The 144,179-nt window shown below is 39.3% G+C and overlaps 2 protein-coding genes and 1 pseudogene across 3 annotated transcripts; all 3 read right to left on the bottom strand.

Moving 5' to 3' along the window:
* Positions 1-62,164: 62,164 nt before the first annotated feature.
* On the bottom strand, positions 62,165-124,870 carry LOC104238850 (protein SWEETIE). Its single transcript, XM_070168071.1, has 48 exons — positions 124,482-124,870; positions 120,950-121,157; positions 120,399-120,505; positions 117,921-118,157; positions 117,728-117,817; positions 117,426-117,510; positions 116,433-116,497; positions 115,791-115,895; positions 114,743-114,832; positions 114,551-114,631; positions 113,742-113,810; positions 112,134-112,259; positions 105,279-105,382; positions 103,379-103,511; positions 103,199-103,305; positions 99,099-99,209; positions 98,831-98,998; positions 98,596-98,682; positions 98,298-98,391; positions 98,087-98,155; positions 97,865-97,987; positions 97,709-97,777; positions 97,515-97,619; positions 97,305-97,393; positions 96,447-96,603; positions 95,420-95,569; positions 89,602-89,651; positions 89,296-89,395; positions 89,127-89,183; positions 87,986-88,053; positions 86,950-87,043; positions 86,326-86,549; positions 85,083-85,227; positions 84,917-84,985; positions 78,439-78,492; positions 78,195-78,281; positions 77,986-78,114; positions 77,678-77,881; positions 77,078-77,533; positions 74,288-74,353; positions 73,801-73,898; positions 73,620-73,710; positions 73,351-73,486; positions 64,608-64,921; positions 64,404-64,538; positions 64,109-64,267; positions 63,910-64,035; positions 62,165-63,337 (listed from the first exon to the last, which is right to left on the bottom strand). The coding sequence occupies exons 1-48, from the start codon at positions 124,644-124,646 to the stop codon at positions 62,318-62,320; spliced, it is 6,876 nt and encodes a 2,291-aa protein (XP_070024172.1). The 5' UTR covers positions 124,647-124,870; the 3' UTR covers positions 62,165-62,317.
* Positions 79,239-80,398, bottom strand: LOC138886360 (uncharacterized mitochondrial protein AtMg00810-like; annotated as a pseudogene).
* On the bottom strand, positions 90,542-93,905 carry LOC138886359 (uncharacterized mitochondrial protein AtMg00820-like). Of its 2 annotated transcripts, none has more exons than XR_011405050.1 (2): positions 93,784-93,905; positions 90,542-92,126 (listed from the first exon to the last, which is right to left on the bottom strand). XR_011405050.1 is itself a non-coding variant. In XM_070167442.1 (2 exons), the coding sequence occupies exons 1-2, from the start codon at positions 93,854-93,856 to the stop codon at positions 91,800-91,802; spliced, it is 393 nt and encodes a 130-aa protein (XP_070023543.1). In that variant the 5' UTR covers positions 93,857-93,905; the 3' UTR covers positions 90,542-91,799. The 2 variants fall into 2 exon arrangements, 1 of the variants encoding a protein (XP_070023543.1); XM_070167442.1 differs by having other exon boundaries at positions 90,542-92,119.
* Positions 124,871-144,179: the final 19,309 nt, after the last annotated feature.

Genomic DNA, 144,179 nt, shown 5'->3' with positions numbered 1-144,179 from the left:
TATGAGGGGACAATCGCCAATTTAAAGAGAAAGCTAACCACCCTAGAAAATGAGGCGGACAAACAGGCCAGGAATTTTAAAGTCGATAAGGAACATTGTTATGCTCTGATAGCCCAAATGGACGAAGATATGCAACAATTGCGGAATCAAAATCATCATGACACTCAAGTGTTGGAAGCTCGAAATCAGCAAATCGGGCGTTTACTTCAGGAAAAGGGTATTGTCCGAGAGAGGGTTAGAGCCATTGCCTACTATATCGTCATGAAATGCCACACATGTGAGGATATGACTCAGACCACTTTCTTCGTTGCTGTAATGACATTTGTCCGCCAGATAATGAGTGATTTGGAGCGGCTTCAAGGGTATCTCGCACGTAGGCCCGTGAGACCGGATGATGTCCCACGGGCCCCAGGAGTCGAAGCATTGATGTATTCATGAATTTTCATTTATTGAGTCTGTATTTTGGAAGTTATTTTTGAGTCTGTTGGTAGTTTTTAAAATTCCAAGAAAATGAGTAGTTGGAAGTCTTTTGTAATAGAAAGTTTAGGAGTTTTATTAATGAAAATTTGAAAATTCCCAAAAATTATTTCTTTATTTTTCGCATTTGTTTTTCTTGAACTATGTAATGATCTGATTCACGCGGCATCGTGATACGTAGGCAATCCTCATCGGATCCGATCACATTTTTGTAAATAACTCAAATAAGAGAGGGATGTGAAAAAGAGAGCCAAAGAAAAACCAAAAGAAAAACGAAAAAAAAGCAAGGAAAGAAAGGAAAGAAAAGAGTGGAAAATAGGAATAAGAGGAGAAGTACAAAAGCCAAAAGTGGAAAGAAAAAGAAAATTGGGGAAAATAAGTAGAGCCGGGATGAAACATGCAACCGTTGCGAAACATGTAGAAACACATTTAACTGTATAGGTGCATCACACCCAACGTGCGATTACCTATGTGTTAATTGCTTCAAACTGACCGGTTTGTTGTTTATTGTTAAGTTTAGGTTCTATAGTAAGGTGGTTGGTTTTGTGGCAGTCTGGCTTCACATTCATACTTCACAAGGTCAAAAGGAAGCATTGAAATGTCTTCGAAAATTCCTCTGCCAACAGTTTCTATTCCAGAGGATAGTGCGATCTCGACCATCCCAACTTCTTGTCACACCTCCTTTTTCCGACCCCGCGAAGGGCGTAGGATTTTTTTTTTTCAATTAAAGGACAATCGAAACGGGATTTATTTATTTATTTCAGAGTCGCCACTTGGGAGATTTAGGGTGTCCCAAGTCACCAATTTTAATCCCGAGTCGAGGAAAAGAATGACTCCATATTACAGTCTGCGTACCAGAAATCCGGATAAGGAATTCTGTTAACCCGGGAGAAGGTGTTAGGCATTCCCGAGTTCCGTGGTTCTAGCACGGTCGCTCAATTGTCATATTTAACTTATTTATCTGATTTTAATACAATTATGAACCGATGTGCCAATCTTAACTTTTTACCACTTTATTATTATAATTATTATTTTTTTTAAAAAAAATTGTGAACATCGTTTAAAACATGTCTTTGGATTACGTCACATGAAATGCACCCGCAATCCGGAACACATTTTTATTCAATGTTTTAGGATTTAGATTTGGGTCGCATGAAATGCGCATCCGAGTTTAAGAAGGTAAAATTAATTAAATCGCGCCTAAAGAGTCTAGCGCGTCATTATCTTTGGGGAAGGAAGTGAAATTCACTAAACAATCCATCCCAAATTCTAAGTAATTTTTTTTAAAAAATAATTAAATAAATAAATGAGATTGGAGAATCCTGTAAATTTTTGTATTATTTACATCTATTTATTTTTAGCGAAATCCTTCCTTATTTTAAGAATATCCTTTAATGACTACCTTTTTATTATTACTAAGTTTGTCTATAAATATAAAATTAATATCTACATTCTTGAAAATAACATATTAAATAGAAGAGAAAAACAAATATTAACAGAAAGTAATAAAAATTAAAATCATAAGTACAACATGGAATAAAATAAAATAAAAAATAAAAAAAAACTAATTATCCCATAGTTGGATTAAAATTCAAATTGTTAGTAAGACTTAAGCATATTGAAACTAATTATTTACAAATACTGAAAATTGAAAGAAAAAATAAACTTGATTACTAAACCATATTTCTAAAAAATTTAAACAATTTAACCTTAACTAACTTTGTTTTAATTCACATCATGTCCTAATACTTGATTCGCAAACTAATTCATGTTTTAACTGAAATTAACTACATGATTCCGATTAACTTATCGTTGACGAAAAACCTTATGAATAAGGAACTTAGTCAATTTTTGCCAAACTGATTCAATAACGCCATTTTTTACGTTATTTCTTCTATTTTTTATTATTAAACAGTTTTAATTAATAATCAGGCTTAAATATATTTCCTAATAATCTGGTTAAGACGTTTTTTAATATGTCGCTATAATATGCCTAGTTATGCCAAATGACAGTGATTTACAGAATAATAATACATGAATAACCTAAATACAATACAAAAAAAATTAAACGAAATTAAAAATTTAACACTCCATTCTTCATTTCAGCTTACAAAATGCCAAAATTACAGTTGTGTACCTGATATTGTCAATATAAGAAGAAGAAAGTCAGCAACGCAATACGTAACACAGCAACAGCAACAATAACCAGCAATAACCAGTCAACGAAAATCCCAGTGACAGATTTGAAAAATTCAAAATAAAATCCAGGAATGCCGAAAATAACGGACAGAAACCAAGGGAAATTTTCAGATTTTTGAAAGGCTAGTTAATCTTCAACCCTTAATTTCTACACCTGTATACCAGAATATTTATCAGGTGTGTACTACTTTCTCTTCTAATTTTCAACCTTTTTTTTATTTTTCTTTGTATGTTTTTTCTTTTCTTGAGAGTTTCAATATTTTTTTCGGAATAAATGTTCAGCTTTTTTTTCCCTTCTAATCTCTCTTTTTTTCTCTGTCTGTGTCTCTATCAGATTTCAAGACTTCTACTTATATCCCATCCCATAAATCTTTTAATCAATTAAAATCAACCCATTTTCTCTACCAAACCCATTATCTTCCCACTCATCCCCATTACATTAAACAAACATATCACACCACCCCATTATATTTTGTCCCCCATGCCTAACATAAAATAATGCAAGATTCCCCACTAAATTTTGTCTTGTCCCCCCTTTATATTAAATAACCATATCACAACCCACCCCATTTCATTTTGTCCCCCATGCTTCAAATAAACAACTACAAAATGTACAATTCCTAAACTACCCCTCCGACCCTATTGCAATTACCATTCTACCCCCGAATGCAATGCAATTTACCAAAACTACCCCTCAGCTCTAAACAAACAATTAATCATAACTCAACCAAAATATAGTCAAGATGACCAATTTCTCAACAATCTTCAACAACAAATCATATGAACATGATGAACAACACAAACTCCAAATTAATGGAAATAAATCAACCATATTGGGAACCAATCCTGGTTAATTTAGACCATCAATGGATGAACAAAGAGACAACAATACAAACAACAATATGCATGATTCAAATTAAATTAACAAATCACAAACAAACATAAACTCACATTAAATCACTGAATTTACACATGAACTTCAAACAAAGATGAACATGGATTAAATCTATTTTTAAGCAACAAACATGACGGACTCTAACGATTCAAACAACATTAATATTTTTTGGAAAATTCATAACAACATGAAACAAATTGAAGAAATAATTAATTAAATTTCAATTTGAATCTAACAACATTAAACTAACAAATATTCACTTAAACAACAATACAAACATGAAATAAACATGAAAAATAATTAATTAATCTTTCATTTGGAATCTGAAAATTAATTCAACAAACAACACATGAACATGAACTAAAAATTAATTCAAACGATAAACAACACAAACATTTGTTGATTTTAGATTCGAAAATATCAAAACAAAATACGGACAAAATAAAACTCAAAAAAAACTACTAACCGGAGATGAAAAATGATGGATTCGATTGTATGGACTGTTTCGACGAACCTCAGATGGGAATAAATCTGCCCGGACTCAACGACGAACTCGACTTCCTTGTAAACTTGGCGAACTCAAAACTACGCTCGACGACCTCGACTAAAACTCAACTGAACGAAATGGTGGCAGCAACTCAACTGAACGAAATGGTGGACGATGAAGCAGTAGCGCGAGCTTGAAGCGGACGACGAAGAAGATGAAAGTGAGGCAGCAACTTAGAGAGAGAAGCAGCTGTTCGTTGAGGCAGCAACAACACAGCCAAAACGACTGGTTGACGAGCTTGGCCATGGAAACGACTGGGCGTAACGGTGGTGACGACGGGGAGGCAATCGACGTAGCAACAATGGTCGATGAGGTCTGTTTGGAGGTGAAGAAGCAACAGCTGGGGGGGGAACTGGACGTCGGGCAGTGACGGGTTATGGTGGATCGCCGGAAGGGTCACTTGGTGGTGGCGATGGCTGGAGCTTTGTTCGTGGTGGATGGTGGTGGTGTTTGGTTCGCTGCTGGGGAGTGCGGGGGGTGGTCTTGACTGGTTGTTAGGTGGTGGCGGGGAGCTGGGGGTTTGACGTGATCTTGGTGGTGACGACGAGGGTGAGGGCAGCCATGGACGTCGAGCTCGAACTCGAGCTTGACGAAGGACGAAGAAGACGAAGTGACGATGCAGACGAACAGTTTGTTAGTGGTGTTTGGACGTGAGGGAGTGGGGTCGAGGGCAGCCATGGAAAGCAGCCATGGATGGCTTGGGATGAAGGTTTTGGGAGAGAAAGAAGATGGAGGGGGGCGGGTAGTTAGTTTTAGGTTTTTAGGGTTTTTTGTTCTTTTTGTTTTTTTTCTTTTGTTTTGTTTTTTGAATGAAGAGGGGTGTTGGGTTAATGGGTTAATGGGGCGGACCGGGTCGACCCGTGTGAAGTGGACTGGGTCGTGGACAATTGTTTGGGCCTGGGGTTGAAAATTGAAGAAGTGGCCCAATCCGATTTTTATTTGTATTTTTGTTATCTTTTCTTCTTTTATTTTCTAAAACTAAATTATAAAAATACTTAAATTATTATTAAGAACTAAATTAAGTTATAAAAGCGCAAATTAACTACCAATAACAATTAACGCACAATTAAGTAATAATTAAGCATAAAATTGTTCATTTGGACATTAAATGCTAAAAATGCAAAAGATGCATATTTTTTGTAAATTTTTTAATTTTTGTAAAACTAATTTAATTACTAACAATTATAGAATTAAATCCTACATGCAAATGCGACATATTTTTGTATTTTTTATTAATTTAGCAAATAAACAAACACAGACAAATACAAATAATAATCCAAAAATGTCACAAAAATACTCAAAATTGCACACCAAGGAAAATTATTTTATTTTGCATTTTTGGGAGTATTTCTCATATAGGGCAAAAATCACGTGCTTACAACTGCCCCTCTTTGCCTGGAGACACGAAGGTTTTTCGTGCAAAGATAAAGCGAGCGATTTTTGCCTATCCGAGTACTCCGTGTGAAGCATTTTTTGAAAAAGATTTAACCGAACCTTTGCTTCAAAGGTTTCCTACATATCCTTGGCTAAAGGGGAATCAGGTTAATGTAGTTCGGGAAGCTTTGGTAGCTGGGACTACCGTGGGACTGCAATGTTACTATTGTTGCATGCTGTTATCACTGCTTACCGATCTCCTTGTTACACCGTGCTTAAAAGAAAACAAGAAGCTAGACTAGACTAAAATTTGTTCTTGTTGCCTTGCTTTCTTGTCGGCTTGTGTTTCATCCGGTGCTTTTCTTCCTTGAATTTTGGAATGATACTGACCATTTGCTTTTCTGAATACCAGTTTTCATCATTTTGCTCGGTCCGCTGGGGACATGGCTTTCTTCATTAAGCTTTTTGGCGGTTCCTCTGGTGGGTACGGCTCTCTTCATCAGACTTGTTATGCTGGGCATGATTTAATGTTCACCAACTGCTTCTTTCAAGACGCGTCTTTTCTTCCTTTTGAGTCATGCGCCTGAATTTGTGCTGGGACCTCTTGTGACCTTCTGTTTCCCGGTGCTGGGATTTTATTGTTTCCTGCTGGGGATTCTTGTTGTAACCCTCTGTTTTATTGTCTTATGACTTGATCTTGAAATGTATGCCTCTGTTCTATGGGCGGGCTCCCAACTTCAATACTTGAAATTAAAGACTGAATGTATGCCTCTGTTATCTGGGCGGGCTACCAACTTCAATGTTTGAAATTAAAATACTGAAATGTATTCCTCTGTTATCTGGGCGGGCTCCCAACTTCAACTCTTGAAATGGAATATCTCTATTCTCCAGGCAGACTTCTGACTTTTAAAATTTAAACTATGTGTCTTTGTTCTTCAGGCGGACTCCTGACATCAATCTTGAAAAGTATGTCTCTGTTCTCCAGGCGGACTCCTGACTTTTAAAATTTAAACTATGTGTCTCCGTTCTTCAGGCGGACTCCTGATGTCAAACTTGAAAAGTATGTCTCTGTTCTCCAAGCGGACTCCTGACTTTTAAAATTTAAGCTGTATGTCTCCGTTCTTCAGGCGGACTCCTGATGTCAAACTTGAAAAGTATGTCTCTGTTCTCCAGGCGGACTCCTGATTTTTAAAATTTAAGCTGTATGTCTCCGTTCTTCAGGCGGACTCCTGATGTCAAACTTGAAAAGTATGTCTCTGTTCTCCAGGCGGACTCCTGATTTTTAAAATTTAAGCTGTATGTCTCCGTTCTTCAGGCGGACTCCTGATGTCAAACTTGAAAAGTATGTCTCTGTTCTCCAGGCGGACTCCTGATTGCTAAATTTGAAATGAATGTCTCTATTCTCCAGGCGGACTCCTGATTTTTAAAATTTAAGCTGTATGTCTCCGTTCTTCAGGCGGACTCCTGACGTCAAACTTGAAAAATACGTCTCTGTTCTCCAGGCGGACTCCTGACAACTTGCATTTATCCTGATTAGTGCTTGTTTTTCCCTCCTGGAGAATTCCTCTTCAACAACTAACTTTTCTCCCCCTGCTCAATCAAAGAAAATTTTGTCAGTTTAAAACGGTGGTTAGTTGATGGCATTCTTGCTGAAAAATCCTTCCACTGCCTTGCTTTGTGTTGACTAATTTCCACGCACTGACCCTGAACCGCTTGACTTTCTGACCAACTTTTAAATTTCCCAACCTCTGGCGACCTAAATGTTTTACACCCCTGCTGTTATTTCACTTTTCTGACCTTTTTGTTTGAGCTTTCGCCTTTCCCACGACATTTCCCAATCATTTCACCGATGAAACTTCCGTTAATTCCCTGTATTCCACTTGACATCAAGTTGTTTTTGACATGCTCTGACCACGTTGTGCTTTACAATTCTAGAAGCTGGTAGTGAACTTTGAAGTCCTTTCTGCTTGCATTGAACAAAACTGGCACTGAAACATCTCAGCTAGATAAAACCCTCAAAAGAAAATGAAATGCCATGATTTTTGAGTTAAGGATAAGAAGAATCCAAAACCAGATGACTGTTTGAAAAGAGAAAGAAAAGAAACTTATCTGAACGAGACAACTAGTACCAATGGTCAAGACATGCATTTTGGATTAATCAGCCCAATCTGTCCAAACAAACAACTCTCAATTGCCGTACCTCATTGCCCAGAACTTCCATCACTTGTTTGATTTATCTAGACCTTAACCTTGTTTCCCTGCGGTACCGCGAAACGGTTTCTGTCAACATACCTTTCTCAGTTTTCCATTTCTTATCTCACCTTCGCCTTGAGGTGCCCGTAAAGGTTTTCACCAACAAGACTCTCTCATTTATTTTTCTCTCAGCTCCCGTCGCCTTACGGTGCCCGTGAGGGTTTTCACCCATAAGACTCTCTCATTTATTTTTGTTCTTCTTGCTCGAACCAGAGTGTTGCCCCTGTCGTGGGTTATTCCTACTTGTTCATCTTGGCATTTCTCAAAACTGATCATAAGGTCTTTCTTTGGTCCGTAATGTAGGCTTTTGGATTGATTTAGAAAGAAAGGTATAAAAGGCTCAAAACAATTCAATTGGGTTCAAATTACAACTTTCGGAATCCAACTTTCATAACAATCACCACTTCTGCCCCAGTTTCTTGCTTGGGGATTTTTGGATTTCTATTTGGTATGACTGAACCTCGGAGTAAGGCTGCCTACGTACCCTTTCGGGATCAAGTCAAACGTAGTTCACTTGGCGAGACTACGTTGTTATGTTTCTCTTCTTTCCTTTTTTTTCTTCACTTTTCTTTCTTTTTTTTTTTTTTTTTGGCGCGCACTTGTGTTCTCTGATAATGCTGCTGATTCCGAAAGAGGTGTATGAAAAATAAGTAAGGCTCGAAGGGGATAACAAGGGATATGAGTGTTTGGATAGCAGAACAAAATGCCTTCATCATTTCAATCTTTAAGATATGCCAAATATGAACAGATACATTCAGAAAATAAAGAAATCATACATAATATCTCTTGACCGCATCGGAATTGATGGTCATTTCTACACATTTTCCTTCCACATCTGTCAAATACAATGCTCCATTAGACAACACTCTGGTTACCACAAATGGTCCCTGCCAGTTTGGGGCAAATTTTCCTTTTGCCTCAGCCCAATGAGGCAAGATCCGCCTCAGTACTAATTGCCCGACTTCAAATTTCCTTGGACGTACCTTTTTGTTGTATGCTCTTGCCATTCTTCGTTGGTACAGTTGGCCATGACACACTGATGCCAATCTTTTCTCATCGATCAAACTCAACTGCTCAAGACGGCTTTTCACCCATTCATCATCATCGATCTCAGCCTCTGCAATGATTCGCAGAGATGGGATTTCCACTTCTGCGGGTATTACTGCCTCGGTACCATATACCAATGAGTAAGGAGTCGCCCCTACCGAGGTACGCATGGTGGTGCGATATCCTAACAATGCAAAAGGCAATTTCTCGTGCCATTGTCTAGATCCTTCAACCATCTTCCGGAGTATTTTCTTTATGTTCTTATTGGCCGCTTCAACCGCACCATTTGCCTTGGGACGGTACGGAGTAGAGTGCCTGTGAGCAATCTTAAACTGCTCACATGTCTCCTTCATCAAATGACTATTAAGATTAGCCCCATTATCTGTGATGATTACCTTTGGGATCCCAAACCGACATATGATATTTGCATGCACGAAGTCAACTACAGCCTTCTTGGTCACAGACTTGAATGTCTTCGCTTCCACCCATTTGGTAAAATAATCTATAGCTACCAAGATAAACCTGTGCCCATTTGACGCTGCTGGATCAATTGGCCCAATAACATCCATGCCCCATGCGATAAAAGGCCATGGCGTGGACATCGCATGTAATTCTGATGGTGGAGCATGAATCAAATCTCTATGTATTTGGCATTGATGACACTTACGCACAAAACTGATACAATCTCGCTCCATCGTGAGCCAATAATAACCTGCTCGGAGAATCTTCTTTGCTAGAACATACCCACTAATATGCGGTCCGCAAACTCCGGAATGCACCTCAGTCATGATAGTTGTGGCCTGCCGTGCATCTATACATCTCAACAAACCGAGCTCTGGCGTTCTTTTGTACAATACTCCTCCACTAAGGAAAAACCCACTTGCCAACCGTCGAATTGTTCTTTTCTGATCATCGGTGGCCTGCGTTGGATACACTCCCGCTTTGATGTACTCTTTGATATCATGGAACCACGGCTCTCCATCGATTTCCTCTTCTATCACATTGCAGTAAGCATGCTGATCACGGACTTGAATCTGCAATGGATCAACATAGGCCTTATCTGGATGGTGCAACATTGACGCCAAAGTAGCCAAAGCGTCAGCAACCTCATTATGAATCCTTGGAATGTGTCTGAATTCTATGGCCTGAAAACGCTGGCAAAGCTCATGCAGACACTGTCGATACGGTATAAGCTTCAAGTCCCGTGTTTCCCATTCCCCTTGAATCTGGTGTACCAGTAAGTCCGAGTCACCCATGACCAAGACTTCCCGTACACCCATATCCACAGCTAATCTCAATCCCAATATACACGCCTCATATTCTGCCATGTTGTTTGTACAGTAGAAACGAAGCCGAGCTGTAACGGGGTAATGCTGACCTGTTTCCGAAATAAGTACTGCTCCTATTCCCACACCCTTCATATTTGCAGCCCCATCAAAGAAAAGTTTCCATCCCGACTTCTCAGCTTGTTCTAATTCTTCAATGTGCATTATCTCTTCATCAGGGAAATAAGTTTTCAAAGGCTCATAATCTTCATCAACGGGGTTCTCAGCCAAGTGATCGGCTAATGCCTGTGCTTTCATGGCAGTCCGTGTCACATAGACAATGTCGAACTCTGTAAGTAAGATCTGCCACTTTGCAAGCCTTCCTGTGGGCATGGGTTTCTGGAAAATATACTTCAACGGGTCCAAGCGAGATATAAGGTAAGTGGTGTAAGATGACAAGTAATGTTTCAATTTCTGTGCCACCCAAGTTAGGGCACAACATGTCCTTTCCAGATGAGTATACTTGACCTCGTAAGATGTGAACTTCTTACTGAGATAGTAGATAGCCTGCTCCTTTCTGCCCGTAACATCATGCTGCCCCAGTACACAGCCGAATGAACTGTCCATAACTGTCAGATACAGAATCAAAGGCCTCTCTGGTTCTGGTGGGACCAACACGGGTGGGTTTGACAAATACCCCTTTATCTTATCAAAAGCCTCCTGGCATTCATCAGTCCATTTGACCGCGACATCTTTCTTTAACAATTTGAAAATTGGTTCACACGTTGCCGTGAGCTGAGCAATGAACCTGCTGATATAGTTCAGTCTTCCCAACAAACTCATCACCTCGGTTTTGTTTCTTGGAGGTGGCAATTCCTGAATAGCTTTGATCTTTGACGGGTCTAATTCAATACCTCTCCGGCTAACTATAAATCCCAACAACTTCCCAGATGGCACCCCGAAAGCACATTTCGCAGGATTGAGCTTAAGATTGTACCTGAGAAGCCTTTGAAAGAATTTTCTCAAATCTCTGACATGGTCAGATTGCTGTCTAGACTTCACGATCACATCATCCACGTATACCTCGATTTCTTTATGTATCATATCATGGAAGATAGTTGTCATGGCCCTCATATAAGTTGCCCCAGCATTTTTCAAACCAAACGGCATGACTCGATAACAATACGTTCCCCACGGCGTGATGAATGCCGTCTTTTCTGCATCTTCCTTATCCATTAGAATCTGATGATAACCCGCATAACAATCCACAAAAGAGCCAATATCATGTTTGGCACAATTGTCGATCAGTATATGGATGTTGGGCAGTGGGAAATTATCTTTTGGGCTTGCCTTGTTAAGGTCTCGATAATCGACGCACACCCTGGTCTTGCCATCTTTCTTTGGCACAGGCACGACATTGGCTAACCAAGTGGGGTACCGTGTAACCTGAATGACCCTTGCCTCAAACTGCTTGGTGATCTCTTCTTTGATCTTCACACTTATGTCTGTTTTGAACTTTCTCAACTTCTGCTTGACAGGGAGGAGTGCTGGATCAGTGGGCAATTTATGAACCACCAAATCGGTGCTTAGACCCGGCATATCATCATATGACCATGCAAAAACGTCTTTGTACTCATGCAATACTTTAATTATCTCCTCCTTGAGTTGTGGCTCCAAATGAACACTTATTTTAGTTTCCCGTACATTTGTCTTGGTCCCCTAGATTAACTGCTTCTGTGTCATTTAGGTTAGGTTTGGGTTTTTCTTCAAAGTGACTTAATTCTTTACTAATTTCCTCATAAGCTTCATCATTATTACAATCCATCCCATCATCACACTCGATCTCTTGTATTATTACTTCTGAACTAGATTGGCTTTTAAAACTGGGCCGAAGATTCCTCATGCATGTCATGTCATTGATATCAGCATAAAAAGAACTGTACAAAGAAAAGAAAAGAAAATGGAAAGAGAATTGTTGATGTTAGCATGTGGTCCGATGTACTGTATGTCTACTCTGCTTGACCCTTCCCCGGCCTCAACCATGTTTACTTCAGCAAATACTTTCTCAAACACCTTATCCAAATTCCCATCCGCCTCAATTAACGAACCTGACATCTTTGCCAATGATTGTTTCTTAATACTCGGTCTGACGAAGGACCTGGACAATCGAGGAATTGGTTTAGGGAGCACCCAAGCTTTCTTCTTCAATTTACGGGCCTTTCTGACATCTGCCGCTGTTGGTTTGAACCCTAACCCGAAGGTGTCCAGATTTTTGGGCAAAGACACAGGTTGAGTAATGCCCTGCAGTTCAACCCCCAAACCCTTCCCGGGCACGAACCCGTTATTCAACATTTCTGACACTACCATGACGGTCGTAGCTGACACCCTGGGACATGGCATGCTTTTACCCTCAGGCAACCTGCTCACCGGAACCGTGTCGAGGATCTGATACACCCATGGCCCCTTATCATCTTCGGTCTCTATAAAGGGTACAATGGCATCATTCACGGCGCATGTGGGATCTTCCCCATGTAACACAATTTCTTGTCTGTCCCACTCGAATTTGATCATTTGGTGCAGTGTGGAGGGCACGGCTTTTGCCGCATGAATCCACGGTCGACCCAACAAAAGATTATAGGATACTGCAGCATCCAACACCTGAAATTCCATCGTGAACTCGACTGGGCCAATAGTCAATTCGAGTACAATATCCCCTACTGTGTTTGTTCCCCCTCCATCGAACCCTCGAACACAAATGCTATTTTTGCGGATTCTATCCTCATCAATCTTTAACTTGTTCAATGTGGATAACGTGCAAATATTAGCGCTCGACCCGTTATCGATTAGTGCCCGAGTAACCATTGAACCTTCACATTTGACCGTCAAATAGAGAGCCTTGTTGTGTTCTGTGCCTTCCATAGGCAATTCATCATCAGAAAATGCTATCCTGTTCACTTCAAAGATCTTGTTGGCAATTGTCTCTAAATGGTTTACTGAGATTTTGTCAGGCACATGAGCCTCATTCAATATCTTCATTAAAGCTCGGCAATGCTCATCAGAGTGAATTAATAATGACAACAACGAGATTTGGGCCGGTGTTTTTCTCAGTTGCTCAACAATGGAATAATCTTGTCCTTTCATCTTTTTCAGAAACTCTTCTGCTTCCTCTTCCGTTACAGCTTTTTTAACTGGCACTGGATTGTCTTTTGCGCCCTTAGCTTTTCTCAACTCTTCAGGGGCGAAACAACGTCCTGACCGGGTCAGTCCCTGTGCTTCACAACTTTCTTCCTCAATTTCCTTTCCTTTGTATGTCACCACTACTTTGTCATATTTCCAGGGTACGGCTTTGCTATCAACCATGGGTAACTGGACTACCGGTTTTATGACAACCGGCTCTATATAGACTCCCTTCACGACCACCACGGGCATGGATACTGACCTTGGTACCACTATCTTGACTGGCTCCTGCTTTTTCTCGGCCACAAACGATCCCTTTCCCATTACTAGCACTGGCTTGTCTTCTACTGCTTTTAACTGAACCACTGGCCTTGCACTCACTGTCTTTTCTTTGGTTTCCGTAGAACGAATCACCATAACCACCTGCGAAGGTTTCTTAGGCTCTGCCCCCTTATGTATCAGTTCGATCATGTTGGCCTCATAATGCGCTGGTAACGGATTTTGATTGATGTTCGGGGCCTCTGGAGCCTGTACCTCAATACGGCGATTATCAATGAGCTCTTGGATTGCATTTTTCAACTTCCAACATTTTTCAGTATCGTGCCCCGGCATCCCTGAGCAATACTCGCAGCTAACAGAGTGGTCCAGGTTTCTGGGAAGAGGATTTGGTGCTTTGGATTCAACTGGGGTCAGCATCCCCAACTGTTTCAATCTGTGGAAAAGAGAAGTGTAAGATTCTCCCAGCGGAGTAAATGTTTTTTTGTTTGGGGCCTTCTCATTTCTAAAAGCTTGGTTTGGGCGGAAGCTGGTTCCTGGTCTGTTAGCCCTGGGAGGTGGATAGGTGTTTTGTGGGTGTGGCTGTGTATTTTGGGGACTTGGTGTACGCCATTGCGAGTGCACTGGGGGTTGAGTGTAGGTCTGGGCGTGGTGAATAGAAAATTGTGGTTCTGGTGGTGGATAATAGTGTTGCGGTGGACCATATGGGGTATATTGATAGTTTGGGTGATGGGGTCTGGGTTGGTTGTAGTAGAGTGGACGGTTATTGTGCTTGGACCAAACATTAGCTTCAACTGCAGCAACTTCTTCTTTCTTCTTCTTCCCCAGCACACCACCAGTACCGCTTTGGATGGCCTGGGTGGTTGCTTTTAACGCCGAGTAACTCAAGATCTTGTTAGATTTCAATCCTTCTTCAATCATGGCTCCCATATTTACCACTTCATTAAACGACTTCCCGACAGATGTCACTAGATGACCAAAATAGGTAGGTTCCAATGTTTGCAAGAAGTAATCTACCATCTCACTCTCCCGCATAGGAGGATCAACCCTTGCAGCTTGTTCCCTCCAGCGGAAACCAAACTCTCTAAAACTTTCCCCAGGCTTCTTTTCTAGTTTCAACAATGACAGACGATCAGGGACTATTTCGAGGTTATATTGAAAATGGCCGATGAATGCCTGGGCCAAATCATCCCATGTATACCATCGGCCGGGGTCTTGCCTCGTGTACCATTCTAGCGCTGACCCGCTCAGGCTTTGCCCGAAATATGCTATCAACAACTCATCTTTTCCCCCAGCCCCTCTCATTTTGCTACAGAAACCACGCAGATGGGCTACTGGGTCACCGTGCCCCTCATATAAGTCAAACTTCGGCATTTTAAACCCCGCAGCAACTGTACATCAGGAAAAGGGCACAAATCTTTGTATGCGACACTAACTTGGTTTCCTAAACCATGCATGTTCCTGTAGGATTGCTCCAGGCTTTTGACTTTACGAATCACCTCCTCTTGTTCTGCATTCTTAACCGGTTTATCAACTTCTCCCGGGATTTCAAAATGGGGAGAAGAGGTATATGGCTCAGGCGCTTTGAAAGTGGGTTCGGGAGGGTAATATTGGGTCGTGAGCTTGGAATAGCGGCTCACTGGATGATCTATGTAGTGGAGCTGGGGGAGGTGCCACAAAGACGGGAACATTTGGTGGAGGAGGGTTTTGAGTGGGTGGTGGAGCTTGGGAATCATAAGCCTCTCTTCCCTGATAATAGTGATGGCTTGGGAAACTTGTTGAAGGACCGGGAGAGGGGTATTCCGGCGTGTGTACTGGTTGGAGGGTAGGAGTAACGGGTAGTTCTTGCCCCTTCTGGGCTCTAGCTAAGGCTATCTGCATTTCATTCATTTCTAGCCTCATTTTTTCCATTTTCTCCAGGGCTTCCTTCAGCATCTGATTGGCCATTTTTTCTGACTCAACGCTGTTGTCTGACCCAGTCATGCTTTCTGGTATAGGACCTTTTGATCTTGTTTGATAATGGTACGGTGCCAGTACGCTCTAACAACTAACTGATATTGATTGGAAAAACAACAAACTTGTCAGTGTTAGAGTCTTAACAGATATTGTAATTGCACGTTAGGGGGATGCAATGCTCCTAGGCAGTTAATCATTTCTAACATGCTTTTGCTCTGACCGCATGCATCATCCCGGCTTATTTTTGCTCTGACAAATATATATTCTTTTCTTCTTTTTTTTTTATAATTACGGTCGAATCCTATAGAGATTGCCTACGTATCGTGACCCCGCACGAATCAGACCAAGCGTAGTTCGTGCCATAAGACCAAAATTTTTTTATATTTTTTTTTACTCAAAATAATGCTATTACAAGCCATCACAAAAAAAAAAAAAATACAGACTTCATATTTTTTGAGAATGTTTTTTTTTTTTTTGAGACTGTTTGAAAAAACATATGGGTAGACAAAAGACTCGAAAAACAAACAAGTGCAAGATTGAACTAGGGATACATTAAAGTTTTGAATTTTGGTGCCCGCGAGGCATCATTCGGCTTTTCCGCGGGCTTGGGGGCCAGGCTTCTTTGCAAGCTTTTTAGTTCCTCCATGATCTGATGGACATAACCCATGACTGAGGCAAAAAGGATATCACGAGGCATCTCTTCACATGTTAGGCACTTCGTGGTGATATAGCGCCCTATATCATTGATCCTACCCCTGATTCTATCCCTCTCTATGCACAGTTGTTCTATCCGTTGATTCTTTAGTCCCAATATTCGAGTATTGTCAATGAGCTGCTCTTGGAACTCCCTTTTTACTTGCCATAGGTGCTCTCTCCGTGATGTTGTAACTGTGGCCTACCTGACCCGCATTCTTGTTATACAAGCCTGGGATCTCTCCAAGTCTTCTCGGCTTTGGCTGACTTGATTTCTTAATTCCGCTATCAACATTTCATCAGAGCGACGTTTCTGTCGGTCGCTATCACTCTTACCGACTTGGCGAATTCGGGCTTTCAGTGCCGGGTTTTCTTTGGCTAATTTGTTCTTCTCACCCTGCTTTGAGGCTACTTGAACGTTGTTTTCAAACATAAGCCTTTCAATTTGACGCTTCAGCTTCCCGATTTCAACCCGGTAGCCTTCCTCTCTCGCTAACCAGCCCCACTGTTCCTGCGAATCATCCGTAAATTGTTGGACGTGAGCTCTTTTAGCAGGCCTCTGACGAATCTGGAACCTTTTCCCGAACCAAACATCGTATTTTGGGTCTACCTCACCCTTAGCCAGCTCTCGAACCATAGTCTTGGGTTCAAGGAATCTACATTCGTGCCACAGCTTTCTAATTTTTCCTTCGGGGAACACGACTCCTGGACTCAACTCAATGGCGTGCTTGCTTAGATCCTCATCAGTGGGAATTACCTGAAATCTTCCTAGTTGGCGCAGTACCCGATGAGGAGCATATGGCTGGATGCTACGAAGTCCCATCAAAAGAACATGACATTCCTCGGCCGCCATGTATATTACCTCAGTATCATTCAACCACCCAAATGCCCATTCAACTTGGTCGGCTGTTGTTGACCTCAATTGTGCAAGCCATGCTTCGACGCCTTCGGGAAATATGACGCCTGTCATTCGTTTCTCAAAGCCGCTAATGCAGTTTCTCTCAGTCAACCCGTGGTTCATGTATCCCACTCGGTGATGGAGGTGTTCTTGCATCCACAGCTGGAGTAACAGATTGCATCCCTGAAAGAACTTGCCTCCTTCTCGGCATATAGTTAAAGCTCGGTAGATTTCGGACAAAATCAAAGGAACCACAGTACTGTCGGTTCTTTTGATTGCAACATCGGCCATCCCTACAAGGCCTATCTCTATTTTTTTATCTTTGCGGGGACAGACCACAACTCCCAGAAATGCTGTGATAAATGCCAAAGTACGTCTTGCTTCCCACTTGATTCTGTTCCCAGTGTGAATTAATCCGAGGTTTGGTTCTTCCAAACCCTGAGGAATTCCGTACCGTTGATACAAGAATTGGAGAGTACAACATCCCTTCGACAAATCATCATTCTGCACCTTCCGACTAATGCTTAGCAAATCCAAGAACGCGTGCGGAGATACTGGTCTTGGTGAAAGTAAATACTGCCCTCTTAGTTTCCCATTCAACCCCGCATATCCGGCGACTTCCTCTAGTGTAGGTGAAAGTTCAAAGTCAGCAAAACGGAACACGTTGCGGGTTGGGTCCCAGAACGGTATTAGAGCCTCGATGATATCTGTCCTTGGCTTGATATTCAACAGATCGACAAAACCTCCCAAAACTCTTTCCACTATCTTTATACTATCCTTTCCCATATCATTCCACCACATGTGGAAGTTGCAAAGGGACCTCGCTACACACTGAGAATGGTTCATTTTGACTTGTGCTCATCCTGCACATTTATTATAGTGATTAAAGAAGGAAAAACTTTTATTTGACTTAAAAACTATCTATATTCTAAAGAAATATTTTTTGGATTTTAATTTTTTTTTTTTGAAAAAACTTTTAAGGAGAAAGGAAATATTTTTGAACTATTATTCTGAATTTATGAAAGAAACACTACAGAAAAAAATATTTTTGAATTTTCTTTTGAATATCTTTTAAACAAATAATTGGGATTTTGAGATTAAAAGGAAATATTATTATTTTTTTTAAAAAAAACATTGAGGTCTAAAAGAAAAACTTTCTAAAGAAGTGAGTAATGTTAAATATTTTTGGATTTTTTTGTTTTGAATACGGTGAGCCGAAACCAAAGAGGTTTGCCTCTGATTTCACATCTGGTGAGAATCAGACCCGCGTAGTTCAGGCTATAAACTAACTAATTTTTGAAAACAAACAAATTTTTTCCTTTTTCTTTTATAGCAAAAAAAAAACTATTTTCCTTTTTCATTTTTTTTTGAAAATAAAGCAAATTAAAATAAAAGACTTATTCCTACACACTTTCTGCTTTCTAGGCAAACAAACAATTCTAAAAGTAAAAATATATATGTTTTATTTTTCAAAATTTCGGCAGCATTTCGACAGTACTTGGACACTGATTTTTCTAAATTAATCATCTAACTCTCCACTTGCTATTTTTATTTTATTTTAAATTATTATTATTATTATTATTTTTTACACTCCCGAGACTCAGAAGCCGGTCAACATGCAAGACTGAGCAAATAAATGCACATAAAACAAATAAGATGCATCAGGATGGTCTTTATTTCAGGTTGCTAGCCCTAGACGGACTCAACCCCTGTGTTGAGTCCCCTAAGTCAAAATGCACATGATGCAAATAAGCGTTCCTATTAGGGATCCGGCATGAAACTGAGTTATTCTAGGTTCAGAACTTGGGTGTTTGTTCTAGACCTGGCTTACCCGAGCGGACAGCTCGAGCCGAGGGGGAGGCAGCGTACCGGGAATACAGAAGTTTCACCGGCTTTGCAACTTATCCAACCTCGTTCTAAATTGGGAATTTAGACACTATACAGAAAAGAAGTCACACGAAGTGCACCCTTCTTCATGATTTAGAAGACTCAGAGAGGAGATGGTTTTCGGCACAGCTTATATACAGTTCACATAAGATCAAAGCGGTAAAGCAGTTAATTAGCACATTAAGCACAGATCATGTAACAAAATCAAACGAAGCCAAATACAACGATTATTCCAAGCTCGAATTCTGAACCCTGAACCAGAGATTCTGGGTCCGTATCCCCAGCAGAGTCGCCAGAGCTGTCACACCTCCTTTTTCCGACCCCGCGAAGGGCGTAGGAGTTTTTTTTTCAATTAAAGGACAATCGAAACGGGATTTATTTATTTATTTCAGAGTCGCCACTTGGGAGATTTAGGGTGTCCCAAGTCACCAATTTTAATCCCGAATCGAGGAAAAGAATGACTCCATATTACAGTCTGCGTACCAGAAATCCGGATAAGGAATTCTGTTAACCCGGGAGAAGGTGTTAGGCATTCCCGAGTTCCGTGGTTCTAGCACGGTCGCTCAATTGTCATATTTAACTTATTTATCTGATTTTAATACAATTATGAACCGATGTGCCAATCTTAACTTTTTACCACTTTATTATTATAATTATTATTTTTTTTAAAAAAAAAATTGTGAACATCGTTTAAAACATGTCTTTGGATTACGTCACATGAATTGCACCCGCAATCCGGAACACATTTTTATTCAATATTTTAGGATTTAGATTTGGGTCGCATGAAATGCGCATCCGAGTTTAAGAAGGTAAAATTAATTAAATCGCGCCTAAAGAGTCTAGCGCGTCATTATCTTTGGGGAAGGAAGTGAAATTCACTAAACAATCCATCCCAAATTCTAAGTAATTTTTTTAAAAAATAATTAAATAAATAAATGAGATTGGAGAATCCTGTAAATTTTTGTATTATTTACATCTATTTATTTTTAGCGAAATCCTTCCTTATTTTAAGAATATCCTTTAATGACTACCTTTTTATTATTACTAAGTTTGTCTATAAATATAAAATCAATATCTACATTCTTGAAAATAACATATTAAATAGAAGAGAAAAACAAATATTAACAGAAAGTAATAAAAATTATAATCATAAATACAACATGGAATTATCGAAAAATAAAATAATAAAAAAAACTAATTATCCCATAGTTGGATTAAAATTCAAATTGTTAGTAAGACTTAAGCATATTGAAACTAATTATTTACAAATACTGAAAATTGAAAGAAAAAATAAACTTGATTACTAAACCATATTTCTAAAAAATTTAAACAATTTAACCTTAACTAACTTTGTTTTAATTCACATCATGTCCTAATACTTGATTCGCAAACTAATTCATGTTTTAACTGAAATTAACTACATGATTCCGATTAACTTATCATTGACGAAAAACCTTATGAATAAGGAACTTAGTCAATTTTTGCCAAACTGATTCAATAACGCCATTTTTACGTTATTTCTTCTATTTTTTATTATTAAACAGTTTTAATTAATAATCAGGCTTAAATATATTTCCTAATAATCTGGTAAAGGCGTTATTTAATATGTCGCTATAATATGCCTAGTTATGCCGATGACAGTGATTTACAGAATAATAATACATGAATAACCTAAATACAATACAAAAATTAAATTAAACTAAATTAAAAATTTAACACTCCATTCTTCATTTCAGCTTACAAAATGCCAAAATTACAGTTGTGTACCTGATATTGTCAATATAAGAAGAAGAAAGTCAGCAACGTAATACGTAACACAGCAACAGCAACAATAACCAGCAATAACCAGTCAACGAAAATCCCAGTGACAGCTTTGAAAAATTCAAAATAAAATCCAGGAATGCCGAAAATAATGGACAGAAACCAAAGGAAATTTTCAGATTTTTGAAAGGCTAGTTAATCTTCAACCCTTAATTTCTACACCTGTATACCAGAATATTTCTCAGGTGTGTACTACTTTCTCTTCTAATTTTCAACTTTTTTTTTATTTTTCTTTGTATGTTTTTTCTTTTCTTGAGAGTTTCAATATTTTTTTCGGAATAAATGTTCAACACTTTTTTTTTTCTAATCTCTCTTTTTTTCTCTGTCTGTGTCTCTATATGATTTCAAGACTTCTACTTATATCCCATCCCATAAATCTTTTAATCAATTAAAATCAACCCATTTTCTCTACCAAACCCATTATCTTCCCACTCATCCCCATTACATTAAATAAACATATCACACCACCCCATTATATTTTGTCCCCCATGCCTAACATAAAATAATGCAAGATTCCCCCCACTAAATTTTGTCTTGTCCCCCCTTTATATTAAATAACCATATCACAACCCACCCATTTCATTTTGTCCCCCATGCTTCAAATAAACAACTATAAAATGTACTATTCCTAAACTACCCCTCCGACCCTATTGCAATTACCATTCTACCCCCAAATGCAATGCAATTTACCAAAACTACCCCTCAGCTCTAAACAAACAATTAATCATAACTCAACCAAAATATAGTCAAGATGACCAATTTCTCAACAATCTTCAACAACAAATCATATGAACATGATGAACAACACAAACTCCAAATTAATGGAAATAAATCAACCATATTGGGAACCAATCCTGGTTAATTTAGACCATCAATGGATGAACAAAGAGACAACAATACAAACAACAATATGCATGATTCAAATTAAATTAACAAATCACAAACAAACATAAACTCACATTAAATCACTGAATTTACACATGAACTTCAAACAAAGATGAACATGGATTAAATCTATTTTTAAGCAACAAACATGACGGACTCTAACGATTCAAACAACATTAATATTTTTTGGAAAATTCATAACAACATGAAACAAATTGAAGAAATAATTAATTAAATTTCAATTTGAATCTAACAACATTAAACTAACAAATATTCACTTAAACAACAATACAAACATGAAATAAACATGAAAAATAATTAATTAATCTTTCATTTGGAATCTGAAAATTAATTCAACAAACAACACATGAACATGAACTAAAAATTAATTCAAACGATAAACAACACAAACATTTGTTGATTTTAGATTCGAAAATATCAAAACAAAATACGGACAAAATAAAACTCAAAAAAACTACTAACCGGAGATGAAAAATGATGGATTCGATTGTATGGACTGTTTCGACGAACCTCAGATGGGAATAAATCTGCCCGGACTCAACGACGAACTCGACTTCCTTGTAAACTTGGCGAACTCAAAACTACGCTCGACGACCTCGACTAAAACTCAACTGAACGAAATGGTGGCAGCAACTCAACTGAACGAAATGGTGGACGATGAAGCAGTAGCGCGAGCTTGAAGCGGACGACGAAGAAGATGAAAGTGAGGCAGCAACTTAGAGAGAGAAGCAGCTGTTCGTTGAGGCAGCAACAACACAGCCAAAACGACTGGTTGACGAGCTTGGCCATGGAAACGACTGGGCGTAACGGTGGTGACGACGGGGAGGCAATCGACGCAGCAACAATGGTCGATAAGGTCTGTTTGGAGGTGAAGAAGCAGCAGCTGGGGGGGAACTGGACGTCGGGCAGTGACGGGTTATGGTGGATCGCCGGAAGGGTCGCTTGGTGGTGGCGATTGCTGGAGCTTTGTTCGTGGTGGATGGTGGTGGTGTTTGGTTCGCTGCTGGGGAGTGCGGGGGTGGTCTTGACTGGTTGTTAGGTGGTGGCGGGGAGCTGGGGGTTTGACGTGATCTTGGTGGTGACGACGAGGGTGAGGGCAGCCATGGACGTCGAGCTCGAACTCGAGCTTGACGAAGGACGAAGAAGACGAAGTGACGACGCAGACGAACTGTTTGTTAGTGGCGTTTGGACGTGAGGGAGTGGGGTCGAGGGCATCCATGGAAAGCAGCCATGGATGGCTTGGGATGAAGGTTTTGGGAGAGAAAGAAGATGGAGGGGGGCGGGTAGTTAGTTTTAGGTTTTTAGGGTTTTTTGTTCTTTTTGTTTTTTTCTTTTGTTTTGTTTTTTGAATGAAGAGGGGTGTTGGGTTAATGGGTTAATGGGGCGGACCGGGTCGACCCGTATGAAGTGGACTGGGTCGTGGACAATTGTTTGGGCCTGGGGTTGAAAATTGAAGAAGTGGCCCAATCCGATTTTTATTTGTATTTTTGTTATCTTTTCTTCTTTTATTTTCTAAAACTAAATTATAAAAATACTTAAATTATTATTAAGAACTAAATTAAGTTATAAAAGCGCAAATTAACTACCAATAACAATTAACGCACAATTAAGTAATAATTAAGCATAAAATTGTTCATTTGGACATTAAATGCTAAAAATGCAAAAGATGCATATTTTTTGTAACTTTTTAATTTTTGTAAAACTAATTTAATTACTAACAATTATAGAATTAAATCCTACATGCAAATACGACATATTTTTGTATTTTTTATTAATTTAGCAAATAAACAAACACAGACAAATACAAATAATAATCCAAAAATGTCACAAAAATACTCAAAATTGCACACCAAGGAAAATCATTTTATTTTGCATTTTTGGGAGTATTTCTCATATAGGGCAAAAATCACGTGCTTACAGCTGCCCCTCTTTGCCCGGAGACACGAAGGGTTTTCGTGCAAAGATAAAGCGAGCGATTTTTGCCTATCCGAGTACTCCGTGTGAAGCATTTTTTGAAAAAGATTTAACCGAACCTTTGCTTCAAAGGTTTCCTACATATCCTTGGCTAAAGGGGAATCAGGTTAATGTAGTTCAGGAAGCTTTGGTAGCTGGGACTACCGTGGGACTGCAATGTTACTGTTGTTGCATGCTGTTATCACTGCTTACCGATCTCCTTGTTACACCGTGCTTAAAAGAAAACAAGAAGCTAGGCTAGACTAAAATTTGTTCTTGTTGCCTTGCTTTCTTGTCGGCTTGTGTTTCCTCCGGTGCTTTTCTTCCGATGCTTTTCTTCCTTTTGACACATGGACTTGAGTTTATGCTGGGACCTCTTGTTGCAACCTTCTGCTTCCCGGTGCTGGGGATTTTATTGTTTACTGCTGGGGATTCCTGTTGTAACCTTCCGCCTTCTGGTGGGGTTACTGATTCCAAACTCTGTAATACAAGACTAAAAAGTTGCTTCAATGCAAAATTATGAAATGTATGCCCGCATTATACTGGTGGGCGACCTAGAGCTGAAAGTATTCCCGCATTTTACTGGTGGGCGACCTAGAACATGAATGTATTCCCGCATTTTACTGGTGGGCGACCTAGATCTTGAAATGTATGCCTCTGTTCTATGGGCGGGCTCCCAACTTCAATACTTGAAATTAAAGACTGAATGTATGCCTCTGTTATCTGGGCGGGCTACCAACTTCAATGTTTGAAATGAAAATACTGAAATGTATTCCTCTGTTATCTGGGCGGGCTCCTAACTTCAACTCTTGAAATGGAATATCTCTATTCTCCAGGCAGACTTCTGACTTTTAAAATTTAAACTATGTGTCTCTGTTCTTCAGGCGGACTCCTGACATCAATCTTGAAAAGTATGTCTCTGTTCTCCAGGCGGACTCCTGACTTTTAAAATTTAAACTATGTGTCTCCGTTCTTCAGGCGGACTCCTGATGTCAAACTTGAAAAGTATGTCTCTGTTCTCCAGGCGGACTCCTGACTTTTAAAATTTAAGCTGTATGTCTCCGTTCTTCAGGCGGACTCCTGATGTCAAACTTGAAAAGTATGTCTCTGTTCTCCAGGCGGACTCCTGATTTTTAAAATTTAAGCTGTATGTCTCCGTTCTTCAGGCGGACTCCTGATGTCAAACTTGAAAAGTATGTCTCTGTTCTCCAGGCGGACTCCTGATTTTTAAAATTTAAGCTGTATGTCTCCGTTCTTCAGGCGGACTCCTGATGTCAAACTTGAAAAGTATGTCTCTGTTCTCCAGGCGGACTCCTGATTGCTAAATTTGAAATGAATGTCTCTATTCTCCAGGCGGACTCCTGATTTTTAAAATTTAAGCTGTATGTCTCCGTTCTTCAGGCGGACTCCTGACGTCAAACTTGAAAAATACGTCTCTGTTCTCCAGGCGGACTCCTGACAACTTGCATTTATCCTGATTAGTGCTTGTTTTTCCCTCCTGGAGAATTCCTCTTCAACAACTAACTTTTCTCCCCCTGCTCAATCAAAGAAAATTTTGTCAGTTTAAAACGGTGGTTAGTTGATGGCATTCTTGCTGAAAAATCCTTCCACTGCCTTGCTTTGTGTTGACTAATTTCCACGCACTGACCCTGAACCGCTTGACTTTCTGACCAACTTTTAAATTTCCCAACCTCTGGCGACCTAAATGTTTTACACCCCTGCTGTTATTTCACTTTTCTGACCTTTTTGTTTGAGCTTTCGCCTTTCCCACGACATTTCCCAATCATTTCACCGATGAAACTTCCGTTAATTCCCTGTATTCCACTTGACATCAAGTTGTTTTTGACATGCTCTGACCACGTTGTGCTTTACAATTCTAGAAGCTGGTAGTGAACTTTGAAGTCCTTTCTGCTTGCATTGAACAAAACTGGCACTGAAACATCTCAGCTAGATAAAACCCTCAAAAGAAAATGAAATGCCATGATTTTTGAGTTAAGGATAAGAAGAATCCAAAACCAGATGACTGTTTGAAAAGAGAAAGAAAAGAAACTTATCTGAACGAGACAACTAGTACCAATGGTCAAGACATGCATTTTGGATTAATCAGCCCAATCTGTCCAAACAAACAACTCTCAATTGCCGTACCTCATTGCCCAGAACTTCCATCACTTGTTTGATTTATCCAGACCTTAACCTTGTTTCCCTGCGGTACCGCGAAACGGTTTCTATCAACAGACCTTTCTCAGTTTTCCATTTCTTATCTCACCTTCGCCTTGAGGTGCCCGTAAAGGTTTTCACCAACAAGACTCTCTCATTTATTTTTCTCTCAGCTCCCGTCGCCTTACGGTGCCCGTGAGGGTTTTCACCCATAAGACTCTCTCATTTATTTTTGTTCTTCTTGCTCGAACCAGAGTGTTGCCCCTGTCGTGGGTTATTCCTACCTGTTCATCTTGGCATTTCTCAAAACTGATCATAAGGTCTTTCTTTGGACCGTAATGTAGGCTTTTGGATTGATTTAGAAAGAAAGGTATAAAAGGCTCAAAACAATTCAATTGGGTTCAAATTACAACTTTCGGAATCCAACTTTCATAACAATCACCACTTCTGCCCCAGTTTCTTGCTTGGGGATTTTTGGATTTCTATTTGGTATGACTGAACCTCGGAGTAAGGCTGCCTACGTACCCTTTCGGGATCAAGTCAAACGTAGTTCACTTGGTGAGACTACGTTGTTATGTTTCTCTTCTTTCCTTTTTTTTCTTCACTTTTCTTTCTTTTCTTTTTCTTCTTTTTTTTTTTTGGCGCGCACTTGTGTTCTCTGATAATGCTGCTGATTCCGAAAGAGGTGTATGAAAAATAAGTAAGGCTCGAAGGGGATAACAAGGGATATGAGTGTTTGGATAGCAGAACAAAATGCCTTCATCATTTCAATCTTTAAGATATGCCAAATATGAACAGATACATTCAGAAAATAAAGAAATCATACATAATATCTCTTGACCGCATCGGAATTGATGGTCATTTCTACACATTTTCCTTCCACATCTGTCAAATACAATGCTCCATTAGACAACACTCTGGTTACCACAAATGGTCCCTGCCAGTTTGGGGAAAATTTTCCTTTTGCCTCAGCCCAATGAGGCAAGATCCGCCTCAGTACTAATTGCCCGACTTCAAATTTCCTTGGACGTACCTTTTTGTTGTATGCTCTTGCCATTCTTCGTTGGTACAGTTGGCCATGACACACTGATGCCAATCTTTTCTCATCGATCAAACTCAACTGCTCAAGACGGCTTTTCACCCATTCATCATCATCGATCTCAGCCTCTGCAATGATTCGCAGAGATGGGATTTCCACTTCTGCGGGTATTACTGCCTCGGTACCATATACCAATGAGTAAGGAGTCGCCCCTACCGAGGTACGCATGGTGGTGCGATATCCTAACAATGCAAAAGGCAATTTCTCGTGCCATTGTCTAGATCCTTCAACCATCTTCCGGAGTATTTTCTTTATGTTCTTATTGGCCGCTTCAACCGCACCATTTGCCTTGGGACGGTACGGAGTAGAGTGCCTGTGAGCAATCTTAAACTGCTCACATGTCTCCTTCATCAAATGACTATTAAGATTAGCCCCATTATCTGTGATGATTACCTTTGGGATCCCAAACCGACATATGATATTTGCATGCACGAAGTCAACTACAGCCTTCTTGGTCACAGACTTGAATGTCTTCGCTTCCACCCATTTGGTAAAATAATCTATAGCTACCAAGATAAACCTGTGCCCATTTGACGCTGCTGGATCAATTGGCCCAATAACATCCATGCCCCATGCGACAAAAGGCCATGGCGCAGACATCGCATGTAATTCTGATGGTGGAGCATGAATCAAATCTCCATGTATTTGGCATTGATGACACTTACGCACAAAACTGATACAATCTCGCTCCATCGTGAGCCAATAATAACCTGCTCGGAGAATCTTCTTTGCTAGAACATACCCACTCATATGCGGTCCGCAAACTCCGGAATGCACCTCAGTCATGATAGTTGTGGCCTGCCGTGCATCTATACATCTCAACAAACCGAGCTCTGGCGTTCTTTTGTACAATACTCCTCCACTAAGGAAAAACCCACTTGCCAACCGTCGAATTGTTCTTTTCTGATCATCGGTGGCCTGCGTTGGATACACTCCCGCTTTGATGTACTCTTTGATATCATGGAACCACGGCTCTCCATCGATTTCCTCTTCTATCACATTGCAGTAAGCATGCTGATCACGGACTTGAATCTGCAATGGATCAACATAGGCCTTATCTGGATGGTGCAACATTGACGCCAAAGTAGCCAAAGCGTCAGCAACCTCATTATGAATCCTTGGAATGTGTCTGAATTCTATGGCCTGAAAACGCTGGCAAAGCTCATGCAGACACTGTCGATACGGTATAAGCTTCAAGTCCCGTGTTTCCCATTCCCCTTGAATCTGGTGTACCAGTAAGTCCGAGTCACCCATGACCAAGACTTCCCGTACACCCATATCCACAGCTAATCTCAATCCCAATATACACGCCTCATATTCTGCCATGTTGTTTGTACAGTAGAAACGAAGCCGAGCTGTAACGGGGTAATGCTGACCTGTTTCCGAAATAAGTACTGCTCCTATTCCCACACCCTTCATATTTGCAGCCCCATCAAAGAAAAGTTTCCATCCCGACTTCTCAGCTTGTTCTAATTCTTCAATGTGCATTATCTCTTCATCAGGGAAATAAGTTTTCAAAGGCTCATAATCTTCATCAACGGGGTTCTCAGCCAAGTGATCGGCTAATGCCTGTGCTTTCATGGCAGTCCGTGTCACATAGACAATGTCGAACTCTGTAAGTAAGATCTGCCACTTTGCAAGCCTTCCTGTGGGCATGGGTTTCTGGAAAATATACTTCAACGGGTCCAAGCGAGATATAAGGTAAGTGGTGTAAGATGACAAGTAATGTTTCAATTTCTGTGCCACCCAAGTTAGGGCACAACATGTCCTTTCCAGATGAGTATACTTGACCTCGTAAGATGTGAACTTCTTACTGAGATAGTAGATAGCCTGCTCCTTTCTGCCCGTAACATCATGCTGCCCCAGTACACAGCCGAATGAACTGTCCATAACTGTCAGATACAGAATCAAAGGCCTCTCTGGTTCTGGTGGGACCAACACGGGTGGGTTTGACAAATACCCCTTTATCTTATCAAAAGCCTCCTGGCATTCATCAGTCCATTTGACCGCGACATCTTTCTTTAACAATTTGAAAATTGGTTCACACGTTGCCGTGAGCTGAGCAATGAACCTGCTGATATAGTTCAGTCTTCCCAACAAACTCATCACCTCGGTTTTGTTTCTTGGAGGTGGCAACTCCTGAATAGCTTTGATCTTTGACGGGTCTAATTCAATACCTCTCCGGCTAACTATAAATCCCAACAACTTCCCAGATGGCATCCCGAAAGCACATTTCGCAGGATTGAGCTTAAGATTGTACCTGAGAAGCCTTTGAAAGAATTTTCTCAAATCTCTGACATGGTCAGATTGCTGTCTAGATTTCACGATCACATCATCCACGTATACCTCGATTTCTTTATGTATCATATCATGGAAGATAGTTGTCATGGCCCTTATATAAGTTGCCCCAGCATTTTTCAAACCAAACGACATGACTCGATAACAATACGTTCCCCACGGCGTGATGAATGCCGTCTTTTCTGCATATTCCTTATCCATTAGAATCTAATGATAACCCGCATAACAATCCACAAAAGAGCCAATATCATGTTTGGCACAATTGTCGATCAGTATATGGATGTTGGGCAGTGGGAAATTATCTTTTGGGCTTGCCTTGTTAAGGTCTCGATAATCGACGCACACCCTGGTCTTGCCATCTTTCTTTGGCACAGGCACGACATTGGCTAACCAAGTGGGGTACCGTGTAACCTGAATGACCCTTGCCTCAAACTGCTTGGTGATCTCTTCTTTGATCTTCACACTTATGTCTGTTTTGAACTTTCTCAACTTCTGCTTGACAGGGAGGAGTGCTGGATCAGTGGGCAATTTATGAACCACCAAATCGGTGCTTAGACCCGGCATATCATCATATGACCATGCAAAAACGTCTTTGTACTCATGCAATACTTTAATTATCTCCTCCTTGAGTTGTGGCTCCAAATGAACACTTATTTTAGTTTCCCGTACATTGTCTTGGTCCCCTAGATTAACTGCTTCTGTGTCATTTAGGTTAGGTTTGGGTTTTTCTTCAAAGTGACTTAATTCTTTACTAATTTCCTCATAAGCTTCATCATTATTACAATCCATCCCATCATCACACTCGATCTCTTGTATTATTACTTCTGAACTAGATTGGCTTTTAAAACTGGGCCGAAGATTCCTCATGCATGTCATGTCATTGATATCAGCATAAAAAGAACTGTACAAAGAAAAGAAAAGAAAATGGAAAGAGAATTAGGGACGAAGAAAATTGCATTTCATTAAACGTAAAGACAACAAGGTTTTAACTCATCCAAACGGACGGAACAATGTTTACTTCAACAAATACTTTCTCAAACACCTTATCCAAATTCCCATCCGCCTCAACTAACGAACCCGATATCTTTGCCAATGACTGTTTCTTGATATTCGGCCTGACGAAGGACCTGGACAATCGAGGAATTGGTTTAGGGAGCACCCAAGCTTTCTTCTTCAATTTACGGGCCTTTCTGATATCTGCCGCTGTTGGTTTGAACCCTAACCCGAAGGTGTCCAAATTTTTGGGCAAAGACACAGGTTGAGTAATGCCCTGCAGTTCAACCCCCAAACCCTTCCCGGGCACGAACCCGTTATTCAACATTTCTGACACTACCATGACGGTCGTAGCTGACACCCTAGGACATGGCATGCTTTTACCCTCAGGCAACCTGCTCACCGGAACCGTGTCGAGGATCTGATACACCCATGGCCCCTTATCATCTTCGGTCTCTATAAAGGGTACAATGGCATCATTCACGGCGCATGTGGGATCTTCCCCATGTAACACAATTTCTTGTCTGTCCCACTCGAATTTGATCATTTGGTGCAGTGTGGAGGGCACGGCTTTTGCCGCATGAATCCACGGTCGACCCAACAAAAGATTATAGGATACTGCAGCATCCAACACCTGAAATTCCATCGTGAACTCGACTGGGCCAATAGTCAATTCGAGTACAATATCCCCTACTGTGTTTGTTCCCCCTCCATCGAACCCTCGAACACAAATGCTATTTTTGCGGATTCTATCCTCATCAATCTTTAACTTGTTCAATGTGGATAACGTGCAAATATTAGCGCTCGACCCGTTATCGATTAGTGCCCGAGTAACCATTGAACCTTCACATTTGACCGTCAAATAGAGAGCCTTGTTGTGTTCTGTGCCTTCCATAGGCAATTCATCATCAGAAAATGCTATCCTGTTCACTTCAAAGATCTTGTTGGCAATTGTCTCTAAATGGTTTACTGAGATTTTGTCAGGCACATGAGCCTCATTCAATATCTTCATTAAAGCTCGGCAATGCTCATCAGAGTGAATTAATAATGACAACAACGAGATTTGGGCCGGTGTTTTTCTCAGTTGCTCAACAATGGAATAATCTTGTCCTTTCATCTTTTTCAGAAACTCTTCTGCTTCCTCTTCCGTTACAGCTTTTTTAACTGGCACTGGATTGTCTTTTGCGCCCTTAGCTTTTCTCAACTCTTCAGGGGCGAAACAACGTCCTGACCGGGTCAGTCCCTGTGCTTCACAACTTTCTTCCTCAATTTCCTTTCCTTTGTATGTCACCACTACTTTGTCATATTTCCAGGGTACGGCTTTGCTATCAACCATGGGTAACTGGACTACCGGTTTTATGACAACCGGCTCTACATAGACTCCCTTCACAACCACCACGGGCGTGGATACTGACCTTGGTACCACTATCTTGACTGGCTCCTGCTTTTTCTCGGCCACAAACGGTCCCTTTCCCATTACTAGCACTGGCTTGTCTTCTACTGCTTTTAACTGAACCACTGGCCTTGCACTCACTGTCTTTTCTTTGGTTTCCGTAGAACGAATCACCATAACCACCTGCGAAGGTTTCTTAGGCTCTGCCCCCTTATGTATCAGTTCGATCATGTTGGCCTCATAATGCGCTGGTAACGGATTTTGATTGATGTTCGGGGCCTCTGGAGCCTGTACCTCAATACGACGATTATCAATGAGCTCTTGGATTGCATTTTTCAACTTCCAACATTTTTCAGTATCGTGCCCCGGCATCCCTGAGCAATACTCGCAGCTAACAGAGTGGTCCAGGTTTCTGGGAAGAGGATTTGGTGCTTTGGATTCAACTGGGGTCAGCATCCCCAACTGTTTCAATCTGTGGAAAAGAGAAGTGTAAGATTCTCCCAGCGGAGTAAATGTTTTTTTGTTTGGGGCCTTCTCATTTCTAAAAGCTTGGTTTGGGCGGAAGCTGGTTCCTGGTCTGTTAGCCCTGGGAGGTAGATAGGTGTTTTGTGGGTGTGGCTGTGTATTTTGGGGACTTGGTGTACGCCATTGCGAGTGCACTGGGGGTTGAGTGTAGGTCTGGGCGTGGTGAATAGAAAATTGTGGTTCTGGTGGTGGATAATAGTGTTGCGGTGGACCATATGGGGTATATTGATAGTTTGGGTGATGGGGTCTGGGTTGGTTGTAGTAGAGTGGACGGTTATTGTGCTTGGACCAAACATTAGCTTCAACTGCAGCAACTTCTTCTTTCTTCTTCTTCCCCAGCACACCACCAGTACCGCTTTGGATGGCCTGGGTGGTTGCTTTCAACGCCGAGTAGCTCAAGATCTTGTTAGATTTCAATCCTTCTTCAATCATGGCTCCCATCTTTACCACTTCATTAAACGACTTCCCGACAGATGTCACTAGATGACCAAAATAGGTAGGTTCCAATGTTTGCAAGAAGTAATCTACCATCTCACTCTCCCGCATGGGAGGATCAACCCTTGCAGCTTGTTCCCTCCAGCGGAAACCAAACTCTCTAAAACTTTCCCCAGGCTTCTTTTCTAGTTTCAACAATGACAGACGATCCGGGACTATTTCGAGGTTATATTGAAAATGGCCGATGAATGCCTGGGCCAAATCATCCCATGTATACCATCGGCCGGGGTCTTGCCTCGTCTACCATTCTAGCGCTGACCCGCTCAGGCTTTGCCCGAAATATGCTATCAACAACTCATCTTTTCCCCCAGCCCCTCTCATTTTGCTACAGAAACCACGCAGATGGGCTACTGGGTCACCGTGCCCCTCATATAAGTCAAACTTCGGCATTTTAAACCCCGCAGGCAACTGTACATCAGGAAAAGGGCACAAATCTTTGTATGCGACACTAACTTGGTTTCCTAAACCATGCATGTTCCTGAAGGATTGCTCCAGGCTTTTGACTTTACGAATCACCTCCTCTTGTTCTGCATTCTTAACCGGTTTCTCAACTTCTCCCGGGATTTCAAAATGGGGAGAAGGAGGTATATGGCTCAGGCGCTTTGAAAGTGGGTTCGGGAGGGTAATATTGGGTGTCGTGAGCTTGGAATAGCGGCTCACTGGATGATCTATGTAGTGGAGCTGGGGGAGGTGCCACAAAGACGGGAACATTTGGTGGAGGAGGGTTTTGAGTGGGTGGTGGAGCTTGGGAATCATAAGCCTCTCTTCCCTGATAATAGTGATGGCTTGGGAAACTTGTTGAAGGACCGGGAGAGGGGTATTCCGGCGTGTGTACTGGTTGGAGGGTAGGAGTAACGGGTAGTTCTTGCCCCTTCTGGGCTCTAGCTAAGGCTATCTGCATTTCATTCATTTCTAGCCTCATTTTTTCCATTTTCTCCAGGGCTTCCTTCAGCATCTGATTGGCCGTTTTTTCTGACTCAACGCTGTTGTCTGACCCAGTCATGCTTTCTGGTATAGGACCTTTTGATCTTGTTTGATAATGGTACGGTGCCAGTACGCTCTAACAACTAACTGATATTGATTGGAAAAACAACAAACTTGTCAGTGTTAGAGTCTTAACAGATATTGTAATTGCACGTTAGGGGGATGCAATGCTCCTAGGCAGTTAATCATTTCTAACATGCTTTTGCTCTAACCGCATGCATCATCCCGGCTTATTTTTGCTCTGACAAATATATATATATATATATATATATATTTTTATAATTACGGTCGAATCCTATAGAGATTGCCTACGTATCGTGACCCCGCACGAATCAGACCAAGCGTAGTTCGTGCCATAAGACCAAAATTTTTTTATATTTTTTTTACTCAAAATAATGCTATTACAAGCCATCACAAAAAAAAAATACAGACTTCATATATATATATATATATAATTTTTTTTTTGAGACTGTTTGAAAAAACATATGGGTAGACAACAGACTCGAAAAACAAACAAGTGCAAGATTGAACTAGGGATACATTAAAGTTTTGAATTTTGGTGCCCGCGAGGCATCATTCGGCCTTTCCGCGGGCTTGGGGGCCAGGCTTCTTTGCAAGATTTTTAGTTCCTCCATGATCTGATGGACATAACCCATGACTGAGGCAAAAAGGATATCACGAGGCATCTCTTCACATGTTAGGCACTTCGTGGTGATATAGCGCCCTATATCATTGATCCTACCCCTGATTCTATCCCTCTCTATGCACAGCTGTTCTATCCGTTGATTCTTTAGTCCCAATATTCGAGTATTGTCAATGAGCTGCTCTTGGAACCTCTCCATTTGTTCTTCCATCCGGGCTATCGACTCATAGCAGCGTTCTCTATCTGTTCTAGCATCCTGGGCTTGTTTGAGGACCCGATTATTGAGAATGGAGTTTATCTCTCTCAATGTCGCAACACTCATTTCGTAGTCCCTTTTTACTTGCCATAGGTGCTCTCTCCGTGATGTTGTAACTGTGGCCCACCTGACCCGCATTCTTGTTATACAAGCCTGGGATCTCTCCAAGTATTCTCGGCTTTGGCTGACTTGATTTCTCAATTCCGCTATCAACATTTCATCAGAGCGACGTTTCTGTCGGTCGCTATCACTCTTACCGACTTGGCGAATTCGGGCTTTCAGTGCCTGGTTTTCTTTGGCTAATTTGTTCTTCTCACCCTGCTCTGAGGCTACTTGAACGTTGTTTTCAAACATAAGCCTTTCAATTTGTCGCTTCAGCTTCCCGATTTCAACCCGGTAGCCTTCCTCTCTCACTAACCAGCCCCACTGTTCCTGCGAATCATCCGTAAATTGTTGGACGTGAGCTCTTTTAGCAGGCCTCTGACGAATCTGGAACCTTTTCCCGAACCAAACATCGTATTTTGGGTCTACCTCACCCTTAGCCAGCTCTCGAACCATAGTCTTGGGTTCAAGGAATCTACATTCGTGCCACAGCTTTCTAATTTTTCCTTCGGGGAACACGACTCCTGGACTCAACTCAATGGCGTGCTTGCTTAGATCCTCATCAGTGGGAATTACCTGAAATCTTCCTAGTTGGCGCAGTACCCGATGAGGAGCATATGGCTGGATGCTACGAAGTCCCATCAAAAGAACATGACATTCCTCGGCCGCCATGTATATTACCTCAGTATCATTCAACCACCCAAATGCCCATTCAACTTGGTCGGCTGTTGTTGACCTCAATTGTGCAAGCCATGCTTCGACGCCTTCGGGAAATATGACGCCTGTCATTCGTTTCTCAAAGCCGCTAATGCAGTTTCTCTCAGTCAACCCGTGGTTCATGTATCCCACTCGGTGATGGAGGTGTTCTTGCATCCACAGCTGGAGTAACAGATTGCATCCCTGAAAGAACTTGCCTCCTTCTCGGCATATAGTTAAAGCTCGGTAGATTTCGGACAAAATCAAAGGAACCACAGTACTGTCGGTTCTTTTGATTGCAACATCGGCCATCCCTACAAGGCCTATCTCTATTTTTTTATCTTTGCGGGGACAGACCACAACTCCCAGAAATGCTGTGATAAATGCCAAAGTACGTCTTGCTTCCCACTTGATTCTGTTCCCAGTGTGAATTAATCCGAGGTTTGGTTCTTCCAAACCCTGAGGAATTCCGTACCGTTGATACAAGAATTGGAGAGTACAACATCCCTTCGACAAATCATCATTCTGCACCTTCCGACTAATGCTTAGCAAATCCAAGAACGCGTGCGGAGATACTGGTCTTGGTGAAAGTAAATACTGCCCTCTTAGTTTCCCATTCAACCCCGCATATCCGGCGACTTCCTCTAGTGTAGGTGAAAGTTCAAAGTCAGCAAAACGGAACACGTTGCGGGTTGGGTCCCAGAACGGTATTAGAGCCTCGATGATATCTGTCCTTGGCTTGATATTCAACAGATCGACAAAACCTCCCAAAACTCTTTCCACTATCTTTATACTATCCTTTCCCATATCATTCCACCACATGTGGAAGTTGCAAAGGGACCTCGCTACACACTGAGAATGGTTCATTTTGACTTGTGCTCATCCTGCACATTTATTATAGTGATTAAAGAAGGAAAAACTTTTATTTGACTTAAAAACTATCTATATTCTAAAGAAATATTTTTTGGATTTTAATTTTTTTTTTTTGAAAAAACTTTTAAGGAGAAAGGAAATATTTTTGAACTATTATTCTGAATTTATGAAAGAAACACTACAGAAAAAAATATTTTTGAATTTTCTTTTGAATATCTTTTAAACAAATAATTGGGATTTTGAGATTAAAAGGAAATATTATTATTTTTTTTAAAAAAAACATTGAGGTCTAAAAGAAAAACTTTCTAAAGAAGTGAGTAATGTTAAATATTTTTGGATTTTTTTGTTTTGAATACGGTGAGCCGAAACCAAAGAGGTTTGCCTCTGATTTCACATCTGGTGAGAATCAGACCCGCGTAGTTCAGGCTATAAACTAACTAATTTTTGAAAACAAACAAATTTTTTCCTTTTTCTTTTATAGCAAAAAAAAAACTATTTTCCTTTTTCATTTTTTTTTGAAAATAAAGCAAATTAAAATAAAAGACTTATTCCTACACACTTTCTGCTTTCTAGGCAAACAAACAATTCTAAAAGTAAAAATATATATGTTTTTTTTTCAAAATTTCGGCAGCATTTCGACAGTACTTGGACACTGATTTTTCTAAATTAATCATCTAACTCTCCACTTGCTATTTTTATTTTATTTTAAATTATTATTATTATTATTATTATTTTTTACACTCCCGAGACTCAGAAGCCGGTCAACATGCAAGACCGAGCAAATAAATGCACATAAAACAAATAAGATGCATCAGGATGGTCTTTATTTCAGGTTGCTAGCCCTAGACGGACTCAACCCCTGTGTTGAGTCCCCTAAGTCAAAATGCACATGATGCAAATAAGCGTTCCTATTAGGGATCCGGCATGAAACTGAGTTATTCTAGGTTCAGAACTTGGGTGTTTGTTCTAGACCTGGCTTACCCGAGCGGACAGCTCGAGCCGAGGGGGAGGCAGCGTACCGGGAATACAGAAGTTTCACCGGCTTTGCAACTTATCCAACCTCGTTCTAAATTGGGAATTTAGACACTATACAGAAAAGAAGTCACACGAAGTGCACCCTTCTTCATGATTTAGAAGACTCAGAGAGGAGATGGGTTTCGGCACAGCTTATATACAGTTCACATAAGATCAAAGCGGTAAAAGCAGTTAATTAGCACATTAAGCACAGATCATGTAACAAAATCAAACGAAGCCAAATACAACAATTATTCCAAGCTCGAATTCTGAACCCTGAACCAGAGATTCTGGGTCCGTATCCCCAGCAGAGTCGCCAGAGCTGTCACACCTCCTTTTTCCGACCCCGCGAAGGGCGTAGGAGTTTTTTTTTTTTTTTCAATTAAAGGACAATCGAAACGGGATTTATTTATTTATTTCAGAGTCGCCACTTGGGAGATTTAGGGTGTCCCAAGTCACCAATTTTAATCCCGAATCGAGGAAAAGAATGACTCCATATTACAGTCTGCATACCAGAAATCCGGATAAGGAATTCTGTTAACCCGGGAGAAGGTGTTAGGCATTCCCGAGTTCCGTGGTTCTAGCACGGTCGCTCAATTGTCATATTTAACTTATTTATCTGATTTTAATACAATTATGAACCGATGTGCCAATCTTAACTTTTTACCACTTTATTATTATAATTATTATTATTTTTAAAAAAAAATTGTGAACATCGTTTAAAACATGTCTTTGGATTACGTCACATGAAATGCACCCGCAATCCGGAACACATTTTTATTCAATGTTTTAGGATTTAGATTTGGGTCGCATGAAATGCGCATCCGAGTTTAAGAAGGTAAAATTAATTAAATCGCGCCTAAAGAGTCTAGCGCGTCATTATCTTTGGGGAAGGAAGTGAAATTCACTAAACAATCCATCCCAAATTCTAAGTAATTTTTTTTAAAATAATTAAATAAATAAATGAGATTGGAGAATCCTGTAAATTTTTGTATTATTTACATCTATTTATTTTTAGCGAAATCCTTCCTTATTTTAAGAATATCCTTTAATGACTACCTTTTTATTATTACTAAGTTTGTCTATAAATATAAAATCAATATCTACATTCTTGAAAATAACATATTAAATAGAAGAGAAAAACAAATATTAACAGAAAGTAATAAAAATTATAATCATAAATACAACATGGAATAAAATAAAATAAAAAAAAATAAAAAAAACTAATTATCCCATAGTTGGATTAAAATTCAAATTGTTAGTAAGACTTAAGCTTATTGAAACTAATTATTTACAAATACTGAAAATTGAAAGAAAAAATAAACTTGATTACTAAACCATATTTCTAAAAAATTTAAACAATTTAACCTTAACTAACTTTGTTTTAATTCACATCATGTCCTAATACTTGATTCGCAAACTAATTCATGTTTTAACTGAAATTAACTACATGATTCCGATTAACTTATCATTGACGAAAAACCTTATGAATAAGGAACTTAGTCAATTTTTGCCAAACTGATTCAATAACGCCATTTTTACGTTATTTCTTCTATTTTTATTATTAAACAGTTTTAATTAATAATCAGGCTTAAATATATTTCCTAATAATCTGGTAAAGGCGTTATTTAATATGTCGCTATAATATGCCTAGTTATGCCGATGACAGTGATTTACAGAATAATAATACATGAATAACCTAAATACAATACAAAAATTAAATTAAACTAAATTAAAAATTTAACACTCCATTCTTCATTTCAGCTTACAAAATGCCAAAATTACAGTTGTGTACCTGATATTGTCAATATAAGAAGAAGAAAGTCAGCAACGTAATACGTAACACAGCAACAGCAACAATAACCAGCAATAACCAGTCAACGAAAATCCCAGTGACAGATTTGAAAAATTCAAAATAAAATCCAGGAATGCCGAAAATAACGGACAGAAACCAAGGGAAATTTTCAGATTTTTGAAAGGCTAGTTAATCTTCAACCCTTAATTTCTACACCTGTATACCAGAATATTTATCAGGTGTGTACTACTTTCTCTTCTAATTTTCAACCTTTTTTTTTTTTTTTCTTTGTATGTTTTTTCTTTTCTTGAGAGTTTCAATGTTTTTTCGGAATAAATGTTCAGCTCTTTTTTTTTTCTAATCTCTCTTTTTTTCTCTGTCTGTGTCTCTATCTGATTTCAAGACTTCTACTTATATCCCATCCCATAAATCTTTTAATCAATTAAAATCAACCCATTTTCTCTACCAACCCCATTATCTTCCCACTCATCCCCATTACATTAAATAAACATATCACACCACCCCATTATATTTTGTCCCCCATGCCTAACATAAAATAATGCAAGATTCCCCCACTAAATTTTGTCTTGTCCCCCCTTTATATTAAATAACCATATCACAACCCACCCCATTTCATTTTGTCCCCCATGCTTCAAATAAACAACTACAAAATGTACAATTCCTAAACTACCCCTCCGACCCTATTGCAATTACCATTCTACCCCCGAATGCAATGCAATTTACCAAAACTACCCCTCAGCTCTAAACAAACAATTAATCATAACTCAACCAAAATATAGTCAAGATGACCAATTTCTCAACAATCTTCAACAACAAATCATATGAACATGATGAACAACACAAACTCCAAATTAATGGAAATAAATCAACCATATTGGGAACCAATCCTGGTTAATTTAGACCATCAATGGATGAACAAAGAGACAACAATACAAACAACAATATGCATGATTCAAATTAAATTAACAAATCACAAACAAACATAAACTCACATTAAATCACTGAATTTACACATGAACTTCAAACAAAGATGAACATGGATTAAATCTATTTTTAAGCAACAAACATGACGGACTCTAACGATTCAAACAACATTAATATTTTCTGGAAAATTCATAACAACATGAAACAAATTGAAGAAATAATTAATTAAATTTCAATTTGAATCTAACAACATTAAACTAACAAATATTCACTTAAACAACAATACAAACATGAAATAAACATGAAAAATAATTAATTAATCTTTCATTTGGAATCTGAAAATTAATTCAACAAACAACACATGAACATGAACTAAAAATTAATTCAAACGATAAACAACACAAACATTTGTTGATTTTAGATTCGAAAATATCAAAACAAAATACGGACAAAATAAAACTCAAAAAAAACTACTAACCGGAGATGAAAAATGACGGATTCGATTGTATGGACTGTTTCGACAAATCTCAGATGGGAATAAATCTGCCCGGACTCAACGACGAACTCGACTTCCTTGTAAACTTGGCGAACTCAAAACTACGCTCGACGACCTCGACTAAAACTCAACTGAACGAAATGGTGGCAGCAACTCAACTGAACGAAATGGTGGACGATGAAGCAGCAGCGCGAGCTTGAAGCGGACGACGAAGAAGATGAAAGTGAGGCAGCAACTTAGAGAGAGAAGCAGCTGTTCGTTGAGGCAGCAACAATACAGCCAAAACGACTGGTTGACGAGCTTGGCCATGGAAACGACTGGGCGTAACGGTGGTGACGGCGGGGAGGCAATCGACGCAGCAACAATGGTCGACGAGGTCTGTTTGGAGGTGAAGAAGCAGTAGCTGGGGGGGAACTGGACGTCGGGCAGTGACGGGTTATGGTGGATCGCCGGAAGGGTCGCTTGGTGGTGGCGATGGCTGGAGCTTTGTTCGTGGTGGATGGTGGTGGTGTTTGGTTTGCTGCTGGGGAGTGCGGGGGTGGTCTTGACTGGTTGTTAGGTGGTGGCGGGGAGCTGGGGGTTTGACGTGATCTTGGTGGTGACGACGAGGGTGAGGGCAACCATGGACGTCGAGCTCGAACTCGAGCTTGACGAAGGACGAAGAAGACGAAGTGACGACGCAGACGAACTGTTTGTTAGTGGCGTTTGGACGTGAGGGAGTGGGGTCGAGGGCAACCATGGAAAGAAGCCATGGATGGCTTGGGATGATGGTTTTGGGAGAGAAAGAAGATGGAGGGGGGCGGGTAGTTAGTTTTAGGTTTTTAGGGTTTTTTGTTCTTTTTGTTTTTTTTCTTTTGTTTTGTTTTTTGAATGAAGAGGGGTGCTGGGTTAATGGGTTAATGGGGCGAACCGGGTCGACCCGTGTGAAGTGGACTGGGTCGTGGACAATTGTTTGGGCCTGGGGTTGAAAATTGAAGAAGTGGCCCAATCCGATTTTTATTTGTATTTTTGTTATCTTTTCTTCTTTTATTTTCTAAAACTAAATTATAAAAATACTTAAATTATTATTAAGAACTAAATTAAGTTATAAAAGCGCAAATTAACTACCAATAACAATTAACGCACAATTAAGTAATAATTAAGCATAAAATTGTTCATTTGGACATTAAATGCTAAAAATGCAAAAGATGCATATTTTTTGTAACTTTTTAATTTTTGTAAAACTAATTTAATTACTAACAATTATAGAATTAAATCCTACATGCAAATGCGACATATTTTTGTATATTTTATTTATTTAGCAAATAAACAAACACAGACAAATACAAATAATAATCCAAAAATGTCACAAAAATACTCAAAATTGCACACCAAGGAAAATCATTTTATTTTGCATTTTTGGGAGTATTTCTCATATAGGGCAAAAATCACGTGCTTACACTTCTGAGTCAGAACCTGCTGAGGAAAAATAGAATTCTGCGTCTCCGCATGATGGAAATGTGGGATGCCTGGGCCAATGGAAAATAACCACCAAGTGCGATCCCTGGATTCCCTGAGCTTTTTCCCAGGGCAAGTGGGACTTCCAACATCCCCATGAGTTATCCAAATACCTCACTGGGATATCCTACCATTTCAGCCCACTTTGCCGGAACACCTTCTGAGTCTCGCCCCCAGGTGTTAGCTTCAGGTGCAACTTCAAACATATTCACTGCTCCAGCTTGTTCAGCTATGGCACAACCTGCTTTACCCAGGCCTAACTTCGATTCATCTTCCTTCACATTTCAAGCACCATCTTTCCCACTGGAACCTACCCAGTTTACTACCAATGCTTACCCTCAGCCGCCCCGGTATGAGTTTATCGCAGGGCAGGAAAAAGCCAAAAAAACACCTGAACAAGAGGAAATTACCAGAAAGATGAGAAGCATGGAGCAAAGTCTCAAAAATATACAGGGTCTGAGTGGGCAAAGGAGCGTATCTTACGCTGACCTGTGCATATTCCCGCACGTACATCTACTCTTGGGTTTCAAAACCCCAAAGTTTGAAAAATATGACGGGCATGGGGATCCCATTGTCCACCTCAAAAGGTACTGCAACCAGTTGCGGGGAGCGGGCGGAAAAGAAGAGCTTCTTATGGCCTACTTTGGAGAGACTTTGGTCGGCATTGCTTCTGAATGGTATATGGATCAGGATATATCTCGTTGGCATATCTGAGATGACTTGGCTCGGGATTTTGTCAGGCAGTTTCAATATAACATCGACATTGCCCCTGACAGGAATTCATTATCAAATCTAAAGAAGAAGTCCTCGGAGAGCTTTCGAGAGTATGCTATCAAATGGCGCGAACAAGCGGCCAGAGTCAAGCCTCCAATGGATGAAACAGAAATGGTCAGTGTCTTCCTTCAATCCCAAAAGGCTGATTATTATCAAAACATGATGTCTGCAATGGGAAAGCCGTTTGCCGAAGCCATCAAAATCGGTGAAATGGTTGAGAATGGGTTGAAAACAGGGCGAATCTTGAGTCAGTCTTCTATAAGGGCTACCTCCTAAGCAATCCAAGATAGGTCTGGAGGAGTAGCAAACCGAAAGAAGAAGGAAGAAGTAGCAATGGCAACTTCGAGTGTAAGAAAACCCCATTTGGCCAGACTTCATTTCTCTTAAAGAACCCTACAATACTACTCCCCCCATCAAGATACGGCCTATGCTATGGATCTTCAGCCATACGCAGTGATGAATGCACAACCATACGCTAGGCCACAATAACAATTTCACCAAAACCGAGCTCAATTTCCCAGAAATCAACTTCCTCACCAAGCTCAGTATAATCCCCGACCTCCACAAAATAATTTCCCCTACAATGCCCGTGCTTGGGAGCCGCCCAAGAAGACGAACTTTACACCTATTGGTGAGTCATATTCTAGCCTTTTCCCTAAATTGGTCCAAATGGGTTTGTTACAACCCGTACCCCCATATAGGCAAAACCCAGAGCACCCTCTTACCAACCTGGCGCCCGATGTGCCTATCAATTTGGGGTGGAAGGGCATGACACTGAGAGCTGTTGGACTTTGAAAAGGGTTGTTGAAAATCTCATAGAACAAAAGCGGATAGTGTTAAAGGATGAAGACATTCCTAATGTGACCAACAACCCATTACCGGCTCACAACAATGGACCGGTTATTGGAATGATCTGCGAAGATAAAGAGTTTGATCCTGCCTTGAAAGCCATCATTGCAATCGCTGACGTCGAGAAAAAACCAAAGGCTGATGCAAAGCAAGAAAAAGGGAGAAGACGAGTAAACCCACCTCTCAAAACACAGAAAAAACAGTGGAAACCAAAACTGAGGTAGTACCCTCGAAAGATGCCATCCTTTATGTGCCCCGGGGTCCTAGGAAAGGACAAGTGACATTGAGCCCTCCAAGAAGGTTTGAGATGAATAAAGGATCTAAAATGTATGTGCCAAAAGGGACCTATGTGGTACGGGGGCCAATAATTTCACCAAGGCTGAATGAGCCCGTGGTTATTGGCCGCGCACCGCAGAGGCCCATGTCAGATCCTACTGCCATCCCATGGAATTATAACGAGGCGGTAGTAACCTACAAAGGAAAAGAAGTCCTGGGAGAAGTAAATGAAACTAACCCGGCTGAGAAATACCTCAATCTGGAGGAAGTGAATAATGCCACGAAGAAGCGTTTCCCACTCAAGAAGCCAGTTAGTGCCGAAGAAGCAGAAGAGTTCTTCAGGAAAATGAAAACTGCGGACTACGAGATAATTGACCAACTCCGAAAGTCTCCTGCTCAGGTCTTTTTGTTGTCTCTATTAATGAATTCAACTGAACATCTGAAAGTGTTGATCAAAACCCTCAATGAAGCTTACATTCCGATTGAAACTACTGTGGAACAACTGGAGAGGATGACAGAAAGATTCTTCACAATCAATCAGATCTCCTTTAGCAAGAATGACATGCCACCGGATGGGGCCACCCACAACAAAGCCCTCCACCTAACAGTTAAATGTGATGGGTACTATGTGAAAAGAGTCATGCTGGATGGCGATTCCGGAGTAGATATCTGCCCTCTCTCAACTCTGCAAAGAATGGAGATCGAGACTGAGAGAATCAGGCCCAACAACGTCTGTGTTCGTGCCTTTGATGGCATCAAAAAAGACACAATAGGTGAGATCGATTTGATTTTGACTATTGGACCTATGGATTTTGAGGTGACCTTTCAAGTCCTAGACATGGATACTTCTTATAATTTCCTCTTGGGAAGGCCTTGGTTTCACGCGGCAGGAGCCGTACCTTCCACTCTCCACCAGATGGTGAAATTGGAATATGAAGATCAGGAGATCATAGTCCACGGAGAAGATGAGCAATCGATCTATCGGGACCCGTCGGTCCCATGCCTCGAAGCTAGGGAAGATAGTGAACATATAGTCTATCAAGTTTTCGAGGTTGTGGTCGCAGACCAATATGAAGAAAGAAGCCCTTGCCCTCAACCTTTTCTCTCAAAAGCGTCAGTTATGCTTGCCAAGGAAATGATCAGGCATGGTTATAAACCCAGGAAGGGGATCAGTGCATCATTGCAAGGTATCACCGAACCTATCACCTTACTTGCCACCAAAAAGTTCTTCGGTGTGGGTTTTCACGCCACAGAAGCTGATGTGACGTGGGCAAATCAACGAAAGAGCAATGGTTGGGTTTTATCTCAGCCAATTCCGCATCTCTACAGAACATTTGTCAGGCCCAAGTACAATGAAGAAGAAGAAGATGAGGCCTTCACGGCCGAGGAAATTGAAGAAATCTGTGGGGCTATGAGGCAAATGCTGTATGAAACCCACATGGTTCAGCCGGGAGAAGGCTCAAGCACCGTTAAGGTGCTGTATATGGGGCCCAATGCCAAGCTGAAAAGTTGGAAGGCTACTCCGTTCCCAATCAGGCGGGAATCCCGGTAGTCCAGTCCTGCCACCTTTTCTGCATCACGAGTTATTTCAGGGTGTAACTCGGATGTTTTTCTTTTAGTTTCCTGTCTTTAAATGCTAATGTAAACCCTGTTATCTTCAAAATTCAATGAAATGAAATTAATATTTCATCGTTCATCTCTCTTTATTCTTTCTGATTTTGTTACTTTTTCTTATTTCTTCTTTCAGTTCTAATAATGCGGCTTTAAATAACATGACATGCTCGCGGACTTCATGCCCAAATCCAAACATGCTGTCCAATTGTGAAATAATGAATCAAGAAATGGAATATGATGAAGAAGAGGCTTTTAAGGAAATAAATCGAGAATTGGAACAATTTGAGAATAAACCTAAGCCGAACTTAAATGAAACCGAGCCGGTTAATCTGGGTAGCTCTGAAGAAGTCAAAGAAACCAAGATAAGCATTCACACAGATGAAAGAACTAGGGACGCATTGATCCAACTTTTGTTTGAATTCAAAGATGTGTTTGTTTGGTCATACAATGACATGCCAGGATTAAGTGTCAATTTAGTGGTTCATAAGTTGCCAACCTACCCCGATTATTCCCCTGTCCAGCAAAAATAGAGGAAGTTCAAAATTGATATCAGTGACAAGATTAAAGAAGAGGTCACAAAACAGTTAAAGGCGGGAGTGATCCGAGTGGTCCGATACACCACATGGCTGGCTAACATAGTTCCCGTGCCAAAGAAAGATGGGAAAATTAGGGTGTGCGTTGACTACCGAGATCTGAACAAAGCAAGCACCAAGGACAATTTCCCTCTGCCAAACATCCACATCCTTGTTGATAACTGCGCCAAACATGAAATACAGTCTTTTGTGGATTGTTATGCAGGATATCACAAGGTGTTGATGGATGAAGAAGATGCGGAAAAGACAGTTTTCACCACACCCTAGGGCACCTACTGTAACAGGGTCATGCCTTTTGGTTTGAAAAATGCCGGGGCAACTTACATGAGGGCCATGACTGCCATATTTCATGACATGATGCATCAAGAGATAGAGGTGTATGTGGACGATGTGATCATCAAATCCAGAACCCAGGACGACCATGTTCAGGACCTAAGAAAATTCTTTGAGCGGCTACGTAAATATGATTTGAAGCTAAATCCGGTGAAATGTGCATTCGGAGTTCCGTCTGGCAAACTCTTGGGATTTATAGTCAGTCGGAGAGGCATCGAGCTAGACCCAACAAAGATAAAGTCTATTCGGGATTTGCCTTCTCCAAGAACCAAGAAAGAGGTTATGAGCCTGCTGGGAAGGTTGAATTACATTAGCCGATTCATTGCTCAGTTGACTTCAACATGTGAACCCATCTTCAAGCTGTTAAAGAAATATGCAGCGATTAAATGGACTGATGAGTGTCAAGAAGCATTTGACAAAATCAAAGAATATTTGTCGAACCCGCCAGTCTTGGTCCCACCTGAACCGGGAAGGCCTCTGTTCTTTTATCTGACAGTCTTGGAAAATTCCTTTGGCTGCGTCCTCGGGCAACATGATGTGATAGGAAAGAGAGAGCAGGCCATCTACTATCTGAGCAAGAAGTTTACCAGCTATGAAGCCAAATACACTTTGTTGGAAAGAATTTGCTGCGCTCTAACTTGGGTCGCTCAGAAGCTTAGGCATTACTTGTTGGCCTATACCACTTACCTCATTACCAGGTTGGACCCTTTGAAGTACATATTCCAGAAGCCGATGCCCACAGGGAGGTTAGCAAAATGGCAGATCCTGCTCACTGAGTTTGGCACAGTTTATGTCACCTGCACGGTAATAAAGGCCGAGGCTTTAGCAGATCACCTAGCAGAAAACCCTGTGGATGATGAATATCAACCTTTGAGTACTTACTTTTCAGATGAGGAGGTGAATTCAATCGAAATGACATCAGAAGACACCAGTTCTTGGAAAATGTTCTTCGATGGAGCTGTGAACGCAAAAGGCGTTGGAATTGGGGCAATCTTGATCTCACCCACTGGTCAGCACTATCCAGCCACAGCTCGACTTCGATTTTTCTGCACAAACAATACTGCCGAGTATGAAGCCTGCATTATGAGTATGAACATGGCAATCGACCAAGATGTCGAAGAATTATTAATCATGGGAGATTCAGATCTGATTATCCGACAAGCTCAGGGAGAATGGGAGACTCGAGATGTCAAATTTATTCCCTACAAGCAACATGTAGAAGATCTTAGCAGGCGATTCAAGTCAATAGAGTTCAGGTACATCCCTTGTTGTCACAATGAACTAGCCGATGCACTTGCTACTTTGGCCTCGATGCTGCCATACCCAGGAAATACCCACATTGATCCCTTGGAAATCCAAATCCGGGAAAGGCACGGTTACTGTAATACGGCTGAGGAAGAACCAAGTATTCAGCCATGGTATCATGATATCAAAAGATTTCTGAAAACTAAAGAGTACCCCGAGCAAGCCAGTGGGGACCAAAAGAGAACCATCAGACGGTACGCAAGTGGTTTCTTCCTGAGCGGTGATGTTTTGTACAAAAGGACTCCGGACCTCAACTTGTTAAGATGTGTTGATGTCAAAGAAGCCGGAAGAATCATGTATGATGTACACGCAGGAGTGTGCGGACCCCACATGAACGGGTATGTTTTGGCAAAGAAAATCCTGCGAGCGGTCTATTACTGGATGACTATGGAAAAGGACTGCTTCAGTTTCGTCCGAAAATGTCACCAATGTCAGGTGCACGGTGATTTGATTCATGCACCGCCTACAGAACTGCATCCCATGTCAGCACCTTTGCCATTTGTTGCCTGGTGTATGGACGTCATTGGGACGATTGAGCCGAAAGCTTCAAATGGGCATAGATTCATATTGGTCGCTATCGACTACTTCACAAAGTGGGTTGAAGCAATTACCCTCAAATCTATCACCAAGAAAACTGTAGTAGACTTTGTGCATTCCAACCTCATCTGCCGTTTTGGTATTCCTGCAACTATAATTACGGATAATGCTCCAAATTTGAATAGTCATTTGATGAGAGAGATATGTGAACAATTCAAGATAACGCATCGAAACTCTACTCCTTATCGTCCCAAAGCCAATGGTGCCGTCGAAGCAGCAAACAAGAACATCAAAAAGATTTTGAGAAAGATGATTCAAAGTTCCAGGCAGTGGCATGAAAAGTTGTCGTTTGCATTATTGGGGTATCGCACTACTGTGCGCACATCGGTCGGAGCAACCCCGTACCTTTTGGTTTAAGGCACGGAAGCCGTAATACCCGCGGAAGTTGAAATCCCTTCTCTCCGGATCATTGTTGAAGCTGAAATTGAAGACTATGAGTGGGTCAAAACCCGTTTGGAACAGTTAACCCTGATCGATGAAAAGCGAATGGCTGCAGTCTGCCACGGGCAGTTGTATCAACAAAGAATGGCTCGTGCCTATAACAAGAAAGTGCGGCCTAGAAACTTTGAAGTGGGGCAACTCGTCTTAAGGCGTATTCTCCCCCATCATCAAGAAGCCAAAGGAAAATTTTCTCCTAACTGGAAAGGCCCATACATCATCAGAAAATTGTTGCCAAAAGGGGCATTGTATCTGGGAGACATTGAAGGAAATGACTCTGAAACAGCTGTAAATGCAAATGCGGTCAAAAGGTACTATGTCTAATCCTTCTATAGCAATAACATTATCCGATTGGGATGACGAAGGCTTTCATTCTCGCTACCCCAAACACTCTAATCCTTTGCTAACCCTTTGAGCCGTTTACCTTTCTTTCATTACCCTCTTTGGAACCTGAAAGTGTCATTAAAAAAAAGAAGAGAAAAAACAAAACAAAACAGAAAAACAAAAGAAAAATAAAAAACAAAGTTTCTTGAACTACGTTTGACTTGATTCCGAAAGGATACGTAGGCAGCCTCTCCCTGGGGTTCAGTCACACCAAAACAAAAATCCAAATTTCCCCAAAAGTGAAACTGGGGCAGACGTTATAATATTTCGGCGATGATCCCGCCCGAACGGTTCCAAATTTGTAATTCAATCCAAGTTCTTTTTACCCAAACTTGTTTCAAGTCCTTTCGATCAATCGGCAAAAGGTGTTTCAAAATCAAAGAACGCAATTGCTTGGATCTGATGCAATCAAGATGAGAGAAATAAAATGAGAGAGTCTTATTGGTGAAAACCTACGGGCACCATAAGGCAATAGCGAACAGAGAAATCGAAAATGAGAGAGTCTTGTTAGTGAAAACTCGTAACGAGCACTATAAGGCGACGGTAAGAAGAGAAATGAGAGAGAGCGATTGGTGAAAACCCACAAAGGGCGTCATCGATCGAAAAGAAGAAACCCCTCACCACCATTGGTATTGAAAGAGTCCTGGCAAGGTTTCTCGGTTTTGAAACACGGGTCGCAATGGGTTTATGAGAAGATAGGATATTTGTGCGGATCGGTTGTCTAGTCCAAGAAGTATGTCATGTCTATTTGAAGTCTGCATGCACCTCAGATAAGTCCGTCCTTCCTTCCTGAAAGGGATGCTTCTCTTTTAAATTCATTTTCTTGTCCTTTGTTTACTTTTCCTTGAACCTCTTTCGGTCTAACTCTGTTCCGTAACTAATACAAAGAAAATATGGCAAGATTGGTTTTACAGAGTTCTGCTTGATAAAAACCAAGTCCAAAGAAAAGTACCCCAGCCTCAGCGGGTGCATCAAGTCGATCCCGACTGGCCATAATAGCCGATGCTCTAAAACCAGAGTTATTGAAAATGGAAAGAAATTCGAAGTCAAAGCCCTAGAGGTGGATTAAAGTGAAAGGGCCAAAGCCCCGCACGGTTGAACCGCCGTTTGGAAAGTTTGAAAAGTTGAGTTTCTCGGTTTTAGGAGAGAGATCAATCTTCAGCAAGCAGCAGAGGTTCTCACTAAAAGAGCTAGGCCGAGATTAAGTGATCAAAAACAATGAAGGCCACAAAACCGACCACCGTTTCAAACTAACAGTTGTTCTTTGTTTGAAAAATTGAAACAGGTGCAATCCAAAGCAACCATGCAAAAAGCAGGTGCAACCAAAAGGAAATGCGCAAGGGTTAGAAATAGCTATGCTGCAATAATCAACCCAAAAGGGAAGTCTCTTCCCAATTCTTTCCTGCATTTTTTACTCATTTTCTTAAACTCAAAAATAAATAAAAATAAAAATAAAATGAAGATTGATAAAAAATAAAAATAAAAAGAAGAAGAAGAGAAATTCAAAATCATGGTAGCATAGGGTCTCCAATCTCTAGCTACGTCTTTTCCCACCTAGGGTCTCATTCCCTAGTCACTGCCAGCATAACCTGGTAGTCTATTTTAGTATTGAGTTCCACTCTCTAGTTGATCCCCGTCATAACCCGAGGACCTTTTCATTTCTCCGGTATAACCCGATGACTTTCCCAGCATAACCCGTGGATCTCCCCGGCATAAACCGAGGACCCTTTTTCTTTTCCGGCATAACCCGATGAACTTTTCCGGTATAACCCGTGGACCTCCCCGGCATAACCCGAGGACTTTTTTCTTTCTTTCGCGGCATAACCCGTGGACCTCCCCGGCATAACCCGAGGACCTTTTTCTTTTCCGGCATAACCCGATGACTCTCCCGGCATAACCCGTGGACCTCTCTGGCATAACCCAAGGACCTTTTTCTTTTCCTCCCGGCATAACCGGTGGACTTCCCTGGCATAACCCAGGGACCTATTTCTTTTTCTCCCGGCATAACCCGTGGACCTCTCTAGCATAACTCAGGGACCTTTTTTTTTCTTTTCTCCCGGCATAACTCGTGGACCTCCCCGGCATAACCCGAGGACCTTTTTCTTTTTCGGCATAACCCGATGAATTTTCCGGCATAACCCGAGGACCTTTCCTTTTTCAGGCATAACCCGATGAATTTCCCGGCATAAATCGTGGACCTCCCCGGCATAACCCGATGACCTCTTTTATTTCCGGCATAATCCGATGACTTTCCCGGCATAACCCGATGACTTTCCTGGCATAACCCGTGGTCTTCCCCGGTATAACCCGAGGACCTTTTTCTTTTCCGGCATAACCCGAGGACCTTTCCGGCATAACCCAATCATTTTTCCAACATAACCTGGTAATCTTTCCAACTTGGGGCCTCCGATCCCCATTTGATTTCATTTTAGATATAGGGTCTCCATTCCCTAATCTCTTTTTCTCTGGGATACACAATCCCGATTTTATTGCTTTCAATAAAGAAATAATTTAGATTTTGTTGCAATAACTCACAAAATTTTCCTAGTGAAAACTGGGGCAGAAAAATTTCGTTTGTTTGTTTTGGTGCCTAAGCAGGTTTTTACCTTAAGGGACAAGTTTCGAGGCGACCAAAAGAAGAAGTCTCTTTTCAAATTAAAGAAAAGAAAAACAAGATAAAAGAAGTGAGCTCTAAAGTGTAGAAGCGGAGAAAAGATGCGGACTGCTCAAGATAGGATTAAAGTCACAAGCTTCGCATGTCCTGCCTTGATCCAAAAGCTGAAGAATGAACCAGCGATTGCAGCTAACGAGCATCAAGATTCAGATCTGAGTCCAACAGCAAGAACCAGCTAAGACTCAAGATCAAGCTTCAAGAGACTTATAGATGGGAATCTTGTAACTCATAGTTGATAGGCTTAGCTAGTTTAGCTTTTTATTTTTCCATTTTTTTGTGTAATAAGGAGCTCAGCAAGCAGAAACAGCAGCAACAGCAGTGAAACCACAGTTTCCCACCTACCAAAACTTTCAGAACTACACCGACCTGATTATTTTATAGCCAAGGATATGTAGGCAACCTCCGAAGCAATGTTCGGTCAAACTTTTTTAAAATGCTTCCAAATTGAGTTTCAAACGGGCAAAAATTGCTTGTAGTTGCTCACTTTATCTTTGCCCGAAAACTCTTCATGTTTTCGAGCAAAGAGGGGCAGCTGTGAGCAGCTTATTTTTGACCATGTTTGAATTTATTCCTACTTTTCTCTACTCACTACTCACTTTCCTCACTTTCTCCACTCATTACCCACTTTCCCCATTTTCCCCACTCATGTTCCCCACTCTCCCCACTTTCCCCACTCATGTTTCCCACTCTCCCCAAAATATTTCCTCCACCCACACCATTCACAACTTTAAGACACCCATCAGCTCTCTCTCATTGAAAAAAGGAAGCAGAAATTCCAGCTCCATTCTCTCCATTAAAAACACAGCTGAAAGCAGCCCCAACGGACCCCTATTTTGCACCAAAAACAAGCTCGAATACACCCTAGAAATGACCTCAAAACAGCTCCAAAAACGAGTTGAAAAACTGTCCAAAAACCAACATTAAACTACAACCAAATCAGCCCCAAAATCCAGCTCCAAACTGACCCAAAACAGCCACTAAATCTGCTCAAAATAATTTCAAAACGAGCTAAAAATACTCCTCAAAATAGTTTCAAAAACAACCTGAAAAACCAGCCCAAACCCAGCTGAAATTCTGCCACAAACAACCATGAAACGAGCTGGAGTTCACATCAAAATCCAGCTCCAAAACTTCAGCACAACAACTTCGAAAACCAGTCCAAAAATCCATAAAAACCCAGCAAATCGTCCTCACAATGTTCATGTTATGGGTCCGTGAAAGGGTCGAGTCCGTCGAGGTCGGCGTGGAAGTTCTCTGGTCGATGGTTCCTGTTGTTTGAGTTCATTTGCTGCTCATTTTTGGTCGTTGTCTCTGTTCTGTTGAGTTCAAACTCTCAACCTCAAATTCATTAATAAAGGTCCATTTTTATTCTTACTCTAGTTTCAAATCCTGCTTTGTTTGTTTTCTAAGATGATTAATTTTGCTTTGGTCTATTTAATTTTTAGAGATAAATTCATGTAGTATTTCTTCCACTCTTTAGTATGTTGATTCTTTGAGTTTAATTCCCAACATGTGTTTTACTTCGCGTTAGTTATTGAATGTTCTTTCCATTGTGATTGATCAAAGAAGATTTTGTTAGTTTTTTTTTAATTTCTCTGTCATTTCCAAGTTATATGCATTTGAAGGACTATTTTTCAGTTGAATTCTAGCAGAGACATGTGTTCTTTTAGAATGAATGAGCTAACATAATATTCATGTGAATAGGGAATAAGAAGCGTTGTCTTCCGCCACTGAAAGAACCTAGCTTTATTTACTCATTATGCCTTGAATTTGGTAGTAATTCATAAGTTTTATGTTAGAATTGTTTAGCTAAAATATTTCTTGAATTCTACATCAATTCCATTTCCATAATTCTGCTTCACAAATAATCTCAAAGTTAGCCTAGAATATTAATTTATAAATATATCGTAACTTGCTTTAGGCGCGATTAATTAACTATCGTGACTATGAGTACGGTTCCCGTAGCATAGTCATGATACCTAATTCCCAAATTCGGGGGTGCATTTCATGTAACCCGATCATAACAACTTCGAATATTAATAAAATAAAAAATATTGCGAATCGCGGGAGCATTTCATGTAGCGTGGTTTTCGATGTGTTCCAAAACGGCAAGTGTACGACAATCGTAACTTGTTCAAGAAATAATTCCATAAAACCTAAAAGGGGTTAAAATAATTAAAAGCAGTTATATGGGAAAAATGCACAATAGGTTTAACACATGTAATAAATCAGATAATAGGCCAATTATAATATGTTTAAGCGACCGTGCTAGAACCACGGAATTCGGGGATGCCTACACCTTCCCCCGGATTAACAAAGTTCCTTATTCAGAATTTCTGGTTCGCAGACTTCAAAAGGAAAGTCAAAATTTTCCTCGATTTGGGATTTAAAATAAATCGGTGACTTGGGACACCAAATAAACTATCCCAAGTGGCGACTCTGAACAAAATTGAATAAATTAATCCCATTTCGAATAATGTCACTTTAATTAGAAAAACTCCCTTGTACTACTTTCGGGTGTGTAAAAAGGAGGTGTGACAGGGGCACTGGTAGGCATTGCATTCATACTAAATGCAAGGATCGATTCCTCGGTACTTCACTGTTGCTTTGTATATTTTTTACGTTTTTCAGAGAATTTGATATTGTCTGGCCAATGGCCCATATTTTTAGTTGGAGAAGTTGATATGGTCAGCTCAATGTCCCATAGCCAAATTCCTTGCTACTTCACAGCTGCCCATGCTTTTTTTTTTAATTACTTTTTTTGCTTTGGTTTCCCCCGAACTTCCCCGCCCGATTCTACTTCTAATTAAATTCCTAAATCAAAAGACCTCATATACCCTTCAAGAGAGTTGTACGCTAAACTTTAAAGCTAGAGATATGTATAGCTATGTTGAAAAATAATGGTGCCCCAGTCACCTTCAAATTTTGGGTCTGCCTCTGCTTACCAGTATCCATTATCACTCAAACCACAACAATTTTATTTTTAAACTTACTATAATCTCGTCGTTTTTGGCAGTGAAAATAAAAGAAATTGGTTAAACATGCTCAGACCCTCCACAACCCATAATGTACGCAGAGGAGGAGTAGAAGGAGAAAGAGAAGAAGAAGATGAAGCAGCAGTAGCACAACAACAAAGTGTCTAAAAATTTAAATACATTACAATGTTAACTGTGTTTTAAACCAAATAATCCAAATAAAATGTATTGTAGCCTGCAACACCATTAAACTCTTTTAATAACAATGTGAACAACTAACTAGGTTATCATTGAATTATATAACTTAAATGTTCAGTTGGAATAAGTCGCAAGGCTTAAAAGAAGATGAGTATATATATTAGGTGTAATGGCTTCTCAGCCACTTAAATTTGTAGGGCTTTTAAAAACCGTTACATGAATTTAAACTTTCTCATTTGAACACTCGAACTCATTTTTCCCTTAACTAATAAACACATCTGACCATTGATCATACACGTGTGTCTTACACCTACACAGACGTGTCCAACCAGTCAGCAAATGACCTATGAATTTCTTACATATCAAGGGCGCGAAAACCCTAACCCAACTGATCCGGGTCCCCCTCACCCACCCACCCCTTTTATTCAATAGACTGACCAAACACTCTCATTTTACCTCTCTCTAACCAAACCCTCCCCTCTTAAACCTAGGTTACTAATGGTCTGGAAAATCAATCACCCCCTTCCAAAATCGATCATAACCACTCACCCATTTTTTTTCCATTTATTATCTGTTAATCTCGTTCTGATCGAGCTTTGTTTGGTCCGTGCTTTCGATTCCAGTGACGTTATAGGTTATGAAGGTTAGTTTGTCTCTTCTAATGTCGTTTTCTCTTATCATATATTTTCTTATGAAATAATGTGTGATAGTCAAAGCTATATTTTCTCGGCATGCATAAATTATTTGTTATTTGGGATTTTAAATTAGGATTTTTGGGGAAAACAGTCGAATCTTAACTTTACTTTAGGGATTTTGTCTCTTTTGATGTCATTTTCTTTTTTGTCATCTAATTTCTTATGAAATAATGTGTGAAAATCGAAAGTCAAAGCTATTTTTTGTCTGCATGTATAACTTATTTTGTAATCGGGATTTTAAATTAGGATTTTTGGGAAAACGGTCGAAAGTCAAAGCTATTTTTTGTCTGCATGTATAAATTATTTTGTAATCGGGATTTTAAGTTAGGATTTTTGGGAAAAACGGTCGAATCTTAACTTTAATTTTGGGATTTTGTCTTTTTCATGACGGATCTGGCATTTAGGGTTAAAAATTAGGGCTTTTTTGCTTATCAAAATACTCTTGTCTCCCACTGTGATAAAGTTATGGCTTTATAGGGTTGAAGTGTATCTGACTTGGCTTTTTATTATTTTTTATAGGTTTCAATGGTTGTATATGTCAAATTACAGTTTCATCATCTAGGATGGTTAGTGGATGACCCATTTATAAGATACGTAAATGGGAAAATTGGTCAGTTATTCTTCAGGCTGACGTTGATGAATTGCATATAATTCGTTTTAATGAATGGTTTAAGGATATAGGGTACTTAATCGTAAATAAATATGCATGTAAAACTAACAAAAAGGAAAATTTCGATTTCTGAAATATGATGTTGATGTGTTAGCTTTGTGTAAAGATCTTAAGGATGGAGATTTTATTGTTGTATATCTATGTCACACAATTGATATACCATGTGTTGATTTGGACCTAGATGAAATGTTGAGTAGTGATGGTACAAATATGGACCTCACTGATGTTCAACCATGTGGTTTTAATAAAATGTCATATGGGCAAACAAGTAATGTTAATGCTAAGGCAACAAACTCACATAAAAATGATATAAATAGGGGTGATAAAACTCATGGGCAGGGTAAAGAGAGGGCTGCTGATATAGAAGAATCTAGTGAGGATGAAGGTGAGTTCTACAACTTTCATTTAGCAAACCATTCTGAGGGTGATGTTGATGTTAATGAGGATGATGAGGGAAGTTCTGAGAATGAGGATGGTGATTATGAGGCTATTTCTGATGATGATGATGATACAGATGAGTCATTATATGGTTCTTATGAGGATATTTTCAGAGAGACAAGTAATCTAGAACCTGAAGTTGTAGCTGCTAGAATAGCTAAAGTGAATGAAAAAAGTAGTAAATTAAGATCTAGTGAAGTTAATAGTGATGAGATACCTAGTAGACCTGTAGGTATAGACCCTGATTTTGAAGACATGTTTAAGGATAGAGGTTCCAAATATGCTAGAAAGTTGGGAGGGAATGAGCAATACCTGGACAATTCAGATCCAGGTAGTGAGGATACATATGATGAAGTAGTTGAAGAAGATGGGGGTACATAACCCTCAACCAAGAAGATATAACATCAGGATATACTTTGATCCGGCTTGCAAGAAAATTTATTTCCAGTTGGAAATAGTTTTTGAAAGCGTTAAACAGTTTAAAAAATGCTTTGCAAGATTATGTTATACAAAGGAAAGTTCAAATTAAGTTGAGGCATAATGAGCAGCATAGAGTTAGGACAACATGTGTGAACTCAACAAGAAGCAGATGGCATATTTTGGGAAGTTTGGAGGGACACACAGGGAATTTTATTGTCAGCAACTACTATCCTGTTCATAAGTGTTTCAGAGCAATAAGAAACAAGATGGCTAATACAACATGTGTAAGTAAACATTTCAAGGACAAGATTATCAACCAACCTCACATAAAGCTTAGGAAGTTGCAGGATTTGATTAGGATAAAGTATGGTGTGTATATGGAAAAATCCATTTGTGCCAAGGATAAACATCAGGTCATGGGTAAGTATTTGGGTGATTACAAGCTGGAGTTTGCTAGAATATATGATTAAGCTCACATGCTGAGGTCTATAAACCCTGGAAGCACTGTTGTGTTGAAGACTTCAAAGGAAATAATACCTGGTAAAGAGGTATTTGTGGGGATCTATATTTGCCTACATGCTTGCAAAGTAGGTTGGTTGGAAGAATGTAGAAATGTTATTGGTTTTGATGGAGTTTTTCTAAAGGAGGTGTGTAAAGGTGAACTATTATCATGTATTGACAAGGACGGTAACAACCAAATGTACCATGTTGCTTGGGCAGTGGTTGAAAATGAGACAAAGAACACATGGTCATGATATTTTAGGTGCCTTATGCATGATTTGCAGCTCACAGACTCCCAAGGTGAAGGGTTGACCATCATTTCTGATATGCAGAAGGTATATATTTCTTTTTATTCTTAATACATGACTTTACATATGTCTGATATGCTAACTCTTTTTCTTGTTGCTTAAGTGAATTGTTCAATCTGTGGCTGAGTTGATGCCAAATGCTAAGCACAAAATGTATCAAAGACACATATGGAGCAACTAAAAAACAAAAGTAGAAAGGTGAGGAAAGAAGGAAGAAGTTTTGGGCCTGTGCAAGAGCTTCATTTGAAGCATATCTTAAGGCTAAGATAGATGAGTTGGTAGAATTGGGTGACAGTAAGATAATTGAGGATTTATTGAGATACCCCAAACAATATTATTATAGAGCATTATTTAAAGATTGGAGTAAATGTGATTCCGTGGAGAACAACATGTGCGAGACTTTCAACAGTTGGATCATGTCTACTAGGCACAAGTCTATAATAACCATGTTATAAGATATTAGAGTGAAGTTATGGAGAGGATGACTACCATGATAGAATTTACGACAAGGTGGATTTCTGATGTATCTCCTATGGCAATGTGGTACATAGAGGAGCAATCTCAATGTATAGTTAGACATGAATTTAAATGGAATGGGTACACTAGATATGAGATACAACATGGGGTATACAAACATATTATTGACTTTGTCAATAGACAGTGCACATGCAGATCATGTCAGCTTAAAGGAATACCATGCTCCCATGCAATATATGCAATATTTTTTAGGATATTTGAGCATGTTGACTATGTTGTTCACTGGTATAGGAAAGAAACATACCTTAAGGCTTTCAGTTGTTACATACAACCATTAACCAACATGGAGATATGGCTATCAACTTAGAATCCCACTGTTGAGCCTCTTGTAATAGCTAAGATGCCTAGTAGACCTAAGAAAAATAGAAGAAAATCTCAAGATGAATCCAAAAAGAAGTTTGCTAAGATATCAAGGAACACCAATGACATACTTTCATTGTAAGACAGTAGGCCATAATAAGAAGGGGTATCTTATCCTGTAAATGATCAGATAATGCATTCATATGTTTTGTGTTTGTGACTTGTATTTTGTTTCTTTAACTCTTTTTTTTTTGGAAATTTCAGAAAGGACAAGGATCTGGAACTACTGGTGCTAGAAATGCTAATGTTACTCAAGGAACAATTCAACCATCAACTACTGTAAGTAGATCTGGAACTGCTGGTACCAGAAATATTCAAGCTACTCAGGCTGCTCAAGAAATAATTCAACCATCAGCTGCTGCAAGTGGATCTAAACCTGTTGGTACCAGAAATACTCAACCATCTCAGGCTGCTCAAGAAACAACTCAACCATCAGCTGCTGCAAGTGGATCTGGAACTGCTGGTACCAGAAATACTCAACAATCAGCTGTTGCAAGTGCATATGTAAGTATTCATTTTTTACTTTAGTTAAGCTGTAACTCAACCATCATTTTTTACATTATTAGATAATACTTTATCCTATATCAAGAAACTGAGAGTATGATATCAAGGACTTATGAGGATGTTCTATCTAGCGTTAGAGGAAGGCCAAGAGCTACTGGACTTCGAAGAAGACCAAGAACTGCTGGATTTGATATTTTGGTTAGTGTTTCAGGGACAATGATAGAAGGAGTAAGTGATTCAGATTTGGAGTGTTATTTAGAAATTAGTAGTTTGGGTGCTAATTTGACTTTCTCTGCAATGTAGATCAAGAGATAGGGTACTTAATGCGCCTACAAAAATAGTGGATGCTGGACAGATCAATATTGACCTTGGATACAGTGCACTTGGAGTAAGGTGGCAAGGAAAAAATGCAATAACACATGCAACTACAACAACAGTTGAGGAGAAGACAAACTCAAGCAAGCTTTAGCCAATCATAAGTTCATTCCTCATCTAACCAAGCCAGTCTCCATGTCCCAACTTGAGCCAATCTCAACAAAACATCAATCACTCTCAACAGTAATGATCTGCTGAATGTTTGTTTTTGTGATAACTTAAGTCTGCTAGTTGCATAACTTAATTTGTAGGTTATTTATGGATGTTTAAGTATGACTTTTATTTTGGTACAATGTTAAACTGTTTTTGCTACTAGACAACTTTCAGTAGCTAATTTTGTCAACCAAGATGGTTGATCGAACTTGGTTGTTTATATATGTCTGCTTGTTTATGTCAAACATTGCTTTTCATTCCATAAAATTTCATCATACATTTTGTCTATTTTGTCATTTTCATTGTACATAGGGTTATGAAGAAACATACAATATACATTAATAACTAACTAGACTAAGAAGGAAATTACAATGATTAGTGTTAATACCCTCTTCCTACGCTGCAGTCGATCTCTCTCTAATTTTTGATAACAGCCCTTAAATCACTTGTTTGTAGTGATCTAGAAGAGTTGGGTCAAACCACCTAAAAAAATTGCAAAAATTCTTTCGACCATAATTTGAGCACCTATAAAATCTTCTTCTTGGATTTGTTGGTTTCCAAATGATGTAAAACTTAGTTTCAACTCCACAATGACAAAATATAGGACGTTCCATCATTTTCACGGACTGGAAAAAGAAAAAAATATAAATGGAGCTTCAAATTTTAGACAATGGGGGAATGGAGCTTCAGATTCTATATATAATGGAGGAATGGAACTTCAGATTCTATATAATGGAGGAATAATGTATTTTACAAAGAATGAATAAGAACCCACTTAAATACAACCCATTTTGGATGTAAAACTTAGCTTCAACTCATAAAGTTCTGTGTTTTGAATATTTTTCTGACCTTCTAGTAATTTTCTCTTAATAGTACAACGATCTCATCATTTCAGTATTCTCTTGCCAACATTACACAATGTTAGTTTTTAGTTTTTCTTCTATTGTATGGCATAATTTTAGAAAACTCACACCTAAATATGAAACAAGTACCAATTAAAGCTTTTAAAGCTCATTACTTCCAAAAGAGAGTTAGGACCTAAGAAGAATTTGAGTTTTTATTAAATTTCTTAACCAAATAATGGGTAAAGGAGTTCATCACGTAAAAATTGCACGGGGCGCCCTATTTGGTCGCCCCCATTTAACCTATACTCATTTTTTTAAAATCTTTTAACTTGTACCCGCTTTTTAAATAATTTCAGCCCCCTTTCTCCGCCGCCTCCTCCTCCTCCTCCTCCTCCTCCTCCTCCTCCTCCTTCTCCTTCTTCTTCTTCTTCTGCTAAGGAACTTCAGTTCATGGGATAATTGTCATAAATATGGTAATATTTTTTTCTTTTTTGGGCAAAGGACTAACATTCTCATATAGTGCGCATAGTCTTTTTAATCTTAATCTCCTTACTAGTGCCTTTTAATTTTCTTTTAGACAGTGATATCATGATTTCTTCTCTTTTTCTTCTATTTGAGTCAAAATATTACTGCAAATTCTAGAGTAATTTTTATTAGCAGATTCGAACTGTATTGGATTTTAGATCGTTAAGCAATGCTAATTAAGCATGATTTTCTCGTCAGTAGCTTTGACCACATTGGATTTTAGATTGATAGGCTTAGTTGATTTAGCATCACCAGTTCTAGAGCTGAAGTTTGACAGTTACAAAACAAAAACTTCAGCTCTAGAGCTGAAGTTCGCCAGTTACAAAAACAAAAACTTCAGCTTTGGAACTGAAGTTCGCCAGTTACAAAAACTTCAGCTCTAGAGCTGAAGTCCGCCAGTTACATAAACAAAAATTTCAGCACACTTGGTTCAGCACACTTGCTACTTCAGGCCCGTCTACTAGAATGCTGAAGTTTTGCGTGATTGTCTTTGCTACTTCAGCCCCGCATGCTGAAGTTATGCGAAAAAGCAGGTACGCTTACAATTGTTTTTGCAAAGCGGACACAAGTTAAAACGTGACACAAAAAGCGGGTATAGATGCAAATGCCCCATTCATCACCCCCAAACTTCAAGCATATTGTAGTATTCTTCCATTTTTTCAAAGTCAAACGGAAAAGTCATGGCTATTTACTCATTTTATGGTTCAAGGGCTTATTTGAGTCTAAAGTTATACAAGAGATTTGGTGATATTATGATTACAAGTTAAAAAGTTACCTTAAATATGCTCGAGATAATTGACTTGTGTTATCACAACCTAAGTTCAAAACATGGCTATATCAAACGAGTGTATGCCCTGCGCTCTAAGCTTAAGCTGCATCTCTATCTATATTTAGCAAAATCATTACCTCATGAAAGAACCTTAACGTCACGCAGTACAAAAACAGAACTTCAAACTTCAATAGAACTTGCCAAACACGTCAAAAAATAATACTGACCATACATAAACCTATTACAGTGACCTTTCCAAATTTTGGTGTCCCTGTATTTTAACTTCAATATACAGACTCATGGAGGCAATAGGATGTGCTAATCATTTTTCGTCAAGGCTGACTTGTGTTTTACCTTCTACATTTTTAGGAGACTGCTCAGACAAATCTATTTTACAAGGTTGGTCTTTGTTTTCTGCTTTCGTCTCCTTATGGTGATCCTTGACTGTGGGTATGTCCCTCACATCCTTCTCCTCGTGGTGATCATCACGTGTAGTTTGTTCTTTTATGTCCTCCTCATGACAATCATCAAGTGGCATGCTACACTCCTTTTCCATTTCAGCAGGATGAAGATCAGGCAAAGCACCTTCATTTGTTTCACTAGATTCCGCTGTAGTTCTCTGATGATCCTCAAAAGAGGAATCATGAGCTTTTACAACTTTAGCATGTTCCCCGAGCTCAGACGACAAATTGCTAACTGTTCTCTTTTGGCCCTTCAGGTTTTCACATGATTCAGGGCAGTCTCCTACCTCGGACTGACGTTCAGGTAAGAGCACATCATTGTGGCTTAATGCTGTTATATCCTTCTCCATGTGGTGAGTATCAGATAACACTCCGTCATGGAAGCCATCTTGGGAACCAGTAAGCTCCTGTGTCTGGTTGTTGCTATCGGCATCGACTGACAGAATGTTATTGACAGTAGCAATATGCTCTTCAGCAGTCATTTCTTCTATCTCATTCTGAGGTATAGACATAAAGTTTCCCTTAAGGCCACCATCTGAAATTGTAACAGTAGTTTCTTCTACCTCATTCTGAGGTACAGATATAGAGTCTCCCCCGAGGCCACCATCTGAATTTGTGCTCTCAATTGAGTGAGAATCCTGAAAGTCAGTTTTAGTTGGGCCGTCTTCATTAGTGGAAGGAAAAGACTGAAAAGTATCCCAATCATCGTCTTCCTCTTCCTCAGACTTGTCCTCAACCTCTTCTCTACAAGCAGCTGAAACAGTATTTTCCTCTTCTCTACTTTCCTCTATTTTTGCAGGCAACTTGATACTTAAAGATGGTCCTGTGGAATTGACTTGTATTTGGTTCTGGTCTTGCATCACAGAAGCACGTATTACATCCTGTAAGCATAAAATTCAATAGACTGAGAATCTCTTTTTGGTTTCTGTTAACCAAACTCTTACTGATGCTGAACCACTTAACACACGCCCTTCGGAACCATAGTTAAATGCCAGACTTCAAAAATTAGAGAGCAGAAAAGCTCTCAGCTCAAACTATTAATATACCTGATTTCCTAGGTAGTCAAAATCTCAAAAGAAGGGAAAAGGACGCATTACTACATAAGCACCTCTTTTGTGACAATCTACGGGCCACACTTCCATTTTGAAACATCATAAATTGTTTGACGCACTTTCAGATATAACTGAATTCTTTCTAAATTTCAAAAATTTCAAGTTTCAAATGTATTTGACACAACCAATTTAAACCATGATGGGAGGATTTGTCCACAAAAAACATTTGAAATATGATAACATTTAATTGAGGAGATGTATCCATAATGTAGTAACACTACCAAAAAAGAAGAGATCTTGCAAAAGAATAGCAAATAAAAAGGTTAATACCACAAAAACATAAGAATTAGAGCGCATCAAGAAATAGTGTGTATTTCTCCTATTTTTAACAAAGTTATCACCTGCAGTTGTTGTCTTCTTGTCATGGGCATTGTCAGTAAGACCTCCTTGATATAAGCAGATGAGCCAGGGAGTTGAGCCAGTTGTGCAACTAATTTTATAGCTGTGATCTTCAAATCACGTGCTTCCTACAATGTAAACAAGATCAATCAGACCGTGAAGGCAGATGAAGCAAAACATAAGCTTCATATATGATAGAACCTGAGAAGAATTCTCTGATGTTGTAAAAAGGAGAACAGCTTCCAAAAACAGATTCATTAGGCATTTCTGACACTCATTAGTTCTTGAGAGTGTCTGAAGAAACATCAAAATTTTCAAACACTCCCCAGCAATAGCCATCACTTCCCTGTTCATAGGTGTCTGCCATCAAGAGAAAAGCATCAGGTTCTGTAACAGTGTGAAATTCAAGTCACCGGCTCCCCCCAGCCCCTGGCACCAACAACAAGAATGGAACTCGTACAAGTGGGAAATAAGTAAAACTGAACACTTTGGCTACCTTAAGAAGTTTCTGGATTACAGATCCAAGGTCTTCAACAAGTTCCCCAACAAAGAACACAAGGAAAGAGTTAAACTCTGAATTGGTTTTTCTTGTTAGCATGCTTTTCAATATTTGCAACCCAATTGCTTGGACCTGCAGTTGTGAAAAATTATGTTTGCTAACCAGTTAATAAAATCATCATTTGCAATAAAAACTGCTTACTTGAATGTCAGAATCAGTAAGAGCACTCCTGAAGCATCGAGTTGCATGACATATCATGGCATATAATATTGGTTTACATCCTTCGTTTACTTCGAGAAGTTGAATATCAAATGCTAGTTTAGTAAATGAAGTAGTCTGTTCAAGAGAGAGAGCAAGCTTCAGCAGCAGCAGTTTATGTAAGTTGGAGCTCTTATTCTTCTCAAGCTGATGAATTCCTTTAGTGCAGTTCTCAGCAAAAATAACACTCGCAGTCAGACAAGTTCTTGCTATTGTTGCCAAATGCCCAATGCTATCATTTCCAAGTTCAGAGATATCTGTAGTTAGAGCAAATAACCATCAGTCAATTAAAATAAATATGTTACTGTGGACAATTTTAAGATTGGAAATTAATAAATGGACAAACTGCACTTTCTCTAGATTATGGAATTGAACCTGGAGCTCACCATCTGGATCAAGAATACTTTTTTCTTCATATTTCCAAGGATCACTTGCCCCAACTAGGTTGGGGCTGAAATGTAGATGTTGTTTCCAAGAATCACTATTCGGGTCCAAAATACAAAATACTTCATTTCTTTTGTTTAAAGAATCAAATAGTGTGAAGGATGATTGATAATTATAGTACAAAAGTTTGTTCACTGGAAGTGGAAACCAAAAGAAAAGTATGACCAAGGCCCAAATAAGAGAGCTTGCAAGCTATGTTGTGCGGACTCTTCAAAATCCTGGCCGCAGGTGCGGGTGTGAGATCCACACTAGATTTGGTCAACTCGTGTGCTTTGACTACATCTATGACCGATAAGTATAGATTGATTGGGTATTTAGTTTGATTTTTGAAGGATGATTGATAATTATAGTACAAAAGTTTGTTCACTGGAAGTGGAAACCAAAAGAGAAGTATGACCAAGGTCCAAATAAGAGAGCTTGCAAGCTATGTTGTGCGGACTCTTCAAAATCCCTGCCGCAGGTGTGGGATCCACACCAGATTTAGTCAACTTGTGTGCTTTGACTACATCTATGACCGAGAAGTATAGATTGATTGGGTATTTAGTTTGATTTTTGGATATATATATATATATATATATATGAGAATGCTTTACTATTACGTGAGAATATCTTAAAAATAAAATTTTGGGCGTTTATAAAGAATTAAATTTTATTAGTTTTAGTTCAATAACTTAAAGGTAAGTTCTATATAGCGATGGTTAGACCGGCCATGTTGTATGGGGCTGAGTGTTAGCCAGTAAAAAATTCAAGTAGTAAAAATGAGGATGTTGAGATGGATGTGCGGGCACACTAGGCTGGATAAGACTAGGAATGAAGATATTCGAGGAAGGTGGGTGTGCCCCACATGGACGACAAGATGCAGGAAGCAATGCTTAGATGGTTCGGGCATGTGCGGAGGAGAAGCTTAGATGCCCTGGTTAGGAGGTGTGAGCGGTTGGCTTTGGCAGGTATAAGAAGAGGTAGAGGGTGGCCTAGGAAGAATTGGGGCGAGTAGGGATGGCAATGGGGCGGTGCGGGGCGGGTTTAGACATATGCGGGGCGGGGTGGGTTTAGGCATATGCGGGTGCGGGGCAGGTATAACTTTTTTTAATTCTATGCGGGTGCGGGTTCAGATTAATTTTTTTACAGAATTTCGACTTTTCTACCTATGCTAATTTCTTCGGCTTTCACCTTCCTCTCTCGGTTATCTATCTTATGAAGACTGAAGCTACCCTTACAGTTTAATATAAAGTTTTTGACTAGATTGCACTGCCGATATTAAATCAAAGTGATATAATCTATTATTATTTAAATTCAAGAGATATTACTTTTATGTCCTTAATTATTTTAAATTTCTAAATTCTTATCGTGATGAAGAACTGTCCTAGTTTAATTGGAACATCTTGTAGCACTCCAGGTTCTTCTGCAAACGTGACATCTTGCAAGTTCTTAACTAAATGGAACCAAACTAGAAACAATATTTCCAGTCAGTTTCTTATGGTTTTTGATTTCTATTACAAACTCAGAGTGTGTTAGTTTAAAAGATTTTATTTATAGCATATACCATGGTGAAATGAGAAAAATCACATCGACACTTGCTTAAATCCTTACCAAAATAAAAATTCAAGCCAAAGGATTAAAAAGAGATAAAACTAATAAAATGATAAGAAGAAGAAAAAAAACTTAAGCAGGGCAGGGCGGGGCGGGTTGAAATTTCGCGGGTTAAAACAGAACCCGCCCCGCCCCGCTTGCCATCCCTAGGGGCGAGGTAGTCAGGTAGGACATGGAGCGACTTCGAATTTCCGAGGACATAGCTCTTGATAGCAAGGTGTGGAAGTCGAGCATTAGAGTTGAAGGTTAGGGGGTAGTCGAGCATCTTCTTACTTTGTCCCGGGGGTGGAGCTAGTCTGATAATATTTTGTTTTGGACTTCTAGTGGCTTATGTTGTGTTCACACTATTTTTCCGTTCTTTATAGTACTGTGTCACTATTACTGGTTATTGTTATTGCTTTTCCATCTATTTTCTGTCTTTTACGATGCTGATATTATCTTTATGGTTTATGTTGCTGGTACGGATCTATTGTGTCTTTTCGTCTTCTTGAGCCGAGGGTCTTTCGGAAATAGCCTCTCTACTCCTCGGGGTAGGGGTAAGGTCTGCGTACACTCTACCCCCTAGACCCCACTTGTGGGATTTTACTAGGATGTTGTTGTTAGTTCAATAACTTTATCGGATACCCACACCCGACACCGAGCAACATAGCTTGCAGGTCTCAGTGGAACTTTGATAAAAGTATCTCTTCTCTAAGAATAAACACAACATATTCTCAGACATCCTCTCTTTTATGCATGGTGTTGACACATTCTACAAATACATGCAGGGCAATGCACGGAAAACAGTTGCAAAACTTTATCCTCCAACTCTTGTGATTAAAGGGTTCTTCAGGAATCAATGGAAAACCATACAATTCCCCTAGATCGTTAGAACGTCAAGTTTTAAACGCATTGGAACCATGCCTCGTAATACTTCAGGTCAAGGTTTGTCAGATTCTTTCAGAAAAACCATAAATATTTTCCACAAAAGGAAATACAAGCTCACATCTATGATCAAACTAAGTGTACTCTCTGAACGCAAAGTTCTTCATATTACTTGCCGCATCCATAGAAATGTTTCACTTTAGAATAATTTGCAGTCAGATTCCGAAAGACAAGCAGGAACAGAAAACACAATGGAAGCAAAGGATCTATATAGACAACACCTAACAATTGAGATTCAAAATTAGTTGTTACACTTACATTAAGTCCGGTAGTTGTCAAGAATCTTTATTCTCTTAGAGACGTAAAAGCAAAGGACATATATGGATAGCACCAACTAATTGAGATTAAAAGGTAAGTTGTGTTACACTTACATTAAGTCCGTTATTTTTTGTTGACATACAAGTTGTCTAGCACATATATACACATGTACTACATCATAGCTAGCACATGTATATGAGTTGTATAGTAGGTGTAATACAAGTTGTGTAGCACATGTATACACATGTACTACATCATAGCTAGCACATGTATATGAGTTGTATAGTAGGTGTAATTAGGTGTAGCAACTAATAGATTAGGTGAATTAGTATTATAAATAGGCCTTGTAATCTTCTCTTCTAGATATGAAATATAGAACTTCTTTGGTTTCTAACATGGTATCAGAGCATTGAAGTTTTTTCATCAGTTTGTTGTTGGGAATTTTTTTTCCCCGTTCGAATTATTTTTGTTCAGAACAGTCTTTCGCTGCTTTGATTCTATTTCACTATTTCCGGCCATTTTTTGCTCCGGCCGCTTCTTTACAGATTTTTCTACTCACTATTCCGACCAAAGTGGTACTGTCAGAATTTTTTTTCCTGACAACTTTCATTTTCTAAGATCACTGTTCACTGTACTGTTCACTGTTCACTGTACTGTTCAATATTACTATTCACTGTTCACTGTACTGTTCAAATATCACTGTTCACTGCACTGTTCTTGACTATTTGATTCTGCTATTATTCGGGTGCAAGATGACTGAAACGAAACCTACCGTTGATGTCATTCCGGTTATGTCCAAAATTACGGAGAATAAGTTCATGGGTTCCAATTACATGGATTGGAGTAAGACGATCCGTCTCTATTTGCGGAGCATCGACAAAGAGAACCACTTGGTTGATGATCCACCCAAGGATGAGACTAAATCAGTCTGGTTAAAGGAGGATGCAAAATTGTTTCTCCAAATCAAGAATTCGATGCACAGTGAGGTAAATGATCTAGTTTCTCATTGTGATTATGTGAAGGATCTAATGGATTATTTAGATTTTTTGTACTCTGGCAAAGGAAACTTGTCTCGCATGTATGATGTGTGCCAGGCATTTTACCATCCATCCATGCAAGATCGCTCTCTCACCACTTACTTCTCAGAGTTTAAGAAGGTGTATGATGAGCTTAATGTTATATTGCCGTTTAGTCCAGATGTGAAGGTACAACAGGCTCAGCGTGAACAACTGGCGGTCATGAGTTTCCTTTCTGGTCTTTCTCCCGAATTTGAAGGGGCCAAATCGCAGATTTTATCTGGGACTGCTATCTCTTCCTTGAAAGAGGCCTTTACAAGAGTGTTGCGTACTGAAAAGTCTCATCCAGGTCCGACAGCCACGATCGATAGTGGTGCTCTGCTTAGCCGCGTCCAAAAGAATAGGAGTCATAGTAATCGCAATCGAAGTAGCGATAGTCGAGACCTAAAGCAAGGGAAAGTTGAATGTTTTTATTGTCATGAGCTCGGTCATACCATACGTTATTGTGTGAAGCTTCAGAATAAGAACAAAAGATCTCAGTATGCCAACATCGCCACTTCCGAGACTATTTCACCATCTCAGTCATCATCTCCTCCTATCAATACTATCCCCGAGTCAGGTAAAACCACTAAGTGTCTCCTCTCTTCGTCATCCAAATGGGTCATTGATTCTGGTGCCACAGATCATATGACAGGTAACTCTAAACTCTTTTCCACTTTTCAGTCACATACCCAATGTTCCACAGTTACTTTAGCCGATAGGTCTACCTCATATGTTTTAGGGTCTAACACTGTTAACCCAACATCTTCTCTTTCCCTTAGTTCCGTCTTAAATTTGCCTGATTTTTCTTTCAATCTAATATCTGTCAGTAAACTTACTCGTACTCTAAATTGTTGTGTCTCATTTTTTCCCAATTATTGTCTTTTTCAGGATCTTACGACGAAGCAGATTATTGGTAAAGGTTCTGAGTCTGGGGGTCTCTATGTTCTTGAATCACAGGTGCCGAAATCCATTTCTTGTTCAACTGTGTTGTCTCCCTTTGATGTACACTGTCGATTGGGTCATCCATCCTTGTCTAGTTTGAAGAAGTTATATCCTCAGTTTCAGAGTATTTCCTCTTTAGATTGTGAGTCATGTCAGTTTGCTAAACACCATCGCCTTCCTAAAGTTTCTAGAGTCAATAAACGGGTCGACTTACCTTTTGAGTTAGTTCACACCGATGTTTGGGGTCCATGTCCTATTATCTCTAAAACTGGTTTTAGATATTTTGTTACCTTTGTGGATGATCATTCTCGTGTTACTTGGTTATATTTAATGAAAAATCGTTCGGAGTTGTTTTCAATTTTTTGTGCTTTTTGTGCTGAAATAAAAACTCATTTTAATGTTTCCGTTCGTAATTTAAGGAGTGACAATGCAAAAGAATATTTTTCGGATTTGTTTAAAGATTATATGGCTACAAATGGTATTCTACATCAATCTTCTTGTGTTGACACCCCTTCTCAAAATGGGGTTGCGGAACGAAAAAATAGACATCTTCTTGAAGTAGGCCGAGCACTCCTCTTTCAAATGAAAGTGCCAAAATGTTTTTGGGCTGATGCCGTCTCTACAACTTGTTTTTTAATAAATCGTATGCCATCTTCTGTACTTCATGGTAATATTCCTTACAACATTCTTTTTTCCTCTAAGCCATTATTTCCTATTGAACCCAAAATATTTGGTTGTACTTGTTTTGTTCGTGATGTTCGTCCACAGGTAACTAAATTAGATCCAAAGGCCCTTAAGTGTGTGTTCTTAGGGTACTCACGTCTTCAGAAAGGTTATCGGTGTTATTCTCCAGATCTCAAAAGGTACTTAGTGTCTGCCGATGTCACATTCCATGAAAATTATCCGTTCTTTTCTTCATATGTTTATAACAGTCCTGAGGAAGAAGATGATACTTTGGTCTACACTGTCACACATCCAGTTAGTTCTCCAACACCTCTTCCTCAGTCACCCGTTTCCCTCGATCGACCATCCGAGCAGCCACCTGTTCTTCGTGTGTATACCAGGCGACAACAAACCTCAGAACCCGAACCTTTACCTACTTCTGCTTCGTCGGTAGATCTAACCTCCTGTGTTTCAGATCCTAGTTTGGATCTTCCTATTGCCATTCGCAAAGGTACACGACAATGTACTTATCCTATTTCTTCTTTTGTGTCTTATGACCATTTGTCTACTTCTTCTAGCTCGTTTATTGCATCATTAGATTCTGCTAGGATACCTAAAACTGTTCGTGAAGCATTGTCCCACCCAGGTTGGCATGATGCAATGATAGAAGAGATGATGGCTTTAGATGAGAATGGTACTTGGGAGTTGGCCGATCTGCCCACTAACAAAAAGGCTATTGGGTGCAAGTGGGTATTTGCTGTAAAGTTTAACTCCGATGGGACAGTAGCTCGCCTTAAGGCACGCCTTGTTGCAAAAGGGTATGCACAGACCTATGGAGTCGACTATTTGGATACTTTTTCCCCGGTCGCCAAGTTAGCTTCTGTTCGATTATTCATTTCCATGGCAGCTACTTATGATTGGCCTCTGCATCAGCTTGATATAAAGAATGCTTTTCTACATGGAGATCTTCAGGAAGAAGTATATATGGAGCAACCACCTGGGTTTGTTGCTCAGGGGGAGTGTGGAAAGGTATGTCGTCTTCGAAAATCTCTTTATGGGCTGAAACAGAGTCCCCGTGCTTGGTTTGGCAGATTTAGTGAGGCTGTTCTAGAATATGGGATGAAGAAAAGCAATTGCGATCATACGGTGTTTTATAAAAAGTCTGATGATGGTATTCTTTTATTGGTAGTATATGTTGATGACATCGTTATTACTGGAAGTGATATTACAGGAATTTCAACTCTAAAGTCTTTCCTTCACACTCAATTTCAGACGAAAGATTTAGGGCAACTAAAGTATTTTTTGGGAGTTGAAGTTACACGGAGCAAGAAAGGCATCTTCTTGTCCCAAAGGAAATATACTCTTGACTTGTTAGCTGAAACTGGAAAGTTGGGATCTAAACCATGCAGCATGCCAATGGTTCCTAACACACAACTCGTGAAAGAAGACGGTGAGTTATTCGAAGATCCAGAGAAATATAGGAGATTGGTTGGGAAACTGAACTATCTTACAGTAACTCGTCCCGATATCGCATACTCTGTCAGCATTGTGAGTCAGTTTATGTCTTCCCCAACAGTCAGGCATTGGGCGGCTCTGGAGCAGATTCTTTGTTATCTAAAGGGATCTCCAGGACGGGGTCTAGTATATAAGAATAATGAACACACTAACATTGAGTGTTTCACAGATGCAGATTGGGCAGGGTCAAAAGCCGATAGGAGATCCACGACAGGATATTGCGTTTTTGTTGGTGGAAACTTGATTTCGTGGAAGAGTAAGAAACAAAATGTCGTATCTCGATCTAGTGCGGAAGCAGAATACAGAGCTATGGCACAATCTGTGTGTGAGGTTGTATGGGTACATCAACTATTAAGTGAAGTTGGCTTCCAAACTACATTGCCAGCAAAGTTGTGGTGTGATAATCAAGCTGCTCTTCATATCTCCTCTAATCCTGTATTTCACGAAAGGACTAAGCACATTGAAATAGATTGTCACTTTGTTCGTGAAAAGATTCAACAAAAGCTCATCTCTACAGGTCATGTTAGAACTGGAGATCAATTGGGAGACATTTTCACAAAAGCTTTGAATGGAGCTCGAGTTGAATATATCTGTAACAAGTTGGGCATGATCAATATATATGCTCCAACTTGAGGGGGAGTGTTGACATACAAGTTGTCTAGCACATGTATACACATGTACTACATCATAGCTAGCACATGTATATGAGTTGTATAGTAGGTGTAATACAGGTTGTGTAGCACATGTATACACATGTACTACATCATAGCTAGCACATGTATATGAGTTGTATAGTAGGTGTAATTAGGTGTATGTCAACTAATAGATTAGGTGAATTAGTATTATAAATAGGCCTTGTAATCTTCTCTTCTAGATATGAAATATAGAACTTCTTTGGTTTCTAACATTTTTCAAGAATCTATTATACTCTTACAGCCATATATCTTTCTGTAGGGGTAAGTGCGAGATTTGAAAAACCTCTAGTTTCGAGAACCCCTAATTTGCATTAACAGACAAACTGGATTGAAATGAACCCGAATAGAGTGAAATGGATATAGAGGATTCATGTAGCCGACGCCAGCTAATTTGGGATCATGAAATACTTAACTGATTTTTACATGCGCAAATGAAATATAGACATGAAATAAACCGACTCCATACATTGGGGAATGAGTTAAATATGATTACTAGACTGAACAAGATTCTAAAGAAATCCAAGCTCAAAAGCTTTCCTTTACAGCCTAATAATCAAAAGATCAAGGACTTGAATGCTCATTATGAGAATTGCTTACCAGTAACATATGATTTCATCAAAGAAGTTAAACACTGGACAAAATCATGAATTCTTGAGAGAGAAAATTCAGTTGAAGCCCTTTGAATGCACTTATAACCAACCAAAAGAAAAGCCAAAATTGATTTCAAACCCATCTGCATGAAAACCGTAAAAAAAGAATTGATCAATTCTCGACTGATGAAAAATTTGGATGCAATGGAAGCAGCAGAATCATTAAAATATTAACTAGAGACTAAAAGGAACTGTCTGTTAAGACATGACACCCACCTTTGGCTCATAACGTTTTAAAAGTGTCGGTGCTGTGGTAAGTAAGACAGAAACAATATCGTCCTGACTTGAATGGTACTGAGAAGTTGCACTGACAAAGGCAAAGCAAGTTAGTTCAAAATTACTTTTTGTTACTGTTTCATGGATATGGTAATTTGACTTCACTGAAAAGAAGTGGTACCTTGTGAAGGATTTAAAAAGAAGTGCCAAATAAAGTTCTGATACTAAATACACAAAACTTTCCGTCTTCAGGAAATCTGTGGGGCAGTTCTGCACAATCTACCAAACCAACGAAAAAGAAACAAGAAGTTCAAAGACAGATCTTTATGGGGCTGTTATGCACATATAGATAAGCAATTCAAATATGTGCCTGCATAACTCTAAGAAAATACATTCAAATTAAGCCATAAAGAACTTGACAGTATCAAGTCCTTTAGGTCATCCAAAGATATTATTTGACAATAAAAGGTCGTGCATAAAAGGAAAATCATAAATAATGCAAAGTTTACAACAACATATATAGAACCAGGGTTCATATCAATTTCACTTAAGATTGGTAAGCCATCCTGCATTTCAATGTAAAGAAGGACATTGACGTGTAATAAGGACCCTTCATTAGCTACATCCTGAAAGTAATAGCACGATCATGACATGAAATGGGATGTCACCTGTGATAAAATAGAGATTGCAAGACTGTCCCATGTATCTTCAACAAAAATGGAGAAAAAGCAAACCTGCATCCATTTCAATTATGACTTTGATTAGACTTCACTAGAGGCACGTCAAATGAGAATATCTAACTGAAAACTTACTGCACCTTCTCGTAAAAAAATGCATTGAAATAAGACAAGAAAAATGAAATGAAGGACATTGACATCCTAGAAGAAACCTCCTGGGCAACTAGTGTACAACAACAACAATAACAAACCCAGTGTAATCCTACAAGTGGAGTCTGGGGAAGGTAATGTGTACGCAGACCTTACCCCTACCTTGTGAGGTAGAGAGGCTATTTCCGATAAACCCTCGGCTCAAGAAACAATGAAAAGGAAGCAACACACCATAGCAAAAAGATAACGGAAGCGAACGACAAAACGAGTAATAATAAAGATCTAAGAATAAGAAAATACAAGAATAGTACTAATACTACTTACGGGTAAGACTAGGAGAAACTCGCGACTACCTGTCAACTTGCAACCCTAATACTCGGCCTTTACACCTTCCTATCAAGGTTCATGTCCTATGTCCTACCTAATTACCTCTCCCCAGTACTTGTTCAGCCTACCTCTACCCTTCGTCAGACCTCATGGTAAAACTCTCACACCTCCTAACCGGGACATCTATCTCTCTCCTCTTTACATGCCCGTACCATCTCAACCTCGATTCCCACAACTTGTCCTCCACATGTGACACTCCTACCTTGTCCCTAAGAACTTCATTCATAATCTTATCTTTCCTGATATGCCCACACATCCATCTCAGTATCCTCATTTCTACTACTTTCATCTTCTGGACATAAGATTTCTTGATTGATCAACACTTATACCCATACAACATGGTCAGTCTAACCACCACTCTATAGAACTTACCCTCAAGTCTTGGTGGCACATTCTTATCACAAAAAACACCAGAAGAGAGCCTCCATTTCATCCACCTCACTCCAATATGATGTGTAACATCCTCGTTAATCTCCTCGTTGCCTTGGATTCCAGACCTAAGATATTTGAAACTATCTCTCTTGGAGATGACTTGTATATCAAGTTTCACTTCCACTTTGGCTTCATGTGTCCCATCACTGAACTTCCGCTCCAAGTATTCTGTTTTCGTCCTACTCAACTTGAAACCTTCGAACTCCAGAGTCTGTCTCCAAACCTCCAGGTTAGTGTTACCCCCCCCCTCCCTCGCACTATGTCATCTCATGGGCAACTAGTGTAGAAACCAAAAAGTTAATCCCTTAATTTCCTCGCTCCTTTTTCACTAAAAATTTCAGTTAGCACCTTCCTGCACCCCCGCCTCTCAAAAACTACATCAAAAAGGACTAGAAGAAGGAAATGAAGGAGGATATTTGCATACTATAAAGCTTGACAAGCAACTAGGGTAGAAATCAGAAAAAGTTTATATGTTAAATATCTACTCCTTCCTTCCTAATAGTTTTAACAGAGAAGATTCACCAAAAGCAGGAAAAACTAACCAACTAGAAGTTTAAAAGTACATACGCTTATTTTCCTTCCTGATATGTCAACTCAAAAACCAAGCTAGTTTAACTGGACTATCAGTGTCAACGCAGTAAATAGCCTCTTGAAAGCTGAGTCCTATGAACTTGGAAAGAAGGGACTCGATCTCAGCAAAGATACAGTGTCCTCAACCTCTAACGTCATATTTGGGACATTACCAAGAGAACCTTTAGGCTCTCTGGACAAAGTTATGACATGCTCAAATACAATAATCAACAGTAATGCATACTTTCTAGCTTCATAATGAGTAATAGGAACTCCAAATGAGAGTTCTGGTGGCTCTATTTTCTTTTCTTTTTTTTGTTTTGAACAGGTAAAACTCTGGTGGTTTTGTTGAGTTGTCCCACATCGGTGAGATTTGAGGTCATTGGTCTCCTTATATGGTCCTGGGCAATCCTCACCTCATACACTAGCTTTTGGGGTTGAGTTAGGCCCAAGGTCCTCATGGTATCAGAGCCAAGCTCATCCCAATTATTGTTACCGATGTTGGACCACCATTTATGTTGTCCCTGCTCCAGTTTGCAGGCCTGGCATGGGGGTGGGGGAGGGTGTTGAGTTGTCCCATATCGGTGGGATTTGAGGTCCTTGGTCTCCTTATATAGTCTTGGGCAATCCTCACCTCATAAGCTAGCTTTTGGGGTTGAATTAGGCCCAAGGTCCTTCTATCAGGTTCCATAACAAAGTATGACTCTGCGATGGGCTTTAACCTGCGTTGAGTATCGTTTTTTGATAAAGCCAGCATTCGGCATCTTAAAGTGGTCTTTTCATCATGTCAGACTCCAAAGTATCAATAAAAGCAATTTGCAGAAAGCCACATGTAAGAAAATTTCAAAATTCAATTGCAGAAGTTCACATTAATTTCATTAGAGATCTTTATATGGAAAATTTTGTTAGAGGCCTACGAGCAGAAGAAGAAAGAAAAAACATATATGACAAGCATGCCAAAAGCCATTTGTTTGATGATAATAAAGGTTCAAAATTGGAATATAAAAAATGAAGAACCACAGCATGGATATTCTCCAAAGAAGAAACCAATTTTTCAGTGACAATAATTACAATCTATGTGAGGTCCTGCATAGTTGATTGCCTATATGATATGTCTGGAGAACCTTAAAATGCACACCCAAGAAAAAAAGAAAGGGTTACGATACCCATAATGCAAATACAGATCAGACAACCAAATTACTTTGGAGTGACTTAGCAGGAACAACAAGACATTGAAAGTACCTGCAGCAGTTCTTGACAGGAAACCATAGTGAGAAATCCAACGCTAAAAAATCTCTCCGCTGACAGGACTTGAAACACAGGCAACACAACTTCACACAACTTCAAAGAAGTCGACTTTACTTCTTCACCAACACCGCCACCACATAATATGGCATTGACAGAACCAATAGGTAGCCTAGATTGACCAAGAACCGAATCTTGCCCCTGAAATAGAAGAAGAAGAGCAAAGCCCCACAAAAATCGAAACTCTTCTGAACCTAACTCAACCATGCTGTACCCAGAAATTAAGTCCGTAACAGATTGATTTTCAGTTTCTGAGGATCGTTCTATATATGTGTTCAAAGGAACCGCATCCAATGCCACGGCTTGCAGGATCAGGGGCCAAGCTTCTTCCAGACATGCTAGCAATTTAGTTGAAACTAGTGTTGACTGAATTCCATCAAGAAATGGTTTCCACTGCATGTAGTACATATTGGAACATGGAAAAAATTGCCAGAATTAGCAGAGAGAGTGCAACAACTACTTAGTGTTCCATTCCCTTAGAAGTGAAAGAAGCTATAGCTATTAAAGAGAGAAACATGTATCAAACTATGAGCTCACATTTTCTTTAGGAAATGACTGAGTCCTGATATAGCTGTAGTCCTTCAGAAGACAGAGCCAGTAAATTCCAAGAATTTTTGAACTCTCAGAGAAAAGAGGCAATAAAGCTAAATATTCATCGGAAATCTCCTTCTGTTGATTTTTCAAGAACGCAAAGGTGTAACATTTCAGAGATGCATGTGCTGTAAGGAGTCTCACTTTGATCTGGAAAGACAACATTGAGAAATGGCTTAGATAGGAGAAAAAAGTGTAAGGAAATATGCCTATCCTAATTTTTCTTTAAATAATCTGGACAGGAAGCAACCAACCTTGCATGAGACCCATTCTGCAAAGGACGGATAGTAAAGGTCATTGAATTCATTTAGAGGCCGTGAAATTAATGAAAATATCCGTTTTACGGCAAGTTGATCCCGACTAACGATTTTACATGTCAATATCTGCAATTTCCACATGTGATTCCGTTTAAAGCTTACAGCAATCAATTTACACTACTAGATGCATGGCAGCATTCTATAACCTTTGTGGCCAGCTGCAAGCCTGCTTCCAATAGGACAGGGCCAGAGGATGAGTCCAGTGCAGTTCGAACTGCAGATACCAATTGGGCCTGAATAGAAGTAACATAACTAGCTTAGTTGAGCTAATATCAGTAAGGATTTTGCATCAAATTTGGATTATGCCTTTAAGCTGGGATTATTTAGGACATTTAGGAAGTATACAAGCTGCTTAATAGAATAAACTGAAAGAATGATCCAAGGACTTACCTGATACTGTTCCAGTAGAAGGTGTCCAGGAAGCTCAGGGTCCAATGTTCCAAACTGAAATTTATAGTAATAGCATTGACAATAACACATGATAAGCATGAGAAACTACAAATGAAACTCAACAAAGACAATGTAAGAAAGGACATAATAATCTTGACGCCAATTATACGTGGGACTAAAATGAGCAGCAATAACCAAAGATGTAAAAGTTTGCAAAGAATCAATGTGCAAAGAACAATAAGCATTAGTCCCTTGGCATAACGGCATGTACAGAAGAATAGTTCACTCTGTGGTTTTAAACATTCTCACAATGGCAAATGCATACTCTTAGGGGTCGTTTGGTATGAGGTATAAGAAGGTATAGGGGTGGTATAAAAATTTAATACCACCTTAATACTCTGTTTGGTTAGCAAACCAGGTATAAGTTATCCCGGTGTTATTTTTAACACCGGGATAACTTATACTTTATAGAGGGTGGGGTAATTAGCACCGGTATAACTTATACTTTCTTCTTAGAAATTATGCAATTGTCCTTCTTAATACAACATACCAAACAGTGAATAAACAACAATCCCAGCATAACTTATCCCAACATAACTTATACCGGCATAAGCCGTATTCCAACCAAACGACCCCTTAGTTATTTAGGTTGATGACATTTGTGAGAAGGCACGGGAGAAAATATGATATATATTGATATATATTGTGTGTGATGCAATACAAGAGGTGTTATTTATAGCTACTCTATACAAAGGGGATACTACTCCTATTCCAATGTGGGACAATTACGTTGCTATCTCTAACACTCCCCCTCAAGCCGGAGCATATAAATCATATGTACCGAGCTTGTTACATATATAATCAATGTGAGGACTAGTGAGAGACTTGGTGAAAATATCTGCAAGTTGATCATTCGATCTCACAAACTTCGTAGTAATATCTCCAGAGAGTATCTTTTCTCTGACGAAGTGACAATCAATCTCAATGTGTTTAGTTCTCTAATGAAACAGCGGATTTGATGCAATATGAAGTGCAACTTGATTATCGCACACAAGTTTCATCCGACTGATTTCACCAAATTTCAACTCCTTGAGCAATTGTTTGGTCCAGACTAGTTCACATGTTGACATAGCCATTGCTCGGTATTCTGCTTCTGCACTAGACCGAGCAACTACATTCTGTTTCTTACTTTTCCAGGACACCAAATTTCCTCCTACTAAAACACAATATCCAGACGTAGAACGTCTATCAGAAGGTGATCCTGCCCAATCAGCATCCGAGTACCCAACGATCTGCTCATGACCTCGATCCTCAAACAGTAATCCTTTACCTGGAGCCGATTTTATATACCGGATAATGCGGACAACTGCATCCCAATGACTATCACAGGGAGAATTCATAAACTGACTTACAACACTCACAGGATAAGAAATGTCGGGCCTAGTCACTGTGAGATAATTTAATTTACCAACCAGCCGCCTATAGCTTGCAGGATCGCTAAGCGGCTCCCCCTGTCCAGGCAGAAGTTTAGAATTCGGATCCATCGGCGTGTCAACAGGTCTGCAACCTGTCATCCCTGTTTCCTCAAGAATGTCTAACACATATTTCCTTTGAGAAATAACAATACCTGAGCTAGATTGAGCAACCTCAATACCTAGAAAGTACTTCAATCTGCCTAGATCCTTAGTTTGAAAGTGCTGGAAGAGATGCTGCTTCAGATTAGTAATACCATCCTGATCATTGCCCGTAATAACAATATCATCAACATAGACTACCAGATAAATACATAGACTTGAAGCAGAGTGGCAATAAAACACAGAGTGATCAGCTTCACTACGAGTCATGCCAAACTCCTGGATAACCGTGCTGAACTTACCAAACCAGGCTCGAGGAGACTGCTTTAGACCATAAAGTGACCGACGCAAGCGACATACAAGGCCACGAGACTCCCCCTGAGCAATAAAACCAGGTGGTTGCTCCATATAAACCTCATCCTCAAGATCACCATGAAGAAAGGCATTCTTAATGTCCAACTGATAGAGGGGCCAATGACGAACTGCAGCCATGGATAGAAAAAGGCGAACTGATGCCACTTTAGCCACTGGAGAGAAGGTATCACTGTAATCTAGCCCAAATATTTGAGTGTATCCTTTGGCAACAAGACGTGCCTTAAGTCGATCAATCTGGCCATCGGGACCAACTTTGACTGCATAAACCCAACGACAACCAACGGTAGATTTACCTGAAGGAAGAGGAACAAGCTCCCATGTACCACTTGTATGTAAAGCAGACATCTCGTCACTCATAGCCTGTCGCCATCCTGGATGAGACAATGCTTCACCTGTAGACTTAGGGATGGAAACCGAGGACAATGAAGATATAAAAGCATAATGGGGAGATGACAGACGATGATAACTCAAACCAACATAATGAGGATTAGGGTTTAGTGTGGTCCGTATACCTTTTCGAAGTGCAATCGGTGTACTAGGAGCAGGATCCGCAGTAGGAGCCGTGCCAGGTGCAGGACGAGAACCAGATAGGCCTGATGTAGGGCGCGAACGACGATGATAAGTCAAGAGTGGTGTTCCTGTGGCTGGGGAACTAGGAGGGATAACACCGGACTCCTCAAAAGTTGGTATGGGTGAAACCTCTGTGGTTGAAGGTGGAGGAGGATTACTAAACTCCTCAAAAGTTGGTATAGGTAAGACCTCAGATATGTCATGGTGGTCAGCAGAAGTGACATCAGTTGTGAAGAAAGGTTTAGACTCGAAAAATGTGACGTCAGCTGACATAAGGTACCTATGAAGATCAGGTGAATAACAACGATATCCCTTCTGAACACGAGAATAACCAAGGAAGACACACTTGAGAGCACGAGGAGCTAACTTATCTTTCCCCGGGGCTAAGTTATGAACAAAACATGTGCTCCCAAAAACCCGAGGTGGAAGAGGGTATAAGGCTGACTGGGGAAACAATATTGAATGTGGAATCTGACCCTTGATGGGAGATGAAGGCATCCTATTAATCAAATAACAAGCTGTGAGAACTGCATCGCCCCAAAAACGCAGCGGAACACGAGACTCAATTAGAAGTGTGCGAGCAGTCTCAATAAGGTGCCTATTTCTTTCTGCAACCCCATTTTGCTGAGGGGTATAAGGACAAGATGTCTGATGAATAATTCCATGAGAAGACATAAACTGCTGAAACTGAGAAGATACATATTCTAAGGCATTATCACTGCGAAAAATGCGGATAGAGACACCAAATTGGTTTTTGATTTCAGCACAAAAACTCTGGAATATAGAGAATAACTCAGAACGATCTTTCATTAAGAAAAGCCAAGTACATCTTGAGTAATCATCAATAAAGCTAACAAAATAACGAAATCCCAAGGTTGAACTGACTCTACTAGGACCCCATATATCAGAATGAACCAAGGAGAAAACAGACTCTGCATGACTCTCAACACTACGCGTAAAGGAAGCTCGGGTATGTTTCCCAAGCTGACACGACTCACAATCTAATCTAGACAAACTGGATAAACTAGGCACCATCTTTTGAAGTTTGGATAAACTCGGATGTCCTAAACGTCTGTGGATTAGATCTGGAGGATCTGTAACTAGACATGTTGTGGAAGGACTGAGCGAGTTAAGGTAGTAAAGACCTTCTGATTCACGACCTGTACCAATTGTCCGTCCCGTACTGCGGTCCTGCATAATAAAAGAATCATCAATAAAATATATACCACAATTGAGGGCACGAGTCAAACGACTAACAGATGCAAGACTAAAAGGACAACCAGGAACATAAAGAACGGAATCTAGGGTGATAGAAGACAATGGGTTGGCTTGTCCAACTCCTTGTGCCTTAGTTTGACATCCATTGGCTAAAGTAACAGTAGGAAGAGACTGTGAATATACAATATTCGACAAAAGTGATTTATTACCAGAGATATGATCAGAAGCGCCTGAGTCCATGACCCATGGTCCAAGAGTACTAGACTGGGAAACACAAGCAAAAGAATTACCAGCAATAGGAGTGTCAGTCTGGGCAACTGAGGCTACTTGTGGAGATGTTTGCTTACTTGCTCGATACTGAAGGAGCTCATTATATTCTTCTTTAGATACAGAAAAGCCCTGGTTACCTGTAGTCTCGCTCTGAGCAACGTAGGCATTTTTGGGTGGACGGCCATTTAAGGAATAACACATTTCGCGAGTGTGTCCAAGTTTGTGACAATAAGAACACTTGGGTCTAGATCTCCCAAAACGACCGCCTCCTCGTCTATTCTCCATAGCTTGAGATGCCCGAACATCCACTGTCTGGGATGCAAGGAACAGAGGAATCAAGTATCTGTGATGAAATCACTGGGTGACTTGGTGCTGCAGCAAGGCGAAGTAATCGAGAGAATAATTCATCAACTGTAGGGACAGTCGGACTCGCCAAAATCTGGTCTCGTACTGAATCAAGATCATGAGGAAGTCCAGCGAGTGTAAGAACTAGAAACATTTTCTGTCGCTGCTCTTGTTGTTTTGACACACTAGCAGAAACTGGCATCAATGTCTCAAATTCCTCCATGACTGCCTGTACCTGACCCAAGTAAGTAGACATATCTAATTCTTGCTTCTTTAAGTTTGTCATCCGTGATATCACATCATAGAAGCGAGATATATCATTAGTGTATAACGTACGAGCCTTTGCCCAAACCAAATAACATGTCTGGAATGGCCGAAACAAAGGCATCAACTTAGAATCAATAGAACGCCACAAGATGCTACATAATTGAGCATCAATTTTTGCCCAAAGCGCTATCGCCTTTTCATCTCCTTCGCTAGACTGTTTAATCAGATGATCTTGCACACCTTGACCTTTACACCACAACTCGACAGATGAAGCCCAAGCTAAGTAGTTTGAACCTCCCATTAAAGGTTCCGAGGTAATCATAACATTAGAGTTTCCAGAACTCATGCTTTTAGACCCAAAAACATCAATTCCCAAAGACATCTTGTAAATTATTACCAAATAAGAGAAATAATCAACTGTAATCCACTGAAAATAGAGTAAGGAACACTGAACCAGAATAGGAAACTACTGTAGCAGTTGGAAAGTTACTGTTGCAGCCGGAAAATATTCAAAGTGGTCGGAATGAAATAAAAACAGTAGGGGTAGGATCGGAATTACCAGAAGACCCAACTGTTCTGAAGGAACTTTTTCAAAAAATGGTCGGAAGTCCACTTTTTTTTTGAAATCACTATTCACGCCGGAAAAATAAAAAAGTGGTCGGAATTTGGTGTAACCTGGATGGGTAGGCTCGGAACTGCAAGGGAAACAATTTGTCCTGAAGAGTCGTCGCCAAAAAAATGGCCGGAAGGTGACCCACGCAACGTTGGAACTTCGCCGGAAAATTTTCTTTGGACAGCTACAGTACCGCCGGAAATTTTCACTGGGATTTGGTCGCCGGACAGTGACTACTCTTGTGGTAGTGTTGGATTTTGTGCACAACACTGACCGAGACAAAGCAGACGCAAAACAACTTTGAAAGTCGCCGGAAAAAGGGTTCCGGTGACTGATTTTACTTCCCGGAATCGCTGGAATTTATGCACAGCGATAAATCTCTCACGATAGCTCTGATACCATGTGAGAAGGCACGGGAGAAAATATGATATATATTGATATATATTGTGTGTGATGCAATACAAGAGGTGCTATTTATAGCTACTCTGTACAAAGGGGATACTACTCCTATTCCAATGTGGGACAATTACATAGCTATCTCTAACAACATTGTTATAACAGGTGATTATCATGAATGCATTAATCCTCTAAAGCAGCATTTCCTTAAACAAAAGATAAAATACTTCCTAGCCTCCTGCACTGTGGTGACACAATGTAGCAGTGGACTTTTCATTTCACAAAGACATACGGGAAGAACCCGGCATATTGAATTGAAAATCCGTTCCAATTGACCCGAATGTTTAAGACTGTCTCCTGGAAAGGGGGAACCTTCGAAGGTCATTGTCGAAGACTGGTTGGCAAGCTCAATGACCTTATGATCACACGACCAAACATTTCATTTGATGTCAGTGTGGTTAGTATCTCCAAGCTCCGTGCGACTGTCATTGGAATGCAGTAGTTTACATACTAAGTTTTATGAAAGGTTCACTGGGATAAGGTCTATCGTACGAGGATAGAGGACATGCAGACTGAGCGAGATCCCCTTTAGACAATTATGGCCCACTTCAATGTATTATGTCTAATAAGAGGAAAGCTAATATCTTGAAATAGTAAAAATCAAGGTGTAGTAGCCAAATCAAATGCAAAGGCAGATGAACTGCACCTTGATTGCAGTCTAATATCTAATATGGACTTACAAATCATCAAATTAGACGTCAAAGTATAGGCTGATGTCTAAAAGATACCATTTGAATGACCATAAGTGATTAAGTCCAACCGAATAGTTGAATAAACATTGAAACAGTACCTTGTCAATAATAGTACTCAGTAGGGTCACACCAACTGGCCGCATGTTTTCAAACTGAATTGTGCTGATCTGTAAGAAGTGATGAGAGAGAATTAATTTATTCCGCACACTAAAGCTGATTTTAATAGCATTAGTGCAACAAGGTGTTGATTTCGAATTTTAGCACCTGATAAGCAAGTGAAACAAGTTCTTGCAATTGAAGAACCAGCCAGTCTCCAGAAGTTGGTCCACTGCCAGACTGCTTTCTTGCCAACGCTACATCAAAATGGGCTGGATTCTTTCCAACTGCTGCAGGAAGATGACTCAAACACCTAAAAGCCAGAGAAAATTATTCAGATGGATACGTTATATCAGAGACTAACACGTGGAATTTTTTTATATAACAAGCAGAACCATTTCTTGATAAGACAAAGCAATTTGGAGAAAAGATATACACTAATAGATGGGAAAAGATTCTCACAGTGACAAATAATAAAATGAGAAGCAACGAGAAAGAGAAGAATGAGTTGGGACAGCTCATAAAATGGAATTATGAGGGGATTCTGTTTTCATCGTAATTTGGAGAACAGATAAGCTTATGGGTCAGGAGCACATGGTATGCAATCGCATTAGCACACCAATCCAAGATCTTGATACCCTCATGAGTGAATGAGCAGAAACAGTTCCGAAATGCTATTTTGATGAATACTTATTTGGACTGAACACAAGATTGCACCCATATTACTTTGCTACAAGCTTTCCAAGTGACCTTATCAAGAAAAGCTTTCCAAGCTAAGTTTACTGGATTAGTTAACTGCATTAGGGTTGTTGGCCTTTAGCCTCAATTCAGTTGCAGCATAATGCATTCCTCTGTGTGCGTCTTTTTTGGAAGAATAGTATAGTTATACATCCATCTAGACGAGAAATATAGGCCTAAGATAATAACAAGGTACAGCCAAATAACATTTAAATTTGTGCAATCTTCACAAAGGTACAACAAATTTCATTAAAGAGAACACATACAGGTGGGTACAGTGTAAAGACTTAATATTATCTAAATAGCATTTAATAGTGTGAAGTAATGTTGGACACCACAATTGTAGAAGATAGATGCCTGCCATATTCCTTTTGTTTCATTATCTCTGCTTCTTTGGCATTAATGATTTGCTGTCGCTGTTTTTGACATTTCATTATCCTTACATAATTGTTTTATAATTGTCCATAAAAACTCCGTTGGCTGATTATACGAGTTTGAAGGGTGGGTTGTGGCTAAGAAGGAAGATCAAGATGATGTCAGAGAAAATGCTTACAAATGGCATACAACAGAGGTGCAGTGAGAGGAAATAAAGAGAGGAGCATAAAACCAAAGTCTGTTAGAGGGAGGAATAAGCAAACGTCATGATACACCAGGGAAACAATTGGCTACTTACTCTGCAGCAAAAACTCTTGTTCGATATCTGAGGTGCTTGTTCCTAGGAAGATAAGCAATGGGATGATTGCTTCTATAACCTTGGAAGGTTGGGTTTTGGGAGCTAGACACCATGTTCTCATCGTCATCTCCATAATTAAGTCCAGTTTCACCATCCAGACCACTTGAAGAATCATTCTGTGAACTGTCACTTCTGCTGATCACTCTTGAGGATGACGAAAGAATCTAAACACAATAAACAATTTCAGTGAAGCATTTTTCATCACCGGCATAAAACACTATAAAAACCAAGAAGGGAAACTGCACGCGCCATGTGACACAAGGCAAAAATACTAAACAGGCAAGGTAAAGATTGCCGAGAGCATAAATGCTAGACTCTGGGCTGTGAATTACATGCAGTCATATGATAACTGGTTTAACTTGCTGCATAATCCTTGAATAAGATCATAAATATTTCACGGAGGAGTTTTGAAGAATCTTTTAATCCTGTTCAGTATAGTTTAATTAAAAATAAAGTAAGATATTTTCATTTCATGACTACACTCCTTCAATTTTCAGAATAGCTTATCCCGAAGATGTTGACCAGATTACAAAAATAAGCGGGCAATGTGGACGATAAAATTACCATGTTGCGGCAAATTGATAGCCATCGTGATGGCTGTGATGGACATGATGCATAAAGCAACCGCATAACTGTGGTCCGTGCTAAGCTGCCAATCCTGCAGAATTGGAAGAACTCTAAGTAAGGCACAAAAGTTAGTACACAAATTTGAAAGCATCCAATTACAGGTAGAGGGTAAAACATTAAGATAATTAAAGCAAAAAGAGATAGCAAAAGTAAAGCAAATATAAAGCTATTCAGGTAGATTAATACAGAGCACTCAAACAGGCAAAGCTAGCAACAAAAAGGAAATGCAGCAAACACTTTCCATGGGGGTAAAGAAAGAAGATGCATGGCATTAAAAATTGAGTAGTATAATTCAACCAGCTACTCCCTTAGTCCGAGTATATGATACTATCAATATTTGGGAAGTCAATTATTTGTGTTTGACTACAATTTTCTCAAAAATTACATAAATATTTTAAATTTTTAAAATTGTGGTTTACACATTACTTTGTGTGTAGTTTCTAAACTTGTAAATTTTCTTTCCAAAAAGTGAAGGAACTCAATGTTCAATCACACCAAAAATTACATGGTTGCCTCTCGTATTCCGAACTTGACATTTCTTATGGGCCAGAGGGGGAACATTTACCTTTATACAAGGAACTAAATCAATAAAAATGTCGTTCTTCATGCTTGGGAATGATACAAAACGATGTTAACTATTTCATCTTGTGTCATAAACTAGGAAGTATGATATACCCACATATTTCTTTCCTATAGCAGTTTTCTCCTAAATTACTTCCCTCCCTAGTCAAATGATTCTAGTGCTTAACTTTGCTTTTACTAGTAAAAAGCATTTCATTAATCTCACACCGTTAAGAAAATGGACCTTGGGCCTCCCTCAATCTAAATAGTTAACTCATTTCCAAAAAAGAAAAGGAACGCCAGACGCTAGACCTAAAACTAATAAAGCCAGCCCAAACAAACAGAGAGACCAAATTAGAGAACAATTAAGGGATAAGGGTTAGGACCAGTTTGTGTGGGCATAATAACTTACTCAGCATCAGTTTCCTCATCCAGCATATGGAATAATGTATCTTCAATATTTTCATTCATGATGGACCCCTGCACAACATCAAGCATCCGTTAAAATATAGTGCAAAGCAGACAAATCGGAACTCGGAAACTATGAGTGAATTGAAAATAGATCTCCTGAAATTGCCATTTTATTATTCTTCATAAACTCTTCTCGAGTATATATTACATTTCTCATTTAAAGAGGCTGTTCTTAGCTGTATGATTTTCACATGTTATGTTTTCCAAGTGGAAAGACATATGGGAGCAGTTTTCCTGCCAGTTGAATGTCGAGAACAATGAAAGAAGTCATCAAAAGGATGAAGTCTGGAGTTGATTGCACAAAACAGCCCTGTAGTTTGCAGTCACTTCAGAGTATTCAGAAAAGCCACCCAAACAGGCACGACAGGATTTCAACCAAGATCCAAAAGGTTGTCAGTATATAACCTGGCTGATGATTTCAATGTATTCTTCTGAATACAGGAATGGTGCCTGCATTAAGGGAGGGAGGGGGGATGGCCAGGCAGAAGCCCGATGGGTGGGAGAGGGGGGGGGGGAGGGGGAGGTTGCCTCATTTCTAAGCCAAGGGAAAAAGTTGAAGGGTTAGGAGTTCGGATGGGGGGACGTGGATTGGTGGAAGGAACAGGAAGAAGGGCAAATAAAACAAACTTCTGTGTCAGTGGAGCTGTGCCGTGAAGTTCCACTTCTGGATTCCGTCGATGAATACTTGTGCTCTCGTGGTGTTTTTTGTTTCTCACATGGGATATATACTTTAGTTAGGATTAAAAGGATCTGACCCCCATTTGATGTGAAGTTTTGCTCTTCAGGGATTTTCAAGTTTTAGACTATATGAAGAGTATTTTATTGCCTATAATGCCATATTCTAGTTTAACATATATTTGAACAGAACTCGTATCATTAGAGTTTAAGCAATTAACTTGATTCTTGAATATTAGCTCGTCCTAATTAGTATTCGAGCAAGCTCTATATTATACCACAGAGGTTTAATGCATAGAAAGAGCTATTGTTCCGTCTATATCCCTGACAACTGGCAAAACCTAGCCTTAAGGAATCAAAATATCTAAAGCACAGGATGGAACATAGGTCACAGTCAAATTACTTACTGGATCCTTTTCAATGAGATGTCTCAGAGTGGATAGAGCTAAACGTCGCAGCGTTGGCTGTTGTAAATGAAATTCAGAAGTTTTAGTACTCACAAGATTAAACAAAAAGGGAGTCACTCCCAGTCCCCTGATCCCCCACCCTCTTTTTCCAAGGGAGAGAAAGCACTACCTGTCTTGCGGATAGAGTTGGGAGCAGTGTTTGCACATTGTAATGCACAGTAACAGCTTGTGGCGCAAAAAGAACTAGCTGCTGAGTGAATCGGACATTCCTTCGAATTAACAAGAAAAATAAGATTAAAATCTGAACACTAAAAAAATTCAACGTGAATATTACAAAGCTAGATGAAGCAGGCATGAGTCAAATGAAGTGCTTTGATGTCCTCGCCAGACCTAAACCACACTGGTCTCAAAACTATTGCTTCTTATTTGGTTAATAGAAAAGGGGGAAAAATATATGAATAACAAGTGGCCATACTCATAAAGTGTTGCAGTCTCTTGCCGGGAGCTGACCTCTGCAATGACAGACTGAAGAAAAACACAAGATTAAATTGAAACTGGATAAATTAAGGTTAGACAAATCTAGTAAGCAATAAAAGAAATGGTGCTACTGAAGTCAAAAGCCACCTCAATATATTGGAAGACGTATATGCTAAACACATACCAGTGAAGAAGATTATTCACTGCATGCATTACCCCATGCAAATATTTTATATCTTTTAGATAACTTTGTACGCATAATTGAATATCATACATTGATAGTGAACAGTGACAAGACGACACGGTTTATAATTCCTTGTGGTCAAAAATAAATTAAAGATCTTCAAATATGGTAAAAAAATTCATCCTAATAGGTCGTTTTGTTTAGTCCTCCAACTTTTAGTAGATTTTTGCGTCTCATTATCTCAATTCCTATACTAGGATTATTTGGCAGAAACCCCATAACATTTTATACGCTAAACTTTACAATAAATAGTTCTAGGACAAATAAGGCTATCAAGGAAGTTGTTCCATTTTTTTTAATGTATTTATCTCTTGATAAGAGCATCGCACTACTTTTTACCAGAGAAATTCCTCGGACCAGAGGATATCAACTTTTTGTGCATACTTTGTTATTTATCTAATGATGCCATAGCTCTATTGCCATCACTTTACCTGCCCACTTTGATCAGGGATGACATGGATATCTTTAAAATACAATAAAACCTACAGACTACACATACCCGTTATATCCCTCACCAAATTTGACACTCCTACTTGAGCTCATGAAACAAAGTAACATAAAAATGCTGTAATCACATATAGGTTCCTGTGTATTGATATTTAATAATTAAAAAGTATCTAATTAAAAATTCATCCATCTTTTTCAGCAAAAATGATATTCAGGTGTATTTCATTTATACCTATGAGAAGGCACGGGAGAAAATATGATATATTGATATTGTGTGTTCAATACAATACAAGAGGTCCTTATTTATAGCTATACTATACAAGGACATACTACTCCTATTCCAATGTGGGACAAGACTACATTATGTACATATCTAACACTCCCCCTCAAGCCGGTGCATACACATCATATGTACCGAGCTTGTTACACATGTAACTAATACGAGAACCAGTAAGAGACTAAGTGAAAATATCTGCTAGTTGATCATTCGACTTTACAAACTTTGTAACAATATCTCCTAAAAGTATTTTTTCTCTGACAAAGTGACAGTCGATCTCTCCGAACTTTAACTTCTTGAGCAACTGCTTGACCCAAACTAACTCACACGTTGCCATAACCATGGCCCGATATTCCGCTTCGGCGCTAGATCGAGCAACTACATTTTGTTTCTTGCTCTTCCACGAGACCAAATTACCTCCTACTAAAACACAATATCCAGATGTAGATCGTCTATCAGAAGGTGATCCTGCCCAATCAACATCTGTGTACCCAACAATCTGCTCGTCGCCTCGATCCTCGAATAGTAATCCTTTGCCTGGAGCTGACTTTATATACCGAAGAATACGAACAACTGCATCCCAGTGACTATCACAGGGGGAATCCATAAACTGATTTACAACACTCACCGGAAAAGAAATGTCAGGTCTAGTCACTGTGAGGTAATTCAATTTTCCAACCAACCTCCTATATCTCGTAGGGTCTCCAAGAGGCTCCCCTATCCGGGCAGAAGCTTAGCATTCGGATCCCTATGAAAGTCAATAGGTCTGCTACCCATCATTCCACTCTCCTCAAGAATGTCTAAGGCACACTTCCGCTGTGAAATAACAATACCTGAGCTAGACTGAGCGACCTCAATACCTAAAAAATACTTCAGTCTGCCCAGATCCTTAGTTTGGAAGTGCTGAAAGAGATGTTGCTTCAGATTAGTAATACCATCCCGATCGTTGCCAGTAATAACAATATCATCAACATAAACCACCAGATAAATACACAGATTCGGAGTAGAATGATGATAAAACATAGAGTGATCAGCCTCACTACGAGTCATGCCGAACTCCTGAATAATTGTGTTGAACTTACCAAACCAGGCTCGAGGGGACTGTTTCAAACCATATAGTGACCTGCGCAATCTGCATACACAACCACTAAACTCCCCCTGAGCAACAAAACCAGGTGGTTGCTCCATATAAACTTCCTCGTCAAGATCACCGTGGAGAAAAGTATTCTTAATGTCTAACTAATAAAGAGGCCAATGACGTACAACAGCCATGGACAAAAAAAAGACGAACAAATGCTACTTTAGCCACAGGAGAGAAAGTATCACTATAATCAAGCCCAAAAATCTGAGTAGATCCTTTTGCAACAAGATGAGCCTTAAGCCGATCAACCTGGCCATCTGGGCCGACTTTGACTGCATAAACCCAACGACAACCAACAGTAGACTTACCTGCAGGACGAGGAACAAGCTCCCAAGTGCAACTCGCATGTAAAGCAGACATCTCGTCAATCATAGCCTGTCGCCATCCAGGATGAGATAGTGCCTCACCTGTAGACTTAGGAATAGACACAGTGGACAAAGAAGATATAAAAGCATAATGAGGTGACGACAGACAATGATAACTTAGACCAACATAGCGGGGATTAGGATTAAGTGTGGACCGTACACCTTTGCGGAGTGCAATTGGTTGACTAAGAGGAGACAAGTCCGCAGTAGGTGCAGAATCTGATGCAGGACGTGAATCACCTGGGCCTGATGCTGGATGTGGACGGCGATGATAAGTCAAGAGTGGCGGAGCTGCAGAAGGTTGAACTGGATTATGTGGAGGAATTGGACCTATATGTGGTGGAACTAGAGCTATAGATGGTGGAACGGGAGCTATAGGTGGTGGAGCTGGAGATGTAGAGGAAGATGGATGGGAGAGTGACTGAATCTCCAAAAGAAGAGACTGGTAGTACCTCAGAAATATCTAAGTGATTACCTGGACCTGTGAAGTATGATTGGGTTTCAAAGAAGGTAACATCAGCGGACATAAGGTACCGCTGGAGGTCAGGAGAATAGCATCGATACCCCTTTTGCGTTCTCGAGAAACCAAGAAATACGCACTTAAGAGCATGGGGAGCTAACTTATCTGTTCCTGGAGTAAGGTTATGGACAAAACAAGTGCTTCCAAAGACACGGGGTGGAAGAAAGAACAAAGGTAAGTGGGGAAACATAACAGAGAATGGAACTTGGTTCTGGATAGCTGAAGATGGCATACGATTAATAAGATAGCAAGATGTAAGAACTGCATCCCCAAAAACGCAACGGAGCATGAGATTGTATGAGTAGGGTACGAGCAGTTTCAATAAGATGTTTATTCTTTCTTTCAGCTACCCCATTTTGTTGAGATGTGTACGGACAAGATGTTTGATGAATAATCCCATGAGATTTCATAAACTGCTAAAATGGGAAAGACAAATACTCTCGGGCATTATCACTACGAAATGTGCGAATAGAAACCCCAAATTGATTTTGAATTTCAGCATGAAAGGTCTAGAAAATAGAAAACAACTCAGATCGATTTTTTATCAAAAATATCCAGGTGCACCTAGAATAGTCATCAATGAAACTAACAAAGTAGCAGAATCCTAAGGTAGAACTAACCCAACTAGGACCCCAAACATCTGAATGGACTAAAGTAAAAGGTGACTCTGCTCGATTATCAATACGTCGAGGAAAATGAGAGCGAGTATGCTTACCGAGCTGACAAAACTCACACTCTAGAGCTGACAAGTGAGATAAACCAGATACCATTTTCTGAAGTTTTGACAAACTAGGATGTCCCAACCGTTTATGTAATAAATCTGGTGAATCAGTAACAGGACAAGTTGTTGAAGGAAGACAAGATGTGAGTCCATGTGATTTAGCAAGGATAAGGTAATAAAGTCCATTTGATTCACGTCCGGTACCAATGATCCGCCCTGTACTGCGTTCCTGTATAAAAACATGGTCATCAAGAAATAAAACAGCACATTTAAGTGATTTGGCTAGGCGACTAACAACTATGAGATTAAAAGGACTATTAGGGACATAAAGAACTGAATCTAAAGGTAAGGAAGGAATTGGGCTTGCTTGACCTATTGCAGTTGCCATGGTTTGAGACCCATTGGCCATTGTGACTCTTGGAAGAGATTGAGAATACGAAATAGTAGTAAAAAGAGATTTGTTACCAGAAATATGATCTGATGCACCTGAATCAATGACCCAAGACTCAGAGGATGAAGATTGAGAGACACAAGTCATGCTATTACCTGTTTGAACAACGGAAGCGATCTTAGAAGATGCCTGCTTACCTGCTTTGTACTGAAGAAATTCAAAATAATCCACTAAAGAAACCATCCGACTATTCGAAGTATCGGTTCCCATGTCGCTACAATAAATAGTAGTAGGGTTAACTTGAAATAGTGAAAATTAGTAACTCCTTTGGGAAAACTGAAGAAATCGCTGAGAAAACACTGTTTACAACAGGAAAACAGAACACTGTTCTGCGCCGGAAAACACTGTTCACGCCAGAAATACTGTAGCTCTCGGAATATTACTGTAGCAGCCGGAAAAATTCAAAATGGTCAGAATGAAATAAAAACAGTAGGGGTAGGATCGGAATTACCAGACGACCCAACTGTTTTGAAGAAACTTTTTCAAAAAATGGCCGGAAGTCCACTTATGAAATCACTGTTCACGCCGAAAAAATATAAAAGTGGTCGGAATTTGGTGTAACCTGGATGGGTAGGCTCGGAATTGCAAGGGGAACAATCTGTCTTGAAGAATCGTCGCCAAAAAATGGCCGCAAGGTGGCCCACGCAACGTCAGAACTTCGCCGGAAAATGTTCTTCCGACCGCTACACTACCGCCGGAGATTTTCACTGGGGTTTGGTCGCCGGACAGTGACTACTCTTGTGGTAGTGTTGGATTTTGCACAACACTAACCGAGACAAAGCAGACGCAAAACAACTTTGAAAAGTCACCGGAAAAAAAGGGTTCTGGTGACTCATTTCACTTTCCGGAATCGCTGGAATTTATGCACAACGATAAATCTCTCACGATAGCTCTGATGCCATGTGAGAAGGCACGGGAGAAAATATGATATATTGATATTGTGTGTTCAATACAATACAAGAGGTCCTTATTTATAGCTATACTATACAAAGACATACTACTCCTATTCCAATGTGGGGCAAAACTACATTATGTACATATCTAACAATACTTATAAATTTATCTAACCAGAAAATTGCTAAAAGATAAATGTTTTGAGATGACACAGACAATCTCAAAGTCGACATTTTGATGGCTATAAATCATCTCATTAAGGGTAAAATGAAAATTTAAAGTTAAAATGTTTCTAAATCAGGAAGTATGACATTCTTTTTGGGACATACTAAAAATGAAAGTATGACATATAAATTGTGAGAGAGAGAATAGTACATTACATATCCGATATTTGCCTCAGTTAAACTTGACTACATATAGAGAAACGTCAATAAACACGATGAGTTTAATGAATGTTTAAGAGACACTTGACATACACTTGTAACCCATACGCGATCTTTCATTCATCAATACAACGTTACTTGGTTGCACATATAACACTTGCCATAAAAAGGTGGTAAGCAAATGGCATACACGTTTCTCAATTTTTAAAACTAAATACTCTCAGCAAGGTCACTTTACTAAAACTAGCTTTCTAACATATCCATGTGAGCTTGGGGGAGTTCTTGCACTTTTGTTGTCTTTATGTTATGATGGCTTCTTTTAATACGGATCAAAAATACAGATTTAAGCTTCTTAAAGATTGAATTGACAAACCTTGCAACGCGAGAAAAATATACTGCCAGGAGAAAGTTCAGGACCAAGGACAGCAACAATAGCATTTATAAGGCGTCCCACTGCCTGCTGCAGGTTAGTCGAACCAATCTCATTTGACAACAGAATATCCATGGCAAGGCTAAGTGTCGCCTGAAAGTAAAAGAAGATAGGAAACTTTAGACTTAAACGAAGAGTTGAATTAGAACCTAGAGGCGCCAAATAAAAAAAAATGATAAATCGCCTTTCTTGTTCAACATATCAGAAGGGTAACCTCTTGAAGCAATGTGAACATAAAATGGCAACAAAAAAAAAAGTTTACAAAATATCAGGTGGGGAAGCTTTTAAGGCCTAACGATTCAAGAAATTTGCTTAATCAACAATTTATCGCGATCAGGCTTCAATGCGAAGAGCAATCAGGAAGGACAATCACCCACTTACAAAACACAAGATGACACAAACACCAAATGCTCTGGAGAACATATCCATAAAATAGTAGAGTGAACTTAGATGCGTTTCTGAACGAAGGTAGCCAAGTAAATCTTAACGATTTATTAGCAAAGCACATTTTGTTGTTAGCCAATGGTCTCTTCTTCAAAACTGAATATGTTGACTTTTTCCACTAGATCCAACCAAATATGTTATCTGAGCATGATAATTAGTTTCTTGATAAGTAATATGCTCAAGAATGAGCCATAAACAGCTGGCTGAAGTTTGAGAGTTTCTATCATTTATCATCTAATTCAAGAGATACTTTTGACCTCCGATAAACCAGAAGATGGTTAAACCCATCCTCTTCTTATCAAACACTTCCTATTTGAAAAGTGTATCTTAAATTTGGTCAGCATGAGTAGATTCTACAAGATGTGATAAGAGAAACAGACAACTAAATCAAATGTTAGCCATGACAACCGAAGAATGTGATAAGAAAAACACGCACTAAATCAAATGTTAGCCATGATAATCAAAGAATGTGGATAACTGATGCTCTCAGAGACACTGAAGCATCATACTCAGAATATATGGATACCTGAACATGAGAAACATAGGACAATCCAGCAGCCTCCACAGTCAACAGTAGACCATGCAAAGACCAAATTTGTAAGGCAGTGTTTGAACTTTTAGCCAAAGAAGAAAGAGAATTAACAGTAGCAGGAACCAAACTTGACAATGCAATCCCTCCTGCGCTGCAAGAAGGATTAACAGAATGAGGACTGCAGATAACAAACAAACTACAATTCAAACAGCATACTCAGACAAACCTCTTAGTGCAGAAAGATAACTATCTCGGTTTCATAAATAAATTTATATAGAATCTTTGGAGAAGACTTTCTTTCATAAGAAAGAAAGTACTTACTATCTTTGGGATCTGATCCTACACATTTACTCAAGACTTTAGTGGATCGATTAATTACATAAGCTACTTCCTAAGTATTTGCTCAAATCATGAGATAAGTATTTCTTCCATCATGACATAAGTAAACTTTTTTTTATTGTGTCAGCTCAAAACCTCACTAATTGATCGGTGCTTACAAATTTTAGCTCCAAAATGCATTATAATTAGACAATCAGCTATTTTCATTAAACCTTTATTTACCTTAAATACTGCTTTGCACTTCAATTTGACAAGCTGCTCATGGACAAGCAGAATTGGTGCATTTAAAGTTGAAACACATCGACATAATTACCAATACCAAAGATCTCTTCATTGGAGGGAAGGGGAGAAAGAAAGTAACTAATAGCACCACCAGATTGGTCAAAGGTTGCGGAAGAAATTTTCATGTAAGAAAGAGTCGAGAGCGACAAGCACTGTCATATAAAAGGAATTCATGTATGTATTTAGTGAAATGATAAAGGTACACACTAAGTTTGCACCATTCAAGCTTACCAGCGATGAATACAACCAAGTGATATAGCAACTGAACCAGCATAGTTTGAATCTACCGCTGAATTTATATCACCAAGGAGCACTCTTGTCTGCAATGACACGTACCAGTTAAAATGACAACGGAACATGGGTAATTGAGATTCTTACGGATTCAAAGACACTAATTGTCCTAGAACCAGAAGGTTGTGAAAAGATTCAAATGGAACTAACCAATCTGGCAGTGAACACATCATTTCCTAGCCGAGCTAATAGGCCAAGACCTTCAGATGATGCTCTGCGTTGAGAAGCACAGATGTCACCCTCAGCCAGAATGCTCTGTCAAGGTAAACACCAAAAGCTAAGAAAGACTGCAAAGGACAAGAAAGGCAAGGGCACTAAAATATCAACAAAAAGATAGTGAAAACCTGAAAGATGGATTGTGCCAGATTAAGTACTTCCAATGGTAAGGGTTCAGGACGTAGAGCAAGCAAAGCCTGTGATGAAGGCAAGCACAAGAGAAGCAGATGTAAGACATGTAAAATTCCCGACAAGTGCATGAAAAGTCTAAATTATTAGATCACCTTCAAGCCAGATAGCAGGCCCACACATATGTTTGTAACACTGGTTGCATGCCATGCTTGTTTCTTTCCAGCTCTCAGACACTGCTCAACCATTTCGAGGAGTGAGAGCATTCCACCAATATCCTGAGGGGAACAATGACAAACTAAGTTGCAAGCTATCAATGCCTCCATATATGCACATAATTCTAACACAAAGCCAAGCCATCAACCATATTCACTTACCTCGGAAGCAAATATGTCGCCAAAGCAGAGGAGCTTCTGATTCACTAACATTTTGCTTATAGTCTCCGGCTTCATGATCAGAAACATGTATTATTAACGGATATCAAACAAGGGGAAAAATTTGAATCCTCTTCATGGCTTCTGAAGTTATATGACGTCAAGCAAATTATATTTCTTTCACAGAAAGTCAACCTCTTCAGCGAAAGTTTACCTGAGGAAAGCTCGGAAGCTGGTTATCCCATACAGATGGTACTAGACCATCTTTTCCACCTTGAAATGAGCGAAGTTCATCCTCAAACAAATCCCTGGATGAACAATCAACAAGATAAATGACTAATTTCTATATTGGGTTATAAGTACCAAGTTAAAAGGAGACAACAGTTGGTAATGATGTGCACATCATTAACCATAGCCAAGTCCATGATTGAAAAAACAAAGTTACTCCCCAGGAAATTGCAAATAATCCACAGAAAGAAAGGAACAAGCTCCATGATTTTGGTGCTAAGTACCTGCCAGGGTTCCAAGGGCCAAGCCAAGCATCTCTTTTGTCTAACAGCATCCTCAAGCATGAACTTTCCTCACATTTTGAAGCTTCCCTGTCCCGAAAAAGAAAAAATAAGAATGACATCGCTCTTCCAAAAACGAAAAGAAAAAGAGGTGCCCTTGTAGAAAAAGAAAAGGAACGACTCTTGCCAGGGAAACACATATCTACGTCATAGCTGATGAGCTGGATCAAACATTCACCTATAAGGAGTTGCACATATCTGAATAAGACGGGCATGGTCTCTCCGATATGCAGTTGGATCTGAAATTGACTGATAGGCTATTAGTGTCTTGATGATAAATATCTCCGCTGCCTGTTTGACACTCATTTGGTCTTTGGCTGCCAACAGCAATATATATGACAGAGCCCTGTATTAACAATTTTCACAAACATAAGCAACATAAGAGAGCTCCATCAGACTTTCACAGAAAACGTACATAAGAAGATACTTCTTTCACATGTATATACCTACTAAGGTATAACAGAACTGGTTCAAGCAAGATCCCCTTGTTCACAGCACCAGAAGAGATAAAACTCTTTATAAATGCTGTCAATGCATCCACTGCAGCACACCATACGCTACAAATAAAATGAAAAGAGCTTCACAAAGTTATATATAGTCAGAAACCACATTAAAAGTTTTAGGAAACAAAATTGTACAGCAACACAAAGAGCACAAGATTATATTTAGAGACATTTGCTTGAAGGCCCTTATAAAGTACAGAATGCTGCAATGAAACAAAAAAAGCTGCTGAGTATAGAAATTATACTGATCATGCCAGCACGTGGGCTATTTTATTGATCGGTGAATGTGAAAGTCCGATTCAAGACCTTTATCAACTCGGATATACCATGTTCAATTATGTAAAACACATCATCCAAAAGTATAACTGGTTAACTAGGGAATACTTAATTATTATTTATTTAGGTTTGCGAAAGCAGATATTATATTTGTTGTTTTTCTTAAAAGCAAGAGGATTCTTATCTGATGAAATTTGCTCTTTTTGCCTATGTTGTCCCTCAATAAAATAGAATGAGAAAAAGGGAAGCCCGGCATTCACGCAGGGTCTAGGGAATGGCCGCACCCCAAGGGAATCTGATGTAGGCACCTACACTGATGCAAGCATCAGTGGCTAATTCCACAGCTCGAACCCATGCCCTATAGGTCACACAGAGACAACTTTACCATTGGTCCAAGGCTCCCCTTTGTCCCTCAGTAAAATAGAATAGTTGTATAATTTTCGAGAATTTCCTTTTGCAAATAACATTTTGTAACTCGAAAGAACAGGAAAAATTAATAGATGTGGAATGATTTGTCAAAGTGAGAACTTTTCATCCTAAAATAAGTAATAATCTAAAAACCCATCAAATTGGACAAAACCTAAACATGCATACTTTCATCTGACTTGCTTACAAAATTCAGATTACTTTGATGCTATTCAAGTTACATTCTTTTCAATCAGTGTGGTCCTTGCATCGGAATAAGTATTTGGTAGATTCTTCCACTGTATCGCCAATGCAAATAGGAGGAACAACTTCATAAGAAGGAATTATTCAGCATTACCATCCCTCTACGAGAAAAATGAGGAATGGAAACCCAACTTTAAGGGCAGCACATTTCAGAAAATCAGCCAGAAAGAGAGGAATGCGCTTGACTAGTCTTTCGAGGAGGATGAAGTGAGCAAGCAGAGAAAACCATACAGGGACAAGTCACCGGCCTGTTAACAGCTTCAGTTCTGCCTTTTTCCATCATTGCTGGGTGGTGGTGATGAAAGATGTTAGGGAACGTTTGGAGTATTTTTACGATACTTGCTCTTTTGAGAAGAGCTTTCACTCATTCATTGTTTAATCCTGAAGAAGGGGGACTAGCCTACTAGGAAAAATTACCACCAAAAGTACTTGTAAACAGATTAAAGGCGTCATGGACAAACTCATCTTGACACCAGAAAATACATTTGTGGGAAGGAGACAGATTTGATAAGCTACTCTGATTGCAAATGAGCCAGTAGATTCCAGATCAAGGAGCAAACTTCAGGAAGTTAGGTGCAAGCTGGACACCGAAAAGGAATATGTATGTCAAGTGGAATTTCCGGCTATACCTTTTGGCTTTTATAGAATGAAATGCTGGACAAGTCGAGGAGATGAATTCACTAATATATCTCTAAATTAAGTTCTCCATATAGTGAATAGCACTCCACTTGGGTTCTTTGCCAGTGGCAGGGGCCTAAGAAAAAGAGCCTGTTATCTTCGATAATGTTCTTAATGGTGATGAAAGCATTAAGCAAGCTATTCGAGCAAACCATCCGGGGAGGATAGTTTGCAGGTTTAAGATAGGGGGTTCGTCAAGTAAGAAGGTGTATCACATCTCTTGTTTGGAGACTTACATGTTGACCATATGTGACCCAAGTGAAACAGATTCACGCATTTTCAGGACTTTGATCTGGCTTGAAAAATGTCTGGCCTCCAGCTGGCTCCAGATGAAGATGAGGAAGTCAGAGCTCTTACCGGTTGGAGAGGTGAACATCAATGCATCAGCAGTGAGAGGGTTGTAAGATTTGTAAATTACCTACATAATAACTGATTTTCAGGACTTTGATCTGGCTTGAGAAATGTCTGGCCTCCAGATGAAGATGAGGAACTCAGAGCTCTTACCGGTTGGAGACATGAACACCAATGCATTGGCAAGTGAGAGGGTTGGAAGTTTTTTAAATTACCTACAAGATACCTGAGTCTTCGCACTAGGAGGAAATACAAGGAAGTGGAACTCTAGGAACCGGGGATGCAAATATTTGAAGAGTAGATTAGAGGGGTGGAAGAGACGGTCTCTCTCAAAAAGGGAAAGGAAGTCACTTTTATAAAGGCAACGCTTTCAAGCATTCTCATACTGGAGAAACTAATGAGAAGTAACCTATGGGATAATGCAAATGCAAGAAAAGAAAATTTTCCACGGGAACTGGAATAGGACAACACCTATTGAGCTTGGGGGCCTAGATATATACAGAGACCTGAGATCTTTCACCGGGTTTGAGGGGAATGGCTTCGAATATATGCAATGGAGGAGAAGCTGTTTGGAGGAATGTGATTACAAGAAAATATGGTGATGATCAATTTGGTTCACTAGGATGTAGAATTACCATATTACCATATTACGCGTTGAAAGATGACTTTCCCTGCTTGTTCTAATTGGTGACAAACAAGAGAAGGGCAAGGCTCGAAGCCCGGAAGGAAACAAACTTCGTGAGACATCTCCTTTAGAAGATATCGGTAGAACTGGGAGTTTTATGAGGTAGAATCATTCCTATTGAGTCTATACAACTTTACATACTTTCGCGGAATAGATAATATCATTTGGAAAGGTTCTTCACAAAATAATTCTCAATCAAGTCCTGTAAAAGATACTTATTCAGGGGCGGAGAACCGAGCCCTACATAGAAGGCTGTATGGAGTTACAGATTGCAGGCACTGGCTAGTGCAACAGAAAAAGTAGAAAGAACCCAGATGAATTTCCTAAGGATGCTGCAGATTGTATCAGAAAGTTTACACAGTGAGTAAGAGGGGTCATCCCGTCTCCAAAAAGAAGGTGGTGTTTCAGGAGGGAAAGACCTTAGAGTGTTCAACAAAGTTTTGCTATAGAAATAGCTATGGAAGTTAAGAGTTGAGGAGCAGGCTCTATGGAGTGGTAACAGAAAAGTATGGCACAATCGATGGCTGTTAGAGGATTAGAATTTCTTACTATCGTTTGAGTGCGGGCTATAGAGGAGCATTATGAAGGACTGTGAAGACTTCCATAATGCATTCAGGGGGGATGGCAGAAGGATTAACTTTTGCAACCACAAATGGTGAGGTGAAAACATGTCGAAACTTGTTTTCCCTAAAATATGCAGAGTATAAACCCAGAGAGTGATAACAGTCCAATAGATACATAGGGTGCAAGAGAGGGGAGATACTTTGGAATCTGAAGTTTAGAAGGAATCTGAGGACTAAGACATGGTCGCTTTCCAAGACTTGGTGGAGTTACTCTAAAAGCAGAGAATACTACTTCTGCACAAGATTCGTGGAGGTGGGGAAAGAGGAGAGATGGGTTGTTCACAGTTAAATCATACTAGAAATTGTTGCTGACGGAGTAGATGGTTTTCTGTACTTACAGGTATGGATCCATACGCCGCCAGAAAAGGTGTAATTTTTTGGTCGGCAGCAAGCTATAGGGATAGAGGAGAGAGTAAGAAGAAGTAACATAGAGGGGCAGCACTTTTAGCTTTTTGGTATGTCCCAACAGAGCATGACAATAAATTTCTCATAATGATCGTATCCATCTTATGTGGTTTACAGTTGTGATACTGGCTTATCCAAAATGTAGGTAGGTGATCTACGCTGACTAAAATGATATTGAACAGCAGGTACGCAGACAAGGTCACCATGTCATTACCAATATCTAATTTTCCTAAAATCCTACCAAACGACAAATAAAAACATTAATAGCTGTGTAGAATTTAACATATCTAACCAGGCATATTTAATTTTTCCTCAAATCATAATAAATAATTTTCTATAAATTTAACATATCTAACCTTATGTTAGATTGGAGATCTTCTGTTTCACTGATATGTCGTTCTGGATTTCCATGGAATGCGGAAGCCCATAAAGAAAGAATATCAAAAACTTGATCCTCAAGTTCCTGCATCTCCAATGAAATAGCACCATGAAAAACAAAAGTGAAGAAATTATATCTACAAAACCACTTACTGTACCTCTTTTGGCATGCATGCAAGCAGTGAGGATAAGAGCATCCATCCAGCCTCCTTTTCAACGGAGGCCGCCATAGGATTCCGACTTGATTCCATTATCATTTTCTTAGACAGTTCAACTACTGATCTGGGTAAACTGCATAAGGTCCCCAAGATAAAAATAAGAAAAAGATAAAGAAAAGCATGAGGACATGAATAAAAGAATACATGATACTGCTAACAACCATAAAAAATGCCTTCGACTGGAAAGAAAAGGAGGCTGAGATAATAGCTCTAGCAACAGAGATGATAATAAAATCAAGGAAAAGAACTATAGAATCCTGTCAAACTGTTTTCAGACTTCTTTTTTTTGATGGGTAAATCTGTTTTCAGATATTATCTTTGAGTCATGTTACTTCTGATGCCTAACACCAGAAGGACAGAAACAGGTTACCCGTAGAGAAACAGATTTCAGAAAGAAAAATGCAGCAAAGAAAATAATCAAAGAGGAAATATATAGCATATTAACATTGTGACGCGAGACAACCATGAAAATGATATAACTGCACCAAACCAGTATCATCCCCTCATGGAGTGGGGGTATGGAAAACAATCAGGGGGCACTGGGACTTCATTGCTGACCACTCTAGTTTCAAGGTTGGAAATGGAAGAAGAGTACTCTTCTGGTGTGACACATGGTTTGGGCACACTCCTATGAAAGACCAATTTCCAGAATTGTATAGCAATGCTGCGAATCCAAGAATTTCAGTAGCAGATGCAAAATTCACACATGGGTGGAACATTGTTTTCAGAAGGAACTTAAATGACTGGGAGTTGCAAAGTGTGGCAGATTTCTGGGAGACCTTAGAAGCTTTCCAAGGTCTCACAGAAGAGGAAGGTGCTTTAATTTGGAAGGGTCACAAATCAGGTTCCTTTTCAGTGAAATCTGCTTATCATTTCATTAACAATACTCCTAATCCTGCGCAAGGATGGCCATGGAAACAAATTTGGAGGGTCTGGGCGCCTACAAAAGTCCAATGCTTCACATGGTTAGTAGCAAGTGAAGCTGTTCTAACTCAGGATAACCTTCTTAAGAGAGGAATCCAGCTACATGCTAGATGCAGTCTTTGTGGCAAAGATGGGGAATCAGTTTCCCACCTCTTTATTCACTGTCCGGTCACTACTCAACTTTGGCACTTCTATCTTAATTTGGCTGGTATATCCTGGATAATGCCCAATAACACTGCAGCTCTTCTCAGTAGCTGGAACAATGGAGGGGTAAATATTAAACAGAAGAAATGGTGGAAAATTGTTCCTGCTTGTATCTGTTGGATCATATGGAAGGAAAGGAATGCCATAGTTTTTGAAGATAGACCTAGCTCTTACCAGAAAATTAAGCTTAATTGTTTTTTGTTATTTCATATTTGGTGCAAAGAGAGCTATAGGGAGGATGTACATTCTTTACTAGATTTGCTAGAAGAAATGTAATCGAATAGAATAAGCTTGGCAGTTCTCTGATCCTTTGGGGTCGGATTGTGGTCTACACAATCTCTTGTAAATATTTTTACTCGTTTATATAATTGTTACCATTATAAAAAATAAAAAATAAAAAAGAATCAGCATAGAAGGTGGACAAATATTTAATCTTCTCTGTTTTTAAGTGATTTAAAGCTTTCTAGGAGTTAGAGAAAAACAAAATTTTCCGAGGCGCCTATAAATCGGATACTCGTACTACAAGGACAAGACTAAGGTAGATATGATAATAAGTAAGAAATAAAAGGCAAAACGTGCAGAGATTTTGCAAACTGAAGAAATATGAATAACTAAAACTAATTAATAGTCATCACAAGCAATGAACTTTAGATGGTTATGCATTCTTTTGGGGAGAAAGAAAAGGTTACACATAAATGGAGAAAGCCATTACCGAGATGGATACCCAAGAGGTAAGCTGGGTGAAATAGACACCAAAGCTGCCAAAACCGCAGCCTGACCATCTAGACATTCCAGTTCATACTTTAAATTAGTTCCCTGTAAATCAAACAGAAAATGAAATCATTAAACTGATTCCTCCCTGTAAATAGGACGTGATACACATCTGGGCTTTCAGAAGGAGGAGGAGAAACTGCCGGGCATGGGACATATCTCCTTTGACCATTATGTGGATACTATGGAGAGAGAGGAATGGGAGAGCTTTTGAAGTGGCGGAAAATGAATTAATACAGCTGATGACCTGTTTTGTTTTTTGGTGAATTTTTATGCACCCACAAGGTTCTCATTAGTGTAGATGATTGGATATCATTTTTTCCTAAGCATATTTTCTTAGTTCCTCTACTTCTTGTATACTGGACTGCCTCGTATAGCAATAAAACTATAACTTTATCCCCAAAAATGCAAAACCAAAGGAGAGATGATGATGATAAATGAATCCCTAGAAAAAAGAAATTTTCTACCATTCTTCCAGAGAAGCAGCCAAACCCCTTCTTTAATTGGATAAATCATCTGGATTCTGAGCAGTCTAATCTTTTTTATTTTAGGCAAGTGAAGAATTCCATCAACTTCGCCTAGCCATAGGAGAAAATCTAATTAACCAGAAGATGAGAAAGATTGTAAGATCAGAGACAAAGACTCCTCAATGACACAATCAAACAAAAAGTAAGATCTTACTTCCTGATCTCATGGTATGCTTTAGCATGTTTATCAGTGAGCAGGGGAAGAGCCTTTAGGCAAAAAGATAGTACACCCAAAAACACCCCAAAAGAGGGTAGCCTGAATCTTACTACAGTCATCTCAAACAATCTTTTCTGATAAGGTTAGACCACATACGGTAGACTGGGATTTGAACTCGTGAACAGTGCCTCAATTTGAATACCTTGGACCACTGGACTGACTCAGTCAACTACTTCTCAAACAATCTCCCAAGTGAGGCGAGCAGATCCAAAACTTTTACCTCTTTAATATAACTAAAATCACACTTCACACCCAAAAAAACAATGGAAAAAGTGGCAATAACTGACAACCGTTTCAAAATTCAATTCAGTAGCTCAACCGATTTCAGAGTTCAAATATATATTTTATTTCTTTTTATCAGTATTTCAGAGCTCTAATGTTGACATCAGATATCTCCATGGCATTATGTTGCAACTCCAAACAGCAAATGGTTGAACTGCATGCCGAAAAGTCTAGTCAATCCCCAAATACATGGAAGTTTATTATCAAAATATTTTGTTACTAGCCTACAACAGCAAAGACGAGAACCATGTCTGGATGGAATCTTAAGGGTCCATAGCTTATGATGGAAAGAGAAGGAAATGATTCGAAAGAATAAGCCAGTATATCAGACAGAGAGATGTCTTAACTTTCTTATTAATTTCTCCCATTTCCTCCTCAAACCTCCAACCCAATGATCCAGACAGAGAACTATCACCTAGTCCTTATAATTAAGTAAGAAGATACCACAAGCAATGAAAAGAATCAATTCCTGCATAGGAAATTGAATATGTAAGAACAAAGCGATACGCTGTAGAAATGATAACACGAAAACCATTAAGTAGGCACCACAAACAACCAAAACTCATAAAGGCTCGGTAACACTTCTAATAAACGTCATGACTAATACAACTCTATGATAATGGGAACAAAACAACATAGAGGGAATGGGAAATAATTCTTAAAGAAAAAGGACACTTCTTTAGTAATGGTCAGTCAGCACCCAGCAGACACCTAAGCCAGTAAGCCACTTGTAACTTTAACATTTCCATGACGTGGAAGGATTATATCATTGCTTCGTAGTTGGAAATTTGACTTCTCTGTTTATTTCATTTTTCTTTTCCAAAAGTCCAATGAATAAGCAGATAATACCATAATACCAGGAGAAAATAACTGAAAACCTTTAAGACTTGGAGCATGTCTTCGATTTTTATTTTTTTGTTGTTTAATTGCCACTCTCACTCCATTTTAAGTCGTAGCAAGTCTTGAAAAACCAACTCTGAAGAATCTACTTCAATGGAATATGTTGGAATGAAATGGTTCCAAATAGATAGGAATGAATATAGAGGATTCATATAGCCAACAACAACTAGTTCAGATTGAGACATAGTCAATTGATATATTGGATAAATACCTTACTGGTGGTGGTTTTTGTTTCCACCATTCCCTTATTTTAAAATATTGAGATCCCCAAGCTGTAATTGGACTGCATTGACAGAGCGCAATTCAAGAGCTTCCAAGGGCAAAGAGAACATGATTTCAAGATCAAATATAATTTGTGTTCTGTTTCTTTTTTGTAGCACACAAGAAATTGACTTGTATAGCTGATTGGGTAGGCTACTCAAGCCAGTAAGATTTTTTTGGTTTTTTTACACCTCTCGTACAGGGGGAAACCTTTCTTTAAATCAATTAATTAGAAGAAGGATGACGTTATTTCTCAAAGTAGTAACCCGGTAATACATAGCCCACGTCTAAAGTACAGGTATGCCTACAGATCTGAAGGCTAAAATACTGCAAAAAGATATACAACAGCAAAAGAAAGTGTTGTCAATCCTTGAAGACAAGGAAAAGATAACAGTATCCTGCCAAAAAGCTGAAAGGACATAGTGAGTTTGCCAGAGAAGAAAAACCAACTCAATAGAAACACATCTTTCGGGTGTGGCATGTGGAGGAACATCATGAAGAATTGGGAAGCATCCAGTGGCAACATCACTTATAGGGTAGGAGATGAGAGGAGAATCAGCTTTTGGAATCATAGGTAGTGTGGAGAGCATACTCTGAGGGTCTCCTTCCCTCATGTCTTCAGAGTTTCAAACCAGAAGGAATTGATGGTCCAACAGATTCGTAAGGAGCATGGAGGGGGTAGTATGGGACCTCTCATTTAGAAGGAACATGCAAGATTGGAAGATTGCGGAGCTCCAAGATTTGTTGACACTGCTATATGGGCAAGACAGGCCCCGGCCATCTTGTGATTCTTGGAGATGGGGTTTGCTTGGCGATGGTTTGTTTACTGTAAAGTCCTTTTACCATAGTATGTTGGTGAGAGAGGAGGTCACTTTTCCATACTCCTCGATCTGGATTCCTAAGGCGCTCACGAAGGTGTGCTTTTTTGCATGGCTAGCGGCGAGGGAGTGATCTTGACTGTTGAAAATCTTCGAAAGAGAGAAATTACACTTGTTAGTTGGTGCTACATGTGTAAAAGCTCAGAGGAAGAAGTTGATCATCTTTTGTTGCATTGCCCTGTGTCCTCGGCTTTGTGGAGGGCAATCCTGAATCTTTTTGGTGTTCAATGGGTGAAGCCAAGCACTGTAAAGGAGATGTTACATAGCTGGGCCGGTTTCCGTAGAAGAAGAAAGCAAAAGGCGTGGAAGTTCGCCCCGTTAGCTCTCATGCGGATAGTTTGGGGGAGAGAAATAGGAGAGCTTTTGAGGGGATTGAGTCTCCTTTTTCACATCTTAAGAATAGTCTTTTATCTTTGATCGCTTTTTGGTGCACTCATATAGCCCCTACTTGTATAGAAGATTGGGCGTCTTTTGTAGAGAATCATGTTCTGATGTAAATTCTCTACTTTTTGGTATACTTCCTGTATACGGGAGTTCTCTCCCTTTTGATTAATACAATTTACCTTATCAAAAAAAAATATAGAAACACATTTTCAGGAATTTTGAATCAAGGTCTTCTTGAAAAACAAATTTTTGGGTGGAAAGATTCCCTCCTTTTTTTTTTAGAAGGTAACATATTTGTATATTAATATAAAGACTTCACTAAAATTGTGAAGTCACCCATAATTACAATGGAAGTGCCCATACAAAACAAAACAGAAAATACACTTATAACCCTTGATCATCTCACAAGGTATCTAGGACATTTAAAATGGATTCATGATCCTCCAAGAGCTTTCCTTTACACCAAAAATAAAAAAGAGGTAAACATTTCATCTTTATCTTCTGGATGTTACTCGACTTATCTTCAAAACATCTTTGATTCCTCTTTTCCCAGATTGTCCACCATATGCAAGTCGGGACAATTCTCCATCTCTTTTTGTCTCTAGAAAGTGTGCCCTCTTTATTCCAGCTAGCTAGAATATCAAGGATTCTTCCCGGCATTGCCCATGGAATTCCCCTTAAGCTGATGAAAATTCTCCATATCTGTATAGTGAATTTGCAATGCAAAAAAAGATAGCTAATTGTCTGTGCCTTCTCTCCACATAAGTAGCACCTAGAGCACAATTGGAATCCTCTTTTTGTTAAGTTGCCTTGTGTTAATACTGCTTCTTTTGCCAATAACCAAGTAAAGCAAGCAACCTTGTATGAAATTTTTTACTTTCCATATCATCTTCCATGGCCAGCAACCAATCTGATTGTTGGATAGATTGCATTCCTTATAAGCAGTCTTAACAAAGAACTTCCACTGTCTATTCCCTTGCCATATGATAAGATCTTGATTAAAGTTGATACCACTGAACTGTTCCAAGGTCCTATAAAACTCAATCACTCTGTCAATCTCCCAGTCATTTAGCATTCTTCTGAAAGTGAGGTTCCAACCTGATCTGTTCACACCTCTTCTAATATTGCTTGTTGTTGCTGATTCAAGGCATATATGTCAGGGAAGAGTCCCTTCAAAGTTTCTTGTCCTTGCCAATTGTCATTCCACAGTGAAATTTTCCTGCCATTTCCTACTTTGAACTTTGATTTGTTGATCACTTTTGGTCACAGGTTCCTGATTGACCTCCACAAACTAACATCGTATGGACTTCTCACTGACTTGGTTGTCCAATTTCCTCCCTTTCCATATTTCTCCCTAACTACCTCTGTCCACAACGTTTGTTCATCTGCCGCCAATTTCCATAGCCACTTCATCATCAAGCTCTGGTTCTGCACTCTCAAGTTTTTGATTCCCAGTCCCCCTGCCTCCTCACTTGTAGTCAACTCGCTCCATCTCATCGGCGATTCGCACCAAATTTGAATCTCGAAGACTACTCCTTCAACTTCTATCTTCACTGCTTTAGGAATCATAGATCCGTCTCCTCTCACTTTTATTCTTGCCCATTTTAAGTGATTCTTTAGTTCCGTTTCCTCTTCCGTTTCCATCCATCCACCATAGACTTCACCAACTTCTTTGAAAACTTTTTGAGACCATAAATGTAGAGGGAGCCCTACTATCCTAATCCATGCATGATTTATCCTTTTATTTCTTGGAACCGTCCCACTATTGGGTTCCACCATTGAAGCTTGACTTTTTACTTCTTCCAGTTTCAGTCAATTTTTAGGACATGGTCAGTGGTTGCTTTTGAAGGGAATTCGAAAAGAAACATGTTTTGGTCATCTCATAAATGTTGATTCCATTTGCTTGCTTCCATGAATTTGCTGCCCATTTGCGCACTTCCGATAGCGTCACAATTTCTGAGCTTCCTTCTGAGATGAGTCCCACCAAACATCTGCCTAGCACTTCATTGTGTGTTTGGTTTCCAGTTATGCGAATAATGTCTCCATCTTGTTGGACTTCCACTTCATTCATTTCTCTATTTGCCCATATATAATTTCTGACAGTGTTTGAATACAGCAGTCCTTCTTCAACCACATTATGAGCATTAAAGGCATTCATCCTTACCCCACTATTTATAAAGCTTTCTATTTTTGTTGCAATATCCAACCAACCTGAGTTGAAAGCGCCTCTGGAACAATAATAACTGATCTCCCCCTGCCTTGGACCCTGATTATGGTAATATAACGACCGTATCTGTTAAGTTTCTCGCACAGAATGTCTCTGAGAATTGGTCTCTCCTCTTCTATCTTTTCACATAGTTCCCTTTCACCCTTGAGGCTTCCTTAGATTTTCGCATAGCCACACCATCGTCTTTCTGTTGAAAGTAGTCCTTCTGATTAAGTTCTTTCCTCGTTCTGTCCACTCAAACCATTCTTCAGCATTGGTTGAGTGCCTCTCTATTTCGTAAGACTTGAATCCCACTGCAAAGTATATGATGTTCTCCTTCATTGTAGGCATTTCTCGCTAGATCGGGTAGTCAAGGACTAATATTATCTATATAAAAAACAAAGTTTTTTACCCAGTGACCACAGTAGGTGATCACTGAATTTTAGGAAAATAAAAAGAAAGAAAAATTCCGGCAAGAAAGTACGCCGGAAGAGGATCTCTGCAATCCTAGTAAGTAGGAAAGAGAGCATCTTTGGAATCTGTGCCTGAGAGCACTTTTTTACTCTTCAGTAAAAAGTTAACTTTTATGATCTCTCCCTTGGTAATAAGGGTATAAAGATTCCCTCCTTTTCATTATATATATGAAGGTATTTAAATGGAAAAGATTGCTTGATTGAGAAAATATCACCGTCAAAGTACAAAATTCAAATAGTTAAATGAATCTGAACATGAAAGTTGTAAAATTTTACGTAAAATAATACTACCAATGGAATAGTGTCAAACATGTAGGAGCATCCCAAATAAAAACAATGTCATAAAAAAAGAAGCACAGGATGTATAAGCGAAAGCACAATAATTTATAGGTGAATCAAGAGTTCATTGTTAAGCAAAAGAGACAATCCAACCTAAGTTACATTTCCAGAAAATTGGAGACCATTGTCCTTAAATGTAGTTATGTGGTTAGTTGACTTGTTTATGGTCCATAATAACAGTTTGACAAGACAAACATGACCTATTTCCACCAAGAGATGTAGTTTAGAACGATTAGATAAAAATGTTGAACAGGATACATCATGATGAACCCAGCTAATAGAGCCAGGACAAACTAGAAAAATGAGCCAAGTATCTATCTTGGCTTTACCTTTTCAAATGAAATATTTTCTCTAACTGCTCCAAGCATCGTTATTGCATAAGAAATCAAACCACCAATACATGTAGGATCAACCTCAGCTAACGCACGCAAGGTCAAAGCGGCCTCAATGCGCACCTAACAAAGCAACAGTCAAGGAGTCAGAAGCCAATGATTAGCTACCCATGAAATCAAGCAAATGATGGATTCAGTAAAAGGACTTGGGTGTTCCAATTTAAAAGTATATAAACATATTATTACAAGTCCAAAAGCATAAACAGGATTTCTTTCCTTCCTTCACTACTGTTAAGAAAATGTTTGCGGTCCTAACTCAACCCCAAAAGCTAGCTCATGAGATGTGTCAAGAATATTGCAAATAATACTGTGTATCAATTATGATCAGTCAGAACTAATTAGATTGATACTTTCCCGATAATTAGTTAGTTTGTGGTCTTCCTTACTATTTTAGATCTTGTACACTTCTGTATTTAAACTCACTAGCTTGAGGGAATAATCAAGCTGTATTTTCTCCTCTTTGCTTCATTCTTCACATGGTACAGAGGCAGACTCATCCTATTCTTGGTTTACTCAGTGTTGACTGTTGCCCCATGTTATAATGTCCAAGCATCCGATGTCCAGTCGTAGGCGTGCTTGGGCATTAAGTGTCGTACGTTGATTGATGAAATAAATTGTCTCCTCATATGGTTTTGGAAAATCCTTACCTCATGAGTTAGCATTTGAGGTTGAGTTAGGCACAAGGTCCATTTTCTTTACAAGATGAGGGTTGCTCAAGACCATATGAGGAGACAACCCATTTTCCCAACCAATGTGAGACACTTAACCTCTCCTCCCCCGTACGCCTAGGATTGGATATCGGGAGCACAACCAGAGAGAACAAGGCGATTCGCAGCACCAACCCCCTGGTGTTTTATGGGTCCTTTGGAGGGAGAGATGTTCTCAAGGAAAGGCTAACAACTGTATATAGGTTAAAGAGCAAATGTTTGTAAATTAGACATGACCCCAACCTCAGGGATGTATATAGAAGTAGACATTTTCCACGACTTTATAGAAACTCCACAGAAAAATAGGGATAGCACATCTCTCTCTCTCTCTTTTTCTTATTTTGATAATCGAGAAATTCTCGGGGGACCAGCTGCCACAAGGTTCAAATAAGTGGATAATGGGCCCATTCCTCTAGCCTTTCCACTTAAATATAAAGTTAATCTGTCCGAGGCAGAGTTCGAACTCGTGATGTGCGTCTAACCACCCATCACATGTTGCGCTCTTATCACTGAATTAAAGTTCTGGAAGCAATAAATTCTTTAGGATAGCCATCTTTTTGTTTTTACCAACACTATCATAGTGCTGGTTTTTCCTGATTAATAAGAATTTTCTTATTCATCATAAAAAGAACTTACTCTTATTTAATACCAAGACAGAAACAAGAGTGACTTCTGCAGAAACTAAAATAAATTACAAACTTTGCTAGATACGACAGGCTGATGGAACCTGATTTATAGATTCTTTAAGTATTCGTCTTCGATAACTCAAGTCTAGGAACATGTGAATATCTACTCCCGCATTCAAGGAAGCCACATACGAACATAAGTAGAAGCTTACCAATGGTGCATGATGCGAAACTGCAGCAACAACTGTGTTATCAAGAACTTCCTTAAATTCAGCCGGAACCTGCATAATGGCATACCAATTACTAACCAAACACTGGCTCTACAAAGCAATCTAAACGACTTATCACAAACCAAACTACCGTATGTAGGGGAAAATATGAATTTCAATTAATTAGTCAAGCAATCAGCTCAAATCAATTCATCCTAGAAACAGATAACAAGAAACCCAAAGACCTATCAGCTCCCGGCCTCCACCCTGTAGAAGGAGTATATTTGCTGAATATCAGCGAAGCCAAACCAGGTAATATAGCATAGCTAGAAGACTCGTGCTCAAAATATTTTGATTATCAAGCACAGGTTAATCAGTAAAAAAGATTAGATTCTCACCCTCACAAAGCAAAATTAAGTTCACATGACACTGCACTTGTAGATGATTGGATGGAGTTTGTAGAAAAAAACTTCTCTGTAGAGATAGTGTACCACTTGTAAACATGATTTCCCATTTTCTGGCAATAAAATGTCTAATTACTTATCAGAAAAGATTGGTCCCTGGGAAGTCCTCGTGTTGCATCCCTTTTTTGGAAAAAAAAAAAAAGAAAAGATTGGTCCCCTGAGTGCAAAATTGTGGTAAGGGCATAAAGGTACAAGTTTCCAGTCTTCAATAAACCAATCAGAGAGAAAATCAAGCTGCATTGAATCCCAATCCCAACTATTAACTAGACCAAGCAAATTATCCACAGAATTAATAAAGTGGACAAATAACAGGTAAACATATGCAAAGCAGAGAATATTGTCCTTCACCTCCCCTAGTGTTTTCAAAGCATACGACATGGTACGCAAAGCAGCAACCCGCATGGATGGAGTAGCATCAGGAGATTGAAGCTGCAGAAAGCAACTGTTAGAGCAGCTCATGTGACAACACATTGCAAAATAGCCAAACACCACCAATAACTTCAAGAAGAAATTTCCAGAATACAATTCACTAGAACAAACCTGTTTGCCCAAAGGAACTAAAAGGCCTCTCTGAGTAGGTTCGCTCATTTGGTCAGTTATACCCACTCGAAGGATGTATAAAATGCATGCCTTCAATTAATCATCAATAAAACTGGTGAGGATATTGAGTCTACAATCTTGAAATCAAAAAAAGCATATAGTACAACGCAATGAAGAAGATAAAACGTTGCAATAAATTAAGGTAAAGACCAAGTGGATACAACTTCCATAGACACCACTCTAACTTTTTGGCATTATGATTGGATTTCGTGAACTTCCTTTTCGGTGGTTGTATCACTTTATTTCAGCTTCTTTTACAAATAAAACAGCATGCTTCAATTAGATTTCCCCCAGAAGGTTCATTAGCTAATCAGGAGTTGGTGAGTTCACACAAGAGCAAAAGTTGGTATCTAAGCAACCTTGTACTTGGAGACAAGTCTTTCGAGAGATAATATTTAGCATTGTAACCTAGATTCTATTTTGTGCTTCAAATCAAATTAGAATGTCCATTGACATCCACAAGCTTTTGAATGAAGTTTATATCCATCAACTTCAAGCCACATAAAGAGCAAGCAATGATCAGAATTCCTGAATTTTAAATTTAAATCCAGACTTCGGCTGAGTATATTACAGATGTAAGTCTTATTGCATTTACTAACATCCATAAGTCATCTCCAGAAGCTCTGAAGAATACAAATTCTAAACATTCTTAAACGCACTTAAAGTAATGATGAGAATTCTCATCCAGAAACAGCACGAACGTGCTATATTGAACAGTAATCTCGTGTAACTGAATAGAACAGGGTGAGGAGAGAGCTATAACCAACAATTTGTCATGCATCAACAATTAGACAGATGAACACTTATTTATTCGCTTCCTGGAGTGGAATAAACAGCCGAAAAAATTAAGAAAATGTCCATGAAAGCCAACTCATATTCACCTCAGCAAAGGACAAAAAGCAAATATTTTGAAGAGACCAGTCACCAACTAGCCAAAATAAAATGCACAATTAGATGAAATTTTGGCAGAGTAAAAAGAACTATATACCAGTGCTTGAGCATCAAACAGACTATCAGCACGAAGCATGTCCATCACTTGAAAGATGTACTTTTCAAGCTCAGTATCAGGCTGAAGATACTTCAAGCGAATGGCCTGAAAAGAGAAACTCATCAATGGTATGTTCTTCTAACATTCTTTGCACTAAATCTTCCTCTCTCTTTTTTTTATGGGTGGGTGGGGGTTGATAAAAGATTGTATTATATAGATTGCATCAAGGAGGTACAAATTCACGATAAATAGGCATAGTTCAAGTGTATATTTTACTTGGGGTATGTTCGCAAACCACTGTGTAATTACAATGACAGGGCACCACATGCATTGAAAATACCAACTTTTCATAGATAAAATTTGTCCTCCTTTCACCAACTTCAGTTATAGCAGAGGTGGTCCCCTCGGGACGTCCAATAAAAAAAGTTATAGTGGAGGTGGGACGTTAAAATTTACTTTATCAAAAGAGGAAAATGCATGTATAATCTTCCTTGATGACTTAAAAATGTTCACGTATAATATATTGGACAGACACCCACATGCATTTGTAACTGTGATATTCCAGAACAGTATAAATCTTTTATCCAAAACAGGAAAAAAGATGTTTGGATGTAAGAGAGGATTTATTGATTCATCGGCTACCTGGAGAAAAGAAACCCATGACAAGGTTAGGCCAACGCGCAGAACTTTCACCCGAGGCCCACTAGCTGCAATTTTTCAACTTATCAGAGACTCAGAAATCATTGTAAATCTTCCCAGGATTTTCAAGAAACAACACACACACTGAAACAAAGAATCACGAAGCAATGCTAGTTATGTGGAAAGGAGGAGAGACAAACATGTCAAGCTACACTTTGCAAACAAAAGACTAAGAAATCAAGCATGGAGATGTTAAATCTGACTTTTCAATGTGAATACTTCATTTAGCAGATAGCTGAAAAGGCTGTTTCAAAAATAATGGATTGGTCCAAGTAGGAGTCTTTTCCATGAGAACTCATTTTTCTGGTAGAAAATTACAAAGATTAGCTATGAAACTTCACTTGAGCGTAGCAATTACTTAAACTTGGAACGGAAGGGACAAAAGAAGGGAGGGACACAAATTTCCAGTCCCTTCTGTTCCTTCAGTGTACGTTAGAGAGAATCTTGTCACTCCACCAAGAAATACACTATCTATCTCCTTTGCTTGTGGATTTGTAGCTAATAAGGGTACTGTCATTTTACCTAGATAGATCCACTCACCATGATAATGGAGCAGGAGAATCAACTTTGTTAATGCTCAATTGTTATGATTTTTGAAAGATGAGCAAAACCGGGAACCACAATGAGAAGGAAGCTTGTTTGAAATTGGATTTTAATGGAGACTTTTTACTAAAAATTTGAGCATTTTAGAACTTCCGATTAAGAAAGGTTGTTTCTCTATAAGACAGTCAATTCCCTCAGGGAGAGCTACAGAAAGAAAGGACGCACCCTTGTATATTACGTTTAACACTCTAAATCAGTAGCACATGCCATCTTTCCACATTCTGATTGCAATGATGTGTTTAAGACCTATATTCACTGCAATGATTTTTCTGACAAACGAAACATATATATTACAGTTTAACTGAAAGGTTATGAGTGAGATGCTAAATGTACCTTTTACAAATGGCAAAGTTAAGTGTCTCTCCAAACCCCCATCAAGTTTCTTGGGAGTAAAATGACTTTTACCCCTTGGTTGTACCTAATGAGCATAAGCAAAGTCAGATCAAGAAATATAAAATCTTTTAAAAGCACTTACAATATATTTATCTCCTTTTCCAATTCGGAGGTTTCTTTTTCCAGATTTTGTTTCCTTTCTTTTTTTGAGTTCCCTCTCTTGGTACATTTCTCTTCTAATTATATGTCATTTTCCTTCTTTTAATAAAATTTTCGTACTTTATTAAAAAAGGACTTAAAACCTGTGCATCAGGATTCATCCCAAGACCAAGCAATGCTCCCAGAGCTTCTGCAAATGCATCCCTTACTGACGATATAGGGTCTTCAAGGGCCTGCAAAACACAGAGTTAGAGATTCAGTGTTTATTTCCAATAGGATGAGAATAAGCATCCACGTTAAAATGGGAAAATCAAAGGAAGAGAGCAATTCATCAACCTTGACACAAGAAGAAGAAGCATTATCAAGTTCTCCAACCCCTAATCCCGGCCCTCCGATGTTCGCAAACGCTTTTAGACATCTAGCTGCAGCTACTCTAACAATAGATGATTTGTCCACGATACCGATACGCATAATGATACGAAATGCATCAGTATACGCTGAGGCAGCAGCAGCGCCCCCACAGCCTTCTAAAGCATTTTGAAGCATCTGTAAAGCTTCTTCTCTAACAAAGTCCTGAATGTACAAGTGGTTAAATAAGATAATACCAAGTTTGAAATGCTAACCGCCTTTTTTCATAAGCCAAATAAACATTTGAAAGCTAAACGTGAGTTTGAAGGAGAAAAAATTGGGAATTATAGCCAGACTCTAAACTTGATAACAAGGCCAAAGTAGAACCTGGGACAAATATAATAAAACTTTAACTGAATCAAAGAACAAAATGCCATCTTGGACAAGCATTCAAATAGGTAGGAGACAGAACCAGAAGCAGAAAAATGAAACCGGGAACAACATGCAAGTAACAGGTGTGAAGTTAAGGGGCAAAAACAACAGCCTATACAGCAACATCTTTTATTAATTCAGGGCATAAGGTCCATAATGGCCCACCGTTCCTTCCCTACACCTCCACCATCTTGGACATGCATTCAAATGGGTGGGAGAGCACCCGCGGCAGAAAAATGAAACCGGGAACTATACGCAAGTAGTAGGTGTGAACTTCAAGAACCAAAACAGCGGCTTGTACATTAACATAGTCTAAATATCCGAGAGTTCTCCATAAAATCAGTCAAACTCCATTCAGCTCCCTATGCCCATAAGGACAGCCTTTTTTTGACAAGTATAACGACAGCCTTTTCTTGCCCTTCCTAAGCCGAGGGCCTATTGGAAACAGCCTCTCTACCTGCATTAGGTAGGGGTATGGTTTGCGTACAGACTACCCTCCCCAGACCTCACCTGTTGGGATCAAACTGGGTTTGTTGTTGTTGTTGTAAATAACAGGTTATACCTACATCTCAATCTCCCACAAGTTCACACCACTCACTAGAGTCCTAAAACTAATCTTAAGTTGGACACTATAAACAAAATATACTATTTGCATCGTAGCCATAACCTAAGGATTTATTAAGGCTTCAAAGGAACTATAGCCACAGACTCTAAATTTGAATGCAATTCCAAAGTAGAACAGTTGGGGAAAATACAATAATACTTTAAATAGCAATATCTGCAACACTATTTTGACTTTATTATCCCCTGAATACAGTGGCGGAGGCAGGATTACCGCCAAGGGGGTTCATAAAAAGGAAAAAGTTGTAAAGGTTGTAGCTAGTGGGAATAGAACCAATGACCTTACAAAGGTTTTGAACCCCCTTGATCACTAAGCTATGCTTTTTGGGCTGTATTAAGGGGATTTAAAACATAATATATAGAGGTAAAAAATAAATTTTGCCTTACATATACCGTGTAATTTTTCGGCGAAGGGGGTTAGGGTGAACACCCTTCCGCCCTCTAAATCCGCCCCTTCCTGAATATAGTCGATTTTTGATTGCCAACTTTAACTGAAGCAAAGAACAAAATACCATCTTGGACAGGCATTCAAATGGGTAGGAGACAGCACCGGCAGCAGAAAAATGAAACCGGAAACAATACAGGCACCTATAAAGTAACATCTTCTTTTAATTAACCCAGGGCATAAGGTCCATAAGGGTCCACTGTTCCTTCCTCACACCTCCACCATCCTGGAAATGCATTCAAATGGGTAGGAGAGCACCGGCAGCAGAAAAATGAAACCGGGAACAATACACAAGTAACAGGTGTGAAGCTCAAGGAAAAAAACAATGGCCTGTACAGTAACATTGGGCATAAGCTCCAAAATGGCCCACTGTGCCCACCCCCTCTCTTTTTCTTTTTTCTTTTTTTGAATAACAGGTAGGAATATTTATTTTGGATCAGTAACAAAAAATTAATATTTTATTAAGGATAGCGCCAAGGTAGTGCATTCTTTACACAAAATGCAAACTTTCACCTCCAGAAAACCATAGGAAGCTCATTTCCTCTGTATTATTTCTGATCTACTCATGTCTCAAGCCCATTACAGTACGTAGTGTGTACTAACTTTCTGGTACTTAACACTCTGTATTGGAAGTTATGATTTGGTTGAGACTGCATTTATCAAAAGACTCCACTTAATCAAAAAACAACTCTCGGCAGTCCACTTTTCTCCAACATCCAATTGTTTTAAGGGAGAGAACAATTTCAAAACCCAATGGTACCAATAGCCCTCTCAAAGGACCTAAATCACGCAACACAACCAACAAAATAACATTAATTAGAACATCATTCTGACTCACACAACTCTGTGAGGAAGTTGACTAAATTGTACTGCAAATATAAGCTAGCAAGTTTTTATTCCTAAACAAAGAGAGTCATGCATGAACACATAATATGGGAAGACATTGAATGATAATAGAATCTCAGTACCTCATTGAACTTCAGTAGTTTTGTGACAATTGTGGTTGTTTCAAGTAAGCCTGAAGTGATTCGTCTACCAAAATAGCGATACAATTCTCCCAAACACTCAGCAGCACCTAAAATACAGCGACTTAATATAGCAACTCCCATATACTGAAGAGAAACTCATAATGCATACCAAGAAAAAACATCACAAGGCATAGGTTAGGACAAATCAATTATAACAATTAACAAGGAAAACAAGATGCAACCTGAAAATAAAGCCACAAAAAAATTGATACTTAATCCCTTATTAGGTAGTTCTTGGATTGTTGAATAGTTTATAAAGCTTGAGTCATCGAGCACAAGATAACTGGGCATATTTGGGTGAGTAACTTCAACAAAATTGGTAAAGAATTCTAGATAACACAATTCCATGCTATGAAGCTACAGCCACTAGATAATAACAACTGAAAAGAAAATTTACCATGTAATAAATGATCCCCCAAGTTCTATGTGCAATTATCAATGAAATAAAGAATATACAACAGAACTCAAAGTTTTAGTCATTCTTGACACACCTGCAATTCGCTGAGGCTCACTTTTCTTTCCATCGGAGAGAAATCCCTGCAAACTGCTAGCCCTAGAGTATATTGAAATACTGTCACCCTTTTGTATAATCCTTGCCATTGCCACTGAGGCCAAATGACGCACCGGCTTCCTTGCGCCAAGCACAAGTAGAGAATAAAGTGCATCCTCACATTTCCTTTGCCACAGCAGTATACATTCCTGAAATTTTACAATTTTAGATATCCATTAACATAATAAAGAAAAAAACAAGTGGATCAGAGTAAATAGCTACAACAAAAATTTATGCTAGTCAAACAAACAAAAATTAATAGACTCTTTGAAGTTTGATCGCAATCCAACTAGATCCTTCTGTCATAAATAGACAACGTGGTATTCAAAACCTATATTGTGGAGACTCTCCAAAATACTGCAGCACCCATGTCGGATTCTGCAAAAATATACTGCTTTTGGAGAATCCGACACACACCCAGCGACATTTTCGAAGAGTCTGAGCAACATAGTTCAAAACTCTAACAAGTTGGAAGATTATTAAAGTTCACTAAATACCCAAACATATTAAAATTGATTGTATCACTTTGTTAAAATTGGAGAAAATTAAACTCTACACCTTTATGTTAACACAAATTCAAAACAAGTTACATTAGAAAGAATGTGAGGAGAAAAGTTCTGAAGAAAGACAACTGAGACAAATAAGAGAAGAAATTGGATACTGCGTACTTGATTAATATGGAACATGCAATAACAACAACAATAGCTATGTCTCAATCCCTAATAAGTTGGGGTCGGCTATAGGAATCCTCACAGACCATGTTACTCCAACATTCTGACACAAACTCTCTTTTTTTGTTGATGTGTCATTCTAACACGGCCTTTCATGAGCAGACACCATCACTCTTAATTGTAATCTTTTGCTTGCATCCGCTGGATGCTTTTAATGAATTCTCCTTACTTCATCAAAAAAAAACATGGCCTTTCATTACATTGGAACACAAAACATTGAATGGTCATAGCAAATATACCCCGAGAGTGCATCCGAAACATTTGAGAAGTGTATCAGGAACATTTACAGATCACACTGGAAAGTCATCGACAAGTTTTGATACACCAAATCTCATCAGAAAAATTTTGGTCGTCAAATTTCAGCAAAAAATTTACCTATAAATGCATCTTGAACATCCTAAGGATATGTATAATGTAGGAAAATGAATTTATTAAATTTTACTTTTTGGTTATGCTTCTTGTATACGGGGATCTCCCCAACATTAATAAGATTACTTATCTTATACAAAAAAGTGAATTAATTAGTATGGTCACGGATAATACGCCCAAATGAACAAAAGTAAATTAAATGGATTAAGCTTTGCATCACCACCATCAGGTTCTCTATCCTAGTTTAACGATCTCATAAAGTTCTCTTTCCTTCCCAAAAGGGGAAGAGACGATGACACCCATTATCTCCTTTCCTCTTCATCCTTGCCATGGAGGGTTTGAGCAATATGTTAAAAACTACTGTCGGAAAAGGATATATCAAGGGATTCTAGATAGATTCTCCAGAGGGCAAGCAACTCAAAATCTCTTCTGTATATTATGTAGAGGACACAGTAATTCATGTAATGACGTGTGATGCATGGAGGAACAATAGAAATATCTCAGAATTACCACACCAGCCTTTTAAGCAGTCTCTGCTCTGAAAAAATCAACTTAGCCAATAGCTTCTTGTACCTATACTGAGGTGCTAAATATTCGGTCATTAGCAAGATGCTTTGGTTAAATTGAATCCAGCGCAAAGTATAACAGGGAACTTCTGAATTTTTACTTAATAGTTTGAATTTACTTTTATCAAAACATAACCAAGATAGGCAATATGTATGTTAATCTCCCTGAAAAAACCGAATCAATAATCATGTTAAACTGGAACAACAAACGAGTCAAATAAAATTTGAGATTAATCAAACAATGTATTTAAACAAGACCAGTGTATACATCCAATAGATCTGGTGAAGGACATTTGGGGGAAAAAAACACTACCCAAAAGTTGCCAACAAACAAGAAGAAACGCATTCCCCCCAAATTGGTCAACAATGCATTAATATATATTGCAACCTTTGAATGCAATCCTTTCTTTGCAATATATTTTACAGGGCGTCACCATCTTGGCATATTTTAATACTTTCTCTGATCAACAACCAAGAGGGTTAGAAATTTTTGATAAGAAAGAAGATATATAAATAGTTATATCAAGAAATATCACGAATAAACAATGGATCAGTACCTACTTGGTAGATTGATGCTTTAACATATCGCTATTTGAAAAATGAGCAGCAGATAAACATGATAATCCAGAAAAACATCTACCACTGCCCTTTCAAATTTAGTTTTACTTCATCTTTGAAAATCCGGGGACATTTTTTTTTTGATGAAGTAAGGGTGATTCATTAATAGGCATCAAGGAGATGCAAAAGGTACAAAAAGGTAGATAACTAGCTCCAGTACAAAAATCTATGCTAAGAACAAGGAGCTAATGAAATCCACAAGGTGACCTGCACTAGTTACAGGGGAAAGATGAATCCAGCTAAATAGATTAACTAAGCAAATAGTCTTGAGGGAGTAGCCGGGGACATTGAAGTATGCTTCTTCGATACCAACACTGATTGGTAGGGAAACATTAAAGTATGCTTCTTCAAGTAACTAACATAATGTAGCAATCCAACCAAACAGGCCCCACGTGCTTCGCATCTTCCAAGAATTGTCAACCTCGATATGCAATACAATCAATAATAGCCAACACCAACAAACAAACAAAAAAAGTGGATGTGAACTTAGAAAAAATACATATATTTAAAAAAAAATCCTTAATGTATACAGAGGGTGTTTGGCTAAGCCTATAAGCACATTTTGACTTATCTACGCATTTGGTAAATATTCAAAGTGCTTATAAGCTAAAATCAGCTATAAGTCATAAGTTGGTCACTCCCAACTTATGGCTTTTCAGCTTATAAGCACTTTTGGTTTGACCAAGGTTTTTACTAGTTTATCCTTTAATATATTTTTTAATTCACAAAATATTTTTCCCAAAATAAATTTTCTAACTTTCTTTTCATTCCATATTCATTGCTCTCTTTTTATTTATAAAGAAACTTTTTAATTTACAATCTTTTGTAAAGTTTGTAAGAGTATTTTAGTCATTTTATCAGTTTTAGTACGTCTATCCAAACACATAAATGCTTATTTAATAAATCAATTTCAGCACTTAAAAATGATTTTCGGCAGTTCAAGCTTATCAGCTATTTACAATCAGCTAATCCAAACGGGCTCATAGTTTAAGTCAAGATTAGTTAGCTGAGACTAGAAAAGTGAAGAGAAGTCAATAGAAATTCCTTTTTTTGGATACGTTAATGGAATTAGAGTGATTTTTACTATGAATGCGACAATGTTGAAATAACTGGATACAATTCACAATGAAAGTCGATCAAGATCTAGCGAAGTTGACAAAAATAAAAACGGAATGAAAAATATAGTGACCTTGGATTCTTCATCAATGGCGGAGATGAGATCAGAGAGAAGATCAAAACAGAGGAGAGGGTCAGGAGACTTGTGTGCAGCTGAGGCCACTATAGATTCCAACTGCGCCACCAATACTCCAAATCTTGAAAGTGGCACGTCGTCTCTGACGAATTTCTTCGCCATTGTAGTTAAACTGAAAGAGCAAACCTTTTGGGGTTTTAGAAAGTATACAGATTTCGCGGTTTCCTCATTAGTTGGGGTGAAGTACTGAGATGGCGAAGGGAATGAGTGATATTACAAGAAATCCAATGACTTCCACAGGCTGTTGCGAGCCGCGATCGGGTTTTCAAAGTGGGTGAGAAGGGAGTACAAGTGCTACACCGAGTCCGACACGCATATGGAAAGTGAATAGTGAATGCAAATGAGGGGAAATTGTTCTAACATAACCAATTTATTCATGTAAAATTGAACATGTTACATGAGTTGCACAAATTATATTTTTTATGCAAAGTTAATTGAACAAGCTACATTATTTATTGAATAATTAACTGTTAGCGAGAGAATTTTGTAAAATATGGTTGAAACTCCATTATTGCTAAATATAAGTTATTTTATTAGTGAAAGAAAAGTTAAGAACCTTTAGCTTAGTTTTCCTAAATTTAGGGTTTGTTTTGGAAAGCCACCATATAATTGGAACTGGTGTAATTACTAGAGTATTAATTGCATAGTTTAATAATTACACAGTTGTATAATTACGATGACATGTTTGTTTGTCATAGTATAATTACAATGTAATTACAAGTTTACTGCTTGGTTGCACAAGTGTAATTACACAATTAGATTAAATTTTAAATAAAATAATTATCAAAACTTAAAAGTTAATATATTTAAAAATTTCAAAAGAAACTAAAAAGCAAATAAAATTAAAAGAGTAAAATAATATAAATAAAAATTATAAAGAAAATAAATTAAAATAAAAATAAAAAATAAAGAAACTAAAAGGCAACCTTGTAATTACATACACCAATTCTCATTTCTCCCTTGATAATTGGATAGTGTAATTACACCGCTCCAATTACACCCAATTCCATGTTAACCAAGTAATTGTTTGGCCTCAAACTATATAATTACATCCAATTACATCCAAATCCAATTCCTAGATTAATTTCCAAACAAGCTCTTAATATCTGAGCATTATAACTTAGCTCAAACCCTAAAGAAAGAAAGAACAAATATGAAAGCGCAATCTTCAATACTCTCTCCTATTTTATATCTTCAATGAGTCTTGGTCTAGTGGTTAAGTAATATTAGGTTAAAATGAAAAGTGTTGAGATAGTTAAGATCATTCAAGATTCCATCTCTCCTTATTATACACTAGGTATTTCATTTAACTTAAATTATGACATATGAACATTGTATGTATCTTTTTACCAGATGACCATAGAAAAAAAATATTTTTTTCAATAAAAGCGATTTAATTTGTGAAGTTTTACAATTAAAAATAAGAATTTCACACCAGTTAAATATTTATTACCTAATAAGAAAATAAATAAACAAAAATTATTATACCTTCAATTGACTAGTGCCCCAATTTCATTGGTTCCAAATTCTTGTGGATGATATTGATTAAGCTGTAGGGAACGAGGACAAAAATATCCTATTTTGGGCTCGTTTAATACAAGGGATAAGGGATAATTAATCTTGAGATTCAATTTGAAATGAGTATATCCCACGTTTAGTTGGGATAAAATTATGGTATAACTAATCTCGTGATTTATTATTCCAGGATTGTAATATTTTTTTTATCCCTATGGGAGAGTGGGATAACAACTCGGAATAATGAATACATGAGATAATGAATCCTGAGATAACTTATTTTCCAACCAAACAACCCTTTAAAGTTTAGGGGCAATATTGGCCACTTTTCGTTTGACCTAGGACACCTGTTGTTGCGGACAGAGGCGGACCTACATGAAGATGAGATGGGTCACCAAAACCCGCTAGCCTGGGTAAAAATCATACATACATACACACGCACATATATATATATATACACACACATCAAAGACCCATCAAATAATTTTGATGTGCCCCTTAAAAAGAAAAGCTGAATTACTCTGTTGGTTTAACATGTTTCATTTATATTCTCCCTCACTGGATGACCTTGGATCGAGACCCAACACTGATTCTAGTACTAAATGAACAATAATTTAGTACTAGTACATGGAAGGGGATAAGATATTCTATTAGCAAGAAACCAATCACCTTCTTTATCTTTAACTAGTATTAACACCCATGATGATATGCAAATACTAACCATATCAAATATTTGGGTTATTTGGATTTTATGTAAATAATCTTAAAATTTAAACCTTTTTGATAATGTCACGCCCCAAACTCGGGGAGCGCGACCGACGCTCAACCGAGTGAACCCGGTCAAGCAAGCCTGTTGAACACTTTCTACCCAACTCATCCATGATTTAAAAAGAATGCATAACTTGAAAATTGACCAACAAGGAGGTCACGTAGACAATACCAAATAACTAACCATTAGTTGTTTCATGTAATAAGTCTCCAAAATAGTGGGTTTCACAACCATAGTTTGCAAATAGGAGCATGTGATACAATTAGGATATTTTTAGTTCAACTTTTCCCACACCAATATACGACCCATACTTTGTCTACGGAGCCTTTAAAAATACCAAAGAGTACAATGATAGTGTCGGCAACAAAGATCCGGCTATACCTCAAAACATGATAATACATACGAAACAAAAGATGCACAACCCCGGAGTGAGATGGGGCTCACCAAGTCAGCTGAGAAGAATGATCACCGCTATCACTGGTCAATATCTTCCGATGTGGAACCACTTGCATCCATTAAAGATGCAGCGCCCCGGCAAAAGGGACGTTAGTACATATCGAATAACACTAGTATGAAAACCAAACACCTAATCAACAACTTGAAAATACAACATGAATATAATGAATCAGGGTGACATTAGAATAATATAGCCGACCATTGAAGCCAAAGCAAGTTTATCAAGAGCTATCAATAAAATTTATAAATTATAAGACGAGATCCTTTGTATCCATATTTACTTATAGCGGCCATGCCGCCTCACCCCAATGTATGTGGGTGGAGGTGCAAACACAATACTACAACTCTACTCAAGCGGCCCTACCATCGTTGATACCCAATTTTTCCCTATAATATTTTTCAAAATGCATATATACCTCTACAACTATACATTAGCATCAATTAATATTTTTTCATAATTTCTGCATTTTTAAGGGTTTTAATTAATTTATCCCAGTATTTTTATTTATATAAATAATTACTAATTGCATTACAAATAGTTTTATAATAATTTTGTGGCTTAATTTTTATCATTTGCATTTGTACTAAGTTTTAATTATTTCACAAATAGCCATATTTGCATTTTTGGGGTTACAATTGCAATTGCTTTGCAATTACAACCCATGCATATATTATTACATTACTTTACCAGAAAATAGCCTTTTATACTTTTTAAATACAAGGTAATTATTTTAAAACATTTCTAGGTATAAAATCATTTTTATAATCTATTAATTATTTTTTAAAATTATTTTTATCAATTAAATGATTATTTAACAAATGACCCTTTTTATTTTCGAACCTAGCCTAATTACACAGCCCAAATTCGGTTCCAATTCAATTAAAACTGACTCAAATCCCTAACCCTAGTTCATTTTACACAAAATAGCTGCCCTAAATTCCCTAACCTCTTCGTCTCTCTCTGAGACCCAACCCTAACCCTAGCCGCCGCCACGCAAAACCAGCCCTAATATCTTCGATTCCTACTCGTTCCATGGATTTCCATGGATTTTTGAAACTTCTACCAGTCTCCTACTTCTTCTGGTTGCCCGATTTTTTATTTCATGGAAAGATCTCGAAGAGATCTAGCCAGATCTTGTTCGAGACTCTTCGAGGGTCCGCCTATGGTCTGTGAGTGTTACTATCTCCATGTTTGTGGTTCAAATCTCTGGTTAAAGGCCAGATTCTCTTTACCCCTTTCCTTTTTCCTCAAAACCCTAATTTTGGACATGAATCCATCCAGATCTTTGTAGATCTGAAGCAATTCTGAGTCCGTCAACAACTTTTCTTTAAAAATTCTCTTATTTCTTTATTGTTAATCAATTTTTAAACACTTTGTTATATTAGGGTTTGGTTTCATCGCTATTTGTTGATCGAACCTCTGTGCTTGAAGTAGTTTCGAGTTTCCATGACCGTTTCTTTAAGATTCTCCTGATCTTCCTAATATTAATCAACCCTAAGTATTTTTTTTAAAATTTAGGGTTCTACTTCTATTTTTGCAAATGATTTTATGAGATTCTTATGTTTTGTTTAATCTTTCTCGCATGGCTATGACCCTAGTTTAATTGTGTCACAACCCAAAAACCGACCGGTCATGATGTCGCCTATCATGAAACTAGGCTAGCCGACACAACTCCCGAATAAACCATTTTCCAATAAAAGTTGTTTATATACCATTTATAAACCAATAATCTCATAATGAAAATTTAAAAGAAAAGTGCGGAATAATTACACAAGCCCGACATCGTGGTATCACAAGTCATGAGCATCTACCAAGGTCTGAATACAACAAGAGTCTAAAAATGTACTAAATACAGTAATGAAAATGAGAGGAAGGAAAGCAGTGTTGCGAACATCGTGCAACCACCTTGCTAACTCCGATGACTCCGCCTCTGAGCAACCAACACCCGCTACCGGGTTCCGAAATACCTGAATCTGCATACGAGGTACAGAGAGTAATGTGAGTACTCCAACCCAGTAAGTAATAAGAGTAAATAAAGACTGAGCAGTAGGAAACGATGAATCCACATCCCCTCGACATAATAGAAATTTACAATCTTTTTCATAACTTAAAAACTTCAGTTTAAATGAAAGATTATTTAAAACAGTTGTTCAACATTTTCAATAGAGGCTCGGTCTAAAGATAAGTGAAAGCAGTAATTAAATCAACATATTCAATAGAAACTCACTTTAAAGAGGAGTGAAAATAGTAAGTTCATAAACTAGCCCCTCAGGCAAAGCATCACTCATGTACATGTATATATATAGCCCCTTGGGCAAGCCTCTCAGTCATATATATATAGCCCCTCGGGCAAGCCTCTCAGTCACTCGTGACTCAACTCTTACCAATCAGCACTCACACTCAATAGATACCATATAGTAACCGCTGCGGCATGTAGCCCGATCTATATATCGATGCGGCATGCAGCCCGATCCATATATATAGTCGATTGCGCTCACTAGGGGTGTGCAGACTCCGGAGGGGCTCTTACAGCCCAAGCGCTATATCGTTGCGGCGTGCATCCCGATCCAACATATCGATGTGGCGTGTAGCCCGATCCATATATCGCTGCGGCGTGCAACCCGATCCATATATATATATTGTTGCGGCGTGTAGCCCAATCCAAAAATATATAATCCTCACAACCAGGCCCTCGGCCTCTCTCAGTCATTAACCTCACAATCAGACTCTCGGTCTCTCTCAGTCATCAACCTCACAATCAGACCCTCGGTCTACCTTAGTCATCAACCTCACAATCAGACCCTCGGTCTATCTCAGTCATCAACCTCACGATCACTCGGACCATCAGTAAAATAGGGAACTCAACCCAAACAGTTTTCACATTTTAAAAAGTAAAGTGATAAAATCAGGTTTAAACAATAAACAGGTAAATCATGACTGAGGATATGCTTTCAAAACAAATAGAGTGAGGAAAAATAGTAAAAATGCCCCTAAGGGTCTCAATAGGTCGGCACAAGGCCCCAAACATGGCATACAGCCCAAAATATAATATCAATCTCTAAAATATGGAATATCATAAGATTTCAAATCAAATACGTGACTTAACAGTCGTACGGGACGGACCAAGTCACAATACCCAACGATGAACGACTCTACGCTCGTCATCTAGCATGTGTGTCACCTCAAAGTAGCACAACGATGTGAAATCCGGTGTTTCAAACACTCAGGACAGCATTTACAATCATTAGTTACCTCGATCCGGTCCAAACTCTAGCCCGCGATGCCTTTGCCCTTACGAATCAACCTTCGGATGCTCCAAATCTAGCCACAATCAGTACATAATCATTAAAATATGCTAAGGGAACAAAGCCCACTCGAAACTATCCAATTTACATCAAAAATCCCGAAAATGCTCAACCCCCCCCCCCCCGCCCACGTCTCGGAATCCGATAAAAGTTACATCAATAGAATCCTCATCTCTCACAAGTCTGTACATACTAAGAACATCAAAATCGGACCTCAATTGCCCCCTCAAATTCTCAATTTACACTCTCCAAATTCAAGCCCTAATTCCCCAATTTTAGGCTTTAGTTTCCACATATTTCATGATTAAACAAGTAAGAATCAACATTGGATCGAGTATTGAGTCACAAATCTTATCTCCAGGTGTTATAACTTGAATCCCTCTTCAAATCCTCTCAAAAAGCTCCAAAATTGCCCAAAAATGGTGAAAGATAGCCCCAAAATCGTGGACAATGGCTATTTAAACATTCTGCCCAGGCATCAAAAACCTTCTTTGCAAACGCGGTCAACGCCTCGCATTTGCGAAGCACAAAATAACTTTGACCCAAAATTACTCTTCGCAATCATGACCAGCCACTCGTGAACGCGATGGCTCCTCAGCTCTACCCTTCGCGATCACGTTACCTCTCTCGCAAACGCGATGAATAAAACACCTCATGCCCAGCTGGCCAATTTCCTCTACGCGAACGCAGAGCTTCCCCCGCAAACGCGGTGCCCAAATATTCAGCCCTTCGTGAATGCGGAGTCTTCCTCGCAAACGCGAAGGCTAAAATTCCAGCCTTCACCAACTAACCCTTCGCGAACGCGAGGACCTACTCGCGAACGCGAAGGTCTAATTCTCTGCAACACTTCAGCTGAATTTCTGCAATTCCAAACAACATGAAATGGTCCGATTGACCACCCGAAACTCTCCCGAGGCCCTAGGGACCTCAACCAAACATGCCAACAAATCCCATAACCTCATTCAAACTTGTTCCAACCTTCGGAATGCTCAAAGCAACATCAAAACACCAAAATCGCATCAGATTCAAGCTTAAGAATTTCAAGAACTTCCAAATTGCACTTTCGATCAAAAACCCAACCAAACCACGTCTGAATGACCTGAAATTTTGCATACACATCACAAATGACACAACGGAGCTGCTGCAACTTCCAGAATTTCATTCCGACTCCTATATCAAAATCTCACCTATTAACCGGAAAATGCCAAAATCTCAATTTCGTCAATTCAAGCCTAAACCTTCCACGGACTTCCAAAATGCATTTTGATCATGCTCCTAAGTTCCAAATCACCTAACGGAGCTAACCAAATCATAAAAATTCCGATATAAGATCATATACAAACAAGTCAAATCTTGGTCAAACCTTTTAAATTTCAAGCTTCAAACTGAGAATTGTTCTTCCAAATTCATTCCTACCCTGAAAATCAAAACCAACAATTTACATAAGTCATAATCCATCACACAGGAGATGTCATGCCTGAGAACTGACGAGCAAGGCGCAAAAGCTCAAAAAGACCGTTCGGGTCGTTACAAATTGCTTGACTGTTCATTGTTTGACTTCAACGTTTTTGTCCGTTATTATTTGAATAATTGACTAATTAACTATATTATCTAGGGTTTCATTGTTTGCAGAAATAAATTACTTATTTCTGCTTGATTTCCTTAATCCAGAGGTTCCCAATTGGCGTCTCTTGCCTATTTATGGGTTGATCGACCCTTGCTTGGCCTCTAATTACCTATGATTGCCTTATTCATGTGATTGATTGCTTGATTTATGGGTTCTAACCCTAATTGGCTGTTAAACCCACTTCTTGCCTTATTTGAAACTCAATCAGAGTTATTTATGGGTATAATCCCCTAATTTTCTGTCTCTATCAAGCTTGATTGATTATTTGATTACTTCCCTTACCTTATTTACAATTTACCTGCCTTGCCTTATTTACTTACATTGTTCTACTCCTATATATACACTCTCAATCTACCTCTCATACACGGACAATAGTTCACACTCATAGACCTAAGGAAAAATACTTAAAATTCTTGCTCTCTCTCTATTGCAATCTACTACTACTTGTCTGTTGCACTATCTAGTCGGCTAGAAGCCAAGACTAGATCTTGGATCTTATTTACTTTACTCTCCTACTGCAAATTTCCAACAGGTATGCCTCCACTACTACTATTTAATTAAATTATATGTTTACTAGCATGTTTACTTCTGTTCAATCTATGTGTTTACTAGCATGTGTACTTCTGTTTAATCCATGTGTTTACTAACATGATTGCTTTTGTCTAGTCTATGTGGCTACTTCTGTTCAATCTGTATGTTCAACAGTATGTCTAACTATGTGTTTCCTAGCATGTCAATTAATGTTCAATCTATGTGTTTATTGCACTAGCATGCCTACTGCTGCCCAATACATGTGTTTACTAAAACACCATGTTTACTTTTATTTTTTTAATTAGAATTATGGGTTTCTGCTTTCAGCAAATTTGCATGTTTATTCATGTCTAAATTGGATCTATGCATGTTACTTCCCACCAACCTTTTCTGTTCTAAATGTTCACAGACTCCTGACCAACACTACTCCCCAATCCCTGCTTCCCTTATGTATGTGGCTGTTTGTCCTCAACATGCCTTGCCTTGTGTTTGGTCACTTAGTAATGGCTAACTTAAGTAATCCCATTTTTGAATGTTGTTTGTTTGCTGGAATCTTTGCCTAAGTTCCAGGAATTGAATGACTTTGTTTGCTTCTAGTTTCCTGAAAGTCTAAAACTGCTTTTTCTCAAAACTACTCTTGAAAATCACTATCCACTTCAAATTCTTAGAACATATAGGGTCCTGCCCCTCCAGTGTGAGCATTGCTTTGGAGTCCATAAGACCCCTCAGAACTTTGACACACTGGGGTTGGCTATTCCATACTGCACAAGCTGTTGGTCTTTAAAGGGGGCTTTGGTGTGAGCACTGCCCTGGGTCCTTGAGGCCCTTGGGAACTTTGACACACTAAGATACCCTCCCTGGCACTATGAGATGTGGCATTTGAGACTGTTCGAAGGCCTGATTCCCCAGGTTTTGCTTTGGGCCTATCCAGGCTCCCTATAGTATACTATTATCATTCCTGTAATTTATTTACATTTGACTTGTAATATTAATTACTTTGTAAACAGATACTGAGGAAATTAGTAAACTGAGAGGGATTATTATGTGTATTTTTGTTGGGAATGGGTAGATATCATGCCTATAGGTTTTAAAATCAGTGTTTACATTCTAGAAACCATGCATGTAGGACATTGCAATGTTCATCACTATCATTGTGTTGTTTGTCTGTTTGCATGCATTCTAGATATCATGCCTATAGGTTAAAAATCAATCTTGCACTTTTATATATCACGCCTATAGTTTAAAAATCAATCTTGCACTTTTAGATATCATGCCTATAGGTTAAAAAATTAATTTCTACATTTAGGAGCCATGTTAAATAGGTTCAGTGTATTCAACATTTAAAAACCATGCTTATAGGGTAAAATCAATCTTGCATTCTGGACACTTTGACTGTAATTTAAAATCAGTCTTTGTATGCCAACGAGGTTCTAAAACTAATTGCTGCATTTGGTTTCTTTTGTCTAAAATCAGTCCTCACATCTAGACACATGCCTATAGGGTCTAACGAACCAAACTGCTTGTTCAAAATTGTTTACTGGTTTATTATACTTCCGATTAATTAGATACCATATTCATAGGACATCAGTGATACATGCCTAGGCAAGCCTGTAGGGTAATTAAAATCTTGTAAACTGTAAAAATATGATTTTGCTAACTGTCCAGATTCAGCAAGCCCCCTCTAAAATCAGTAGGCAACTGATTAGGTATTGGTTCCCCGCTTTAATAAAACCTTGCATACGTTCTGATTTATGTTCACCTAGATATCTTGTTATTAGTATTCTTTAAAAAAAGTGTCTGAAATATTGTTGTTTGAGACGTGCACTTGCTTGCTCTATTTGTGGGGGTAAAATGTGAGCCTTTTAATTGTTATATCCTTGGTCCAGTCCTACGTGTTTTGTTTGTCGCCTAGAGTTTTCTCCTTTTAATTACTGTAGGAGAGTCTAGATCCACCTTAACTAGAAGTCTTAAATACCTCCAGGCTATATAAGTAAAGGGACGGGTAGTACACGCATATGATACACCTTAAGGTTGCTAGAATGCTTTAGGCTATGACCAAGGGGAGGGTAATTAGGTAGTAAAGGATATGATGACTTGTGCGTTAATGCCACATGTAACCCATCTAGTTGAGGAAGGTTTACCGGGTATTATACAGATGTGATCCTATAGGCTAACAAACCTAGGACTTCCCTCATCTTATTTACACATGTGTTCTTAGACTGCTTATCTGTTAAATCTCCTTTTATATGTGTGCTCAGACAGCCTATCTATTAAATGACTAATTCACAAAAAATGAGTTTGGCTGGGACCCACCATTGTGGACCTTGAGGGTGACTAACACCTTCTCCTCAAGGTTATTTCGAGCCCTTACCCAAGTCTCTGGTAATGCAAACCAGTTTCATGAGTTATTTGCTCTAGGTGCCCTAACGCACCTTAAATCTGTTAGATGGCGACTCTTCAAATTCAAATACCTAATTCCCGAAAGGAAATGAGTTGTTCACAATGAATGTCGAAACCCGGACTTTGAGAGAAAATGGGGTGCGACAACATGGTGACTCTGCTGGGGATATTTTAGGCTCTTACCATAACGAACTTGTTTTTTGTGAATTAGTCTTAAGCATGCTTTATCCCGTGTACCCTTTCCCTTCCCCCCTACTTGGATTTAATTGCTTATTTTCAAGAATTTATGATTTCCTTTATTTCCCAAAACTGACTTGTTTCCTTGTTTTCTTCTTGTAACTATCTTTCAATTATTTAAATACCGCATTTATCATTTTTAAACGTGCAAATACTTGACAACATGCTATTTATTCTTGCATAAATCAACACCACTAGGGGGTTTCTGAAGATGATGGGGTTAAAGAAGAATGATGACTTGAAGTGTCTGAAAAACTCCTACATATCTTTCGACTTCCTCTATGAACGATACGGTCACAACATCTCTTACCATATATTTGATGGTGAATTCTCCATCATCTCCTTAGGTTGGATTCATCGTAGGGTCTTTGTGTTCATTATGTGTTTCTTGGCATGCTAGTGTTCCCGATCCAAGGGGACAGAATCCACACCAGGCTGGCCATGGTGGCCAAAACTTTGATGGACGGGATCAAGGGGCAGACGTATACCATTGTCCCTATGATCATTGCAGATATGTATCGGGACTTGGAACATTGTCTGAAGGGGTTCAGATTCTTTAAGGGTTGTAATTTGCTGCTGCAAGTTTGGCTGCTAGAACATCTTCAAAAGGGTCAATACCGTCAGGAATTTCCGCGAAGGCCGTGGAATGATCACATAGCATTCTATCATCCCAAGAGAATGACCTATATTCCAAACATGTTTGCCCAACCTAAGGATGATGTAGGATGAGTGCAATTTTTCAACAAGTTAACTGGGGACCAGATTCAATGGATGTTCGAGTGGTTCCCTATCGACTAGTTCATCATCAGATCCAGGGATGTCCCTTACTTGGTACTAATTGGGTTAAGGGGCATATACCCTTATGCTCCCATTAGGGTTATGAGACAGACAGGCAGGAGACAGGTCATACTGCGAGTCGCTAAAATGAGTCACTTCATAACCGATTCTCAGGGTGACGCCATCCCATATAAGAATGAAGCACAACACATGTGGCACTTGAAGATTATCGTGGAAAAGGATACCATCGAGCCGGATCAATATTATGCGGGTCATACATACTTCTACCCCTCATGGTTGGATGATAACATAGCAGGAATCTTCGAGCCAAGGGTTGGTCCAGGAAATAGGGTCATAGACGAAGTTGCCGAAGCACAGGTGAAGTATAACAAGCTGCACAAAAGAATTCGTGAGTCTGGAGCTGAGCATATGGAGCAGCATAAGGCCGACATGGAAATGATCAATGAGTGGAAAGAGAGGGTTGTTAAATCCAGCAAAAGGTTGGAATATCTGGAGTATAGTCTAATAGAATTGGAAGGGAAAATGAGAATGAGGGTCACTGATTGCCAGAACGCTGTGGGAAACGAAGGAGGACATTTGGCAAGGGCATTCTTACTGCTGAACCTGCGCGAACTGGGAGAACTAATCGACAAGAGCATCCAGTCTGGAGAGGGTCCTTCTGGGACCAAGTAGATTAGGTTTACTTGTTTTTTTTTAAAATGTAATAAGACCAAGTGTCATTAGCAACATTATCTTATTTAGCATCGTTTAAGGTCGTTTATTTCTACATTAATGAAATGAGGCAATTATTGGCACTAAATTTATCCAAATCTATTTGTCGCTAGGCCTACCTTGGGCACAACAGGGCTCCCAATTAGGACACGAATTTACATTCTCGCAATATGTGTTTAAATACTGCACACTTTTTAGAATCCTTACTGACTTGTTTATCTTTTTATTTTTCTTTATTCTTTATTATTCCCATCCCCTAAGGTTGGTTCGCACATACTGGCATCATCAGCATATCACACCAGATCTAGAGGCCCCCCATCTCCTCATTCTCCAAGTAACATGAGAAGTAGAGGGAAAGCTAAGATGGATGACTTAAGTGGTATTCGAAAGGAAAATGCTGAAAATGCAGAAACTTCAGACGGTCGAAGTACTCCGGCACCAAATGACTTGGTTTTGCGGTTAGAACAGAAGATACTGGAGTTACATGAAGAACTCGAGCAGGTCCGCAACTTAGCTAACCTCTCCCTCACCCTCAACGTCCCTGATATCAACCAACAAAATACCAAAAACCTAGCGCCTCCCTAAAATACACCAAACCAGCATCCACAAAACCCTCCTGCACCACATCAATATGCAACTCCACCTCAAAATTCCAATCCTTTGCCAATACCAACTCCACCACAACACCATCATCAACCAATCCAGTACCCACAAGCCACTACCTATCACACTCCTCACAACCTATTCTCGATCCTCAAAACTCAACCAATGACCACCACTACACCCAAGTCCTTGACACTCACCAAAACAACCCAATATATGTGGAAACCGTACCTCACTCTACTCAACCAATATCCTATACACCAGAATCCGCTGAGAAGGACCTACTCATCAAGAATATGACCGAGGAACTCAAAAAAATTGACAAGTCGAGTTCAGGGTGTCGAAGGAGGCAAAAGGATAGAAGGTCTGAATTATGAGGATCTATGTATACAACCGGACGTGGAACTGCTGGAGGGTTACAAACCTCCCAAGTTTGAAATGTTTGGTGGAACAAGTGATCCTAAGGTTCATTTGAGAACTTACTGTGACAAGCTCGTGGGGGTCGGAAAAGATGAAAGGATCCGAATGAAGCTCTTCATGAGAAGTCTTAGTGGAGATGCCTTGTCCTGGTACATAAGTCAGAACCCTAAAAAGTGGGCCAATTGGGTGAGTATGGAATTAGAATTTATGGACTGGTTCAGGTTCAACGGAGAATGCACCGGATGTCTTCTACATCCAGAACCTAAAGAAGAAGCCAACTAAGACTTTCCGTGAGTATGCTACACGGTGGAGGTCGGAAGCAGCCAAGGTCAGATCAACATTAGAAGAAGAACAAATGAACAAGTTCTTTGTGAGGGCACATGGCCCACAATATTATGAAATGCTAATGGTCATTGAGAATCACAAGTTCTCCGATATCATCAAACTCGGAGAAAGGATTGAAGAGGGTATCAAAAACGGGATGGTAACATATTTCGAGGCATTATAGGCTACAAACAAAGCATTGCAATCAGGTGGCATATCAAAGAAGAAAGAAGTGGGGGCAGTAATGGTGGCCCAAGGACCAAAATCTCCGCTCACATACCAAACACCTCCACCCATATACCAAATACCTCCACCCACATACCAACCCTTATCTCCCAGATATTCTCAACCCGCTACCGCCTATTACACTTATAACACCTAGCCGGCCTACTATCATTCATCTCCAACTCGTCCAAATTACCAAAAACCCTGACCTAACTTTGATCGCAAACTACCCAGACAATACACCGCTATTGCTAAACCCATCGACCAGCTGTATGAAAGGTTGAAGGTCACTGGTTATGTCACTTTTATTCCTGCTATGGTAGTGGAGAACTCATCTCAATGGGTCAACCCAAACAAAACCTGCGCATATCATTCCGGTATGAAGGGACACACCATTGACGAGTGCCGAACATTGAAAGATAAAATATAGACATTGATTGACAACAAGGTCATACAGGAAAATGAAGCTGCACCCAACGTCCGCAACAATCCTCTCCCAGATCATAGGAGTGATGGGGTACATGTGATGGAGACGGATGAAGAATGGGATCCTGTGGGGTCAATTAGGCTTATTCGGGAAGGCGACGATTTTAAACCTGCAGTCACACTCACTCCTATTATGGTGCAGATGCAATCATCAATCGAGACTGAGGTAACCACATTAGTTCCATTTGAGGTAGAGGTAGCTCTACCTGTAGCCACACCTGTTCCATTTGAGGTAGAAGTGGCCACCCCTTTCACAGTGACAGTATCAACTACACCTCCTTTCAATTCCAAAGTCATACCTTGGGATTACGTTGTTGAAGCTAGGCGAAAGGGAAAGGCAAAGAAGGAAGAATCTGGTGCCACATAAGGAATGACCAGAATAGAAAGGATCTATACACCCGAACACTTGGGAGGATCGAGTAAGGAGGATGCTACTAAGCAACCTATCATTGAAACTAGATCAGATGATCTTTGGAGGAAAGTACAAGCGAGGGAATACTCTGTTGTTGATCATTTGAACAAAACCCCCCGCCTAGATATCCATCTTATCATTATTGCAAAATTCGAAGGCGCACAAGAATGTTTTAATGAAAGTGTTAAATGAAGCTTATGTGACTAACAACATCACCTACAGAGAAATGGCAAATATTGTAGAGCATGTGCTGGAAAGTCATAAGATTACCTTCCACGAGGATGAATTACCACCCAAAGGTTTAAGTCACAACCGGGCATTGCACATCACGGTGCAGTTTAAAGATAAATTCGTTGCCAGGGTCCTGATAAATGGAGGTTCAAGTCTCAACATTTGCCCATTGTCTACTCTAAAAAGATTGGGCAAAGGTTTTCATGAGATACGAGCAGGAAGTATGAACGTGAAAGCCTTTGATGGGTCTCAAACTGCCACGATTGGGAAGATTAATCTTTGTCTGCAGATGGGTCCAACTTGGTTCGATGTTGAATTCCAAGTGCTTGACATATCAGCTACATACAATCTTCTGTTGGGTCAACCTTGGATATATGTCGCTGGGGTTGTGGCTTCCACACTACACCAGGCCGTGAAATTTGAATGGAACTATCAAGAGATGATCATTCACGGAGATGGAAGTAATCCTATTTATACCAGTCAAACCATCCCGGTTATCGAGAACAGAAAAAGGCTAGGAGGGGAAACTTATCACCACATCGAACATGTCAATGCAGTTTAGAAAGACAAATGGTGGAGTAACAAAATAGAAAGCATACTGGCATGGTTTGGATATGAATCCGACAAGGGACTTGGGAAGAATCTCCAGGGCATTACTAAACCAATACAACTGAAATGTCATGGTACAACCTTCGAGCTCAGATACTAGTATACATGGCAAGAGTATGATGATTGGTCACCTCTATGGCGAGGACCTTATTACCCTCTCGAGCAACCAGTGCCACATCTGGATCAGACTTTTCATTAGGCTGATATAATATGAGGAACTACAGAAGAAGAAGTTTTAGCTGGGCTGGGGAATTTATTCCTAGAGGACGAGGATATGGATTGCAGTGTGATAATTGAGGAGGAGGAAGAAGAAGGCCTCACCAATCAGACTGTGGAAAAGGGAGTTGTTCTCAAGAACAGGACCGCCATACCATTCCGGGCCCGCCGAGTCCCTATGTAGCTTGGCATTTAGCCTAATTTATTTCTATAGCCATGCTAGGCATTTCAGATGTTTTCAGTAATTTTTTTTAAAGACGCATTTTGTTTCAAAAGAATTGCTCAATTCATCGAGCCATATTTGTTTTGGATATTTTCAAATTTAATCAATGCATTGCTATTTATTATTCATTATTATCTTTCACATTTTTCTTGCTACATCGTTATTATTACTTTTCCTGATGAACCGATGATTATGACATGTAATGAGACAATGCAACATAAGGATAGTGACTCGGAGGAAGAAGATGAAATACCTGAGGAAATTGTCCGAGAGGTCGAGAACTTCGAGAATAAACCTAAGTCCAACCTGGACGAAACCGAAACAGTAAATTTGGGAGACGCCGAGACCGTCAAGGAAACTCACGTAAGCATTCACTTATCATCGACAGATAAGGAGGAGTACATTCGTTTCTTGAAGGAGTATAAGGATATCTTTGCATGGTCATATGATGACATGACCGGTTTGAGCACATCCATAGTGGCTCACAAATTACCTACCAATCCAATGTGTCCGCCAGTGAAGCAGAAACTCATAAAGTTCAAACCAGACATGATCCTAAAAATCAAGGAGGAAGTTACTAAGCATATCAAAGCCAAAGTCCTTAGGGTAGTTGCGTACCTAACCTGGTTAGCCAACATTATACAGTTCCAAAGAAAGATGGGAAAGTCAGAGTATGTACTGACTATCGAGACTTAAACAGATCAAGTCCCAAGGACGACTTTATACTGCCAAACATACATATCATGATCGACAATTGCGCCAAGCATGAACTCCAATCCTTTGTAATTGCTTCGCGGGTTATCACTAGATCTGGATGGATGAAGAAGACGCAGAGAAAACAGCTTTCATCACATCGTGAGGGGTATACTTCTTTAAGATAATGCCATTCGGTCTAAAGAATGCTGGGGCTACTTACATGAGAGTCATGACAACCATCTTCCATGATATGATACACAAGGAAATAGAGGTGTATGTTGATGATGTCATCATCAAATCCAAGAGAGCCGCATATCACAGAGCAGACTTGAGAAAGTTCTTTGATAGGTTAAGGAGGTACAACTTAAAATTGAACCCCGCAAAATGTGCATTCGGGGTTCCTGCAGGAAATTTATTGGGATTCATTATCAACCGTCGGGGAATTGAGTTGGACTCGTCCAAAGTTAAGGTATTCAAGAATTACTGCCACCAAAGAGCAAGAAGGACGTGATGAGCTTCCTAGGACGTCTCAACTATATCAGTCGCTTCATAGCACAATCCATAGTCATATGTGAACCCATCTTTAAGATGTTGAGGAAAGATGCTGAAACAAGTTGGACCAAAGATTGTCAGTAGGTTTTTGACAAAATCAAGGAGTACCTGTCCACACCACCAGTCCTGGTCCCGCCTGGGAGACCTTTGCTACTCCATCTATCTGTATTAGATGGAGCTTTTAGATTTGTTTTGGGACAACATGATGAGATAGGGAGAAAGGAGCAAGCCATATACTACTTGAGTAAGAAATTCACACCCTATGAAGCACGATACTCTCTGTTGGAGTGCATTTGTTGTGTTTTGTCCTGGACAACTCAGAAGCTGAGGCATTACTTCTGTGCCTGCACCACGTACCTCATGTCTAGGATGGACCCTCTGAAGTACATCTTTTAGAAGCCCATGCCGACCAAAAAATTAGCCAAATGGTAGATACTGTTAAGCGAGTTTGATATCGTCTATGTAACTCAGAAGGCGGTCAAAGGACACGCATTGGTAGACCATCTCGCTGAAAATCCTGTGGGAGGAGAATACGAACCCTTGAAAATATATTTTCCTGATGAAGAAGTATCATTCGTAGGAGAGGACATTACTGAAGCTTATGACGGTTAGAGGATGTTCTTCGATGGAGTTGCAAACTTCAAAGGAGTGGGCATTGGAGCGGTTTTGGTATCAAAAACAGGTCAACACTACCTTATATCTACGAAGCTTAGGTTTCCATGCACCAACAACATGGCGGAATATGATGCTTGCATCATGGTGCTCAGTATGGCCATCGATATGAATATACGAGAGTTACTGGTGATTAGAGATTCAGATCTTCTGGTACATCAGGTTCAAGGAGAGTGGGCTACGAAGAACACCAGGATATTGCCATACTTGTATCATGTGCAGGAATTGATGAAAAGATTCACAAAGATAGAATTCATACATGTACCCAGAATTCAAAATGAGTTTGCAGACACACTGGCCACTTTGTCATCAATGATATAACATCCAGACAAGAATTTTATTGATCTCATCCCAGTAAGGATCCACAATCAACCGACTTACTGTGCTCATGTTGAAGAGGAGACGGATGGAAAACCTTAGTTCCACGACATCAAAGAATATTTGACAAGAAGAGAATATCTAGAGCAGGCAAACCACACTCAAAAATGCATGCTGCGGAGGCTATCCAATCACTTCTTCCAAAGTGGAGGGACCCTGTATAGAAGAACCCTTGATCTAGGGTTGTTAAGGTGTGTTGACGCAAAGGAAGCTTCCAGATTGCTCGAAGAAATACACGCCAGAACTTGTGGACCACATATGAATAGTTTTCTTCTAGCCAAGAAAATACTCAGAGCTGGATATTTTTGGATGACCATGGAGACGGATTGAATGAGGTACGTATAGAAATGCCATCAATGTTAGGTACATGCAGACATGATAAGGGTACCACCTAATGAACTCAACGCAACAAGTGCACCTTGGCCTTTTGCTGGCTGGGGAATGGATGTCATCGGTCCGATTGAGCCCACTGCTTCAAACGGGCACAGGTTCATTTTAGTGGCTATTGACTACTTCACAAAATGGGTAGAGGCTGCATCCTACAAAGGTGTAACCAAGAAAGTCTTCGCAGACTTTGTCAAGGATCATATTGTTTGCTGATTCGGAGTTCCCGAGTCCATTATCACTGATAATGCAGCCAATCTCAACAGTGACCTGATGAAAGCCATGTGTGAAACCTTCAAAATCAAGCACAAAAACTCTACAACATGCATGCCTCAAATGAATGGAGCTGTGGAAGCTGCTAACAAGAATATCAAGAAGATATTAAGGAAGATGGTAGAAAACCACAAATAATGGCACGAGTTTGCTCTATTGGGGTACCTCACTACAGTCCGCACATCAGCTGGGGCAACTCCCTATTTACTGGTTTATGGTACCGAAGCTGTCATTCCAGCCAAGGTAGAAATCCCTTCTTTAAAAATCATACATGAAGCCGAGCTCAGCGACACATAATGGATAAGGAGCCGCTATGAGCAATTGGCCCTTATAGACAAAAAAAGAATGAACGCAGTATGTCACGGTCAGCTTTATCAGAATAGAATGTCTAGAGCTTTCAACAAAAGGGTCAAACCAAGATAATTCGCACCAAGACAGTTGGTACTGAAGAAGATCTTCCCGCATCATGATGAAGCCAAAGGGAAATTCTCTCCCAACTGGCAAGGTCCCTACATGGTTCATAAGGTGATAACAGGAGGAGCACTCATACTCGCAGAAATGGATGGAGAAGTCTGGCCAAA

Source organism: Nicotiana sylvestris, chromosome 2 (genome assembly GCF_000393655.2).
Source record: "Nicotiana sylvestris chromosome 2, ASM39365v2, whole genome shotgun sequence".
Lineage (NCBI taxonomy): Eukaryota > Viridiplantae > Streptophyta > Magnoliopsida > Solanales > Solanaceae > Nicotiana > Nicotiana sylvestris.
Note: the sequence above shows the minus strand (reverse complement) of the source record. Positions and strands in the feature narration are given on the sequence as shown.

Excerpts from the sequence above, each read along its gene's own strand:
- LOC138886359 (XM_070167442.1), bottom strand. The coding sequence starts at position 93,856 with ATGACTTGTGTCTCTCAATCTTCATCCTCTGAGTCTTGGGTCATTGAT. Across the intron at positions 92,120-93,783 it reads TGCATCAGATCATATTTCTG|GTGAGGCACTATCTCATCCT; the intron begins GTAACAAATCTC and ends CTAAGTCTACAG.
- LOC104238850 (XM_070168071.1), bottom strand. The coding sequence starts at position 124,646 with ATGGCGAAGAAATTCGTCAGAGACGACGTGCCACTTTCAAGATTTGGA. Across the intron at positions 97,394-97,514 it reads ATGTGTTCACTGCCAGATTG|ACAAGAGTGCTCCTTGGTGA; the intron begins GTTAGTTCCATT and ends GTGTCATTGCAG. Across the intron at positions 78,115-78,194 it reads GCTTGCAGCTGGCCACAAAG|ATATTGACATGTAAAATCGT; the intron begins GTTATAGAATGC and ends TGGAAATTGCAG.